Raw genomic sequence first — 134,371 nt, 5'->3', positions numbered from 1 at the left:
GTACGAACAGCCTAACCGACTTTGGCACCCTTCAAAACCTATGGTTTGACACCTTGGTTGTCATGATGGCTCGACGTTTGACTCTATGACCTTTGACCCCAATTGTGACCTTCGGAGGTAAAAAAATCAACAATACGGATCTACGAACAGCCTAACCGACTTTGGCACCCTTCAAAACCTATGGTTTGACCCCTTGGTTTTTATGATTGCCCGACTTTTAACTCTATGACCTTTGACCCCCGTGGTGACCCTCGGAGGTCAATTAGTGAATAATACGGGTATTTGGACAATACCAATGACTTGGGCAACCTACAAAACCCACGGATCGACACCTTTGTTGGTATGCTATTCCTTTTGCCACCCTTATGACCTTGACGGTGACCTTACTGGGTCAACGGTTGAATATTCGTAAATAAAAGTGTTATTTTCGGTTTTCTCGTGTCCGAAAACCTAAGAATTGACATATTGGTCAATGAAATTCACACTTTTGTCTATCTCGATTTTTTTAACATTGAAACCCCATAAGGCAAATTCAAATTTTTGGTTTGGACCTACTTTGTGAGGTCAAAAGGTCAAAATTGTAAAATTTTGCTTACACTCAACAAAACTTAGGACCTTTCCCCATAAGTGTGACAATTTTCATGAATATTGCTCCATGCAAAGCTACTAAAATTACAGGTCAAAAATGACACACGACCCTTGGGACAGTCTGTATGATAAAAATTCTTGCTATGGTCCTGTATCCCCAACGGCTTATTTTCCCTCAGCTCCCAATCGTAGCCGGAGCTGCATCCGGGCACAAAACACCGAGATTTACCCATGATATTTCGTAAATATCTTACTGGTGGAGAAATACTAAAAAAAAACACCAAAATCGGTGAAATTCTCGGCTCACAGAGGATGATAACAGCCGATCACTCATAAGCCGCCACTGACAACAAGCCAAATGAAGGGGATGGTAGTGTCGGTCGCGCCACAAGTGGCAAAAGTTGGAGTTTGAATTAATGCGCGGGACCAGTGTTCAAATTTTGACTGCTACCGCCACCTAGTGGGGCCTCCTTAGTAATGTAAACTCTATGCCTATGATGCAGACGACATGGCGCCAAACGAGAGGCGATTGTTCTTCGAGTTTTTCCAGCGGCTATTAGGGATTGCTCGGTAGGGTGTTGCCTATTTTTTATATTTTCTCTGATTTTTAATTTCTACCTCTTAAAATATCTTCTGGGGTGCAGAATGGATATCCAAAAAATTTCAGCTCAATTGTTTGACATTTAGAGGTCGCTCAAAGAGCATAAATGCAATAACATTAAATTTTCCCGATTTTTTTAAGTAACATCATTTTCAGGGGTAACGCACGATTTTGCAGATGTTTAGAAACAAAATTCGCTCCATTTTAACGTCCGCTCAACGGTTTTCCAGGAATACAATACTTTTCCGCGAGCTACAGCAGCGCGTTACACCCCTGACGGCGAGCTGGTCGCTCGCAGGCCGCATCACCTGTTGAAAATAAGTAGTTGGATGAAGCTGAGTATCAAATGGGCGTACCGCTGAAATGGCGTTTGGTAGATAAGAATGTATACATCAGACAGAAATCCATCGTTGCAGTGTAAATGCCTAGACGGCATGAAATCTTTTTTCGCGAGGTGGTGTGTCCCCTTAGAATATTTGAAAGAGATGTTAGTTGAATGAACTGTATGCCCAATTGTTTATATAAAATTAAAATATTCTATTAATCAGCTTAATTCCTGTTCGAATCCTTTAAAGGAAATTAAAATTACTCCCCAAAATCTAGTGTTTCCTGCTGCATAGGCAACTGAGTGAAAAATTCTCGCATTCTTCGTTTGGTATTCGAGATATTCGAAATTCGAGGTATTCGAGCAATGATTTAATATTCGAATTCGATTTTCGAGTTTGAGAAATCTGCTTTTCGACCCATCTCTATATTTTGATTTACTTGATTTTGGTAATATCCATTAATTTGTTGTAAGATTACTTCTGACTACACAAGAAACTTCAATAATTATGTATTGCCGATATTTGGCCTTAGACCTTCACTCCCACATTTGTGTCACCGTCAATAATTTATGGTGGACTGATCCACAAAACTAGACATATTTCTTAAAAGCGATTATTGAGGACATTTTCGCATACATACATTTCTTTTTTAAGGCACAATGGAAGGAGAAAGGCCAAAGAAAAAAAGAAAATCAGGAAATGAATACAGAAAAGAAAAATACGATAGGCAGAGGGAAGAAGTTGCTCAAAATTTGCCAAAGATAACCACTTTTTATGGTCATGGTTTACAGCCAAATTATTCTTCCAATGCTGATGGAGAATCTGGGAGGACTATCGAAAACTTAAAAAAAATCTCATGCTCAGAACATTCTGTGGCGGAGGATGACCCGGGGAGTGATTCAAGTGGATTTGTTAGTTTCCGAAGTGAAAGTAGTACAGCCAAGTGAACTGGCAGCAGCGACAGACAAAACAGACAATGAAGTTTCACTGACAGTACAGAGTCAAACAAATGAAGAGTTAATGTTGGACAATGAAAATGACAAGTACTATAAAAAGCCAAATCGGACAGACTTGGACATTGCTTCATTTTTCCAGTTTCATCCTGTTCAGTGTGACAGAAACGCCAAACGACTGCCTTTTAGTGAAAGCATTTTCACGGTAGATATTGATGGCGAAAAATTAAAACGCAGCTGGCTTACTTACAACACTAGTCCAAAAAAGTTGTTTTGCAGTATATGCTTAGTTTTTACGGATTATTCATCAGTTTTCTGCCAGGGGTTTGACCATTACAGACATTTGACACAAACTGTACTTGAACATGAGGCTTCAGTATCGCACAAAGAATCAGTTAAGGCTAAGGTGGCGCATGACAGGGGATCGACCATCGACAAGCAAATTTTTGAAAAACAGCTTGCAAAAAGACAAAAAGAAGTATTTGATCGAAGGCAAGTGGTGTCTGCTATTATAGATGTTATAAAACTTATTGGAAAACAAGGCCTTGCTTATAGGGCATCAGAAGAAAGTGCCCATTCCCTTGATAACCATTCATTGAACCATGGAATTTTTTTTAGATATAATCCTTCTTCTCTGCAATTATGACAGAAACTTAGAAAATCATGTGCAAAAAATCATTCAAACGAGTAAAGCTGCGTTACAATCAGCAAACGATGATATTTCTAAAGCCAGAGGAAGGGGAGGCCAGGTGACATTTCTGAGTAAAACCACCGTTAATAAAATAATGAGCATTATAAAATTTTTGATCAAATCAATTATCACTCATGAAGTAAAGCAAGCTATGTCGTACTCTGTTTTAATGGACTCAACTACAGATGTCTCTGGTTTTGACCAATGTGTCATTGTTTTACGATACGTGTTGGGAACGGAGGTAGAAGAAAGAATTATTGGCTTACAGAACGTGCAGTCGTCGTCAACAGTAGAAAGTATATTCAAGACATTTACCGAAGTAATCAGGGAAGCAGGACTTGATATCAACAACTGCATTGCCAACTCATTTGATGGAGCTGCAAAGATGAGTGGTCAATATAAGGGCGTTTCAGCCAGGCTGCAAGAGCAGATTCCACACCACATTCATACGTGGTGTTATTCCCATTCCCTAAACTTGGTTATGGTAGACACATCACAAGTTGTGACGGCTTCGATTTCGTTTTTTGGTTTACTGCAGCAAACTCAAGTGTTTGTAAGGGAATCTCACAAGAGACTAGATATTTATTTGGAGCAACATCCAAGTTATAGGTTGGGTGCTATTGGTGCAACTAGATGGAGATCAAAGAGTGACGCCACTTCCAAGATCATTTGCTATTTCCATAACTGGATGAAATTGGCGGAAGATGAAGGAAAACAACCTAAAACTGTGTACATAGAGTTGATCATTTCTCTTTCTATCGTGGCAAATACCCAAGAATTCAGTTCCAAAACAAGAAATGAAGCAAACAGTCTTCTTCAAAAGTTTTTGTCGTTTGAAACAATCCTAACTGCTATGATGTTCTTCATTATTGTCAAATCAACAACGCCTTTGTCGGACTATCTTCAAACAAAAAATTTAGATTATGCACAGGCTTGGAATTTGATTTCATCAGCTCAAGAAGTCTTAAGAGAATAAGAGAAGAGTTTTCAGGCATTGTACATGCTGCAAAAAACTTTGTCAAGTTCATGTCAAAAAGTCTGATTAATAAAATCGAAGAAAATCCAATTTTGGATCAATATTCCAACAACATCAGCATAGAGAGTGAATTGCCAGCCAAAAGAGAGAAAAAAACGGAAAAAATGCCAGATGAAACAAGTGATGAGGTCGTAGGAACTCCATTCAGCAGTGAAGAGAGTTTTAAAGTTAATGTGTTCTATGTGGTTGTTGACCAAATTAACGCCAGTATGGAAGCAAGGTTTTCTGATCAAAATCGTGTTTATCAAGATTCCATGCTTTGATCCTGTAAGATTCTCTGAGTTAAGAACAAATGGAATACCAGAACAAGCATTGGAAAAAATATGCTCTGTGATCCCCAACATTGACAAAGGCAAGCTCCAGGAAGAACTGGAATCATTTATTGAGCAATGGCCAATCTTTAATTTGAATTTACAAGATCACTTTCAGAATGACTCCAATGACATTGATGTGAATTTAAATTCTAAATCAGAAGATGAAGATGAAGAAATAATTTGGTCTAAAAGCAACAACAAATGCCACTCCTGTATTAAATGTACATACAAGATATTTTATCAGTACAATATGTACTCATTAATGTATCCGCAACTCCATAAGGCTTACAAGTTCCTTTTAACAATACCGATGACCAAAGTGAGCTGCGAACGTGCATTTTCAAAGCTCAAGCTCATAAAATCGAGAATTCGTTCATCCATGAGCAATGAGAATTTGGAAGCTCTCCTCTTGATGCAGTCGGAACGAGAATTAGTCACAAAGATTAGCAATGAAAATATTATAGATGAACTCTGTTTTCGAAGCAAGGAAATGAAGCGCCTACTTTCCTTCTGATAATTAAAGTGGGCTCCAAAAAAGTGGCCTTCACAATAAATAGTGATAACTTCAGTTTTCAGAGGCTGTTTTGTATTTATACAAAGATATGTTTCATTTTGTATTAGTTTTATTTCATAAAACAGTTGAATACGTCTCTTGTTTCATGTACGATTTGGATTGCATAAATGTATACATAAATAAAACCCACTTATAGCCTTAATCTTACTTACAAGTTTTATCTTTTCCATTATTCAAACATTGTAAATAGTGGCTGTAGTGTAATTTGTAATATTAATAATGAATATCTTTGAAAATATTAAAATATAAAATATTTAGAATATATCCATGTTAAGTAGAAGCCAATTACACATGACCATTTGGAGTATTCGCTTGTTAAATTAGCGTACCTTCTATCGCATACGTCTTGTAATAGTTAAATAACTTTTTTGAAACCATTGCAAAAAATACCCTATTTTTTCAAAATTTACTTTTTAAATTTCAAAGCAATATCCCACAGCCCTACCCTCGGACTGCGCCCTTTCTTAAGTTGAAGGCAGCGCCCTTTTAGAGGTCCCAGTCCGGCCCTGTTTAGCGGTACATCAGGAAGTACTAAAACTTACGGAAAATGCGAATAGGCCAAAAGTAGAGTATTGCTGAAGTACAAAACTCAAGCACTTTTGAAAGAACATTTGAAATTATGCGATATTTCTGCGTGTAAGTGCAAGTAGGAGCATAAGGTGCCCCCCAATGAAGAAGTATGTTGAAAGTCCAGCGGACGAAACTAAAGATGATGGCTGCTGGATTGAGTCCTAAAGAAACTCGACAACTGAAGAAAAAAAAGGGAATCGTCGGAGAGCGACTGAAGAGAAATCATCCGATTTTTATCTCTACGTTCCTCATCAAATAAAAATTCAGGACTAAACTCAAACTGGAACTTCTGCGTGGAAAATGCGTCTGCCAAATGTGATAGAGGTATATGCAAGAACAAAGAAACAGCAATGATCGTCCCCGAAACTTTAGTTGACGCAAAAATCATAACTTCGTAAGAAGCATCCAAGGTAGTTTGCAAGTATTACTTTCGTAGACAGAAAAAGATGCTAATTATTGTGAATACGAAAAGAGAGGTATCAAAGGGTGTCATAAAAGGGCTACATTATTATGGAGTGAAAGACTATACTTTTGTCTGATGAAAAAAGGCAAGAGCACTTATCAATCCAAGTTTAGAGGGGAATGTGTGATGTTAGTTGAAGAAACAGGGTCCCACTTTTGGGTTTGCCTCCCCCGTCGGAGGATTAGCAGAAGTTATGAAATCTGCGATTCTCTATTCCTTTCCGAGTGAAAATTAGATACACAAAAATAAAAAGGATTTGAATGCGATGGTGAATACCGCCCAAAACGGAGGCATCATCCCTATGCTACAAGCATAATTCCAACATCCCGTGCTATGTAAGTAAACTCTTCTCGGGATTCCCACCGGGTTAATTTTTCCAAAATGGCAAACGTTTCAAGCTCCGACTCGGGGCTCATCATCAGGGATAATTTTCGTTGAATCCCGGAAATAGTTTACCCACATCATTCGCCGGGAAAGCATCAAATCATATTTCATCCCTTCCAGAGGTCTATTTGCTAATTGCACTAAGTTGACTTAGATTTGCGACATAAACATTGGGAGGGCAATCTAAGGACCGAATTTGCGTTGTTGCAAGTATGCGTTTGGCGGCCGATCCGAGATTTTTTAAAGTGCTGGATTTTAATATAAACTTTAAGGACCACTCGCTGATGACATATTGGAGAGAGACCACAGTACCTCCGGCTACATCTGACCATAGTGCTGTGGATTTTCAAAAATCTATTGATGAACGTTCAAATTTGAAGTTAAATATTTCTTTTTATTATACATCCGGACGAGAGATTCGTGAAGAAATTCACCAAAACTTTGTTGACAACAGCGAAAGACGAGGAATGACACTGACATACAGACTGGAAAGCAGGTAATTGAAAAATTCTTTCGTGATTGTTCCTCCACAGACGATACTGAAGCATTAAATATTTAGACTAACGAAGTAAGACGCACTTGGTGTGAATTTTGGTGCATTTGGCGCGTGGGAGAGGCTTGGGGGAGGGGACGCGAGCGGCTTTTGCCCAAAATCCATTTAATCACATCTGTCGGACAAAGCCGAAATTGGAGCGCATATCCGAAGTAAGCACACCTTTATAGCCACTCGAGAGGCCTTTTCATGGACCGTAGGCTCCTTTCCTGAGTTCTCGGATCTAAAACTATTTCATCACTTCTCTAAAAGTTGGTAACATCGATTTGTTTAACCCCGAGGAGGCCCCTAATAAGGGACAAGTCGTCTCACTAAGCTTCCTTTATTACCTTCTACCATCTTCCGATTTATATTATCAAAGATAAACGACCTCCTAGCAGCATACGCGGGATGAATTTTGCTGTATTGGAGGCGTGGGAGGGGTAGAAGCGAGCGGGGAGGGGAGGGGATCGGCCTGCGGCTCTTGTATCCGCGACGCTGCGTGGGCGTTGGAATATTTTCTTCGCGGACGCGGGCTTAAATTAGGCATTTTGTGGCTAAACGGTGGCAGATACGTCAAAATGCACGAAATTTTCGCCCTAAAGGACGGTAACTCGGCAAAATCTATAGGAAATGACCATAAAATACTATATTTTTCAAATTTCGACCTTCCCCCCCTAAATTGCATTTGAGCGAGGGTCAGGGGTTCACCTAGAGGTCTCAAGTTTTTCAGGCCTTATTTTTGATCGGTCCCACAACTTTTTTTCATTGGGCCAGATGGATTTGAAAAAAATCGATTTTTCCGATCCGCCCTAGCGCCCATGCGATGCCACTCAACGTGACGTCAGAGGGACCTAGATGCTATACGAGTAGATAGGAGTTTTACATCGTCTGAGATTACCAATGCATGCATGAGGCACAGAGCTCAGGGAAACATCTCTTAATAATCACCTATTAAAATTGGCTATGGTCGGAAAGTTTTCTTCGTTTGATAGGGTATCAATAATCCTTATTTAAGACAAGGGCTACCTGCTAGCGGGGTACTCTACGCTACCGCCATGCTCGGCGGCAATGATTAGACTACGCGATTTGGTGGGGCAAACATCGAATTGGTGGCAAGTAGCGAGACTGGTAGGCAGGCAGTTCAGTAAATGCGCAAAGTATGCATAGGAATGGACCACGATCTGAAAACCTGAGTGCAAGAACCAGACGATGACCAATTTTTGCAAAAATGAGATTTCCAAAAACACATGAAGCTCATCCCCCTTGACTAGAGGACATATTTTTTGCAACTGTAAGCTCCAAATAAGTTCAGCAGAAATTGTCGAAACCTACCTTCTACCGATTCTACCCTCCGAGTGATCATTATTATTTTCTATTTTTCTCAAAAATTCACCTTTAATTATTATCCGGTCCTTGAACTGTCTATAATTACCTATATATTTAATGCTCTAAATTCAAATATAATGATAATAGAACTTATAGCGCAGCGGAACTTCCCCAGGTCGCACCTCCAGTTTATGCTTCCAATTTTTTTTTCCTGTTTTCTCTGTATTCAAAAAGTGAATGGGATAAATTTCAGATAGTGGGTAGGTCCTATATTGAGCAGTGTCCCAAGCCTACAATGATGCCGGTGCGTCACTGGGGGAAATCCAATATCTATGCGGAAGCAGCTCTACTTGTTCTAATATGAAATAATCAGGTTGGGGAAGGACGTATGGACTACTGAACTTAAATGTCGTAGTAGGTATAACAACTTTTTGTTTTGCGAGGTAATGGCAATTTCCACCTCGCTATATTTAAAAATATAATATGTGAGTAATCAAACCGCTTTTTTATGGTTAATTTCCTCCGCTAGCAATAATAATTGATATAATTGTATTCAAAGTTAAATTGAACCAGCTTCTGATTTCTCACATGGGAATAAATTTTTTTTAAATCAATAAAAACGAGGGATTTCAATTTGAAATCGAAATAATTTTTGATTCAAAGGATTTATTATTATTTTACACCATGTCTCTTTTAAACTTTATTAATCTTATTATTACCCTAAAATCTCAATCACGTCGGAGGCAACGATTGATTTCAAGTACCCTTCATTCGTTACCATGGATGAGATGTTAAAGGTTCTGGCGCTGAGTAACAATGGGAGTTCCATGGAGACCACTTCTCGGGTTCCTCATTTGGCCTTAATAGCTGCTTAGTTGTGGACTTGTTTTCTTTAAGCCAATACTAAGAGATATAATGGGCTGCGTTCTTTGCTGCTGCCGACGCCAGGAGGAGGAGGAGACGGAGGAGGAGGTGACGGTCCTGGCTGAAGCAGTGATGGAGGGAGTTGTGGAGGGAGATGATCCCTCCGAGATTTCGCTGGATGCGTCCAGCGAAATCTCGGAGGAAGGCTATCTGGGGGACATAGAAGACGAAGGAGAGGAGGAGCTTCTACCTGTCCCCCACGATGGCAGCGGTGAGGGCTCGGGGTCCTATCACCACTTTCAGCCGCTGGTTGAGAGGGGCCATGGGTCTTTCGAGCGCAGCCTGATGGCTGGAGGTGACTTCTCGATGGATGACATCTTCCACGAGTGGTTCCTGCATGACCTTCTTTAATACTAGTATTAAAGAAGGCCATAAGTACCTCAGTCAGCAAGCTGTGGAGTGAGTGAGAATGAACGGGGCCAGAGGAGGGTCACGGCCCTACTCTGACCTCGGGGGTGCGTGGTATAGGCCTGACCGGAACCGAAGGGGACCGGAAGGGGAATCCCCACGTTAAACAGGATAACGAGCCGAAAGCGCGGCCTCCTGGCCTCGGCATGGAATGCGCTGAAGAAACGGTGGAACACAACAATTGTTCAACCCAAATAAAATTGAAATCAATCCATGTGAATTAATTACTCAAATAAAATATATTTTCGTCTGTGACTTGCCTTTATTAATCCTTCGTCCTTCAATCCCGACGAGAGTAATTGGATGTCCATGAGTTTTAAATATTTTTTATATTTCTCTGAGGCTTTGGAGGAGGATCTATCCCCTTCCCCCCCCCCCCCCCCCCCCCCCATAGTTACGCCACTGTCATGAGACATCAATGCCTGATGGAGTCAAGGTACAACTGGATTGCAGGAATGGAAAAGGAAGACCACAAATAGACTACGTGGAAGAGATTAAGAAGGACGTGAAATATAAGGTATACGTACAGTGGCGGCTCGTGAGTCAAATGCTGGGGGGGGGGGGCGCACTCCACCGAGGGGTCATAAATTTTTAATAATTTGTGTATTTTAGTGAGTTTTTTTTAAGGCAATTTAGGTATTAATTTTTGTGATACCATATGTTCCGTTTTTTTCAACAAAAATAGCTAGTTTTCCTAATAAAGATTGATTAATAAATACTAAATGCAGTAGACTCTCGGTCATACGGAACAGCTTAGTCCGGACTCTCGATTGTACTGATCAATGATCTTGAAGAATAAAAATATATTTGCTGCGATATTTTACCAATACAAACGAAAATACGTAACTTTGCGTTTTAGCGCCTACATTTTTCGCGCGGATATGCCCGCAATAGACTTCTTTTTCGTTTTTGCCTACATAATGCGTTATTTGTCAAATCTATACAATATTTGCAATGATTTAGGTAGCAATGACACTTGTAACACCTGAGGAGGGAGGGGAATGTCAATGACCTCCACTAGGCAAGAAACACTTCTAGAATGCGCGCGCTTTGTTATTGCAGATGTAACCTTCGATTGCTGTGTCGTCGTTGTTTCTTGAATACAGTATGATTTCAAATCAATAATTAAACATTTCTCACACATTTTTAACCAAATCTGAAATACTCTACTTACCTGCCTTTAGTTATATTGCTTGTAGCAGAAGTCCATACTTCTTTCCCTTTGTCCAGCAAAGTGACACGTTCTTTGTAATCAGCGCCGGGTAACAATTTCTTTCGATTGAACACATGGCAAGGGCACTAAGTCTATCTTCTTTTATTGTGCTTCTAGTGAATGTCTTTATTCGTTTCAATGTTGAAAAACATCTTTCACTTTCTGCTGTTGTCATTTTTATGGTGCCGGTGATCTGGAGTAGTTTAACTCAATCTGGGAGAACTTCTTTTAGGTTGTTGCCATAAATAAAATTAAGAAGCCGCAATGAACCGGTTTCCTTTGTAAATTTCTTCTGCTGTATATCACTAGAAGTTCTTGTTTCAGTTCCACTTTGTATAGTTTAAATTGTTTAGCTACGGTTTCAAGTTCACCGCAGAATAGAACCTACTTTTTCCCTAAGTGAGGACTTAGTACTAATAGGGACCTAGTTGCTATACGAGTAGTCAGGAGTTTTACATCGTCTGAGATTACCAATGCATGCATGAGGCACAGAGATCAGGGAAACATCTCTTAATAATCACCTTTTAAAACTGGCGATGGTCGAAAAGTTTCCTTCGTTTGACTGGGTAATAATAATCCTTATTTAAGCCAAGCACTACCTGCTAGCAGGGTACTGTACGCTACTGCCATGCTCGGCAGCAAGCGGCCTGCATCGTAGCGGCGTTCATAGCCTCGCACCCAGGTGGCCTCACACAGCAGTAGCCAGACGTCACAAGACCTTTTCTCAGCATTCATACTTAGCCTTCGCGTTTTCGCGCGCTTGAAAATTTTCACTTTTCATTTAATCGCGGAAATTAGAATTGTCATTAAAAAAAGTAAAAGCGTGAAATACGTACTCATTACGTTCGTACTCTAAGAGTACGCATTTCATTTCTTTCTCTCATCTCTTTCGATTTAGGCTATTATAAAATAGGAAACCACCCTATTCAACCAGCAGACACTGGAATTTTCACCTATCATCTATCTCCACAGCAGTGTTGGTGATTATGAAGTAGATAACACGAGTTATTGAATTGCCTCGAGCTGCTTCGATTACAAGATTCAAATGCGGGTCGTTCACTTACGATAAGACCTTATATCACAGTTTATAAAATTCGCGACAATGGGAGCTAAAGATAGGTTAAAACAGGCTAAGCATTTGCCCCATTCCCACAAGTGCGCTCTCGTATGTTAAAATAAATAAACGCAAAGGTTTCCGCCCACTTTCAACGATTTAATGACGCGTCAATAATTTTTCTCCATTTATACGATCAGGCACAACCTTCCATTGAGGGAAGTGATCGCTCACGACAGTGTAGACAAGGACATTAATGTATTAACATTATATACACACATTTTTGAAACATTTTTTTTCACTTTTTCGATTCGTTGCCTACGTCTCGAGGTCTTGCGACAGGCAGAAAAATCAATAGGCTTAGCCCCTTGGATAATAAGTTGATGACGCAATCAACTAATGCCTAGCAAGTCTCCGCTTCTCGGATAGTCATCGTCCTTGTTCGTGGTCCCTTCGTGGTCCTTGTGTACACTGTCGTGAGCGATCACTTCCCTCAATGGATCACTTCCCGGCAGGGGCGCAGCTAGGAATTGACGCTGGAGGGGTTTAGGTGCAACTAATACTGGGGTGATTGGGGTATGGTATACCCACCAGGATGAGCTGTAGGAGCGAGATTAATAAATTGCGGAATTTTAAGATAAATGGTTTAAAATGGTGAGTTTTACGGCTTTCTGAGGGATATTTTATTAACCCTTACACTATTCTATTAGTAACATCAATCCAATTAAGTAAAATGGATTAAACTTTAAAACATTTCTGAGTTCTGGGGGGGGGGGGGGAGGGTTTATCTCCCAAAACCCCCACTGATGCCTGTGCCACTGATGGATTGTAAAATGTATAAATGTATAAATGTTCACTACTCACACTCGCGATAAAAAATAAAATGGAATTGTTGAATGAGCGATGAGTTGCAGTAGCTTGTGGCCGTTTGTCAGTTGGATTTCCTCCTCTGCTTGACTTTAACTTTGGGGCATGATGTTTGGGAGAAGTCTAGAGGAAAGATGGCTACCATGGAAGATTAGGGAATGGAGTGGTGAGATGTTGTCATTGGAGAGGGAAAGTCCCATTTATTTATTTTTTTCTGTACGATTTCATATTGCTAAAGGTCATCCATTTCCCTTCCTCAGCAAACAGGATTTTGGAATTAAAATTACATTGATTCCCGAAGAATATTTTTGTCACCATCAACAAAATCACCATCATTTTTTAGGCATCTTTCATATTTGTAGATATATGATCAAATCAGGTTTTATCAAGTGGAATTTTTCAATCACGCTGATCAATGACTACACTGCTAATGTTGATTTTCCACACTTCAATGAAACATGTTGTGACCCACATTTCAAGAGTTAATAAACATTATATGAAGGGTTATAAAGGTAAATCGTTTAAAATAGGGATGGTCTGATCGGATACCTCAGATCCAAATATCCGCGAATATCCCTTCAACGGATACATCGGATCCAAAGTCACGGAAGACATCGGATCTGGATCCGAAATTTTGAATAATAGCTTCAGTGAATACAACTGGGTGGGTGCGTAAGTGCATCAACTGGGCACATAAGGGTGGAAAGAGTTCCGATTCTATCTTCGAATGCGCCGTCGCATGCGATTCTTGTTCTACTCATGAACCGTTTCGTTTGAAAGCTCCAGCAGAGGTTACGTAGGAGAATTTCCGCCAAGGAAAATAAAAAAAAGGCAAAATACGACTGGCACGTTGTGTGACTCTTCCCAAGAGATTGAACAATCATCGGGGTAATCTCAGCGTCAAAATTTGAAAATGTATTTGGATCCGAAAATATCCGAACCGAAAGATCCGGCTCCGAAAATCAAGGATCCGATCCGAATCCAGATCCGAAAAAAATCCCGGATCCGTCCATCCCTAGTTTTAAATGATGAGTACCAATGGAAATATGGGTCAGAGCATGTTTCAATAAAGAGTGGAAAATTAATACGTACTAGAAGTGTAATGTTCTACCATCATCTTTCGTGCAGTGAAACGTTCCTATTAAAAATTACGTACATAGCCCACTCAAGAGAATGCTCTTACACCTTCCTGATATAAACATAAAAAAGTAGATAGGCAATGATTCCTCACGATAATGAAGGTGGTTTCTTCCATCCTACCTCACCACAATATTGTGTACAAGTTCGAAAGCAAATGTACATCCATGCATCGCAGAGTGCAATTAACAAGTGTGCATTTGGTCAACATCTTGTGTGAGTAACCAGTTCAATACCAGGGTTTCTTTACACACACCCAGTGGCGTAATTATGGGGGGGGGGGGGGTGAGGGGATAGATGCCCCCCCAAATAAAAAAGTTATTTAAAACTATTGTCTAGTTTTGGAATTCAATAACTGCATCTGCTTAAAGTTAATTTTTTAGTGCCAAAATGATGTAATATGTTTATTCAGGCATGTAATTTTTCAAAAAATTTTCGGGACCCCACATTGCCCGGGGGTAGGGGAGTGGCCATCCCATCCTCCGCAAAGCATATGTCTAGTTACGCCACTGCTAATACCTATGCAGTAAAACTTTGATTTTACGGTCATACACTTTTTATAGCTCTGATTTAAGCCAGAGCCGGAACCAGAATAAGTCTCATATGTGAGGTTTTACGGTAAAAGAAAATGAAATCCTTTTCAATCGCGTAAGATGCGTTTCCCGGATTCTATTACTCATTTTGAGGCAAGACAATGAAGCCTAATAATCTTATTTACTCACAAGCAGGGGCGGATCCAAGATTTTTTTCTGGGAGGGGCACAAGCAAGGCCGTATCCAGGATTTTGTTCTGGGTGGGGCACAAGGATACCTCGTAATACAAAACGAACGCAATGATAATGGGACCGTATTAAAAATCTTGCATATTTTTGAGGGTCTGGGGGGGGGAACGTGCCCCCGTGCCCCCCCCCTGGATCCGCCTATGCTCACAAGCAACACCACAGATGACGTGTTACCTTTAGAAAAACAGCGTTGCATTCCTGAACATTGTTTCTCGTGGTTGAACAACATGATTGAATTTCTAGCATTTCTGGCACTTAGATTACTTCTTTTTAACCAGGAGAAATTCCAGAATGATGTCACTGAATGCTCGCAGAGAAGCTAATTTTCGAAAATATTCTCATTAAAAGCAGTTTTCAGGAAATCCGTTTCACCACCTGCAGACAAACAAAGATTGGAGATTGAAGAAATGAGATATCTGAGGATAGTCATCCAAATTAACCCCATTAACAGGGAGCAAAATTTCGCTTATACATCGCAAAGGCTTTACACCCTGTGGGCCTAGGTTCAAGTCCTGGCAGTAGCAGAAAGTTATCAGAGATGGCCCTATCCTTACTTGAGAGTAATGTGGAGGGCACTTCCAGTGCACCACTCTGTCCAGCAGATGGGGCCTTCAGTCCTGGTTCCTTTGGAGCCTAGTCATTACAACCTGGCTAATGCCAACATAGAGTTCCTATCCCCCAGCCCTTACTTCATGGCGCTAATGACCCCAGCTGTCTGTTACCTCTTTCCAAATAGCATACCATAGATAATACGGAGCACACAGGACCCGGGATATTCGGAAATTCAGATTCTTCCGGTGTTTAGAACACTTTTTTTAAGTGAGCTATTTAAATAACCGCGCAACTACCGTCATGCCGCCAGTGATGAATAAAAAAGGATTAATAGTCCGGAACAATTTTCCCACTTTATAATTTTTACGCATTAAAAAAGCGTTTTCCCATGATATTTTAGCATTAGTAGATTGAATCTACCGGGTATAGCTTCTCCGTCGGCATTCTTCCGCGAATTCAGCGCCAGGACCTTCGACTCACAAGCCGTGTGACTCATCTTCACGTAATATTTTGCTTCCCCATATCTGATAACAACACCAGACACTTTTTGTATTTCGATTTAATGGTGCTAAGCCATTCTTGAGTTTAAAGGGACTGTCTTATCACTCGCGTCTTGAATTTGACTTCAATGATTACATGACGATTGACGACGCGAATTATCCTCCGAGGGCATAAACTCCCTTAAAAATAAACGCTTGCCACCTAGCGGAGTAAAGCTAATAGCTATTCAAGTTCCAACCATGTTTCATTTAAACCCACTGACAATGAGATACAAGTTGAGTCAGTTATGATTAAGCGCGCCGCGCAAACAACTTTCCCTCGCCTCCATTCGTCCCGTAGATACGGGGTTAGCCCGCGGAATGAGAAAACAAATGCTGCTTTTACCATCGTGTTGAATCACCATCGACTTACGTCCACACTTGAAGTACGACTATCTTTTTTGATCCACCTTGGAAGCCAAAATGTTGGCACGGAAGGATTTGTAACGGCTCATTTCGCCGTTATATTTCGCTGGGGCGACGGATAGCATAGCGTTGGCAAAATTCTAGAAAACCTTCCGTTAGGGATAGATATTCCGTTGTTCATAATTCCGTATCAACGACCATCTACTGTAATTACAATAAAGATGTTACAAACAGCGTCGATCAAAAAGGCGAATAATAAACGAAATGTGATAATGTTAATATCTCCGGCGATCATCTGTCTTAATCAAAAGTAGTTACGCATACACTGCGATTGCCGTATGTTTTAGTATGGTTTCGATATATCCTTCTACGGCAAATTTGAACTAAGAGCGATATTCGCACTCGTAAAGGAGCCTTAAATATTACTGAGAGGGCGCACTGGGAAGCAATAATTAGATTCGCGATTATTTTAGTTTCACGCTCAACAGCGCGATGTCATTTCAACCGTTCCTGTATTCCTTTTTCCAAACTCATTGAGACGAATAAATAACCTAACTTCATATTGCTCCAGTCGGGATTTTCAAAACAAGTCGAAGGACAACTGCGTAAAATCAAGATTAGCGGTCTGTTTGGGGCTGGGGTTATGATGCGCAAAATCGAAAAACTGCGTAAAATCAAGAAAAGATGTAAAATCGAAGTTTCACCATTGCAATTCCCTATGCTTTCCGGCCGGACTTGAGTGTCGCTCGTAAAAACGAGACTTGATGTAAAATCAAAGTGCGTAAAATCGAAGTTTTATTGTATTTCAAGAGAAGTTTAGTCCAGTTTTTTCCTAAATGGCTTACAAAAGTAATGAATGATATTAACATTTCTTAAAAAAACTTAATCCATCCAACACCGTCTTATTTATAGCAAAATATCCCTGCAAACCTTAGATTTAATTTAAATAAAATGTCTAGCAATTATTTATTTATGATTTTTAGGATAATTAGGATTTTACAATGATTTCTGCAACTGAAGTGCACTCGAAACTGGTATCAATCAAGGGAAGGGGGAAATTTGCTTTCTTCCCTCCAGTTGGCAATACGAGCAGAAAGTTTAAAGTAATACTTATTAGAAGTAAATAGTATAAAAGTACTTTGAAGGAATATTGAAAAAAATTGTCCCTGAATGATATAAAAGTATCGAAACCATGGTTGGTACATGAGTGAACCAATACAAATTCAGTGTGGAATGTACAACATGAACTTTATTTCCCTTCCTTTCCGTCCGTAAATGCTTTTATTTGATGAGTCAATGCTAGCCTTGCAGCTAACCTCTCCATCCCAAGGTCAACTCCTCATCTACAACCAAACAGATGCCATTGTTTTCTTTAAGTCATAAAATAATAACGAAAATTAAAATTGTTCTCTGAGGAGACATATGGCATGCTTTACAGGTTGATTGAATATATTTTATTGAATCAAGGTTGGAACATGGTTGAAAATAACTTTAATAAATGCTTTTCATATTCTGCAGTTTATCACAGCCATTGGTAATTAATGTTGGACACTTTAAAAGCTCTTGCTTGAAATTACATTTCTAAACAGTACACACTTGAAAGAATAACTTTTAAGGCAAAAGCACCCTCATCATGAACACTCCACATAAAGCATAATGGAAGATCCCATTTTTGACCCAAAGGATATTGACTGAGGTAAACAACAATTTTGGTTTCAATATCTCTGTCACCCTTTGACTGTACTTGCATTAATACAACCACGACTGCAAGACTCACGGTGGGTCCTCATACAATAAATATTACAACAGCTGCTTTCAGAGACTGTAGAATTTTCAATTTTCTACCATTAATATCAACAAAACAGGCGATCATCATTTGATGCTGCCATGATAAATACGTGAATTCTATTCAAGGCACTTAATCTCACTTCAAGAAATATAAATTACAACTAGATGTTACGCAACTGCCCCAACTTTATCCAAGTTACTCAATCAAATTGACGAACCAAGGCTCTTCTGTGACTAGCACTGCCGCCACTTGAAGGCATGCCACAGCCCTCCCCACAAGCGTAAGGCGACGCATGCACAATGGGGCCTGCATGATGCATAAGAAGTGAACACCCAAGGATTTGCACTCTCTTTCAGTCTCCTTGAAGCTTGCCTATGACGTGGCGCACCCAGCCCTTGGGCGTAGCCCCTCCCTCTGCACTCTCTCCTTGCGTTGCATCCAGAGGACTTTGCCGGCACTTCTCCAGTTCCTGCCTCCTCTCACGCACAGACTTCACTCCCAGCAGAGGCACTGCTGCACCTTCGCACGGAACGCACGGCATGCTGGGTGCCCTGCTTGGCTTAGCTGGCACGGGAGGGGGAATCTTGGGTCGCCTGGCACCCCCTATTGCAGTCTGGGGCTGTGCGGTTGTCTCTGGAGGGTCACCACTGCCCACTGTGGCTTCCTCGGGGTCACTGAATATTGCACTGTCTCGGAACGCATCCCCCACGGCCCCCACGTTTGTGTCTGTGACGACCAATTCAATCGCTTCAAAGGACCTCTCATAATAACTGTCCCCTGAGCCACCCACATACTCATCGTCTTCCTCATCGTCGTCCTCTGCGCTTGCACTGCACGGGATGGGCACAGCCTTTGATTCTGGCACGAGACTCGCTCCGACTCCACTCAATGCTTTGCTATCCCCGTCACTGGATGAAGTGAATGCAGACGACGTGGCCGACAGGAGGGAGTCGGGGCGGGAGCACCCATTCACCACGACCACTTTCCCCAGAATGTTTGGCGTGGCGTACTCGGGAACTTCCCTGCCATGCGCAATGCGAGCCCCAAGAGTCGAGCTGCCCTGCTTGTGATAGGGTGGGGGTGTGGCACTGTTTGCATCTGGGGGGACGCAGCGCTGCTCAGGCGGGTGCCCCTCACCCTCAGATGGCAGGGGCTGCACGAGGTCAAGCCGACTGCTGCTCATGGTCATGATGTTGCGTATGCGCTCCTTGAGGCTGCGGCTGCAGTGCCTCGCCAGCGTGTACACCAGCCACCCTCCCCTCCCACTCTCGGATTCCGAGTCGCAGCCACTCACTGCGCTGCCCCCCCCCAACATGTTGAGGGAATCGGGGCTGCACGATGACCTCCCACGCCGCCTCCGCCTCAGAGTGTACGCCTCGCTGCCCTCCTCATCGTCTGTCGTCATCCCACCAGAAGTGGCGCTAAGGCGCAGATTGGCCAGTTTGTTGCTTACGCTGGAGATGACGTGCCTGAGGGCGGTGCGTGACACGCTCGGTCTATAGATGCGGTAGTCGGGGTGCACATTCACCTGCTCCATGGCGTCTTCCTCATCCTCCTCCACATCGGCCACGTCACCGTCTGGGCCATCGGCAAGTGGGAATCTTGGAGAGAGGAAGGTGGAACCTCGCTCAGTCTCCGCCATGTATTGCTCGATGTCCTCAAAGTCTATCTCGTCCGCTCGACACTCCGATGAGGAGGCAATCGAGGATGGACGATCTGTTTGGTTGGAAGGGGGGGCCCAGTCCCTCGGCAGCGAGTGGCACGGGTCCTCCCCGCGCCATTCCGCACCCTGTGGCCACACCCCCCACACCCCTTGCAGGTTGTCGTAGTGGTTCACATCGCACTCGCCATCTGCCCTGCTCACGCCACTGTCATTCTCACGCCTCCCCCCCTCCCTCACTACCGACTGCCTCTGCTCCTCCCTAAGGGCACGCATGTGTGCCTCCCGCTGCGCACGGAACTTGTTCGCAGGTGGTGGCGGCTGCCCTGAGGGTGGTGGCAAGGCATCGTCCTCCTTTGCGTGCTGCTGCCGCCTTCGGGCACCATGGGCCCTGCGCTGTCGCCTCTGCGTCAGCATGCGCTGGAAGTGGTCGCTCTGCAGCAGAAGCTGCCCAACTATCTGCTCCAGGGTACACTCCCCCCCCTTCACACCTTCCCCTTCCAAGTGCTCGGTCGCAGCCACATCTAGTGCGTCTTCTGAGACGACATCTGCTGCAGGTGGCTCAATTTCATCGTGCTCATTGTGTCCACTCGCCAAGGAGACCGTCTCGTCTTCCCTGGATATGTCAGCCAGGGAGTCGGAGCTCCTCTCGATGAAGTCGGGCGACACATAGATTGACAAGTGGCCCACTGACGTGCGTCCGGCTCCCTTCGATAAATAGCTTGGCTCCGACTTCCTTCTCCAACTGCCAAACCGATCCTATAAATAGTTAAATATACAACTGTAATAATCAAAGTGGACTATTTTTTCTGAAAAATGTGCAATTTATGATGCATACTTGTGATCCTTGCATGAGGTGTTATCCTTAAAACTAATGTATCAACATTTTTCATTACAGTCACAACCTTTAGTAACAAAGTTTCAACCTTTGCAACTCTGCCATGAGACAATGTATCAGATATTATTAAAGTTATTGCTAAACAAGAAAATTTTTATTACTTCTGTAGAAAAAGAATTTATAAAATGAAATTTGTAATTTTATTCACATTAAATCTTTGCTTTCATTAAATAGGTTTGTATGCATTTGTTCTGAAAGTTTGATTTCATTCACATATTTCTCATTACTTTAACAGGAATTCTGAAAGTGCAAGCTGAATTCTCCTTGATCCTAAATACTTGAAGCTAATCCTTTCATGAATTGGTGTAATTCACACACCTTGTGTAGTCCCAAGCAAGCTCTAATTTCTCACTTATCAAAACCACACTTTTGGGATGAATAACAGAAGGATATTAGAAAGCATTTGAGATTGGCTAGATGATTTGGCGATGCAACCAATAATCATATTTCAGGTGAGCCTTAAATAAAGGTTCATACCAATTTTCCATTTTCAAATTCCTCATTACCAACCCAATTTTTTTCACTTTTGTGATGCATGTGAGCCGTGCATGCTGGCTCGAGGTGGGCCTGGCCAGCCTACAGGAGTCAAACGAGGACGTGGCTGGACGACGCCAGCAGAGCCCCTCCAACAGCAATTTGGGGGGTTTATATAAGGCCTTCCCGGGGACGAGATATCACTTTTTTTCCGCCTCTTGGCTTGTGACGGTTGTTGCAGTGGGGCCCTGCTGTCTCCCAGTCATCCCCGGTGCCTGGCGTCAACCTTCCCTCTCCTCCTCCCCTCCCCTCTCTTCCTACTCCACCACTACCACGGCCACTTACCAATTTGTTTTTGTATTTACTATAATAAAGAGTTTTTCTGGCTTTACCCGGGTAGTTTCCTTTTTTTTTCGTGAGGTAACCCTTCACATGGTTTTTGTGTGTCACTTGTTTTTGTTGATTTAAGTGTTGGGGACCAAGGTGGCGTTGGTGTGGTTCTCGGATATCCGGTGTGTGCCGTGAGGCCAGATGGCCGATGTTGTATCGTTGTATTGTGTTTCATAAATCGGTGTAAAGTATCGTATGTGTTATTAATCCTTTAACATTTGGTGTAGCAAACACAACAACTTTAAATCAATGTTGAAGCAGTGGCATCTGGGTTTCATGTAAAAATGCAGCTTGTCAAATACAGCCAAATAGAGCACACTCTCATGAGCTACTGATATCTGTGCTACTGATGGGGAGAGCACTCACAGGGCCAGCCCTAGCAGGTGCGGGGCTAGGGGCGAACCTTCAGTGCGGGGCCCTTCACTTAAAATATTAAACTCTATACCCCATCTACAAACTCGAGCATTTTGAATCCCTACCACTCTCTGGCTAAGTATGTGTTCCCCTCCCAAATTCAGACTTCGTAATTACGCCGTTATGATACCATCACGCATTTGAGTTCAAAATAGAATAATACAAATAAAATTTATAATTATATTTATTCATAAAATTATAACGTAAAATAAACATAAAAAGCGCACTTTTTCAATAGGTACCTATTTTTATAAGTTAGATTATGAAAGTTAATTAGTTGTAAGCCTTATTATTTTTTGTCTAGCACGGACTCAACAATACAGTAATAGTTGAAATTGCGTTTTCAAAACTATCGTATATTTTAATTTTTTTTCACGAACGCGGGGCCCCCTAAAGCGCGGGGCCCGGGGCGGTCACCCCGCCCTAAGGCCGACCCTGGGCACACGTAATCGGAAAACACAGATAAGTATTAAAAGAAAATAGAGATGGTACTTTCCCACAGGTTTATTTAGAGTACATGTTACTTAAAAGTACTGTAAATAAACCTGTGGAAAAGTTCCATCTCTATTTTCTTTTAATATGTACTTATTGGATGTCATGCCACTACATTTAGCCTGCTTCTCTTACTTTTAAACACATATAACCAAAACTTTCACTTAAATGTCTTGTAATGTTCAAAATTTACAAAACAAACAATTTTATATTATTTATGCACTTATTTTGTTATTTTATAGTGCTCCCCAGACTCATTGAGAGCTTTCTTCTTCTCATGGCCGCCATCATTGTAGCAGCAAAATCAAGATTGTACTAATACTCCTACTGCTTCATATAGGACCATGTTCTGAAAACCACACGTCCTTGTCTCGGACACAGAAAAGTAGTTTGTATGAATGCTTCAAAACCACGGAGCGATGTCAGAAACTGCACTGTCAGGCACCACGCTACCTATGTAGTCACATCTCACACAACTTGCCCCGATTTCAACTGCAGAGGGACGTGGATCAGAGACCACAGAGCACAATCACGCACTATACATATATTTAAAGATCCTGAATAATATTTTTCTTGACTTAAAACTTGTTAACAGTTGAAGAATATTTAAAAATTAATCATGAATGTTTTTCCTTCCACTCGTTATTTTTGTCAATACTAGAGCAGATGTCTTAGTAAACTTGAAACATTTCTTGTCAGCAGGTAAATAAAATGATTCCATTTCACGAAGAGCATTCTAATGGAAATAGTAGAATTCCAACAAATCCTAGCATTAAAATGCAGTAATTCTGGTAATTTTTCGTCCCATTCTATTTTTTGTAATTATTGCAGAAAACATTGCAAGATAGTGCAAATCATGCACGGATAACCCACAACACGGATACGCCACAGCCAGATAATTGGGAGTTAGCTGTAGTAGAAATAAAGTCAAGCCGCAGCAAGTTGGCACCATCCATGATTTTCATCTCTCTTCTGCACCTCTGGATTTTTCCCTGAACATGTCATAATTTTCCAGACCTCTGCAAAATATCCCTCTCCCATTTGAACTGTGTTAGATTTACTGATCGCAAATTATGTATATTATGGATCAGCAAAAGCATGTATACCATGTTAGTAATTTACCTACTAATATTTTAGAATTCCACGACAGTAAGACTAAAACAACTCGCTATTCACATTCCCTTCCCTGTGCGGACATAAAACAAACAATAGAACAAAGCCTGTGCATAGAATTTGCGTGCAGCAATCATTCGAGGTCACCATGATATGAAGCAAGGGTGAACGGTCTCACCTTGACTTTGTCTGCAGTTGTGCCTTCTCGCTGCCCCTCCCCCTCCAATGGACCATTGCTGCTGCTGACGCTGTCTTGGCGATCTCGACACACACTTTGTGCACGACGACCTCGCCTTTGAACAAGTGGCGACGGCTGTGAGAAGAATGATTCATGAGTTTTAATGATGAAGTGAAGCTACAAATTGTCTAAAGGGAACATTGCATGTCCAAATGCCAAATGAAATCCAAAGGTCAATTAACGTTCAAAGGGAGAACAAACATCTTCAAAACTGGTTTTTTTGAATGTCCCAGGGAGCCATCAATGGAGAAGAGGATATGTGTTAAGCTGCCTCAGGCTAGGCTAGGCATGAAGAGCTGTCCAGCAGATTTATGATGAAGTCAACTCACAAATACATTTCCAACCAATATCAATTCATATGAGGTTCCTTGCACACCATGGTTGGAAGTAAATTATCAGTTTGGGAAATACAAAATGAAATATCTTCTCCCTTCTCATGGTCTAACAACGAGAAGCCACGTGCACGAAAGATAGGAAGGGGTAGAATTCAAAAGTGCATACTCGTACCTCTTTGGAGCTCATGCCATCAGCAATGCAAGTGCTGCTATCTTTCCTGTTGCTTCTCCTGAGGCGATTGCGCAGCAACAAACCAGTCTCTGACTTCCTCCTCTCGTGCTTCCGCCTCTCAAGATATTCAGGAGCAGAATGTTGTCTCTTGGGCGTGCTCTTCTCAGCCAATATTTCATCTTTCAAGGGAGAGAGAGAGAAACGTATGTTAAACAAGCTGCTTGAAAAATGATTCTTGGGCTTTGCACTGATCATGAGAGTGGAAATTCTTTCGATAGTTTTGTGAATACCATTCTGGAATTCTAGAATAATTACTATGAATGCTCAAAGTTGATACTCAATAAGGATCGTCGGGTGTGCGAGATGCATATTCAATTTACGTCTACAGTACCATGTCAGATAAAGGTCGATCACCATGCACATCGTATGAATAAACTTTGATCCATTTCCCTGTATGATCTAGCCAGGGGTAGTGCACAATGCATAGCCAAAGAACATCGAAAATATCATGTCTGATACAGGTCCACCACCATGCACATCCTATGAAGAAACTTTCAACCTTCTCACATTAGGATCTAGCCAGGGGTGGTGTACGATGCACATCATATGAAGAAACTTTCAACCTCCTTACAGCACGCTGTGGCCTAGGGAAGTGCAAGATGAATATCATATGAACATTCTATGCACTACTGCAGGAGAATGCACTTTGAACTCGGAAAGTGCACCATTAGCTGATTCTTTAGACGTTCATGAAGAACATTCTTTGCACTAAACATGCTGCATTAGAGAATATTCTTTGCACATCTTTTGCACAAACGTTTTCCCCACAGGGTAAATATATGCAACAGTACACGATTGTCCAGTTGGCAAAGGTGTAAACATTTTGATGTCCCTGCATGGTCCTGGAAAGTGCACACTCACAGAATGCTGGTTAGACCAAACTTCAGTTGATAAAAATTTCATGCAAAATTAATGTATGCAAGCGTATTTCAAGTAAGTCATCTCATAAAATATACATAAAGTTAACTGTAATCGTCATGGACACCATCAGAATTTTATGAAAACCGTCATTGTCCAAATAGCTTCACTCAAGTAATCACCTTCCCAGAGCATCCATTGTTGGCCGCCAGGTGTCATACACTTCACTTCGATTTGAGTTTGTAATGGGCTTTTATGCCCGTTAATAAAAATTATTATTATTGAATGGTAGGCCATCTACATGTATGGTAAACAAAGAGTCCTTTTCTATCTTACCTTCTGTCCTATTTTGCCCCAATTGCATCACTAATTGCCTCGCATGAGTTGGAATGACAGCATTGTAATTCTCCAAAATGACTCGTTTCAGTTGAAGTGCCCACTCACGCTTCTGCTCCAGATTACGAGCCTGTTAGACATGAGAAAAATTTCAATCACAAACATGTAAAAAAAAACAGCAAGATATCATGTTTTGCAATATAAACACTATTCATTCCAATTGAATCAACAACCTAGCTACATGTATAATATAAAGTACACATACTTTTGTTTGTACAAAAAATATAACTACAAAATTTTCCTAACTACAGAGTATATGTTATAATGTATTGAGATACCCCTTTATCTGCAGATATTGCCTTTCATTGGATACTTCGGTTCCAAATTTGCTGAAGGCATTGGATCTGGATCAGAAATTTTAAATTTATGCTTCAGTGAATGCAGCTTCCCAAAAGAGAGAGTACAAAGAATTCAGATCCTCTCTCCACAGGCACCGCCCCACTACGACGCCTGTCCTACTCGTGAACAGTTTTGATTAAAACATCTAGTAGGGGTTGTGCAACAGAATTTCAGCAGTAGAAATTTTTATGGTAAAATACGACAGGCACATAGTGTGACTCTTACAAAGAGATTGAACAACCATCGGGAGAATCTCAATGCCATAGGATAACAACCACGTCAAAAGTGACTACCTCGCAGATTAAAAAAAACACCCTCGGCCATCCATCACCCATGCCTCTGATAGTTTTTTCCTTTCCAAGACCACACAGTACATAGATCATATCGTTGAAGGGATTTATCAATTAGTCGAGAACAATGGAAGCGTGTTTCATTCCTACCCCATCTCACCCACTGACCTTTTTCATCTTACCTGCTTCAATTCTCCGTTTCTGGAGAACAAATGCTAGGTGAGTGATTTATTGGACCCGAAGATGTCTCAATAGTTTTCGGCAATTGGATGACGTGCACGAGATTCAAAAAAGGATGAGACCAAATGCATCAAATTTCTAATATATTTCAGTTTTTTTTAAGTTCAAATTGATTGAAACAAAGTTTTTTTTAGTTACAACAAGACTATACCAATATTCAACACTGTCCAAACTGCACAATTTTCAAAGAATCAGGCGTGGCATCAGTGCCGTCAAACAAGAATATGCGACCTGGAAATGCCAACTGTGTGTATCACATTGGTCGCCTGGCTTTACTTTGAAGGCAAATGTGTCAAAAATAGCAAGAGCTGACATTTTTGTCCTTGACTCCCTCACTCATAGCCTCTTTGCTCGAGAGACGGAGGTTGCTCGCTCCCTCCCCTCCACCTATTGTTTATGTGCTTCTGCTGCTCACCCCTTCCTCTCACTGAGCGGTTGTCTCGTTCTGTTTCCGTAACTAGTTGCACATGATGCAAATGTTGTTCTAAACATTGCTAATTGGGTTGCAGAATTGAGCAGTTGAAATTTCATTCAATAATATACCGATAAAAATGCCCTTCATTGTGTAGAAACATATTTTGACATAAAGAGAACAATGTGCATGCACTGTGGCGTGAAACTATCGCGAGGAAGTGCAAAATCCACCTAACTGCAACTGAAGCATTTGCAGGTGAAATACAAGTCAGTATGCTACGAGGAGGTGACAAAATTCGGGGGAAACTGTGAGAGAGAAATATTAAAATTCAGTCGATGGCTCATCCGCAGATTGAAACCTATTTTCATTTAGATTCTGAGCATACAAATATTTTATCGTCTTTAAAAAATAATTTGAAAGCTTAAAAATGTTTTTTAATCAGTAAAAATATAAAAATGCGTACATAAATCTAAATAGCATTTCTTTGATTGTATGTACCCAGAAGAAACTCGAATAATCACTTTGTTTTATAGCAGGAATTTGAAAATACATTTGGATCTGACAATACGTGACTCTGAAAATCAAGGATCCGATCCAGATCTGGGTCCGATAAAAATCCTGAATCCTTCCAGATATAAAGACAGTTTAAATAATGGATTTTGGAAGTAAAAAATATATTTTTGCCTACTTCACAAGGGTATGTACATAACTGAAGAAGAACTTACCTGAAGAGTGTACTGTAACCGAGGGTTGTCAAATGGTATTACGTGGAAACTCAACGGCTCACCAGGAACACTTTCAATCAGCATCAGATTGGAACACTGTATTGGGCAGACACAGTAATTAGCACATTTCTTCCAATGCAAATTTTAATGCTTCATCACACAGTACATAAACAAATACGAGTTAATCTCAAAATGCGTGAGCATGTGAATGAAAGTAAACAATGGTCCATGTAACTGTTAACTTTTTGGATGAGTAGAGAGCAGAATGGGTTTAATTTGGCTCACGTAACCCTAAAAGAAGCATTTCATCAAAATACTTAATGTATTTACGCATTAATCCTTCAACTGCAGTTCGCCTGTCTTCCACCACACCAACCTGATTCATGAGGCATTTTGTAATTAATGAGGTTTATCTCCATTTGTTCTTCGTGCACAGGTTTTACTACGGGTAGTGAGAGGGAGCAGTGGGTGAAAAAGTGCACTCACCAGGATGTGAGCTTTATACATGAGGATCCCTTCTTCTTTCCTCTTGGTCAGCAGAAGCATCCGGTCGAAGAGGAAGGCGTGGCGCAGAGCCTTGGCTCCATACATGCGGAACGCACCTTCAGCGCACAGCTCTCCAAACGTCGTCAAGTCTTCACCCTTTTCAAAACACACAACACAATTTGTAAAACCATTACCTGAAAATTCAGCAGAATTCTTGCCATGCTCACACATGTTTAGACACACAAAAACTCAAGGCAACTAAATGGGGCAATTCAGTAAAGAATTTGGTGGATACAATGAGACAATATAGGCTGACTCAAGCTCGATGTAGAGAATTTATCCTTAATAGAAAAACTGTTACATTTATCCACAAAATTAATTTACCTGATGATGCATTTCAAATCACTCGGCCATCAACAGGTGCAAGACAATGTAATCAAGTAAGAAGACACTGAAGTGTGTCGCGTGTCCCTCAGTGGGAGGAGGAGTAAGCTGGGGAATCCATAAATACATATGGAATTGGGAAGAATAGCAGGACAGGAGAGAGCGGGAATGGTCACGAGGGATTACACACTCGGGTTCTTTAGAAAAGGTAAAGAAATTGTTCGAGTGGGTCTAAGCATCGAGTAAAAGACAAAGGAAATAAGAAGATGTAAGGCCTGAAGCCTGAAATGTCTTAAGCATTGAGGAAATACAGTAAAAAAAGGCCTTCTCCAAAACATCTATTTTTTATCTTTAAGAAAATAATCCATTTTTAAACAGCTGCATATTCATTAAATGTGCATTAAAAAAAAATTATATTATGAACTTAAATGCACAATAACAATTGGGATGAAAACTAAAGAATATCAATACAGATGAGAAAGTTTACAAAGGCAGCAATTTGCACAAGGGAAATGAAAACCAAATAACACGACTTAGAAGATAGGAACCCCCAAATTGTTACCCAAAAACCACTACTCATTACACACACCGTTCGCCCAACAAAATTTCAATAAAATCAACATGACTCATTAAGTGACGACAGAACACTGGGGCTTTCATTATTTCAGTTAAATTCTATTTCAGTTCATATTGAACAAACGTTCAGAGCATGAGTATGAAACACATGAACAAACCTCCCAACCGTAGAGAAGAGACTGGATTTCTTGGACCCTTATCGAGTGCTCATGCTTCCGTTTCATTTCATTGATGTGATGAGCGATGCCTGTCATTGCAGAGAGGGCATCGGCAATGTCCCGATAGCCCTCCGACTCCTTCCCAAAATGCTTCACTATGTTCTGAAAGAAGAATCAACAATAAGAACATAAGTAAAATAATTATTTTATTCATTCCAAGAGGTCACAAAATTACATTGAATAAAGTTCGTAAACTTTATTAATTTTAAATAATGCAAGTACAAGGAAGATGGTAATCAGCACAACAACAGTGCAAACAATTACGTGAGAAAATCATTTTGGCACCAAAAGTTTTGGTTGATAAGACAGTCTTTTAGTGCAAATTTAAACAGACTTCTTACGAGGGACACTTTTGATATTAAGTGGGTAGTTAATGTATTATATCTTTGTAACTGAGCACAGAGGCTCCATTTGACAAAAGGAACTGCATAGCAAAATCTCTCATATTAATTTTCTCAATCTGGTACGGAGACTATGCATAATAATATTTTTAATGAAATAATCGGGATTGATTTTTAGCTATGACTGAATACGTTTCAAGCAAAGCAATCTGTTTGACCCTTCAACTAACATGGAAATGTTCTTACACTAAAGAGGGTGGCCAATGAGGGAAGCTACATTCATGCACGGATGAAGCGACTTAAAATATACTTAACAAGACAGGAGAATTATAGCAATTACATCAATGAAAAAAGGCCACTCCAAAATATCGATAAGAGAATAAATCACCATGTGAAAAGGTAAAGATCCAGGAAGGCTAACAATGATGGCTCTTTTTGCTTAACAACTGCATACCATAAATTAGGCCATACATAGTATTAATGTTTTGTAATAGAGGACAAAAAAGAACTTGAATGAATCTATAAATGTATTCCTATGAGAGGCCAATCAGAGAGAGAGAGAGAGATATCAGTTAATTTCAAGGACTGAGAAACTATTGGTGCATAAGAACTGCCCTAATTAAAACCATGCATTACCGCAACATTAATAAATTTGAGCAAAATTCAACTTTGTTTTCCTCTCTGCCAAATGTAACAGCTAATTAAATACATAATTTTAGGGTAAAGGAGAAGAATAAGAAAAAAAATAAGACAAAAAAAAGAGAGCCACAAACGTGAGTTGGCACAGTGAACGCTCACCTGCAAGAGGAGGTGGTACTTGAGGATGCGCTGCACTGGCTTGAGGAGGTACGACCCGAGGGGCAGCGTGTGCTGCAACGCCACTTGCCTCTCTCGAAACAGCCTCACCGTCAAATCCTGCCTCATGAGCTCCGTCAATGTGGACACAGTCCTGGAAAAACAAATTGGCCACTCATTATTGGGGCTAGCAGACATTATTAGAGCATGTCATGTATTGTATGTACTTATTTCATTAATTCTGTTAGGCTCACTGTAAAACTGCATTGTGCAAATAATTTTTTGAATTCGTAAATCATTTTTGACGGCCTGGATGGAGGCGGGGTCGAGTACTTCCTTGCACAACCAGACTCAAGTCCCACCTGGTGTTTTTATTCTTTGTCCAAATATGTCACAATGATCATAACTGGGGGCAAAACTGTGATCATCACACGCATTATTATTATTTTTATGATTACTATTTTTTTTTCAAAATATAGATCTATGACTTCTTAGAAGGTAGCCTTAACTCAGATTTTCTCGACAAGGCTACCTATGGCAACCTAAAATTATTTGTATGAAACCACTGTTATTTTTAGCGAATGTTGCTTTGGGAAGAAATAAAATTATTTACTGTGGAGGCTTCAATGGTATTAAATTGATGATTGGTTTCCAGACTAATTTTGTGTCGACTCATTTTTGGTGGACGACAATTTCGGGCACGTTTTATTTTGGACCCGAAGACAGGAACGAGACTGTCATCCACCATAAATGAGTCAATGCAAAATTACCCCAGAAACTAATCATCAAAATTATTTATATCATCCTATATTTATGACTATTTAACTAAAAGTTGTTATGTTGTTCTTTCAACAATTTAGATGATGAGAATAGGTATAGGAAGAGATCTTTCTTAAGGATAGAAGCTTGCTGTGCTGTGGAGGCAATTGGACATTCAAACAATCCTTGGAGCTCCTCAGTTGGGAGTAATTCATGTTAAGGCCAATGCCATAATAGACTGAAGGATAGAAAACAAATGAAAGGTAGTCCATGTGATGATGTCACACAAAACTCTACCAATTTGCACCGACTGGACACATTCATTCACTCGAAATACATGCCACTCAAATCCAGTCAAATTTCCAACCGCAAACTAAAGTGACTTCAAGGCTGACTTGAAAATCCTTTCCCATAAATCCCCATTCTAATGAGCAACGAGAGCCAAAAATTATCCAAACACATTCGAACAATGCATGGATGGGGTGACACTTTGCGTGGTCTTTAGATTCTTAAGTACTGGTGACAGACAATAATAGCCTTGGCTTTGACAAAAGATTACAAGAATTCCAGATTAAATGAAGATTAAAACCTGTTTGAATAGGAACCAGAGACCTTTATAGTGTAGAAGAGTGCCTATACCACAGGAAGACTAGCCTGCAAGTTTGGAGTGACTTGTGCTGCATGGAGGAATTTAAATTTCAGTAGGGTTGAGACAGTGAGTTTGAAATTCATACTTCTATGCATGAGATGGAAATACATACCAATATGAAAGGATATTAAAATTTTTTTCAGTCTTACCTTGGATAGTTGGTGCAGTAATCCGTGTAAATAGAAAACCCAGCGTTATTCTTGACAAATGTCTTTGCAACTTTTACTGGATCTAGACCACACTGCTCCAGCTGACATAAGAATTCACTGAAATATAAAAAAAGCACATAAATCCTAAACAATAATCCATGCAGTATATTTCTACATTTATGCATACACTCTCATGCCTGTTGAACAACATATGATGTACGTCTTATCAAAAAACTTTCACAATTATCCAAAATGTTTCATAATATGTTCTGTATTTGATAGCATATAAGATGCACCCCCATTTCAGTATGGCACGCACAAGAAAAAAAGTCTGCGCAAATGTGTGGCACTTAAACAACTTGAATTACATAGTTTTAGATCTTATATGACCATATAAATCAAAAGAAAGATATCGAACAAGCTTGATAGTAACTACTTTTACAATCTTATTCAATATTTTGCTCCCAACTCCTTCAACATTGCAGAATTGAGCAGAATGATAGTAATATTTAACATAAAAAATAAACGATAAATAAAATCACTTACTAGCGATGAGCTTAATACTAATAATGACAGCTACATCATTCTTCTGTTAAATAATAAAAATATACATGTATTAGCAAGTATAATGGAGTCAGTATTGAACATTAACCCACGGACATCAAACCTTCACATATATGATGCAGGTGATTTTTTAAAGATATTATTTTGAAAAGATGCACCATATATGCAGTCAAATACAGTAACTATTTTATGGAATATTAAGGGCTCTACACGAGATATATATATGATAACTTATCTTAAATTTTGGTCCTAAAAATCAAACTTAGTGGCTTTTGGACAGAGTACATGAAAAGGCCACCTGAAGCAGCTCACTTTAGGGATCAATATTTGACCAAATGATGGAGAGTGTTCGGTACCTGATGCTCTTGATTAAAAGGGAGGAGACATTTCCTATCCATATTTGATCAGATGAATGTTTCTACACTTATTTTGTATTGTCTTTGCCTGCCAAAGTGCCTCTTCTTATCTTCTACATTGGTAAATATCAATTCTGTTTCGTTCCCTCCCGTTCTGAGGCACAGCTTCCAGGGTGCTGACTCTCTTCCTTGTGTCCCAACCATCTTGGCGTGTAGGCCTGCATGTTGTGGTGGCTAAATGTCACTGCTCACGCTTATTAAATAAGATTATCGTTTTTCCACTTGAAATATCCACAGACACCAACGCAAAACACCATCTGGCAGCCGGAGACTTTTTCCAATTTTACTCACAGCATTGAGCCTTATTTATAAATATTCCACTTGTCTACCCATGGGCCTTAGTAATTATTATGTAGAGGGATTCTAAAATATAGAAAAACTGAGAGGAGACCAAAATCCAAAATAACAAGCACGATTAAAATCAATTAGCATATTGAAGGCAACTAGTGCAAATGGGTAATTTAAGCAAGGCCCTCCAATCAATTAAAGCTTATAGTTTCTTAGTCATACAGATCATTATCAAATGATTTTGTTTTGTTCCAATTTGCAAAGGCAATCACTGACAAACTCCAGATTAGAAATAATTAAGTTGAGTAACTACACGGTCAAAGCAAAAATATCTGAAGATAGGAAATTCAAATTAGAGTAGGAAGAAAATACATCTCTGAAACTGGTTTTCTCGATTGTCTTCGGCAATCAACAATGGGGAAGAGAGTGGGTGTTCACCCTCTGAGGGCTAGGGCTTTTGAGGAGGGCTATTTCCCACCAAACCTTATAAGCATTTGGATTTCCAGTCTTTGAACATAGTCAATAAGTTAGGAAAATTAAAAAAAATTGAACGGCAGAAAAGAAATACAACTGTAAGAATTCTGGTATCAGGGGCGGATCCAGGATTTCTTTCTGGGAGGGGCACAAGCAAGGCCGTATCCAGGATTTTGTTCAGGGGGGGGCACAAGGATACCTCGTCATACAAAATGAACGAAATGATAATGGGACCGTGTTAAAAATCTATCATATTTTTAAGGGTCTGGGGGGGCACATGCCTCCAAGCCCCCCCCCCCCTGGATCCGCCTATGTCTGGTATGACCCAAAGAAGAACAGTGAGTCCAATTAACTGCCTGTATCGCTTGCTTGAGGATGGCACCTACCTGTTGAACATGAAGATGTCCTCTATGTTGCCAAACAAATCCTTCAGCTGCTTTGAGCCAATGGGGCACTCTTCACTTGGCCTCCATCGGTGAAGGTATCCCTGGGAGAAGAGACAAGAGAGTACATTATAAGTAAAAGTGAACAACAACACAGCAGAGGCAAAAGAAAATCCATGGAAGGTAGGCATTTGAACGAGGAGGTTGATTGATTTATTGAAAGGGGGTGGGGGAGATAGGCCACTTACAATTAGACATAAGGGCCCACCACCCATTGTTGATAACCCACAGTGTATGTAGTTAGTAAAGCCCTAAAGTCCCCTCAATGGGAATATCTCTTTCCTCCATTGGGCTCAATAAAAGGTGATATCGGTAACGAGTCTTCATGATTGCAGGGCACTCGCATGTTAAACGGGTAGTAGTCGTCGTTTCCTCTACCATCTCGCACCATCTACACTTGTCCGACTCTTGCTCCGATGCTTGAAACTATAGAGACAAAAGTTTCATCTAAAGTATGCAGATCCCAAGCAAGAGATGGCTACCTTAGAACCACACTGGAATCAATATCAAGCACGCCCTATTTGTCGAAGAAATTATAATAAAAGATCGCTTTGATGAGAAAAAAATGAAACAATAAAAAACAAAAACGTTAAAAGATAAAAATTTAGATAAAAACTGAAACTGTATCAATGAAAATGAAAATGGTCAGGTAGTGTGTGAGTGGAACTCGAAAAGTATCAAAATCTTCGTAGTGATTTTTAGGTTGATTTAGTACTTCAAAACAAGCAAAGATACGCGTTTTTGTGATAATATGAGATTAATTATTTTAAAATTTTTATACATCAGTAAATGCTACTTATGACGCATTAAAACTGAAAAATAATGAGTAATTTTGTAAAATCATAATTTTTAAATCAAGGAGGACAATGTAAAAGACGTTTTTCATGCACTTTTCGTTGTTTTTGCGGTGTTGGAAGATATAACTTAAATACGTTTAAATAACAAACTATATATTTTCCGTCAGTATTATCTTTTTTCGGTGGAGCATAACAAAAACTACGAGGAACTTCCATTAAAAATTACGAAAAATCGTATTATCTTTTCTAAAATTGAATAATATCGTATTCGTATATTATATCGGGTGAAATTCGCTATTTTACGAATATTCAATCGCTTTGCGCTATCGGAAGATATTATTCAATTTGCATTGTTTTTTATCTTTTTTTAAGTAGTTATCAATCAGAACTTTTGCGCACTTTAAAATGAAAACCTAAACTTTTTCGCACAACCCTAATACGTAGCCAAAGTATCATTGGCGCCATTTTCCGTATTTCTCACGACCGAGTACGACGATCGGAGAGTTAGAAGTGTGCTGAAAGAGAGTCGTCGCAATACGAATCACGCTGTCCAAATGCTGGAGTAATTTTTGATGCTATTAAGCAGCCCCAAATTCCGCTGGGGGGCAGCGGTCTTGAGAGCAGAATCAGGGAGAGTCCAATATTGCACCCAAATAACATTCTAAGTTATAATAGCGCCGCCGCAATCTGTTATACAGAATGACCCTGTTCATGGTCTTTTCTCATGAGAGTTCGTGTCTCGCTTCTTTTCCGATGCGATCCCAATAACAGTCAGTGCGACTCGGAATCATTCAATTTTTGAAATTCATTCCACAACCCGAGGTCCAGGCATGAAGGCTCTGCCACCGCTGATTTCAGCGCTTAAAACAAGCGAATGCATCTTTCGTCCTCTGCCAGTCGTTTTTCGATTGCGCGGCCGTCTTCCCATTAGTAGACGTGCTATAATAGGAAACAGCATAGTTCTGAGTCTCTTGAGGTCCAGTTCGTCTTTCGGTGTCTCGATGCAGGCTTTGATTTTGATAGAAGATTCGTAAGTGATTCCTACGTTCGGAGTATCCAGGCTATCTTTGCTGGAGATGCACGCGAGACTGATTATCGATTTTCCTTTTTATCATCAGTTTTCGAAATGGTCCTCCTTAGGGCCGCCTGTACAATGTCAAGTTGGCCGCTACCATTCTTTCGAAAGGTGATCAGAAGGTGCGCCATTTTTTGCTGCAAATGTAACGACTGTCGATTGATGGAATATGTTTTTCAAAACGCACACTGGGCCGAAATCGAAAAAAGCTGGCCAAAAATCACTGTAGTCTTAAGTGTGGCTAAATTAATTAACTTTTTGCGAATTGCGTATTGCAAAGATACAATAAAACTTATTTAGGATGATTTAGCCCGCAATATTGTTTAGGAGGGCAATAAAAATTAAAAATACGTAAGAGAAATGCGGGAACCATAGTTGCCAGGGGCATGTCGAAATTATGATACAGGAACATTTGGGGAAAGATAGAATTTCTTCCATTGCTAACAACGTTTACGCTATCTAATGGATTTGTATAAGGTGAGTTATGATTGAAAATTGCTATTGAGCCTTCTAAACTTGAAATTTTGGTAAGTGTTATATTAAGAATAATACCATTACGATTTTTTTTATTGCTAATTGCTAAAAAACTAAGTCGTGCCAATTTAAATCCTAGTCTGTTTCAGAGCAGTGGCGCAGCGAGGGGGGCTCTGGGGGATAACCCCCCCCCCAGACCTCAGAGAATTTTTTAAAAATAAAAATGTTTTGATGTGACAAATTCTGCAACTAATATTAGGGGGCGGATGAAAAATAAAACGTCAAAATATTCAAACAGTCGTAAAACTCAACATTTTGAACCATTTATGTTAAAAATAATTCTGGGGGAGGGCCCGCGCAGCTCCCGCTTACCTTGGCGGGTACTCCATACCCCCCCCCCCCCCCAGTATTAGTGGCGCCTAAACTCCCCCCCCCCCCTCCCTAGCCTTATAAATTCCTAGCGGCGCCCCTTATTTAGAGGATGAAGACTTCATATTCAGTAATATTTTATTCTATCGAGAAGATTTTTCACCTGGGTACTCTGTAATTTTTGACTTTATGGGAAACTCCCGTAGAACAAGAATAAACGGACCTGATGTAAGCCGAAGCCTATTGAAAAGGTCTTCGTCGGGAAGGAAAAGGATTCCGACGCCTCTTCGGAAAACGGTCCAATTAGAAGAATCCATATTTCACGATTCCTGCTCCATGCATTGAAACTTAGTGAATAGTTGGTGGTATGCGATGCCATGGTTAATAGTCTACGAACAGTTAAGCTGTTTTAAGGCAGCAGGCTGAGAAAACCGTATCATTAATTCGAAGTCCAATCGATACAGCTCTCAAAATTAATGAGAAGCGGGTCCGAAGGTAAAAAAAATACCAGAGGAGGTGAAAAATCTTCTGGTTAATTATTGCTATATGCCACGGTATTTGCTATGTAAATCTTGACGAGTTTTTTCGTTATAACTGGGCAATTACACTGTGAAAGTCCTTGGGCACACACTTCAAGGAGGCGTACTGAAGGGAGACTGATACTGAGCACTCGGCTAGAAATGAGTGAGCCAATCGCTTAGACGGCACATTTTGGGAAACCCAATTTGTAGAATGGAAGCACTTGTAGTCACACTATCTGTCGCGCCGACGGCGCGTTCAACGCCGTACCGGTAAACCATGTTTAGCACAACCAGCCAGTTTACAATACAATGGGTTTTTTGCGCATATGTTTGTGTTGTTTGGGGTAGTGAGTGTTTGCGTTAGCAGAAGCTTACATACTAAACAGTTGATTGTATAAAAAAAGAAATTTTACAGAAATGGATCTTGTAAAGTATACATTTTTTTGGAGATTATTTTGGTAATTTTTAATTACTTATTTTTTCATTTTTAATCGTTTTGTAATTATTGTATATTTTTTTGAATCTTTTCAATTGCTTTAATTTTCTCTTTTTTTTAAATAATTTTATCTTTTTGTTTTCTTCGATTATTATATCTTTTTTTCTCCTGAAACATATTGATTGTTACAAAATTATTTGAAAGTAATAAAACAGAGCTAAATCTAGAAGAAGGAGAGACATAGGATAGACTCATAGAAGAGTAATTTGCAAAGGCAGTGCGTATGTGGTGGGAACTTTAGGATCGTAGTTCCAGATGTCTGTAAGCAGTGTATTATTAGTCTCCCCGAGCCTGGATTTAAAATTTTTAAGTACGTAATTGATGAAATCGTTAATCGATGGTAATTGAAGCATTTGCGCGTGTTCACGGTAAAGAACAAATCGGGGTTCCAGCCACCGAGGAAAAAGGGGAAAGAGGAGAAGAGCGCGAGCCGTAAGGTTTTTAGCCGTCCGCAGGCCATCAGAAGAGGGTACACATATGTACCATAAACAGACCGCAAATAACATGTAATCGAGAGCAATGCACTCAAGATTCAGGGAAAATACAGTAAAATAAAATACGTACAATAAAAGGGGCGCGAAAACCGCCCGACATCACTTTGCTTTAACACAAAAAATTGGAGGGGTGAAGTTGGAACAAGATTTTTCTTTTCCGTCTGATTACAGAGACTTCAGTCTCCTCTTTGTATTAATATCTCAGGAGCAGTAAGCGGCATTAACTACTTTCATCCTAGCATTAGGAAAAAAGTTAACGAAAAACGGTGACATTTTAAACAAATCATAAATGAAATAAAAAACAATTGATTACAACAAAAGTTCGCTCTTAATTAATTAAAAGAATAGTATTATCAATACATATTCTCAAAAATTCGGAATTACAAATTGAATTCCATTGCTTGGGGAAGAAACATTGAACTTTTTCGTAAAAATCGCGCACTCAAGATTTCATAAATTTTTATTGAGTTTTGGCGAGCTATAAAAATTAAACAAATTATTTTGGAAAAAATTAACTCCCGTTTTACATGATCCGAGCATTCTAGAATGATGATATACCTACTATTTCCGGTGCGAAATGAAAAAGTCAATATGTATTTTGAGTTTTGGCGAGCTCATTTCGATCCAATGTTTTCTGCTCTTTCGATGAGGATAATGAGGCTTATTCCTCTTAACGTAGCAATTCAGGGGAGTGTGTTAGCCTAGATGGACTGCTGATCCAAGGGTACCGAGTTCAAACCCCACTATAGAAATCTTCCAAGTGCAAGGTGACCCAGGAAAAAGAAATTTAAATGTTAGGTGTGAACTCACACATCTCTGCATAAGTTTGGGGTGAGCTCTACCTTCACATCTCCAAAGCATCCTTCGAGTTGAATCACAAAGTGAGTAAGTTTATCACAAAGTAAGACATACAGGCCGGAAAGATAGGCTACGGAAGGATGGAGAAAAGCTAAACTCAGCACATTCGACATGAAGACGCCACTTTTTAAATATTCTCTTTTTCTTATAAAATGTCAGAATATTATGTGTAACCATTATTTTAAATTGTATGCTCTATTTACTTATGCGCAATACTTCGTTTTATTCAACCGATATGTATTGCTATATATATATTTTTTTTATTTTTTTTTTATATCACGAGATGTGGGTCAAATGTAAATATTATTTATTTTTTCAAACTTTGCCTACGTTTCGGACATTATATTTGTCCATCCTCAGGGCTATAAAAATGATAATGTATGATACAAAATTAGTTAAATGCAGGCAATTTTACAGTTGTTATACATTAAAATACATGGAAATACATATTCAAAATTTACCTTTAAGTCTGATGTTGTTTTTATTTATTTACAATTTGGTTGCTTGGATTTCTTTCTTTGTTGGTTATGTCATTTATTAAATTATGATAAATTTTGCTAAGGAAAGTAATGTCTGTTCTTTTATTGCAGCTTTTTTTATTTCTGGATATGTGGTACATTTCTTTGAATAATCTTTTTGATAAAACTGGTTCTGTATCTAAAATTTTGGCCTCTTCGAAACGAAATGAGTGACTGTTTGTAATTGCATGATCTGCTAATGCACAAATTTGAATTTTGGTCTTAATTGATGCTTTATGTTGTGAGATCCTATTTTTTAAATATTGACGTGTTTGGCCTATATAATTTTTATCACAGTCTTTACATGGAATTGAATAAATGATATTGCTTCTAAGCTGCATAGGGGTATTTGACTTAAGTTTAGAATATATGAGTTTATGTTGGGTTTTATAGTTTTTATGTGCTATTTTAAAATTTGTTTTTTTGAATACTTTGGTAATTTGTTCTGATAATCCATTTATATAAATCATTCCTCGATATTGGTCTGTATTTGTGTTTGATATATTTGTTGTAGTTATTGTATTGTGAGTCTGTGAAATTCCCACCACCCTCTAAAGCACAAAATAAATACGGCCATGGCACTCAAATTTAGAGCACTCAGTTTAAGTGATAAGATCTTCCATAAAAAAAATTTGAAAATAATTGGTAATATTTTAGAAAAAAACCACTTTCCAAAAAAATTAATCAATAACATACTCTACTCAAATAAAAAATCATCTTCACAGACTCACAATACAATAACTACAACAAATATATCAAACACAAATACAGACCAATATCGAGGAATGATTTATATAAATGGATTATCAGAACAAATTACCAAAGTCCAAAAAACAACATCAGACTTAAAGGTAAATTTTGAATATGTATTTCCATGTATTTTAATGTATAACAACTGTAAAATTGCCTGCATTTAACTAATTTTGTATCATACATTATCATTTTTATAGCCCTGAGGATGGACAAATATAATGTCCGAAACGTAGGCAAAGTTTGAAAAAATAAATAATATTTACATTTGACCCACATCTCGTGATATAAAAAAAAAATATATATATATAATATATATATATATATATATAATAAGGGGTCGTGAAGTATAAAGTTTGAATTGCATTAGAGGGCTATATGCCCGTAATTAAGTTTTAGTCTAATATTCGCGAGTTTAAACGTAAAATATAATTGGAGGAAGAGGCCGGAACCCCACTCCCCTTCCCATGAAAACAAGATCCATAGATTATACTCGCCTTCACAGCTTAATTACCCGCGCCATCGAGCATCGAGACTGAAGGCAGAATGCCGAACATAACACAACCGAACATGATAAATTAACGATTGTTTAGGCTTCATCCCAGACAGCACAATCGCTTTTATCCATATTGTAAATCTCTTGTGCAGTTACAAATTGTATTAATGCTTGTAAAACCATTATATTAACTTTGCATTCCAAACAAATCAATTGCAATGCAGAACAAAAATAAATGCGAAATCCAATTTTTAAAACCATTATATTTGCATAGTAAAACAATAGAAATACGATCGTACTTATGTTTCCAACAAGTAGTGCGCCACTTTTACCGTGAGTTAGATCAGCTAGTTCTTGTGCAAACTTAAGTAGGGGTTAGAGCTTTCTTTCAATTCTTCTTTTCCGACTCTAGGCGAACAAGAAGTGGGATTGGCGGCTCACCGGTCTCTCTCTCCACACCGAAAGGAAATCGTGAAGTAACTTCATGAAAGTTTCATTGATGCCTCTGCGTGCACATGTTTTAGACCAAACCAAGATACATACGCAGAAAAATTACCCCAGAGGAGATTTACTTCGCGTCAATTAATGGGAAAATTAATAGTTTAACGATGTTAATTCCAGGTCCATAGTTTACAATTGCCCATTAATGGGTGACCGTTAATTATGGCACTGGATGTAACACACGATGAGTCTTGTATTTGCAACTGTAATACAGTTACATTTACCATTTGTACTACATTTGTAATTCAGCTTTATATAACAATCGTAATACAATTATTTCCGAGGGCATTCGACACTGCATTACAAATGTAATACCATTGTAATTCAACAAACTCCGTTTTGACAAACCTTTGTAATATGATTACATTAAAAATGCATTAGGTGCCACATTTGTGTTGACTGGGATTATGGGAATTATTTCCTTCTCCAGGGTCATTGAGACATTTATAAAGGGGTATATACCTACCGGGTTGTTAAGTTATCGCAAATTCGACTTCCAAAAGGCAGATTGTGAAGTGATGACATGGGAAGCCAGGCATTTCGGGTGGTACGCATGTTTATTACACTCGAAATTAGGATGTGGATCATTCCCTACGCGAGACTACTGTTACATATTATTCTTAATTGTAATAATCATCATTTTTTAACATCGGAATTAGCTTCGGAAAAGTGATTTCATCTCCATAAGTGTTTGTCCCCTAAATCCTCCTGACTTTTCGCAAAATTTTAAACTTAAGGGCTCGGGCATCAGTGGTTAATGTTATCCAATCTTGACAAAAAACAGACCCTGATAGTACCATTGGACAAATTTTCTGCACAACGCAAACTTGATCCCGCAAAAAAACGTTTTTTGGCACACCCTAATATGTACTCACCTCAATGATCTGCTTCAGGTCTCGTACATAAACAGCCTCCGTCTCGGCTATCTCCATGACGACGCGGTCCATGTAGCTGAGATTGGGATCGCAGTAGCGAGGCCTCGGGCCCGTCGGCAGCGTTGGCGCAGAAATGTGACTGCAGCTGGTCGGCGCAGAAGAGGAGGAACCTGCGCTGACAGACTTGGCGCAGCCCGCCTGTGCGAACAACCCGCGCCGACCGGCCTGTTGGCGAAGGTGGCAGGGCGGTAGTGTGCCCCCCCGCGGCGAGGAAGTGCGGCCCGCCCCCACTGCGGCTAAGACAGAAGAGAGACAAGGTGGAGTGGATTATAGCGGCCATTTTGGAGAACGAAAAAAATGGCCGCTTCACCACAACATTCATCACAATCACTAAAAAGATTGACATCTAGTTTTTCTGACGGTTATATCTCCACCTCATTACAGTAAACAGATAGTCAAATTCCCATATTGCTGAGGAATTAAAGTCAAACATATGTAGAAATAAAATAGCGCGTTTCCGTTGGAAATAATGATCATTTGATGCAATACGACTAAACACACACCTTATTTTTTTCATAAAAAATTAACCCCGAAGTGGGATACCCCAAACATATTTCTACACAACCTAAAAATCCAGAGAGTTTTGATGTGAAGGACGATTTCTGTCCACCTTATATGGGGTCCCTGGATCCGCACGACCGCGCAGGCGCACCACGTGGCTGACAGAAGATGATCCACTTGGCGCGGAGAAAAACTGTCTGCGCAGTCGAAAGGGTTCCACCGTGGAGAGTGAGATATTATTCCAATATGGACTGTTGCTCACAGAGGTCAAGACATTCCCTCGCTGCTGCTGAGCCGACAAGTGACAATATGGACGCGACGCGCACACCTGTCCAACCGCTGCAGGCGCTCACACAACAATACAGGATTCTCCAGCCAGCCACTTCAGATGTGTTATCACCGTTGTCACCCACCGTGCTTTTAAGGAGGTTTACGAAAGTCGCCACAAGCGTCACTGACGGCAGAGCGATCCAAATTTCACGGCGAATCAAAATATAATAAGTGCTGTGAGCCGAAATCTACAATCAAGATTACATATTCAATCGAAATCATGATTTTAAAGAGCTAATCGTTTCGAGTGAAAACACCTTTTGAAAATAATGAGAATAAATAGATCGCTCAGCACGCAGCGGAAATTATTGAAAACCGATTGATACGCGTCCTATGGGACAATATAAATCAAGCATCAGAGGGACGAACTGAGGCCTCCTGTATTGCTTGACCGTTGGCATGAACGCCAACAAATGAAGTGCATGACGCGATAATCAAATACAAATCAGAGCTGCCCTAGAAAAAGAAAGGACTCTTTCATAATGTCGCGGAATGCACACAATGGCGAATATCGAATTTCGCAACAATTATGAAGGAGCTACGCACCAGCTATAATTCCAACAGGTATAACGTAACAGGCATTCGGTACGTGCGACTGCCAATGAAATCAAAGAGAAGGCTTCAGGTGTCAATATTCACGGAGGAAGAACTAGCCCGTAGCGATTTGCTGACGACGCGACTTAACAGTCATAGCCGAGACTGAGAAGGATTTGAAGAAAACTGTGATAACAAATGGAGAGGGAAATTTCTACGCGATTCCTGTGATTCCAAACTAAGTTATTAATAGTCTTTATTTTTTTAGTAAAATAATTCTGCCAGTTAAGGTAGGTATACACGGAGTGTTTTGAGAGTTAGCTCCGCTCCTCTGCCAATAAATTTATAATAGTAAAAGTAAAATAATTTTCTGTTAGGATTGCTGCCTACTTGCTATCCTAACTCGCTATCCACATACTTAGAGCTCATACTTAAAAACTACTCGTAGTTCGCAGAATTGTTCGTTCTGAACTTCAGTCATAGGCCATTGCAGTTTATAATTGGTGTACATACGTCATAGTGTTAAATTCGCTATCTTTTTTCCGAGCATTTAAGGTAGACATATTTTGAAGAAGGCATTAGAAGATATCCGCCATGGCATAATTCCTAAAGATAAGGATAGTGTGATGATACTTGTTTGTCCTCATGTTTGAGCTAAATTTTATAGAATATTTGAAGGTTTATTGAACCTCATCCATTTGGGGTTACCGGTATGTAAAGGTAATTTTCTATCATGTTGTGGTCAGCTATTTATATCATATACACATCATTTTGCTAAAAATGCATACTTTTAGGACTGGATATCACCCTGGAAAACAAAGCAATCGCCCGGGAAAACTTCGAAATCTCAGGCTACTAAATATTAGAATTGCTGAACAGTGGACACCCTGAATTCTCTTCCTTCCTCTCCCTCGTTTACCCAACATTCCACCCACTAACACTGTTTTTCAATATACCCTTCCTAAGAACTCGCTCCATCCATACCTTCTGTCTCCTCCGCATCTCATCTAAAAGCTGCCTCTCCTCACCCACCATGTGAAGCACTTCGTCGTTCCACCTCCTTCCATTACACCTTCTCCAGCACCTTTTATTCCTTTTGACATGGCGAAGTCCGCAATTTTATTTTACTGGTCTGCTCGATTAATTCTTTCCTAACTACGTTCCTGAGTTTCTCAAATTAAAGTAAATCGACAGCTTGGAATATCTTTGTGCACCTTAGTCTCCTCCACACATACACACATCGCGAACACTCCCAGTGTCTTCCCATCCCCCGTCCTCAGTGTCCACGTTTCCGCACCCCAAACCGCTATTCTCCAAATCATACTCTCCGCTAGACTTTAATTTATACTCCAACATAACCATACTGTCACTAGATCTTTCCTAACCTTAAATAAAAAAAATTATTAAACGATAATTTTTGTTTTCATAAAATCCTACGAAGTCGAGCCCAGATTAACGTGCTTAAGGCCGGTTTTAAAGAAAACTCTACAATTAATCATTCCTCCGGAGCACTTGGCGAGTAATTTCAGTGTCAACAACAGCGCGGATATTAATTATCCAGCTGAAACCGGCGCGAAAAGTAACGTGAAAACTATAGAACACACATTTTTGTGTCGTTTCTTTTTTTTATGCGCCCTACAACTCTTCTTTGTTTGATCGAACCGTGAATCGTGGACGACATTACAGTATGAAGAATAATGCGGATATTATATAGGATAGAGAAGTTAACTCCGGAAAAGACATTGATGTAGCTAATAAAATATTAAACTCCATTTCAATATCGTATGCGTCGCTGTTTGATGTTATAGTTCTGCCGAAGAATGATAGATGGCTTCCTGTCCGCTTAATTTGTTTCTATGTACCCATTTGAAGATGTGAAGCTAATCCAGTTGTTAATACAAATTTATATTAATTGCTAATTTTTTCTATCAACTGGCCATTTAACTAAAAAATAAGCATTTTGTTTAAATGTTACGCGAGATTTGGAGTAAGATGGGGTTGATGGGGTGAGGCCGAATCTCGCGATATGTCACCAAGGGGAGGGATACGGGAGAGAAATCGCCTTAATTGATCGAGGATCGATCTCCCTCCCCGATTATGGGATTCTTCGCCTTCTTATTAGTAAGTGCCTTTCACCTCTTCCTTTCGACTTTATTTTGCCTCCGCCACCAGGAAGCGCACTGGATCTATTGAGACACTAGTGAGTTCATTGCGCAGTCAGTGATTCAACCCGAGGATGATTTGGATGGGTGAGGGCAGAGCTCACCCCGAACCCCGACGTTAAACTGTTTTTTACGCTACCTCAAAATGTTGTTCAATATCTTAGTGGGTGTGACTTTCAAACATTCAGGGTCATTGGGGACCAGACCCTTTTCCAGGGCCACCTCGCACTCCGTATGTTGGTGGTGTCCGATGGCTTCTCACTGGTTGGATCTAAGGTTTCCATGTGAGTCTCTACTTTCGGGCATTCCTCCGCGTTGAGTTGTCCATAATAGGTGACGACAGTATTGGCAGGTGGGTACAGAAGGGTGGTTTCCTATTATTTTTTTAATTGCCTAAATCGAAAGACTACCACTCATGGAGAACACATTTCACGCTTTTAGATTTTTAAATGACGAATTCTTTTTTGCGATTAAATGAAAAGCGAACATTTACAAGCGCGCGAAAACGCGGCGGCTAAGTATGAATGCTGGGAAAAGCCCGTGTGAAGTCATTCTGGTTTCGGCTTCCGCCGTGTGAGGCCACTTTGGTGCGAGACTATGACCGCTGATACGACGCAGGCTGCTAGCAGGTAGCAGAGTACCCTGCTAGCAGGTAGTGCTTGACTAAAAATAAGGATTATTAATACCCTATCAAACGAAGGAAACTTACCGAGCATAAGCAGTTTTAATAGGTGATTATTGAGAGATGTTTCCCTGAGCTCTGTGCCTCATGCATGCATTGGTAATCTCAGACGATGCAAAAATCTATTCAATTGAGGTTACAATTCAATTTCCTCCAGCCATACTGCTGGCGTCTTCAGGTCAGAAGTGGCGACGCATAAATTTGGACATCTCATTCAGAGCGGAGGAAGCCGTGATTCGTTTTGCTTCTCACTGGATTTGAACCCGGGACCCTTCGACCGGCACTCCACCCTCAACCACGCTCCCCAACTGAGGAGAGTTGAAATAGTCGCGATACATTCGATGGATATTTTGCGCAATCATCAGGATCACGCAGCCACAAATTTGGCATGCGAGTTATGATATTTTGTTGTCATTTCGCACGCATTGGAAAACCAAACATATCATTGAAACAGCTACATATGTATTTCGTTTGCACTGCACTGGAAGTTAATTTCATCGCTAATTAAAGGCAGACAGCATGAAATGTAACCTTAAAAATTAACATTTTCAGAGGTGTTCTAAAATTGTTCGAATCTGTGATGTTCCTTTTGATTGCCCCATCGTCGTTTCCGCACATTCGAGTTTTCCTCTTGAGGCTCATTATTATCGTATTTATCATTGATTATGCAATTCAGTCATTAAACTGTTTTTTACGCTACGTAAAAATCTTGTTCAATATCTTTGTGTGTGCAAGTATTTTGTATGTGAAATTGTGCAAGTAAAAGTGAAGTCTCTGGTAAATGATCAGTAAATTCTGTTGCTCGCAGGGGTATTGCCCAGAGTTAAAATTATCATACATTATTACATTATACACTAGCAGGCCACCAGGTGTTGCTCGGGGAGGATATTTACCAGTAGATGATAACCCTGACCCCCTCCCTCAATCTATCCCACGGTCGACTCAAAATTGAAATCAGATGGTGAGCAGAGGACGCTGACATGAGCAGTAAATAATCGAAAAAAAAGATTGCCGAGTGCTACACCGCGTAAGAGATCAGCTTATACACTCTCCACAACACTAATCGCTGTGCGTCTCCGCACGTGCGTCAAATTGAAAACGCCTGGTGCACGCATACCCCGAATTAAGGTGTGCACAGAGAGGATCGACAGCCAACGGTTTTCCCTTTGAGCGTGTCAAGAGGTGTGCCTACCCGGCAGGATGACCAACCACACAAGTTGTATGATAAGACGCAACAATTGTTAATGAGAAAACGACGCTAAGGACGCGTCAGATGAAACCGAAACTAGCTCTACGGGCTTCGGCAGCTTGAGATGCACCTGTTTAATAACTTTGGCAGCAATGCGTGCCGGCGTATGGAAATGCATAGCCGACAGACCAGAACAGACACCCTTTATTATACATACGAGGGTTAATCCAAAAGTAAGGTCCGATTCGCTGTAATTATTTCAATGTGGAGCCAAGGGCAAAACACGCATGCGCACCGTCTCCCGGCATGCCTTGCGCGTCAAGCGCCGCCATAAGCGTTGACACTATTGCTGCGTGCTTTTCATAGCGCCAGTTCACAATGTTTAAAGGCCGTTTTACACGGTACACGGAATTGCGCAATCTGACGTACGTGCGAAGGCGCAATCAAAATTTCGTTGTATAAAGCGGTGAATTGTTAGAATACATGCGAGAATGCGTGGATGCGAGACGGCAAAATAGCCCCTGTTCTAATTTCGTTCATGCATTCGCGCAATTTCACGCCATTTTAGAAATTAATGCAGCTCTAACCTGCGCAATTCCGTGCCCCGTGTAAAACGGCCTTAAGGCAATCGATCGGCTCGCCGATTGCGAAGTAAGGGGCAGTGATACGGTTTTTGTCTGCAAGAAACATTCCCAGCGGCAGAAATTGACCTGCAGATTACTGAAGTTTATGGTCCTAACATAATGAGTGAAGTAAAGTTGGTGCGAGTTGGTGCGAGATTTGTTGTTCCATGACAATGCCAGACCCCATACTGCGGATGAGAACAGGTGGACCACACACCGTATAGTCCCGACTTGGCGCCAAATGATTGCCACTTATTCCGCTACACGAAGGAGTTTCTTGGCGGCAAGCGCTTCGACGCAGATGATGAAGAGAAAGGAGCAGTTTAAGACAAATTATCTTCGCAGGCGGACGATTTCTACAACTTTGGCATTCAAAAGCTTGTTGATAGATGCATAAAATGTTTAAATAAGTGTAGAAATTATGTAGAAAAATAGAAAAACGTGTGAGGAATGTAAATAAAACAATTGTTTTGGAAAGGACATGGACTTATGAATTTTTTGTTTCCTAACCTATGACCATGGACCTGTGAATTTTTTGTTTTGGAATAACCCTCGTTGTCGTGGCATGGGTGCCTCTGGTAGCAAAAGGGTGGTTTCCTATTATTTTTTAATTGCCTAAATCGAAAGACTACTACTCATGGAGAACACATTTCACGCTTTTAGATTTTTAAATGACGAATTCTTTTTTGCGATTAAATGAAAAGCGAACATTTACAAGCGCGCGAAAACGCGGCGGCTAAGTATGAATGCTGGGAAAAGCCCGTGTGAAGTCATTCTGGTTTCGGATTCCGCCGTGTGAGGCCACTTTGGTGCGAGACTATGAGCGCTGATACGACGCAGAATGCTAGCAGGTAGCAGAGTACCCTGCTAGCAGGTAGTGCTTGACTAAAAATAAGGATTATTAATACCCTATCAAACGAAGGAAACTTACCGAGCATAGGCAGTTTTAATAGGTGATTATTGAGAGATGTTTCCCTGAGCTCTGTGCCTCATGCATGCATTGGTAATCTCAGACGATGCAAAAATCTATTCAATTGAGGTTACAATTCAAATGAGGTTAAAATTGACCGTTAACATTCGTCTAAACTTGGATTTCTAAAACCAAATAATTTGTATAATATGAATACACTAATGGTGGTAAACGAATCGAAATCAATGCATTTCGTTTTCTTTGATGAAGGAAACTACCCTATTGGCAGCAGATATATCGAGACGTCGCCACGAGGGGAACATTTTGCCCCACTGCCGCTGCCCCTTCTCCCACTGACTACGCGACTATCACGCCACTCTACTTCGACGTGCAAACACAGGTAAATGAGTGACTGTTTTTCGATTAATGCCGCAGGGAATCGAACCGTATCCCCACATCGAGATACATCCGCTCATTGCAGGAGAGCCTTCTTGAGAACCGTTTCGAATGGACAAGTGATGAAAATTCGCACCAGACAATGAATGGGTGCTCATCAGTGGAGTTTTCCGGTTCGGAGCACATGGAGGCTACTTGATGCTCCGATTCCCCAAAATACCACACTTCTTGAAATTGCTTAATTATGATTTCTTCCAGTTGGTCAGATATCCCAACTGCAGTTGTCTACACATCAAGGAGAAATCCCATACAGGACTCGGAATCCTGCATCGCATCGCATTTTTCCGTAACTGTGGTTAGCAGTTCCTGATTTTCAGCATTTGCTGGTAATCGGTTTTTGTTTACGGCGGTTATGTGTTTAAATGGTTATTTGTGTTTTATTGTGAGTGCTCTTCTCGGTCTGTGGTATTTGAAATGGGGGTTTTCTTGATATGTTGGTGTTATTAGCGTGTTTTGGGTTTTCTGTAGGGAGTCTTCAAAGGCTTTTGCGGCGTCGTGTAGGAGCTGTGGTATTGTTTTAATGTGTAGGTTGTTGTGCATGTATGTGTTGCGGACGTACCAGGGTGCGCCTGTGATGTTTTTTAAAGCCCGATTTTGGAGGACTTCCAGTTTCCGTAAATGAGTTTGTGCGATTGAACCCCAGGCGGGGTAACCGTATGTTATTAATGGTCTGATCATGGCGGTATATAGGACTTTTTTAGTATGAAGTGCTAAATGTGGACTTTTTAGTAATGGATGTATGGCTGCAGCTGCACCATTTGCTTTTCTAACGGTTGCCATGGTGTTTGCATGCCAAGTCAATTTCTCATCTAGGGTCACTCCCAGGAACTTCACCGTTGGACTGCGGCTGATTCTAGTTTTGCCGTAGTAGATAGGTGTGGAGAGTGATTTCTTCTTTTTTCTAGCAAATTGTATAACCTGGCTTTTCTTTGGGTTGAGGAACTTGGAATCCTGCAATTCCACGTCCTGTATTAATGGCATAAATAATGGAGACGAGCGAATAAAAAGACCCGGAATATCCGCTTTTATTGGAGCCATGGTTCCCACCCAAACTGAAATATAAAATTCACGGTTTTTCCAGGTTTTTCACGATGTAGATGTCGTCAAATTCACGGTCTACAGAAAAACCATTTTAGGCAGAGACATTGATCGCGTAACGATCATCGGCCGCACGTCAACTAAACATTTAAGAAACGCGACAGACGCCGCGAATGCAAACGCAGCAATGAAAGTGCTCTCTCTCTCTCCTGACGTCGCTGGAAAAATTCAGCTCCGGCTAAAGGTTGTCAGCGGGAAAATGGATGGACCAGGGTGCCAGGGAAATCAAGAAGTGTCTGAATTTTCGCCAGGGTTAATGAACACTTTGGTTACCAGTCTTCTGGCTTTGGTACAGGGTTGAGGTCAATGCGTCGTCACGGCACACGGACCAATAGTTGCGCTTCGAATATGCGCGTACAGATAAATGAATGCGTGGACAGTATGACTGACTTTGAAACATGATCGACACATCAATTTTTCTTTCGCTCTTTCAATCACAGTTCTAAAAGCAAGTTCGAGAGATTTTTTAAGGTTATATGACGAAATTCACAGCTTTTTCCAGGTTTTTTCACGGTAGACTAAATTCACGGTTGAGAGGGAACCCTGGGAGTACACACATAGATTTAAGTAATATTTGGAGTAAATCGCCGTGATCTTTCGCCGGAAGCTTTAGTCTTTTAATTAAAACTAGACATTGACTTGAGTCCCACCTCCTATTAGTTTCGTCAACATGACATTAACAAGAATCCACGAACTGGAATGAAAGTAACTATTTTAGGGTTTACACATATCAGAATACTTATCCATATTATGGAACTTCGATCTATCTGGAACTTTATCCCAAGATCAGACGCGGATGGGTCCCATTAAGCTTGAAAATTCCAAACTCTAGACCACGATTCCGTAACAGAAAAAATCATGGGCACCATCAATAATCCCAGATATTGATAACATCTCATTTTAGCAGTATTTTAATCCAACTTGCAGCATCATAAATTAAAATTCCTTGTCAATTGAATGTTAGAAGACAGAAAATGTGAAAAGCAGGAAGCATTGATAAAATCTGGACCAAGCTGTGAAGAGGCAAGGGTAATGGGAGAAGTGAGACAAGGATACGCACTGCCCCCCATAAAATTCCCCGTTGAGTAAGCCGTCGCAGAAATCAAAGAGGGGGTTTCATGACTTGATATCCACGGGGTACGAATCGGAATTATTCGATTTGCTGAGGACCAAGGGCGTACCGAGGATCATAACTGGGGGCGGGGGGTAAGCCATGGGATTTATGATATTATTTCCTTGAAAAAATAGTTTTATTTTAGTTACATATCTCATACTATTATAAATCATTTTTCGTGGGTTTGAAGAAAATTTGTTGAATACTTCCGTTTCAATTCAGTACTGATTTTGCTTAAAGACTTTTGCGATTTTTGCTTCTAGGGGGGGCCAGCTGCCCCCCCTGCCCCTCGCTGGGTATGCCCATGCTGAGGACATCACAGCCGAGACAGAGAAAGACTCGAAGAAGGCACAGATTAATAATGATAAAACGATGGCTCGTTATGACCTGAAAATCAAAGAATAGGAAAAGACCAATGTAAAGCGGAAGATCACGACGTGACAGAGATTTGTTACCCAGAATGCAAAGTAAGCAGAGACGAACGAAGCCAGGAATAAACAGTCAGAAGGATGGCACAGGCGAAGAGAGCGTTCTACGAAAAGGACAATCTACTCACAGCTGAGAATGCGGGGACAGCTAAGCAAGGAAACAATTTTTCAGATGCCGCATACGGATCATATTTCTTTATGAAGGTATGGACGATGACAGCAGCAGAGAAGTCAAAAGAGTGGAAGCATTCTAAATGTGGTGCTACCGAAGAATGATGAAGATAAAATGGATCGTCCGAGTAAGTACTGAGGAAGTGCTACGTAAAGTTAGAAATAAGAGAAGTCTCCTAAAAACCCGAAGAAGAAGATGGGACAACCTAGTTGGCCACATAATGAGACATGATAAAGACAATCGTTGAAGGACAGGAGGAGGGGAAGAAAGGCAAATGACGGCCCCGAATTAATGAGTTGCATAGGACACGTTGCACATACATGACGACGTATCTAATGGAAGTTGAATCTCCTTCATATAAAAAATGAGAGTATTTTCACTTCTAAGACAGATATATCTGAACTACTTGTAATTTCTGTTGCACAGTTAAGTGGTCTATAAGATTAAGTCATGATTATTTTATTTGGGTGGAAATTTTACACATTTTCGATTGAAAAATACTCAAGTTAAATTTTTCCCAGTATAATAACGCTGGGCTAAGCCGTGGTCACTGAATTCACTCCAGCCAATTCATTCACCTTGACGTCGATGGACGAGTCGTCCGTCGAAACGTTGGTGATACACGGCGATTTAGATTGCTTTTCCGCCAGTGGTACGAATGGAAGTTGACTCACCAGGAGGTGCCGTGTCGTCTCCGAGGGACTCGACGCTGGCCAGGTAGGCGCTGGACTTGGGCCGACGCCCCCGACGCCCCTCCGCGCCCACCGACCCGGCGACGTCGCACGACGAAGACGAAGCGGACGAGGAGGAAGTGGAGGAGGAGGCGGAGGAGGAGGAGGCGACGGACAGCGGCCTCCTCACGCCCTCTACATCCCCCCCACGCTCCTCTTCCTCTTCCTCGTCCTCCTCCTCCTGCTGCTGCTGCTGGTGCTGCTGCTGTTGGTGGTGGTGGTGGTGTTGGTGGCGCTGCTGCTCGCCGCATGAAGGGGGGATGAGCGGGTGGTGCGGAGGTGGTGGTGCGGCGGCGGAAGAAGTGCGTTGGGCGACCATCGCGTCGTACATTCCGAGCAGGGAGGGCACGAGGTCAGTGGCAGAAGAACCGCCTGCGGAGGAAAATAAACAAAAGACAATCAACACACACGGTGCAGCAAAACGATAGCGCAACACTCAGGCCAGATATCCAGGCTTGGCGAATTGATTCGTTTAGCAGGGTGTCAAGCAGTCCCAGACGTAAGCATCTCTGGACAAATATTTGTCAAGGGGTAGTAACAACTGGCCATACGAACAATTACCAATTTGTTATAATGTTGCTGAGAGTAACGTATTGAGGTGTTAGAAACTTATTTACAGACGTAAGTTACCCCAATTATATTAAGTTCAATAAACCTCTCCACATAATCCATACAGCTTCAGCTCCCATATAACCATGTACGGGGGAATAAACATCAAAGACAGTATTTTTTATTTGATTTGTTTATATTCATCACCCCGAAAATAGCACTATTTGGCCTCTACACCGGGGGCTAACACAAAAATATATGGACCATCACAAGCATCCAAACCCTGGATAGTGGTAACCTACCCAGGCGGGACTCGAACCCGCGACTTTCAGTTCGGCCGGTGAGGAGTGTACCCTGCCGCCACCGATGGCAGCACTATCAAATCAATCGTCAAATAATCCTGATATTTACCATAAATTTCATGGCGGACATTCTTTAGCACCTACTCTGAAAGATGTCCGTCTAAGACGTTCCCAATGCGGCAGTGAATTATTATGAAGTTTTGAAATCCCTGAGCTGCACCACAATGACCGAGAAATGAAATCCGGAACACAGATAATCCAACTATTTAGTTTTCAAATAGGAGCTGCAAGCATGTGAAATTTTAAAGCATATCAAGTTACCAATTTAACTCAATTCACTGTGAAGCTGATATCACAATAGGGTGGTTTCCTATTATTTTTTTATTGCCTTAATCGGAAGATTATTATTATTACTCCTAGAGTGTGCATTTCACGCTCTTAGATTTTCGAATGACGATTTCTATTTTTCGCGATTAAACGAAAAGTGAAAAATTTCAAGCGCGCGAAAACGCGACGGCTAAGTAGGAATGATGGGAAAAGTTCGTGTGACGTATTTCTGGTTCCTGTCGCAAGTGAGGTGACCTTGGGGCGAGGCTTGAGCGCTGATGCGACGCAGGCTGCTAGCAGGTAGCTGAGTACCATGCTAGCAGGTAGCGCTTCGCTTAAATAAGGATTATTAATACCTTAATAAACGAAGGAAACTTTCCGACCATAGGCAGTTTTAATAGGTGAGATGATTTGAGAGATGTTTCCCTGAGCTCTGCACCTCAGGCATGCATTGGTAATCTCAGACAATGTAAAACTATTATCTACTCGTATAGAAACTAGGTCCCTGTGACGTCACGTGGAGTGGAATCGCATGGGCGCCAATCTGGCCTTTTTCAAATGCGATTAAAATTGACCGTAGACATTCGTCTAAACTGGGATTTCTAAAACCAAATAATTTGTATATTATGAATACACTAATGGTGGGTAGGAATCGCAATCAATGCGTTTCGTTATCTTTGATAAATTACCCTATTCATCAACAATCAAGAGTGGAAGCATTAGAAATGTGTTGCAACACAAGAACAATGAATACAAAATGCATCAGCCAAAGCAGGATGCTTCAGGAGGAATCTTCAGTACTTCAGGAGGAGCTAGGGGATACAATTTGAAGAAATTTCTTTTGTTCTAAAAACAAGGGGTCGCAAATCCTTATTTACTGAGATATAGCAACGCAAACATTTCTTTGGATGCACTTTGCAGTCACCATGGAAACGGTTTTTCTCAGATATCCAGCCTTTTCGACATTTTATTTAAAACTCTGTACCTATTCTAAAGAACATTAAATAATTAAGGGCGAACGAAAATGTGCTATTATAATTGTCTGAAACACTTAACCTTAAAACGGGTGAGATGGCGCGATCGTGTTGTTTATACTCGCCCAAAGCTAGCGTTAAATTATGCTCAAAGATAAAGCGAGGAACATGCGTTAAAATACATATAATTTGTTATAAAATTAATATGTGTTATAAAATGAAATTGGGAGCAGACTAGAACACAATATACATGTATTTGTGGGGGCCCTTCCTTATATTCGCTCCTTACAGAAAATAAACTCTAAAACATTTGTTCACAACTTGACAAGCGACAAGCAACTCGCCCATCGTCTTTAGGGATTCAGGAATCCAGTGCCATCTCGTCCATGCCTCGCAGTATACGCGCAAATATCCGTGGTTGAGATCGGTTGTCCTCTCAGCATCTCGTGAATGCAAATAGCCATCCATTCTGCTGTCAGTCAGCTGTTTATCTCCGTATATATCTCCATTTTTGTCATAATTTTTCAATCCCATGAATTTTCATGTCTGATTACATCATGTGCATAATTTTTGGTTTGTGCTATATTAGCTTCTGCAAATCATTGGACAAATAAAATCGTGGGACTGACGTTGGAAGTGAAAACTTTTTATTTTAAAAATTTTGGACGTTGATTAATGTTAAAAATCTACAAGAAGCCTATGCTACTAACTGGATTCGGAATATAAACTCGGAAAAGCCGAAATTCAAGAAAATATTTTTCATAACTATTGCTATGAACGAAATCGACAAACTATTGCCAACACTTCTGCCTCAGAATATATTTTCATACAAGAGGAACGATCAAATTCAAAGCTCTTTCTCTCTTTATTTCCCTCTCCTTCGTTGACAGCGAGGCGGTGACGATTTTGAGGTGACGGTCACCCGAGCTCAGAGTTTTTTACCAATCTGAAAAAAAAGTGCCTTAGTGCCTAAGAAGTTTTCACTCCAAAGATTTTTTTCTACGTGTTTCCTTTATTATATTTCTACAATATATAATTGTAAACATTTCACATTTATAAATTAATTTTATGGCACAACATTCGAATACGCTACTCAAATTGAACGCATAAAAAGAATTTGAGTTATATTGCACTAATCTTCACTATTCTTGTATCGAGTACACTCTCCTGCACGAGTATATGGACTGGTGACGGTGATACCAGTGTAATGGTTTGTACCCCTCCACAAGTACTGTGTATATAGCGAGTATACTGTGTACATGCAGAATATACATAATTATACATATATGTAGTAGCGGTGTCGCGAGTCCAATGTCTTTTACCCATCTACAAAAGTGCTCAACGCGCCATAAGAAGTTTTCACTTCAAAAATACAAATACTATAACCATCATAGCATTGGCAACCCGCATAATCCTCTGCCCCCCTCACACAAACATTCGTGGCCGATGGCGGCCGAGCAGAGTGGAGAGAAGTGAAGAAAGATGATGCTTGGCCCCAGCTGCTGCGGCCGAACGACAATCATAACTGCCCGGGACGGAATGGATTCCCCCGAGCCAATAAAAATCTGCCTCCTCACAGCGGAAACACGATTCGATCGACCCGCACGCATGATCTCAACAGGTCACGACGGGACAACCACCGGCTGAATCTGTCCGACACACTAAACTATCCAGAAGAAATAGCGACACAGAGCCCTGAAGACGCTAGTATTCGTTAAAGCGAGTTATGGGCAGGTTTCATTCGGATGAAAAAGTAGCAGAAAGATTTAATCCTTAATCTAACTTAAATATGACGGAAATCAGCCGAAAGCCACGTTAGCAACACACCGGAATTTTTTTAACAATTAGGAATAATCTACTGTGATAGTGAAGACTCTATTGAATAGCTATCAGCGAAAAGAGATCATTACTCATGTCAGCATTGACACGAATTAGGCGGGGAGCCACTAGGGACTCGGAGGCTAGATGCTAGAGCTAATGAGAACTGATGCCTTTCAGAGAGAAGCGGATAAGATCATGTTCGAACTCCACAACACACACATTTCCATGTGCGATAGAAAGAATTAATGGAAAGAGATATTCCGTCGAACGGATACACATGGAAAGTCTTTATTGCACGAAAACAATAAAGGATGGCGGCCTAAGTAAGATAAATTCACGAATCAGTGCCTTCGATTACCTCGATTCGATTACTGTACTATTAATGGTTGTGTTGTGTGTTGCTGTTTGAGGGTCTCCAGTAGTCATTAGTTTTTCCTAATTTATGTCAAGTGCAGTTCTGTTTACGTTGTCTCCCATGGTGAGTGGGTTGTTTATTAAGGCAACTGTTGCAATCGAGGACTCATAGGAAGATCCAGATGGCTAAATTAGCACTTACACTTTATAGAGTACAGCTGTAACGGTGTTTCCCTGTCGGTGTTTAACGGAAGTGAAGCACGTCACTCACTGCGATTTGAATGTGTTTACCGAAGTCCCCACTCGCGTCGCTTGAGGACCAGAGCGATCCGAATTTCACGGATAAATAAACTATAATTACAACTGACGGATTTACACTTCGTAAAACCGAAATTAAGTCTTATGATGACGTGATTTATCACATTTAATGCCATTCCTCATGAATGTTCCATCGTAAATGTTTAAAATAAATTGATGGATTTGCACTCTCCGCTTGGATTCGGACATTTTTACAAACCGATTGAAATGCGCCTCTAGCGGCCGCTTTTGCGTTTCCCAAATTTGGTAAAAGATACTTTAATGCTTTCAGGATTTCAGCTGCCGTAAAATCTGGTCCAGGCGTTTTTTTTTAATTTCCAATTCCATGAGAGCGCGATCGAATTCCGCTTCCATTGTGGGCCAATTCATTCCCTTTTCCTCATCTGGGTTATCACTCTCTATTTGTTCTCCATCCAACCCTTTCGCAAATTTTGCCATTTGTTGTTATACCTTTGTTGCTATTTCGCAATGGTCAGGCCGCACCTCGGATATGATCGAGCGAGCACGAGGGATCCGCCGCAGAGCGGGGAAGAAAACGCACGGTAAGGCCAAATGCACGCCAGCTCCGTGTCCATCAGCTGTAGGGGGGGGGGGGGGTAGACGGGGGGAGGGGGGGTAGACGGGGGGAGGGAGGCCAATGTTCCCACTTTGTAACACTCGTCAAATAGAGCGTTGTGGGAGGAAGCATGTACGGCGGCTGGAAGGGAAGCAGAAAGAGAAGAAACGCTATTGCAAGAGGAGCGATGCTCACTCATTTGGATGCACAGGGGGGTGGTGGATAAACCGAAGTAAAAAGCGGGGCTTTTCTGGCACAGCAGCACTATGTTTTTCGTCGTGCAAGAAAGGTGTGATACTGAGGGGAGAGGGAAGGCGAGGAATTGATCGGGAAGGGATTCGGTAATGAGGACGCGACAAGTTTTGCATCTTGCACGGTTGCAGGGTGAGGGCTGTGCTATAAAGATATATTATGTTTGGACAATAGTTTAGTTGTTACAAAGATTCTGGCCAGATTTGGTGGTCTTTTAAAGACGAGTGAAGGACATTGCGGTAAATATCTAGAAGTGCTTGTGTTGTCCGAGAGGACGGGGAAAAGGTCTTTAAGGACCGGTTTTATAATGTCTGGTTAAACCTCACGTTAACTAACGTGGAGATAACGGTAACGCGGAGTTTAACGAGAGGTTGAGTTTTATAAAGCAAATCCTACCGCCGGTTGGCTGATGGAAACTTTGACGAGAGGAAAGCGCAGTTACTGTAATTCTCATACCAACAATTGATCGTAAAACGTAAAACAAACGAAAGTCAAAATTGAAAAATCGAGTGCGGAGTGTGGTGAAAGATTTGTTTACGTTTGTTTTGAAGTGATGGTTAGCCTTGAGAACGAAGATCACGCCAGTATTTTCGGTTTTAATCGTTGACGATCATATGGTCGATCATCAGTGTCGTTAAAATAAAAATACTCGCATCGATTTGTGAATATTTGGCAAAGTGTTAATTGTATGAGTGCGGCGATACGAGTAAACCATAAATTACACGGAGATAATGAATGATTAAGAAAATTTGCCTTTGTGACATGATCACAGACTGTTTTTCATTACACATGTTGCAGCTATGCATGTTAAAATATATCTCTAGCGATGCAGAGTCGGAGCGAGACATATAGGGAATAAATAAAAAGAGGAGAATTACAGGGAAAATCACAGCACCAAAGTGCATATAGAAGTCTGTTAAGAGATATTGAGTAAGGTTTAGTATGAAACTGGTATTTCTGACCCAGAAGAAGGATAAGAATATACAGGAATGTATGTATAGATAAGATTGACAGAGGAAAAGAGAGTAGGAAGTGCTAGACCTGATAAGTGAGGTGAGGGAAGTGTTGAAGATATTATACCTAATCGATTTTTGAACTTATCCACTCATTAGTGATAGTTCGATGGATGGAGCATGAAAAAATTAATAAAAGGGTATATGGGATTGAAATCCCAAGAAACTAACAAGTGTACCAGATATGTGATGTAAATTGGCTGCTATAGGAATATGTCCTCACTAATCCTTTTAAAACTTATTAAACATATTAGTTAGTTACAGGGCGACAAGTAGTAGTAAAGGTTAATATTTATTAAAGGTTAGTTTAGTAAATTTAGTATAGGTTAAATATTAATGTTAGTTTATTATAATAAAACTCAGTGGAAATATTGCAATGTCTAATTTTAATAATATGAAAAACTTCCACCATATAATAATAATTTATTACTCCTACATTTTGTTATTACATCTTTACACAAAAATACATCTTTCGCAATATCATACGAGATATTTTGAAAGAGCTTATCGATGAAAAATTTTCAGTGGTCACTTATGAGCATAGGAAATAATGGGTGGTGAATACAGTCATTTCCTGTAAATTCAACCTCATGAGCAAATACATATGTACACAGACAACAGCTTTCCCCAATAGCTAGAGTAGCCCAGCTGGCTCAATATTGTAAGAAATACAACTGACTCTGATTGTTTCAAACATTCCCTTAGCAGACAATGCTTGAGAACCTTAATATAATATATTCCCTTAGCAGACCATGCTTAAGAACCTTAATATATAGTCTGAGGTTTCAGGCGAGATGGAGTGGAAACGTGACATAATGAAAATGAAAAAGCAGGAGCAATTTCCACAATTTTACATTTATTGATACGACCGGTTTCGCTTTTCAGCATCATCAGGTACCTATATTATATTAATATTAGGTAATATAATATTTCTTTGATTAATCTGGCTTTGATGTTCCATGAGTCTTCAGGTGCAAGGGTCCAAATTCTCTCCTTGAATTAAGGCTCAAATGTGTGGAATAAAATCAAACTTTTTCAGGATAAAGTATCGAATTGTTAACTCTCACTATATTAAAATATTCAAACCTGAAATAAACTAGTATTGGTAACCAAATTGGCACTCTTATGTACTTTAACCTGAGGTATCTAGATAGGCACCACTGATTCTACGGCTATGAAGCTACTTTTGATGGTAGATGCACCACTGATTCTATGGCTCTGAAGCTAATTTTAATGGTAGATAATTTGCTAGGAGGCTTTAATAGTACATAACCTGTGTTTGGCTACGACTAGCACTTAGGCTATAAAGTCACATTTTTTCCGTTGAAGGCAGCACATTAGAATACGCAGAGTAGAGAAGACTTATCTTGCTTAAGGTGCCTTTCAAAATCTTTTTCTATCAAAAGGATGTAATGTGTCATTACTTTAGTCACAAAAGGTACAATAATTAGTAAACTTCCACGCCATAAATGCTCATTTTCCAAACAATTCATTAATAATTAATATGTTGTACCATCTTATGAGAAAATCAGTCATTCTTACTTTTTTACCCACACGAGCTGTATTGGTTGCACCAATTTGCCTTTCTCAACTTCCAAAGAAAACTCAAACAGCATCTTGTATATATTACGTACGAAACGTGCTAAATAATTTCTTTTTCACGCAATCTTTCACTTGCCTCACTCATTCCTATATATTCATCTTCAAGAAATACCAAGCCGTACACCAGATATTGTTAATGGACTTACCTACAATTTTCATTGTAGTACTTTGACAAACATATCCTTTGGAAAAGGAAATACGAAAATATTTTATCAGCTTTCACCTCATAACATAAATCCTCACAATTAATTATGAATTCTTTAGTGACATCACCTGCTAGTAAATCAGAATGCAATTAGTAAGGACGATCTTTTTCTCTCTTTCGATTACCAAATACGAAACTTGGCTGTTCTTCTAATTCAAACTATCTTTGTAAACATCATCACATTTTGAATGCGTTGATGAAGTCAGCAAAACCAGGTAATAATAGATTTCTATACCTACACTCCTGTTTCACCTCCTTCCTTTCCTCCGATAGGTATTTCTATTATTTTTCACCAACTCACTTCGGTTGGCACAAATCATAACAAACGCCTCCTCCGGCACAAATATTGCATAACTTCAACATTTTCAGGGGTTGAGCACACGATCTCCGACTGCAGTCCTCAAAATAGACAATTAATTATTGGGTGGTGATTATTATAAAACTTGAGAGGTCTGTAAGGATCTCGTACCGTATTACCGAAGAAAACGTCGAATAGCATGAAAACAGAGGCCCGTTCCGGATATATCACCGGTCTTATGGAAATATTTCACTTATCAAATTGCTATTATGGTGCTAAAAATATTGGAAATTGATTGCTGATATCGTAGATACGGATAAAAATGGAGGATGCTGCGCTTGGTCGATTATTTCTTCCGTATATTATCGTAGGGTACTTCAGCATTTCAAAACATCCGCCATTTTCAACAATTTAAACTTCATGTTAACCTTTTACCCGAGGGAAATCCATGGTTTAGCTTGACTACCACTTTAACGCTCAGATTTGACTTAACCATCGATTGTAAAACAGAATTTTGGGACTTAACCGACGCTTAGCTTAAACTCCAGTTTAACCAGACATTATAAAACCGGCCCTAAGAGTCTTAGGCATTTCGTCCACGCTCGGAAAAAATGTCGAGCAAAGGAAAAGAAACTGTGAGGAACTGTTCCCGCCTCGTTATTTCGGGACATACGGTTTTTTCTGTGTCGAAGGATGGATTCCAGGTAACCCCGTCTCTGGAGGGCACGATGTAGATTTGAAAGAAATCCATTGAGGATATATATATTATATAAAACAAAACAGCAGTGAGCGGCGTGCTTTGCTTTCCCCTGAAAGCGCTAGTCCATGAATAGTGTGTGCCTCAATGCGTCGAGTCGCCATCGGTGGAAGCGCCGGCGGCCGTTGGCGCCTGCCGCGTTTCACTTCGCGTCGCGCCATCTTGTCGCGCCCTCCGGCGGCCGCCAATGCAACTGCAAACCATGCATTATCAATTAAGACGATACGAAACGGAGGGAGGGGAAAAGAAATCGCTCTTCCCTGAACGCTGAATTCGATTAGCGGCACTCTTAAGATAACCACAATGAACGATTGAAAATTACTAAACACTAGCACAAGTGATGATAGTGATGACAATTATCAGTATAACGCAGGCAAGGAGAGCATTCCACCAAAAGAAGGATATACTTAGCGCAAGAAATCTAGGGAAATAAGCTTTATGTCTGGAGAATGCTCCTCTACAGAACAGGACAATGGACAATGACAGCATCGGAGAAATAAAGAGTAGAGGCATTCGAAATGTGGTGCAACAGAAGAATGATGAGGATCAAATGGATCAACCGAGTTAGCAATGAGGAACTAAGAAGGGTATGAGAGAAGAGAAGCCTCGTGAAAACCTTAATAAGAAGACGGAACGAACTTATAAGTTACATCTTGAGACATGATGGCCTGATGAAGACTATCGTCGAAGGACAAGTGGATTGCAATAACGGAAAAGGAAGACCACGAATGAAATAAATGGAACAGGTCAAGAAAGGTGTGAAATAGAAGAAATACGTCGGTGTGAAAAGATTAGCTGATATGGGAATCGAATGGAGAGCTGCGTCAAACTAATCTTAAATGTTAGATTTTCTGATGACTGTTGATGTTTATGACACATGCATTTTTAATTCCAAGGATACGCTCTCCCTTACGGGAGATATGATATCCACTGCTTACGCAACAGCCACAATCGCAAAAGATATCATTTATATCTTAAGAAGGACATCTATGGAATTTGGATAGATACATAGGTACTATCACTCGTTCTAGCTCTGGAAGGACAAGCAGAGCGTGAAATAACACACGTAAACTAGAGTTCGGGATAACTTGATGATGCTTTTGGGGTAAGCCGCGTCTTGATGTTGAAATAGCCGACGTTTCTTCCGCCCCGTCGGAGGTCTCTTCAGGATGATCACGTGTTCCGGAAGGTTGCGCATCCTTTTACGAATTCATAGCGCAGAAGGAGGAGGCGTGAGAATATTCGTAAAAACGTCGAAATTTGAAGCTCGGGTATTTCAGCATCAACAGGCATGTACCACCAAAACTTATTATCAAGTTGTACAAGGCTGAGGAAACTATAAACACTTTGGAGTTCGGGTGACCACAATCGGTAGAAAATTTTTATGATCACCTTTCTTCCGTCACTTTCGATTGCGATAGTGTTTGAAAAATAGAAAAACCCGTACTATTTTAGCTAGCCATTTTTTAACTCCCAAGAATAACTAATCTCAATAGCAAATATTAAAAAACACGAAAAAAATACAGGAAAGGTACGAAATCAGTATTAATACCATTATTTATGCCATCGAACCACTCAAATAATGTCAGCAGGTAGGTGTAGGATTTTTATTTTTTCATCATTTATTTCCGAACAACAGAATACAGCTCCCATAGGTCATTTTATATCGGGGTATTGAACAAATTCAGCAATTGCACGCAACGAACAACCATGCCCTGGACAGGGGAAACTTACCCAGGCAGCACTCGAACCCGCGACCTCTTGTTTGGCAGGCGAGGACTTTACCCCGACGTCAATCGAGGCCGGCAAGACAATTGATTTTCCAAGAAAACTGAGAAATATTTGTCATGCTGGTAAGTGTGTAGCTAGACAGCGACGAACTTACAACGCAGTTGACATCCCGTTCATTGATCTCCAACGATATTTAAACAAATTTTCAGGACCCTACCTCGATAACAGCACTTCATTCCATAATTTCGCGCACTTAGCTTCGATTTGAGTCCACTGTGCGTCGCCTCCTTCGCGAGGGCCTATCTTCAAGCGAACTTCACGACACCTTATCGGCTAAATATCAGGAAATCAGTTGTACGGCATTGCCAAATAAGATAAAGGATTACTTTTCACGCTCTAATTATGGCGCGATAAAAATGATTGTGGCTATTAAGGTGCATTAACACACTCATGTAAGAACTTTGTTCCGGGACTTATCTGAGGTGTCCACTGCACTGTTCTTCGGACATGCATTTTGAGAAATGAACCTAATTGTGAGTGATTTACAGAATGTACTCAATTAAACCCATAAATTGTTTCGCAGATCAATTCGTATTAACCGAATTACGGAGTCCGGCGCGCAAAATAATGCACGCATACCGGTTCATAAATCTGGGTTTTCATTTAATTTTTTCATGATGGCGGAACGCGAAACAATGGAAAAAGAACATTAATAATACAACATAGAAAATTTCCTAAAAACAACACTCAAACAAATGAGAAATAAAATTTACGCAGTTATAGACTAAAATAACCTCCCCAAGTTATCTCTGAGTCCGTTGTTGATCTTGCTACCACTTGTGGTTGTTCAAAGCCCTCTCATTACATTTTAACAGAACAATCCCACTTAATGAACAACAAAATGCCAGCAAATATTACACACTCGAATGAAAAAAATGAAAGAGAGTTGCTTTCTTCTAACTCATCAGGTTCGCACCTTGAATATGCAGCGAGAATATCGGATTCGAAAATGAATTACAAAGGAACGCTTTGCGATTCCTCAGAAACAGCTACGGGCGAACAGGAGTAACAAAGATTTTACATGAAACTAGTAAGGAATCGCTATAGACTGTTAAGCTGCGCACTGGGCTTAGACTGCTAGAGTAATGGATATCTTTCAGAGAAACATGAAGAACATCATGCTAGAACCCCACTATAATTCCATATCGAACATAAACGATAAATTAAGGGGGATAGTATGAAGAAAGGATACGATAGGAATTCGTTTTTTCCTCGAAAAATATAGGACTTTATAAATGCTAGGTAGGACTCGGTGACCAAATCACGCCAATTAGCGACTTCTTTTTTTCCAGAAATGGGCTAGTGTCCTAACACCCGCCGCCATACGTCTCTTAAGGCAGCTATTGGGTTAGTACGAACACGTGTCTAAATAACGAAAATTTATTAAAAGAGGGAGTACCACCAGAGCGGGAAAAATATGAGAATATGACATTCAGAATGAGGTGGACAGTAGGTCGATTCTGATGAACCGCTAATATTACGAAAGAAGATCAGTCTCAATTAGGCCTTTAAATGAGTTGTCACCGTCCGCGCATTTTAATGGGTTTGCAAAAGTCGCCACTCGCGTCGCTGACGGACAAATTGATCCGAGTTTCACAATTCAATTAAGGGTGCCAACCGCATTTTACATTCATGATAATGTTATCTATCAAATTAATGACTCTTCAATGTTATTCCTCGCAATATCAAACTTTATACAGAAAATGTTTAAAAATAGGAAAAAAGAGGATCGCATTGCACACATAATCGCGCCGCGGACATTTTTGAAAGCCGTCTAAAATGTGACCGAAGTGTCAACAGAAATCAGCCTTCTACGGAATGGAATTGTGCCTCCTCCACGCAGTCCCCTCGAGATGAATACACTCGGAAAACGACAATGGGCAGTCTATTTATACATATGCATGCATCTATAATGGAAAAGGAATCCCTTCGAGTAGCGATTGTCCGTAAGAACGTAAAATATGTGGAATGGCGAGCGGAGACACACAGACAATGTCGTACAGTGGCAGAAGCCAATTGCACTCATCATCGAGTATTCAGGTCAAACTAACTCTCGCCGCCGCCGCCGACTCTGGAGAGATGTGCGGAGGGGATAAGTGCACCGCCAGGGCGGCGCTGCCGTCTCCTCTCGGACCTGCACGCCGACCTGTGACGCCGACGGTGAAATTCAGACGGCGACGGCGCGGCGGCGCGCGTCAGGTTCGTTTTTTTTTGCGACGGCGTCCACGAGGATGAATAGGTGGCACGGCGCGGATTTGGTTTCTCCTTGACGGCTGAAAATTCATCTTCGTTTAATGACTACTGTTTGATAAATTTAAATTCCTGGGAGTTGAAATTTCTGTAAAATTATATTGATGATTAGTTTCCGGGTTTATTCCGCGTCGACTCATTTTTGGCGGACATATTATATTATTTTATTACTTAAATAGCAAATATATTGAAAAATTATGATACTAATTATATAGAAAAGTCATTCTAATAAAGAGTGATCAAAGAGAGAGCCAACCAGAGAGAAGCACCCAGTCAGACAGCCAATCACAGTGCAGCTCCCATCCAGCCTACAGTATATAAGCGAGGCAGAAACCAACAGCCGACACCTTCGACCTGAAGACGCTGGCAGGATAGCCAGCGAAACTGTTGTCAACCAACAATCTGACGCGGAAGAAAACCCTGGAGAAATGCAGAGATCATTCTAATAGTTATATTGCCATGCTGGAGAAATAAAACCTTTGGTAAATAGAACATGTTTTCCACGAATAACATAATCTCAGGAACTTACAACATTTCTAGCTCAAATTGAAACAATAAATTAAGGGAGTTATTTTACCGAGCGGATAGATGTAGGAATTCGATTCTCCCCCATAATTATAAAGGCCTAAAATTACTGCTAGATCCACGTCATGCACACTCACCACTGAAATGCGTACCTACTTCTTTTCTAAACGGCTGTTTTGTCCTACCATTCCCCGCCACACGCCAATTGAGGCAGATAGCGGCGTTGTATGTAAATTTAAAGTATCAATGAATTTATGAGTTGAAATTCGACCACGCTGGAGCCTCATTTTCAAGTGTGCTTACCGACTATGCTACGGAGTTATAATCCTCGTAAATAATTCTCTCAGTTGTAAATCATATACTTGAAAATAATTCTCTCTATCGATGACAGAGGCCCGTTTTTAACGATTAAATAAAGGAAAATTCGCCGAGGGCTTCTTATTCATTCGTCAACCAACTTTCGGCAATCACTTCTTTTGGACACATTGCGACAAGAATTTCAATTTTTGAAAAAATTTTGAGAGCTTAGATTTTCGGGATTTCCGTTTAATAACTTCGATATTTGCGATTGTTAAGGCATCATTATTGGAATTATTTTTTCTCTAACGGATCTTCGGAACATTTTAAAAGGGATGATATTTTTTTAAAGCGGTTCCTTTAACGCAAATACGGCTTTCAGAGGGCAAAATGCGAAGTGATTCCAGACAATGCGGGTCGTGTGATGCTCCTCCAAATTAGTCTTTCATTCTCACGCAGCGTAATCCATAAAATTCCTTCGAAATACTTACCTGAAACTTCGCCAATATAATGGCGAAAGCTATACACATCATTGCTATTGCATCAAGCTATATGAAAAACATGCTCTATTTACCAAATATTTCTCCCAGCATAACTGTAATACCCGAACTTGGCTTAGTTGCAGCGAATTCGTCACCATTTAAGCGTTTTTATCCAAATTCAGCATTCCGAATTTTTGCACAGATTATAACTTCAGGGCGGCAGTGGTTCATATTATCCAAATTTGAAAAGAAATCGGATCTCTGAACCTGATATAACGGAACCACTTAAGGCAAATTTGATCGATAAAATAAGTTTTTTTTTCGGTCAACCCAGCTACTCGTATCCATTCCAGCATTCTATTATTAAATGGGCAATCGCTCGCGAAGAACCAACAACGTGAAACAGTGATTAAAGAGTCGCGTGGGGCAAAGCGATTCCTAAGTTATGTACGCATCTCAACAGACCTGACAAGAAGGACTCTTGGACAAACGAAGTATGTCGGAGAAGAAAAACGAGCTTTCTGATTGGTATTCTCAGGAAAAATATTAATTTGCGTCAACTAGGAATGCTAAGGAGGGGGGTGGGTGGGAATGGGTGGCCCAATTACAGCACATTTCACCACCAGAGGAGGACGCAGTCTGTTTCCTCTCCTCTCCACTCAGCTTGGACCGCTCGCGCGAAAACGGCCACCGTCAAATTTCTCCGTAATTGCAGCCTAATTTGGTCTTCACTCAATCCAATCAACGACTCCTCAATAGGGTGGTTTCCTATTATTTTTTTATTGCCTAAATCGAAAGATTATTACTCCTGGAGTACATATTTCACGCATTTAGATTTTTAAATGACGATATCTATTTTTCGCGATTAAAGGAAAAGTTAAAATTTTCTAGCGCGCGACAACGCGACGGCTAAGTAGGAATGTCGGGAAATCTCTCCAAGTGACGTCATTCTGGTTTCTGCTGTCGCCGTGTGAGGTGACCTTGGGACGAGGATCTGAGCGCTGATACGACGCAGAATGCTAGCAGGTAGCAGAGTACCATGCTAGCTCGTAGCGCTTGGCTTAAATAAGGATTATTAATACCTTATCAAACTAAGAAAACTTTCCGACCTTAGCCAGTTTTAATAAGTGATTATTAAGACATGTTTCCCTGAGCTCTGCACCTCATGCATGCATTGGTAATCTCAGACGATGTAAAACTCCTATCTACTCGTATAGAAACTAGGTCCCTGTGACGTCACGTGGAGTGGCATCGCGTGGGCGCCAATCTGGCCGTTTTCAAATGAGGATAAAAATAGACCATTGCCATTCGTCTAAACCGGTATTTCTAAAACGAAATAATTTGTATATTATGAATACACTAATGGTGGGTAACGAATCGCAATCAATGCCTTTCGTTTTCTTTGATGAAGGAAACTACCCTATTATAATATTCTTTTTACATATGTTAAATTTCCACTCAAGCCAAGATCCTTTGGTGACTACGCCTAAAATACACATTTAAAAACAAATACTAATATCTAATTAATTAATAATTAGTTTCAAACATATAGAAACCCAAAAAAAAGGAACACTCACTAGTTAGTCAGACATCTAAGTGGTGAAAAACCGCAGTTTTCAATAAGAGAGTGAGTTGCCAATGGTGGATTTCATTGAGAATTATAGTTTTTCACCGAAAACTAAAATTTCTAGGCATTTAGTGCGGCGCTCACAAAAAAAGAAAACAGCAGAGGCGCAGTCGACGCTCCCCATTCACTGGGATATACCGCACTACGCTTCAACATTTGAAAATTTTTATGGAAAACATACTTTTCAATATCATGAAAATATCGATGCGTATCGTTATATTTAAAAAAAAAGATCTAGGATACAGGGTGAGAAGGCGGCAGGGCTGAAATTATATCAAAGGTGAATGCTGACAAGGGCACAATGCATACACCCTGAACATTTCAAGATCAAAGTGATAGCGATACAGGAGTAAGGTCCAGTTTAAAGAAAAGATTAGCAATAAATTAATTATCCATAGGTAGTACTTAGCGTGAGCTTCCAGTACCCAAAAGTCAACGACAGCGTTCATAGAGAATAACTTAGCGCGGTTATTACATGTTGAAATTAGCGAGGCGTTTGGTAGATTTCTAATTGACGGGAGAAACGGCATGAAATTTAAGGAACGCGCGAACGAGTCATTTGCTTGAGCGTTTCACGCGCATTTCATCAGCGTTTAGTTAGTTCAAACCGTAAATTATGGAAAATACATCTGAGCATGAAAATTAATATGGATATATAAAATGGCACGGATAAGTGAATTCCCAGAAATGCGATGCCGCGGATAACGAGAGACAACTGAATTTCAAGGAATGGAGTGCGGCACTTCATCACGTTGGCTCTTCAGGAGAATGATGAATGGTGTCCAATCCACGCAAATTACTTCATATAAACGCCCCAAAGCTGAGAAGCGAATTTTTCGTCAAGTGCCGAATTAAATATATTGCCAACTCTTTCTTTAAGCTCGCACGGGAACTTCGGCCAATAAAAGATCTTTCTATGAACGGTACATATTAAGAAAAATATATCTCCAAAATTGGGAAAAAATAATACTGTAGTTATCTACGAGTAGTAATCAGTGAACACTGCAACAGTTGGGGGGGAGGGAATTAAAAAAGCGATGAAAATTAGACCAAAAGTCCTTGTGCCGTGTGATACAGTTATTAAGGTATGATTGGAGGTGGGGTACATTACACGCAAGAGCGAAGTGTAAATTAGTCGGCAATTGCGGAGAAAATTCGAAAAGCAGTCTTATTTCCGGATGCCACACAGATCTCACGGAACCGACACAGCAGAGTGGAGGGGGGGATGAAACAGAGCCAATGAATAATATTCTGAAGATTTCTTCCGTTCGGTCGGTGAGAGAACGCATCGCATGCAATCGAATACCGGAACGCTTCTCCACTTGTGTTTCAAGAAAGCTCGTTTTACTTCTAAAAATTGTTTCCGATTCTTTTGCATAATTTAAGTACGCGCCACGCACTTTGAAAATTTCCGGCAAAAATAAGGTCGATCGTCATTTGTCGTAAACAGCTCATTGCGATAGTTTCATTAATAAGGAGACCCATATTTATCCGTTTTTCTATCCGAATCTTATGATAGCTAAAATCTAAAAAATATCAAACTGACTTGACCCCTGCGTAGATAAGTTGATGACGTCAAAAGCTTGCACCGAGAGGGTCACTGCTTTTCTGCTGATCTTCGGCCTCATACACGAGTGTCACATTCTTGCGAACGATTCATTCCGTCCATGAAAGTTCCTCCCAGAACGAGTAAAGTAAACAGAACTCTCACATGACGTCACAAGCTCACGAAAAGTGGGCGGTGATTTCCGCATTTTACATTTACGAAGGAACGGCTGCTTGGGGAATATTTTTTTCCTCGTTGTTAATTCACTTCCCCTTCCATCTTCCGAATGCTTTCAATGAAATGCGACTTTAGGGGTGATTGTGGAGTGAGTTCATTCACAGACGACATTCATCGATTTAAAAAAATCAATACTCCTCCCATTTGGGAACGGATTGATAAGTGTTGCTGTGATTGAAATATCGTCCCAATTAAAAAATAGGAAAAAGGGGAATTTATTTTTAGATAGAAATTGGCAATGCATTGAAAGATTCATGGCACACTGAAAACACAAATGTTTTGGCGGTTGTTTGGGGGTTGGTTAGAAATTTAGGGCAAAATTTGTGTTGGGCAACTCTCTCTCTCTAATGGAAGAAGAGCTGAAGTGTTCGGTTTGAAGTCGAGGAAGCACGGATGGCAGAGGTTAATAGAGGAGAGGATGGGTACGAATGCTACACATATTACATCTTATTGTTAGTTTAGACACGTAACGGAAATTTCAAACTACTCCAAAAAGGTCCAAATTTTTCCCTTTGCATTGTTTGTAAAGAACCTAGGCATTAAAATAACTCCTGTGTTTAAAGTCTAGCAAGTGCTTAGCAACATTTGATGTATAATCACCTATTAAGTAGCACTTCTTACACTCTACCTCTGTTGTTTTAATCGAAAGTCCACTTTGACCCATTTGCACAGAATTGCAGTTGGACGTGCTACGACCGAACTCGTACATCGCGTCTTCTTCACCCCACTCTGAATTTGCTAAAATAGACCAAATCTGCGCTAAAGATGGACAACAGCGATAACGGATAACAGCTGTCGTCACTGATTTCCAGCGAGTACAGTTTCTATTTCACGATACTTACATACGAATAATGACTCGTAACTATTCACCACACCGGCAAAGGTGCTCTTTCATGAAAGTCAATGATGCCGAACTTGTTAAATGACCTCAACTCCCGAAAGGCGAGACTCATATGACCACACAACCATTTCTCCATTCTTTTCTGGCATGAAGCTATTCCGTTTACTTGATTAAATAAGCCGAAGAGAATACTTTCTAATTAAATTCACAGAAAACTGCAAACTAAATTCTTAGCAAATCGTCGATGACTACTGCACTGCAGCTGTCAGTAGCCAAGGGGGAGGTTCGGGGGGTCCCGACCCCTCCCCCCGAAATATAAAAGCACACTTACTTTGAAATACAAAAGAAAAGCAAATATTGAAAAATCATGAATTTACAAACGATTTCTTTGAAAAATTAAGATTTTTTCGATAGCGAAATGTGTTAAAATTAGTATAAAACCCTATACTTGGTACCCTGTTTTTCAAAAATCCCCTCCCCCTGGTTTTGGACCTCTCCCGAACTAAATTCCTGGCTAAGCCACTGGCAGCTGTCCTTCTGCGCCATGCCTTTGATTTCACTGAGTGCTCCGCCACAGTTGGACTTTAAAAGAGACGAGACGATAGTAGTTGGCGATATTTAAAGCAACCGTGAAACAGGTAACATAATGATGGAAAAACAATTGCTTGATAAAAAGAATTGTATTACAAAATGACCATGGTTTCGACATATTATGTCATCTTTGAGGTAGAACTACACGTGGTGCCATAGAATTTATCCATTTTTGGGGGTGGAGGGGGTTGGTTAGAAATTGGGGTAGGAAGGTTTTAGTAAGCGATCAATGTAGTAGATGTTTAAACTCGCAATCCGGAATTGTAAAGCTTCTGGAAATTTTCCGCCTTCATTACCCCACTATATAGCACTTACGAACTTGAAGAGTAGACGGGGATATTTAGTGGAACCGATCGCATAATGACGGAACGACATCTGTATGATCCAAAGAATTTCCAAACCACTTCATAACCTCGGAAGACTCGTATCACGTGCAGTTCTACCTTGAAAATTAAATAATATGTCGAAAGCAAAGTCGGTTGATAATGAAATTCTGATGGCCATACAAGCGTTTTTCCGTCAAGTATTACGTCACCAGAAGGACACCGATTTATCTACGGATAATGGCATTAAAACTGACAAATTCATGGCTAATGGGATAGCAGGAATCTGAGGGTAGTACTCGGATTGTAAAGGTCGGTTAGTTGAGGATAGAGAATGCGGGTTTATTATTGCTGCTGATGTCAATGGTGAGGTCTAAGAAGTCGATTTTATTCTGCACACTTGGCTCCAATGTGAATGATGAAGGAGGAAGAAACGGAGTGGCTCAATTGTCTATTGTTCCCAGTCAATAACACAGAATGGTTTTGTGGAAAATTAACAATAACTATTGATTTAACATTAAATTCACAGAATTCTCAGATATAGTGATAAATCATCTTCCACAGGGTTCCCAATTATTCACAGCGTTTTCAAAGCGAAGGAGTGCCAAATCAAATGTCATAACCACTCACTCACTTTCCCCGTCTTACATTTATGCAATGATCAAATCTCTCTTATCCTAAAAATCACTTTGAATGAAGTCTCTTTACGTCAATGGAAAAAAATAAATAAAAACATAAGAACCACATTCATTTCCCGAAGAGATATACAAATCTCCATAACCTTGAAATTGGGTCTTACTTCATAAACACCCAAATCCTTATCAAATTTTTAATAAACAGATGGCAGCACTGTCTTTCACTTTCCAGGGCAGTGAAATTCAATTCCCTCAGATATAGCCAAATAACTATATCGCGTCAAAATTAACATTTTTTCCATATAATATTTTACTGCTATCATTAAAATAACTTACCATAAGAGCGAAAGGAAACAGTTTTTATAAAATCACTACCTACGTCTTACCGAAGGAAAAATGGTTCATTAATTAATACAGTGTTGTATCGTCGTCGTCGTCATCAATGACCTAAGTAACAGTCACCACATCCAACGGCTTAATGCGGAATGCTCAATTTTTGGAAATCATACCGAAATGAAGGTAAGGCTGCCATTAGGTAATTATTGCCAATGATTAAAATTCCATGTGTTCAGAAGCATGATCATCGAAAAAAATGATCAGAAGAGAAGAAAGGCCTTTAAGAAATGGAGGAATATGCTAAAGATAGCAAAATGGACGGATGACGAGAGAAATGAGGAGGAATAGCATGGACAGATATGAGAAAAGGATCTAAGAGAAGAGGAAATAAGAGAAGAGCACTTTGGATCAAAGAAGAAAAACGCCAAAGAAGAAGAACACGGTGGATTGGAAAAAGACGCGATGAGGCACAGCATATTAACTCGTGGGAAATATAATGGGAGGAAACATTGATGGAGAAGTCCTCAGGGACAAGTAACAAGGGATGAGCATTAATGAGACAGACAGATGAAGAAGGTCACAAAAGGGAAAAAAGAGTCTCAGAGAAGTATTATTGAACTAGCATGAGAGGGAGAAAGATAGGGAGGAATGGAGGAATGTAGTGTGCATACCATTCTTAGGATTACAAAACTATGAAGGAATAGTCATTGAGAAGTCATACACTTCACAGTAAAAAAGTCTAAATCGCACCAAATTTCGATGGCTACGGAGGTCGAATAAAAAAGGAAAGGTACGCAGTAAGATTTAAATCGAGTGGTATAAGAGATAATCGCACATGCGCGGTAATTGTGAACTGGAGGGTATCCAGCCGATATCGGAATCAAAAGGATTCGAGCAGATCCAAGAGAGGAAAGAAGTAACGGAGGCGATATGCTTGCTGCAATCCAATCTATTGAGTAACTGAAAGGTCGTATGAATTATCCGAGTTGGAGATTCGCCACGCAACCATCCCACGAGCATATGTGAGGATGTATCGACTGTACAGAAGTCGAAGATATCCCTGAAATTGCGAAGTCCACATTAATTCTCTACGTGGACCCCCTGAACTATTAGTGAATCGAGTGGCCGAATCACCATCGTCGGCGGTAAGGAAATCAAGATCAAACGGCGAAATGTATCACGGGTTGACTATCAAGGTAATTTCAATTAAAATTTAGCGTCGGCCCTGATAATTGAAGAGTTTGAAATTGCAAAATATACTGATGTTGGCCAGCAGCCTTTGACTGAAGGCGTGAAATTGTATAATTCTCAAGTAATTAAATTGCAAGAGGTAAAAGTGACATCTCCTAAGCTGCACGGTATGACATGACATTCAATGGGAAACCTATTGAGGTTAAATATTCGATCTCACCAGCGGAGGGAGCCAGCTTCGATGCCACAACTATGAATCATTACGGGCCAGTCTGCTTCAACCAGGTGTGAACATGTTGTCGATGACCCCGGACTGTCCCCGAAAGTGCACGCGAAACCGAATGCTATTTAGACGTATATTTGGCTGATAATTATTCATTTCAGTCAATATTAATCTACAATAGCCCAAACACAGGCCACAACATAAAACATTGATAACGTTGACCGCAAACCTCACGGATACCGCCGAAAATTCACGAAAACAACATGCGTTCAGACAACTTTATTCCAGCGATACCCTCTCCAGAGCTTCGATTTTTGGCCGCCGGGCGCTTTGTCCGGATTCGCGAATTTACATTTCACTTCGCTGCGTGCCATACATCCTCCGAGAGCTGCTTTGCATTGGCCCGGTCGTTGCTGACGTCACACCCGGAAGTGCCATCGAGCGCTGCGTTTCCTGATTCCACGCCGGCCTCTAAACGGGAGCAATGTCAAAGACAATTAAATCCCAATATCAAATAAAAAGAAAAGCCTGATTGCCTGCAATGTACTTTATTCTCCATTAAATGTATTTTCCATCTTGGGAGGATGGGATGGCAATGCGGTTCAGGAAATCCTGAACCGGTTCACGGTTCGGAAAAAAACTGTTTTCGACTTGGGTGCACGGGCTCAGTAGAAGAAACCGTTCTTTTTTCCTGTTGAACCGTTTTTATCTACTGGACAGGTTTTTTTTCGACTGAATCTTTTATTCCAATCTATTCCACAGAATTCAATCACACCAATCGAAATATTCTCACTAAAGGTGGAAACGGCGAAATACTGGCGACACGAATATGGGAATTTGGAGCCATATATATCCTCAGAGCGAATGTTCAGAACCTTTTTGGGGGAAAACTGGAGCGTTGTTTCAGAAAATTCTGAAGAAAACCAAACCAATGACCCGGAGCACAGGTCCAGTTATCAGTATTTTCCATGTCATTAAAACAGTCCGATTTTAATTAGCACCTACTATCCCATCATCCTAAACTCATGCATCAAAGCAAAGGGCAGCACATGTATAGAGAAGACCGTCCCGAACAAGGGTTATTTATTTTCCACATAAGGATAACTTCAAACATTTTCCAAAAATCTCCGCAGCCCAGCGATGAGTGTAGATCCATTTATTCTCAATATTTGTAACTGAGCAGAGGAGAAATGAAGGGCAGAGGCATTCGAAATGAGGTGCTACAGCGGAACGACGAGCATCAAACGGATCGACCGAGTACAGTCTTCTGAAGGGTAGGGGACAAGAGTAATTTCACGAAAAACTAAAGAAAAAGACGGAACAACCAAATGGGGTGCATCTTGAGACATGATGGCCTGATGAAGACAATCGCCGAATGACAAGCGGACGACGAGAGCGGAAAAAGGAAAAGACTCGAATGGAATACATATACGCATATGTAATAACAGGTAAAGAAGGTTGTGAAAGATTAGAAACATGTAGGAGTGAAAAGATTATCGGATCTGAGAAGTTGAAGAGAGATCAGCGTCAAACCGCTTCGTGGGACTTGCAGGACTGTGGTCTATTGCTGATAATGAAAAGCGCCCCACAAAAACTTCCCACAGCTTACAATAATGAACGTACTTCTGGATAGAGGGCTTCAAGATAGCCGGCGGCTTAAGAGAGATGGGGCAGGTTTTTAATCTCATACCGTGCTACGTTCCAATGTAACATTTGGACGCGTCGTCGGCAATAGGCGATGTGATCACCGGAAGGGGTCCCGCAATGCGACCGCCCAAGAAGGCGACCCGCCATAACGAAAAAGTAGCGACCACTGGAAGGCCCGCTCGCGGCTAAATACCTATTGGTCAGACGAAAATATTCCATAGAATTCAGCCTTGATCATAACTTAACTCGGCTTCACTTGTCGTAGCTATGGAGCTCAACCCCTGCACAAAAGAACGCTAGTTGTCCACATCAACTTCCAATGGCGTACATCGACTTAATATTGACGTTAGTGTCGACAATTAACCAGTAGGTAGGACGGTGACTGTGCCACTTCAAAGGCATTAACAAAATCTATGTCCACTACTATCAATTTCACGGTTATCGTGAGGTTTTGTGTGGGAACTGTAGATTAACACCATTAATTAGTCTCGAACAAAATTAAGCAAGTTACGGCTTTTGGAGGTTGTTTTTTAAATTTTTAGCACCTTAAAAAAAACGACTTTCATGAATAAATCAGTAAAAGTTACGTTTTATTGATCTAATAGACTTTTATGCCGAGTCAGAAGAGATATGACCAATTCTTGTGCCATATATCCAACTGACAACCAAGGGCGTACCCAGGATAAAACTAGGGGGGAGGTAGCCACGGTTGTTCAAGTTGTAGGTAAGATTTAAGCAAGGAAAAGGTGAATGAAATGAACATTTTAAGGAAACTGTAACAGCTCTTTGTTAGTTTTTTAAATTATTTGCTTGAAAAAATATTATTTTCCTTAAAGACATTTGCGATTTTTGCTTCAAGGGGGGGCAGCTGCCCCTCCTGCTCCTCGCTGGGTACGTCCATGAACTGACAACAGCATTTGAGGAGCAGAATCGATCGAGGAGGACTAGATAAGCCGAGCAACAGATAAAATTTTAAAAATATTCCCTTAAAAACACTATTATATTTGAAGAAAGACTAAAATGTAGTCTAAATTTGGACACAAATTAATTGTTTTACGCCTTATTTCCTCAACTTATCGAGGGAGTTCTGAGCACCACGGCACTAGATGGCATTGGTGAATTGTCCTCCACACACGTCTCCTCTCCCTGCTGCTAGACCCTCCCGCCTATCCTCGATGCGACCGACGCAATCTCCTCTTTTGTACACCAATCCGCGTTGGACGTATGCATAAAGCCCTGTGTGAGACAGTGCTACTTCAATGAGGGCTATTATTACTCTTTCGGCCGTGAACAGAATATCTATTCACAGAATCGGATACAATGGCCAAACTAGTTGAATCATACTTCGTATGTCGAAGTTTATTTCCATAAAAATCCAATAACGTCAGTTCTTATTTCGACAAATACGCATGAAATAATTGAGTATAATTGAAAAGGGGCAATTTGGACCAGTCCTACTTAATTCCAAAGCAATGGGATCGGTCTACTCAATGAGAATATCCTCACCTGTTGACGAAACTTGGGTCTCTAATGGTGACAAAAAAATAAAAACCCAAACTATTCTTCCTTCAAGCCGAATTAAAAATAAGTTTTTTCGCATGTAACCTGAAGACTTATTATTCAACATGTCTCCAACCGTCGGATGAAACATAAATCTATTAACAATAGATTATAATTCTGAAATACTAAAAATGAACTTGTAAAGCAACCCATTCCGGTCCATATTACCCCAAAAATACTCGGCTTACGAAGAGCCGATGAGATGATCGTTAAGTAAGAGTTTAAAGAAAATGGTTAATGAAGAGTCTGATTTGGTGTGTAGCGCTTTACAGTGCGGATACGTGGGCACTAAGGAAGGAGGACGAGAGAAGACAGGATGCATTCGAGGTGTGGGTGTGGAGAAGGATAACGTGAAGTGGACGGAGAGGAGGAGAAACGGAGAGGCAGCTTTTATATGAGATACATGGGAGAGAGGTTTGGTTGGAGTAAGTAACGGGCGGAGAGGGGATGATGATAAGGGTGTTATGAGGGTAGAATGTTGGGTAAACGAGGAAGAGGGAGGAAGAGGATAATATTTATACCTAGATAGACTGAGAAGGAATGGGGTTTATTTAGAATTGAATTTATTATTCCAAGTTGGGTAGGACACAGAACGGGATTATTGTCAAAATATTCTATGTAAATCTACCTTAACCGGTCGAATAACTCAATTACAACAATGCGTTCATACCAGAATATTAAGTTTCCCGCTTATAATTTCGCATTGACAATCAAGGCCAGTCAATTCGCCAGAGGGCAGCTCCTTCGAAATGTTCTCACTTACGGCGACGGCCCGCGATTCATCTGGTGTGCAGACCACTAGCCCAGGGGCAATCCATCCTCAGATACACCATTTTTCGATATAGTTAACATTCCGTCACGTTTGCAAACAACCAACGCTGAATCAAACCTTCAGCACTATGCACGAGAAATATACAGCTGATTCATTGAATTGTACGGTTTCCCATTCTTACAAATTGACGACAAAATATGAGTGTTGGCAACCCGCATACCACCCAAACTCCCCGAGAAGATAATTTTTTCTAGCTCGGCCTAACTGACCAAGGCCTACGCGATATCGGGGTATTGCTGTATTTCATTATTTCGAGCTGTAAACAGTGTGGCATGGTGGGGATATAAATACCCGATAGGCAACTCCTAGTAAGTCACGCGGAATAACGCCTCGCATTCAAGTCGTGGTTTTTTTTTCGCCCCGTTTTGGTGGTGTTAAGGTTACGGCCATCGGCAAACCGCGCTTCGCGGCACAAATACGAGTCATTGAGGGCATGGGGAAGTGATTTTCTGAGCTGAGTGATCTTGCTGTTGACTGCGAGGGCAATGGATTTGAGCTGCTCTTTTTTCCTGCACACAAACACACACGCTTGCCTTCAAGAGCGGCAGGATAATGCGGCGAGCTTTGAAAACGTGAGAGCCTTGGGAAGAGCATTAATCCTAGCATCCGCCTTAGTCTTTTTTGTGTATACCGAGTATATCATAGTGGTAATTAATGAGTCCAACACTTTGAAAGCACTGTTTTACTTTTTGATATTTCCTCTTCAAGGGCAATACACTTTTACCTAGGACCTTCCAACTTCTTCAACCGCACAGAAAAAATATGTTTTCGGGAGCTCTTCACAGGATACTCATCTCAACCGCGATAATCTTCATTTTGAAATAATAACCGCCTATTGGACTTCGAACAGCTACCTCACAGAAACTGTTCGACCGAATCAGTCGATATTTGAGTCGCGTCGTGCGTTTCAAAGATGGCCGATGTAAACAGCACCAAGATTTCGATGCATAATAGAGGGATCGCTTAGAGGCTTATCAAGTAAGTGCCACACCACGCTCTTACGCACAGGCAGGGCTGGCCTGGGCAGAAAAGCATTAATCCGTTTATCATTAATTAACGAGGTTAAAATTTTGCCTAACATTTACCTTTAAATTAATTCACTTAATCCTGTAGTCACGTGAACCCAAGATGGTAATTGGCCTCGTCAACGAAACGCCTCCATTCTTCTCTAGCATTCCTTTTTTCCGCTCAATCAGTACTTTGTCTCTTCAATGCAGCCTTGTCTTGGTATTCTTCGAGGTCTTCTGCCATTGGTCCATAGAGTGCCCTGCTCTATACATATGTTTTTATGTACTGTTTTCAGGTTCATAGTCCAATCTTTTCTTTTATCCCAGCAACAGCTGCATTTTTATCATGAATGCTTACTTGCCTTGGGCTATTATTCTCTTGATGTCCACACAAGTTCCTTTCTCCCTCGTGATGGTATTTCCTATAAGTATAGGTGAATACATCCACTTGCTCCAATTTCTTGCCTCTCAATGTGACGACTAAATTCAGTTTTTCTCTTCCACCTCAGCTTTTCTCTTACCCCTTCCTAATTTATGTTCATATTGTACTCCTGGATAACTTGATCGATTTCGTTAAGTGACCATTGGAGATGATCCCAGTTTGCTGCTCCAACAGCAATATCGTCTCCGAACCGGAGCATGTTTATTTTTTTCCCGATGACCATAATTCCTTCCAGCCCCATTTATTTTTCTTCCCTGATTGCCTCTTCCATGTAAATGTTGAACAGAGTTGGTGAGAGGTTACACCCTTGCCCGACTCTTTTGTTTATTTTGGCTTCCATTTGCCTTCCGTCTTTCATTTGCATTGCAAGTGATTGCTTCTTATTCAGCCGGGAGACGATTATTCTATCTTCATGAACCATTCCTAGTTTTACCAGCAGTCCTAACTTCTTGTTAGATTCAAAATTGCCGAAGGGCTCCTCTGAGTCCACTGGCGCCACGAGGAGTGGCTTCTTCATACGTATTGCTTCCTCTAGTCTGAATCTCAAGCAGAGATTTTCTTCCCTGGTTCCTCTGTTCTTTCCAAATCCAAATTGGACTCCCTTGTTATCATCCGCGTATTTATTTTTGAAGCATGTCATACTAGACTCCTTTCCTTTCCCCCAAGTCCTTCTTCACTAGCCACTTAGTAGGCGGTTTCGATGTTCCCTCTCTCCATGTTTCGTTAACTTCTTCTCAGCAGCTTCCTTCCCCAGCCCCGGAGCTTTCTCGTATTCTCGGTTGACATGGTTCCTAAGCTTCTCGAAAAGATTTACCACTTCATACTAATTTATGGCAATCTCGTATTTTTTTCTTTCTTCTATTATTTCCCGTGGTCATCCACGGCTTCTCCGTGTCAGCTTTCTTGCTAATCAGCTGCTTTCCAGCAACTTTTACGATGGTCCTCTTCAGTTCATCCAATTTCTCTCTGGTGCCAATCTTTACTCAATTGCAACGGCGGATGCTGTCCATGAGAATAAGGTTCTCATCACTATTCATTCATATCTGCTCCAGCTTAGCTCGCACACTGCTTCAGCTGGTTCTTACCTGGCTATGACAAGCACGTTGTCTACCTGGCATCTAGCAACACCCCCTGGCATCTTCCATTTCCGTCGGCGTTATTCGAAGAGTGTTTTGGCTATCATCAAATTCTTCTCATCGCATAAGCCGACTAGTCGCTCTCGTTGCGTTTTCCAAATCCGAAGTTTCCGAGGCAATCACCCTCTTTATTTCCCATCTGCAACCACTGCGTTCCGATCTCCCACTTGTCCTTTTCCTCAGAGACGACTTTTTCCATTTACTCGTTCACTTCGTCTATTTCTTCTTCCGTATGGCTAGAGGTCGGCAGCTATACCTGCATTATGGCGATGTCCGTAGATCTCCTTCCAGCTGCACCATCGGAATCCTTTCGCTGCATGGTCGGACTGGCTTCACTATCCCACTCCATTTTTTCTTCAGTATGACTCCTACACTTGCGATCCTTTGATTGTCTCCCGAGTACACCTCTCGATATCCGTTGATCTCCACTAATCGTCTGACTCCGTCCCCTCACTCACTCCCATCCTATTCCCCTGCACTTCCAACTCCCTATCCTGTATCTTGACTATAATCCTGACCTATTGTCCCTTCCCAGTGTCCACCACCACCACCCGGAGACCCAACAAAATAGTCCTCGAGTTTGAGGACTTTTCTTGGGGACTCCGGAAAATCAACCGGAGGTAAAATAGTCCCTCAGATTGGACGACTATTAACTTTACCGGGAAGAATACCATCATATCGTATTTAGGCTGAGAGCAGGGCTGGATCTCCTCTGGAGGCTTGCGTGGTGGTTTCCCATTGCCTTCCACATCGCAGTGCTCCGGTCGATTCCGTGAACTCCACTCTTGTCAGCCAAATTAGCCGCTGTTCATAGCGGAGGGATCTGCGCCATCAATGCCTTCTTCTAAAACTATTGCCTCTCAGTGATGGGCTTATTTCGCGCAAACGTTGGCGACAACCATCATTTAATTCCGATCCTTCGACCCTAGGATTGAGACGTTACTTCACTGGTCCACACCCTCTTTTGTGCTAAGCGACTCAAATTTAAAAAACTTAGGTTTTATTCTTCAACTTGAATAAAAATTTAAGAAAAACGAGATATAATATCATAAAAATCGAAAATGACTTTCGTGATACCATCTCACTTCGAAAACCACCTCGATACTAGGACGTGTTTGATTTTTTTCTTCTTATCTTGATGTCATTAATTAATGGTAAAATGGTAAGTGTTTGAACAAATCGCTTCCAACTGGTCGTACATACTATAACGTTCGTGTGCACACACGGGTAGCCTAATTGCAGGTAATTGAAAAACTGTTATCTTCGCACATATTTTACCTTGAAATCCCGGTCCTGATAGCCTTAGAATTTCAACTGTAAATAAACACTTCGAAGTCCAAGTGAAATGTAATAATTTGGCAACTGTTTTTTTAAAGACGCCTATTTCCTTCGCTTATTAAACTTCAAAACAAAGTAATTATTAATACAAAAAACGCGTAAATATGAATGAATAACTATTACCAGTTTCTTAGCAACACAGAATACATTATGAATATTTGTATTTTCAAGAGCCATCTTCAGAATTAACGTGTCCAGGAATGAGCAGACCCAGATACGCCATAAAAACTTTATATTGAATCGTTGAAATGCAAAGCAACGAAATTTTTCATAAGTACTCATTTATGAAGGAACCCAATCATCATCAAACCCAAGATAACACCATGAATACGCCATATTTTGAGATTTTTGTCAATTGGTTCCGCGGGCGTGCTTCTGAGTGAGAAAATGCGAGCATATATCTATACGCAATAGGGTGGTTTCCGATTATTTTTTTATTGCCAAAATCGAAAGATTATTACTCCTGCAGTACGTATTTCACGCTTTTAGATTTTTAAATGACGATATCTATTTTTCGCGATTAAATGAAAAGTGAAAATTTTCAAGCGCGCAAATACGCGACGCGTAAGGATGAATGCCGGGAAATCTCTCCGTGTGACGCATTCCTGGTTCCCGCTGCCGCCCTATGAGGTGACCTTGAGGCGAGTTGAGCGCTGATACGACGCAGGCTGCTAGCGGGTAGCTGAGTACCCTGCTGGCTGGTAGCGCTTGGCTTAAATAAGGATTATTAATACCTAATCAAATGAAGAAAACTTTCCGACCTTAGCCAGTTTTAATAAGTGATTATTAAGACATGTTTCCCTGAGCTCTGCGCCTCATGCATGCATTGGTAACCTCAGACGATGTATAGCTCCTATCTTCTCGTATAGAAACTAGGTCCCTGTGACGTCACGTGAGTGGAATCGCATGGGCGCCAATCTGGCCCTTTTCAAATGAGGATAAAAATGGACCATTGCCATTCGTCTAAACCGGTATTTCTGAAACGAAATAATTTGTATATTATGAATACAGTAATGGATGGTAACGAATCGCAATCAATGCCTTTCGTTTTCTTTGATGAAGGAAACTACCCTATTGTCCAGATAATCTTCTTTTCGGTCGTCTTAAACAAAAAGCAAAAATAATTTTCGGCATTTTATATTGTAGGATTACTACGGATAGTTTTTCACTTAATGGGAGGTATTTTGTGAAACACACTATCACCTGTGGTTAAATTACCGCCAGCATCCAGAATAAAGCCTTCATTTTCCGCGTTCACGCGAACCCATGCACTGGAGGCTGAAAACTGCAAGCCAACCACTCCTCAATCAACGCATGCGATCACGGTCACGAATAGCACTCGCCTCCATTGCGAACGTCCGTCGCAGTCACGGTCGCCAAGGCGCCAAGCAAATCCTTCACGCACGCGCACTCGACAACCAATCACGACAATCGGATGCTTCTGTGCATTCCGTTTCATTGAACGCGTATCAGAGGAAATGAGAGCGAATCGGAGGAATGACAAATGAAAGACACTGAAGGCCTACTCCTCAAGATAGTACAGAACGAGAGCGCGTGTATGCTTCTGCGCCAAGATTGATATGAAAAATACCAATGTCACGGGATGAATCTGATGGGTCCGACAGGCCAATTACGACGGCAGCGTTTGCATTCGTGCTTTTTAATTCGATTGGAAATTTCATTGATATAAAATCAAATAATATCGAAGATAGGGAGGTATCAGGATTTTAATACAATCCATGAACAGGTATTTTCTTCATAAGCTGTTTATAATTCCTATAAAGATACGGAAATCAAGCATCGGAACATCAATACGAAGAAAACTAAGATATTAGTGCATGGAGGATGAGATGAAGTCAAGAATAACACTAAAGAGGGAAGAGGCGGAATAAAGGTGGAGGTGTGATTTCAAGATGGTAACGTTTAAGGCGATCTCCAATGAAAGTTTTTATTTCACCACCTTGACACATTTTGCTTAAAAAATAATCGATCAATACGTAAAAGCCAACTGTCAACACCTATAGGATCTCAGACCAAATATGGCTGCGAATAAATGTGTATCACAAAGGCGTCGATGTAAGTAATGATCCGCCACCCTTCCCAAAAATAAAACCAAGAAACTTAACCCACCTCTGAAATAAGCAAAAAAAACAGGTTGGCGCGAAACAAATTCGTGAAATAAGAAGCAGAATATCCAGCGAAGGAAGAAGAGAGAAAAATATTACAACGAGAATAGAGCAAGCGAAGTGAGTATTCCACAAAAATATCTATTCAATGCAGGAAATATAAGTATAGACAAAGGGAAACTTACATCCGAAGTGTGCCTATCTACGGCTGAGAGGAATGGACGATGAGGGCAGTGGAGAAATCAAGGATAAAACATTCGAAATGCGGTGCTGCAGAAGAATAATGCGGATCAAATGGATCGACCGAGTTAATAATGAGGAAGTCATAAGAGGAGTAGGAGAGAAGAGAAGCTTCAGGAAAAAATAAAGAAAAAGACGAAACAACCTTATAGACCATGTCTTGAGACTTGATGGCCTGATCGTCGAGGGACAAGTGGATGGCAAGAACGGAAGAGGAAGACCTCGAAAAAAATATATGGAACAGGAGAAGGAAGATACGAAAGAGATACGAAGGAATGAAAACATTAGCAGATGGTAGAATTGATTGGAGAGCTGCGTTAAACCAATCTTAGGATTACTGATGATTGCTGACAGGGGCGGATTTACGGAGGGTATTAGATTATCCCTCCCCCAAATTTTATAAAATAATTTTAAAAGTTTAATAGTTTTCGCCTCTTTGTACAGGAGTCAAGGAAGTGTATATGTAAATGCAAGGCTACAAGTCCCTAAGGTGAGAGACACTTGAGTCGTACATATATTAGGAATGTGCGAGTAGTACTTTTTGATCTCGAGTCGAGAATAGCGATTTCTGAACCAGTAAATACAACAATGCATGCTCTAACAAATTCTCATTTTTGCGAAAGATAATGAGGAACATTGACGGTAATTGTGTCAGAATTAGGAGATGAATGATAAAAATTGTCTTAAACAGCTGCATAAGCACAATTGAAATGAATTAACCTCTAGTAATATGTCGTCAATTAAATTAATGTATGTGTCCAAACTGTTAGGAAGAGCTCTGAGTAAATGCATTTGCATAATTTAAATAAATATTGTAAATGCGATTGAATCGGGTAATATTTCATCCTCTCAAATTCTCATGCAGTAAAACCAAGTTCTCTAAAAGTTCGGGCAGCAGGTTTTGACTCTCCAAGTTCCAGTATTACTGCCAGCAGAAAATGGTCTTTCGCGACACACTTATGTGGCTGCACATTACAACGACTTATCGACTTTAAAACCGACATATTTACATGAGTTTCATGATAGCGCCTCCTGTCGAAGGATTTCTGAACCTACTGACGTCGTCAGTTCTGTAAACGAAACTACTCGACTCGACATATCCAATGCTACTCGAATCGAGTACCAACTAATCGACTCGCATTTTCGAGTACTCGCACATTCCTAATTTATGGCAGAGAGTAGTGCCCCGTTTACACTACGAACGTACCGACGTTGATCGCGACTACTGCACGTTTACACGTCTGAAAGTTACCATCGTAACTCAGTGCTGCCCTCGTTGGGGAATTGTGTAAGATAACAACTGACGACGCGACGTGACTGCGTGAAAAAATTGAAATCTTGGAAATTAAGAAGCAAAAGAATATGAATGTTTTCATGTGCTATAACTAAATGAAGACCGAACTGTTGGTAAAATTTTAAAGAATGTAAGATTTATTATGGGAATCAGTCCAAATTTAAACAATATTCATGCGGTAAAGATAGTAGATATGTCGCTTGCTACGTTCCAAAATGGAATATATTGTTAACTGGTCACTTTATTATAATATCGACTCAATCTGGCTTGAACGTGTCCAAAATAAATTACTCAAATTAAATAATTACGATTTATGAATCTCACTGTCTAATTTAAACACTTCATATATTCTTTCCCTAGTCAATTTGAAAACTCTTGCACGACAAAGGATCCTCCAACAAAGGCCTATTATTCCTCTACAAAATTATCAATTAATATTTAGATTGTTCCTACCTCCTTTATTAGTAAATTTTAATGGATCCCGTCATAGCTATACAAATCCTCACCTGCTTGTTTTTAATTACCATAGAGCAAATTACGTCTTCAACTCCCAGCTATCCAGAATGATGAGGTAAAACTAAAACTAGTCATAACAGTCCGTGAGGCCTTTAAGAATCTAGATTCTTCGAGAGAATATGTAAAACAAATTAAGAATATTCACGTATTACAGACAGTACATATTTCTCTAGCTAGAAAAGGCTTAGATATCGGCTTAATTCAGCACAAGTATTGATTTCTCCATGTCTTCATCTAAATGTTAGTTATTTGTGGCGAATTTTATCGTGAAATCCTGTATACAACGATTTTAATTGGTTAATATTTTGAGTATGTTTGTTATTTTCCATCATCTGTGAAGTAAAGCTAGGTTTACACCTGCGAGAAATTGCGCGAGTTTACTGTCTGACAGTCAAAATTGCAAGTGTAAACGGGTCGGCGAGCAGTGTCGCTAGCTTGGCGGCGGAGTGTCTGACACTTCGACTCGCAGTTCTAAACATGAAACTTAGCTCTAGCAATTTCTCGCGCTCGCACTGTCGCCTGATCAAACCGCGGGAGATATTTCCCGACACTTTTGCGGAAGTTGGGCGGAAGGGTAGTTGTGTTGTCTCTCGAGTCTCCTGTAATTTGTTGTTTTTTTTTGTTTTTTTTTTGTGTCATGTTGTTTTGTAGATGGATGAAGGGAAAAGGATGGATAATCCCCTTGAGCAAAGCAGTTACAAATGGTCGGACTTGGTGACAAAAAAAACATATTACCTTATATGAAGAAAGCGAAATATTGTGGAATGTGACCCTGAAAGATTACAGAAACAGAGTGAAAAATCAGGAATATTTGCGTGACATTAGCAAGAAGAATAAATACATCAGAGAATGATAAGAGTCACCTAAAAAATAGAGATTGTATGACGAAGATAGTGCATAGATAGTACAGCGCCAAACATAAAGGCCGTTTTACACGGTACACGGAATTGCGCAGGTTAGAGCTGCATTAATTTCTACAATGGCGTGGAATTGCGCGAATGCATGAACGAAATTAGAACAGGGGCTATTTTGCTGTCTCGCATCCACGCATTCTTGCAGGTGTTCTAGCAATTTACCGCTTTACACGACGCAATTTTGATTGCGCCTTCGCACGTACGTCAGACTGCGCAATTCCGTGTACCGTGTAAAACGGCCTTAAAGCTATACATGGTACCACTTCAGTGGCACAAATTTTCTCTCAAGTAGATTGTAATGGACAATTTTACTACTTTACTAGTATTAGCTATTCTTATAAAATTTGAAGAAAATTATAATTGAACTTTCATAACTTCCTTCGGTTTGGTAATGAATTCAAATATACGATGATATTTAAGTGGAGTTAACATGGAAGTAGTGGCCATAAGCAATATAAGCTGAGACTTGTATTTCGGAAGGAATCAGGTTCAGTGGATGATTCCTATATGTTTTCCATTTCTATGTTGCCTCTTCCGCTAAAATCAAATGATAAAAACAACATCTTATGGCAGAATACTAGGCCGTCTTCGATCAGGTACTGTAGACCCATTAAATTATTTATGGAATATGAAAGTTATGAGGCAACTGGGAAAGAATTGCAAAAGATAAAGGCACAGATCTCTCCACTGATGCCCTTGGTCATCGAAATAAACGAGAAAAAATTGTACAAAGTATCAGAATTTTGACGTTAAAAGAATCCTGACATTTCATCAGGCATTAGTTGAGTAGAGGTGGAATTATTTCATTGGTTTGGAACAATTCTTAGCGCACTTTCCTGTGGTTTCTCCATAAGTACAAGGGAATTTGAGAAGTATGCTAAAAAAACAGTAGAAATATACATGCGTCATACTCATGGTATTATATGCCTTTCACGGTACTTAAAATATAATTCATGGGACAAAAGTGATTGATTGTCCCCATTGCATTGTTTTCCGAAGAGGCCCAAGAAACAAGGATTAAGCATATTCGGAAATTCAAAGAAAATCACGCGCTAAAATACTCAAGAAAGGACACAATGAGAGATGTTTTTAACCTACTATTGGTCACATCTGACCTTATGTTTCCAGAATTAGCTCGTTGCACCCAAGGCATTGTTATTCCCTCTCGATGGATGCCAGGCAGCTTCTCAGGGAACCATTATTACCTGCGCCTAATGAAATGAGTAATGTTAAAGAGATGGAGGACGTGGAGTCGGTAAATGCCGGAAATGAAGAGAGTTGGGAGAGTAATAATGATGAAGGTGACTAACGTTCCGCAGTTCACTTTCTGTGAAAAACGATTTTACGTTTAAATCCTGTGTTTGAGAGCATATTTTTAACGTAATTAGTTCATTAAATTAAGAAAAGCGCATAACTATACAATTGTTTAATGATTTTCTTGATATTTCTGTAAGTGCTAAGTAACATGAAATTATTTTGCAAATTAAATTAATTTTTCATAAAAGCCCCCTTGAAAATACCTGTGATAGTGTTATTTTGTGTTTTTGTCTATAATTTGGCATTTCTGAATGTTTTCACGACAAAATATCTATGTTTTTTGAGAAAATAATTTTTTCCCGCTAGATTCGCAATTTGTACCTCTGTGCCATCCGTATGGTTACTGTGGATATTTACACATACGTAAACAGGCCAATATAACGAATAAAAACGATTATAATTATCAGAGGCAAGAAAACGTGGGGTTATAACTATCAGCCGCTGACTCGCTGATATCGATCCTCTCAAAACTAAGTCCTGTTTTTGGACTTATGGCCCAAAAAAGTAGAGCAGATTCTCCAGCTCTGTAGCAGACATCCTGATGAAATTCCTAAACTGTTGAGAGTCCTCTGTTTGTAACTCATTTACTTAAAGTCGTGAAAGCTCTCAAATGTTGCCTTCTATCAATCCATTCCTTAACCCAGATACTCCTCTTCCTTTTTTTCTGTTTATGTGCTCTATGCCAATAATCAAGTAACACTATTGTAGCGGCAGTTTGCGCTCGTCTACTTCGTGACATTGTAAAAAGCTACTGACCACGGTACGGGAGGGACCACTTCCGCGAGTTGAAATTGCACCGAATGCTGTCACATGTAAACGGATTTCATACCAACTGTCGCAACCAACAGTGACACTGGCTCGCGCGAGAGCTCGCAGAATAACTCGCGTCCAACTCTCGGGAAAAATTGCATCCGTGAGTTTACACTATGCGACACCACTCGCGCAACTTATGTCGCAACTTTTCTCGCAGGTGTAAACCTAGCTTTAAATGTAAGGATACACGGTTATGGGTTAACCTGTGTACAAAGAAATACATTAAACTGGTATAGTATAGAATATCCGATATCATTTGCTAAATAGAGCATCAGAAAAAACTTTCCCGTTATGTCCTTCCATTACCTGCTCAATAATGTCTTCAATCGTTGCCATATATCTTAGATATATTAGAGTTATTTATGAAATATCAATTATTGTATCAAGATTGCAACGGCGCAAAGAATTGTATATGCATCGATCTTCATTTCCTAGCTCTTTTTTCTTGGCACACTAGCGCTAACCATCGTAAGTTCGGCAGTGTTAGGTACTAAGGCCTACGATGGTAACTCTGCGCGTTTACACGACGTTTTGAGGTTACGCGCGTAAGGATCAACGTCGCGACGATCGTTGTGTAAACGGGGCATAGGTAGCACTTCCTACTGTGAAAACGCCCCTCTCTACTGGGGTATGCCACACTCCCCGTGCCTAGGTCATGACCCCTCCAAATTTCACGCTGAAACCCCCCTGACCGCTGACTTTAAGTGCAGAAATTGGGATTTCACGGTTGCCCTTCGCTTTTGATGACTGCACAGCCACCACGCGAATTCTTGTTTACATTTCCGGTTCGCTTCGCGTGCCTCGAGCGAGAAATCCCGAGCGATCCTTTCGCAAGTGTCTTCGGCACGCTAACCAATCCCGGCGCCACGTTGCCAAGTGTCTCGCCAAAACAATCGCAGCGACTAGAGAGAGAGAGAGAAAGAGAGAGAGAGTGCGTGCGGCGGCGCCAGCGTCGAATCCATGGGCGGCGAACACTCCGCTGCGGAAAGAGAGCTCAACGGCCGAGTGCGCCTCAGTGGCGCCGCATAGCGGATGGGGCCGGAAGGAGGGCAGTGAGTAGGAGGCGTGCTGTGTGTGGGAAGTCGATCGGGCGCGGCTCTCTTCCATGTCCCCTCTTCTCATGTGCTTTCAACTGGACCACACAGTCGCGTAACTATGGGTGGGGGGAGGGGATAGATACCCCCAAAAGCCTAAGAGTAATAAAAAAATTGTTTAAAAATATTTTATAGTTTCGACATCTACATCCCTACATCAGCTTAAAGATAAAATGTTAGTGCCAAAATGATATAACATGTATTTTCTGGTATGTCATTTTTCCAAATTTCTGCCGGACCCCGCCGCCAGTGACGGCGTCGCCATTCCAGGCCACCTCATCCCCCCCAAAGCATATTACTAGTTACGCCACTGGGATAACAGATATATCTATCAGAGGCACTGCATCTCTATATCGTACAAAGTATTACTATCATCCAATGGCTGATAAAGTTACTCTTCCATCAGTCTGCCGTATCACTGTCAGGTCCGGAACACCCTCTTGAGTTTGGCATTAGGCTCCTCGATTAAAAATACGTTATTATTACGCGAAACGTCGCGTCGGGGCAAACTCCAGGACGACACGCGGCATACGCCCGTAAGTGACTTATTTTTAATCATCATGAGCCGCGAAAGCTTCGATCAAGAAATTAGGCTCCTCGTTCACAAATTTCGATTTCCGATTCTAATATAAGTCTTACGAGTTTGAAAAATCGAGCGACATCGCTGCTGTTGAACTAATTGGATCGTTTACCATTGTCTTCGATATTATTCACTATGGAGTGTGAAAAATGAAGATATTTTTCTGCCCGTCAATCCGTCACCTACTTGGCTATTTGACGGCCACAACCCTATCGCAGGTAAGTGGAAGATGTCAAGAACTTGTGCCGCTTCCCAGCAATGCCTCTCCACCACGCATCATTCTCGCGTAATTCGTTGCTGTTTACACTCTTTTGAACGATTCATTCCCTCCATGAGCCGTTCTCTCTGAACGAGTAAATGATTCAGAACTAACGAGGAACCAACTAATAAAAAGTGGGCGGTAACTATTGCGTCTTCTTATTTTTATATGCTTATGAGAGAATAGGGTGGTTTCCTATTCTTTTTTTACTGCCTTAATCGAAAGATTATTACTCCTGGAGTATGTATTTCGCGCTTTTAGATTTTTAAATGACGATATCTATTTTTCGCGATTAAATGAAAAGTGAAAATTTTCAAGCGCGCGAAAACGCGACGCTTAAGTATGAATGTCGGGAAATATCTCCGTACGTCGTATTTCTGGTTCCCCCTCCCGCCCGGTGAGGTGACCTTGAGGCGAGGCTTAGCTCTGATACGTCGCAGGATGCTAGCGGATAGCTGAGTGCCTTGCTGAATGGTAGCGCTTGGCTTAAAAAAGGTTTATTAATACCTTATCAAACGAAGAAAACTTTCCGACATTAGCCAGTTTTAATAGGTGATTATTAAGACATGTTTCCCTGAGCTCTGTGCCTCATGCATGCATTGGTAACCTCAGACGATGCATAACTCCTATCCTCTCGTGTAGAAACTAGGTCCCTGTGACGTCATGCGGAGTGGAATCGCATGGGCGCCAATCTGGCCTTTTTCAAATGAGGATAAAATTTGACCCTTGCCATTCGTCTAAACCGGTATTTCAAAAACCAAATAATTTGTGTATTATGAATACACTAATGGTGGGTAACGAATCGCAATCAATGCCTTTCGTTTTCTTTGATGAAGGAAACTACCCTATTACTGAGTGGGGTAGATTCCTTTTTCGACTACACTTATCTTATCATTCCATTCAGTGGTTTATTTTCCTCAATTCCGATCCTTCGTCAGAGGGAACAATCTCCTTTTGATTCCCCAATAAAGAGACATATATTAATATAGAGAAAGTATAATAAAATCTATCTTTTTTTACAATTAAAAAAGATAGCATTATGACATGACGTCCATTAAAACTTATCGAAAAAAGAAACTATTAAATATAGAGAAGAAAGAAAGGAAAACACCACACGACACCGACAACGCAAACACATGCGCAAGAAATTAAGAATGCAATGCTAACTAACTGGCTGGATAGTGTGAGTAGTTCAGAGCTCATAAAGGTGAAGGTGAGAAAGCGCTTGCTGCGCGATCGAATCATAGCGTGGGGAAGAGAAGATCACTCACAGAAAGTAACTGAATAAATACCTCTGAAATACTTCGCGAGTAACATTATTAGCCAAGCAACACTTGTAAGCGAGAGAGAAGGAGTTATCCCATGTCCACCTCATACACGCCCGAACAAACTCTTACGTAATAGGGAAATATTTCGTTGTATTAATTTTGGATATTTTTATTATTAATTAATTATTAATTTTGCATTAATTTCTGGAAAAAAAGATTATAATTCTACTAAGTGTTCGGATTTCGATAATGAAAATTCACAAAAAAATCGTATGCATGAAAAAACAGTGACAATGATGGGAATTTAGAGATGTCATCAACGGTCAGCCACGACACGGAACGGACGACGCGAGCAGAGTTTTTCGGGAGACGAAGAGAGAAATAAAGAGAGAAAGAAAGAGATCAGCAGAGCGGCCTGAAGCAATTCATTAATGGACGCTCAGGAAGTGGCGCGAGTGAAAATCGCACGCGAGTTGTGAGTTTGATTTCGAGAAACGGAGCGGGAAGGAATAACGGGAAGGAGTGAGTGGGGACGGACACTTAAGTGGGACTTGGAATGGAAGTGAACGAAGGGACACTCACTGACTGCTGTGTGCTCTCCGCTGCGTGCGGACGTCGTCCCAATTCAAGTGCGCATCCCACATTGGATGATAATGATGATCATTATTATACGAGACCCTAAATTTGCAACAACAGAAAACTATGCCATTTTCGTCAGGCTAATGTTAGAGATAATTGGAAAGAACTAATGCAGAGCAAAGCTCTCATTAGAGTCGTCAAGGGAAACGTGTTTATATATTTTTTGAAACTAGTTCAATATTGTCGCCACAAAAACGCGATGCAGAAATATTTGTAGTGCAAGGAATCACATCGCAATAATCGCAAAAGCGAGAGTCTGCAGTGATACAAGACTCAAATCAAGGTTGCAGTTAAAGTAGCTAATATGAGTACGGAGCATCCAAGTGTAATTGATTTTAGAGTTGTATTTCTGATATCCACATTACTATAAGGACAGACCATTGGTTCATTCATCAAGTTTTTTGTTATTTAAAGAGGCAAGAAAAATGTGGGCTATTTCACAATTTTTTTAAATGGCTCCAAAAACTGAACTGGCAATTTTTAACTTTAATTCGTCATAGTGTTCGCTATAACTGGTTCCAGCCTATGGAACGACGCACGTGTACGATTTAAGTTTTTCATTATATTCTAAAACGAAGAGTTTTCGCGAGGGGGTTTCTGTGAGGTGTGGCCACAAAACAAATGAGTGAAGACTAGCACCCTACACATCTCGAGGAGAAAATTTAGGAAGGTCACGTAATCTCGAGGTATTCATATACAAGGCATAAATTAGCTGATTAGTTTCCTATTTGAGGCCATTAAACCGCAATGCCTTATTTCAAAATATAACCTAGAAGTATGTATAGCTGAAGTTGATAAATGAACATTTTCAACGTTTCTCCCGTCAGTGGTGGTGGCCCGTAGCCTCAGTCATCTATTTGCTACACTACCCCTACCATTGCCTTATTTCGGTCGTGAAGTACGCCCGAAGTCGAGAACGTGACGTCACTTCCGGAAACGAGATATTTTTGGAGCGGATTGTATACCCCAAAGTGTGAGTGGCATTCGACCCCTGCCATTTACAAGGACACACGAGGAACGCCATCCTCCGCGCCATTGCTGTTCGCCGTCTAAACATAATTCCCATCGAAGAGAGAGAGGTCTTGCCATCTTCCGCGTTGACAGACGAGAGGCGGCGAGCGGAGATGGAGTGGGGAGGGGGGGGGGGAAACCACCTAAATTGTTAATTTGTCACTGGATCGATCGAACTCATCTCAGAGTTGCAAGCTCATGCGTCGGAACACTACCCCTCACCTCCCAGTTTAAATATTTAGACCACGTCCTCCAACGCGAAGGGCGGGCAATGCGATCATTCCAGTGGCATTATTACATATTATGGCGGAGTTCAACATGCAAAAGCACTTAATATTTGACGTCGCACGACTTATTTCATGTTCCATTCGAATTTCATTTTAAATATTTACGCACGAGGAAACCATTGGCATTATTAAAGGCGGAATATCAGGCAAATATATAATACCACAAAACAATAAAATGTTCGCAGTTCATACATTACTCTGATATCAGTGTTTGAGAAACATAAGCCTTTATATTAAGTCGCCCGGCTTATTTCATGGGCCACTTGTCTTTCCCTTAAAATATCCATGCATCATTTTTTCTTATGGAAAAAAGATGACAAGGAAAATGGAAATAAAAAACCTTCCCATCGGCATGTATCATAGAAGACCGAGATAATATATAAATGATAAAATGATATAAAACGCTTCATGAGTTATCTGCAGCAATTACTTGATAATTAATTATTATTAAGGAACGGACGGTACTAACCAAATATCAGCAGCCGAAATTACCTAATATATGACAATTTTTATGATATACCGTAAAGGACACAATACAAATCAGGCCTACCAATTGCAAAAAGTTGAAAATCGAAAATCGGATGTTCTGCCCTGGACCTCTCGGGTGGTGATCGCACCCCCTCCGAATTCAATACCCCCGAAAATTAATCCCCTCTTCTCTACGGGGATCTGGAATCAATGTCTCCTCTTGTGGATAGGCTTTTTGCCACTATGAACGTCAAATTATGAGAGAGCTGTGTAGATTTTAATATTTTTAATTGTATTTTAATCTTTTTTCATTTTTTATTAATTAAATTAATCCCTTCTTCTCTAAGGGGGTGCCTAAACGCTCAATTCAATAAAATAATAATCAAGAATAAGAGCAATCAAATAATAACTTCACGCTAATACTACACGTTAGTCATTAAGTATTTGCATTCATTTAAAAATGTATCCATAGAGAATCCCTACTATCTCTCAGGTACCTAATTTTTGAGGGGGAGTGGAGTGTTATACGCTTACACCACTAGAACAATGCCTAGATCCGGCCCAAAAAAAAGCAACGTAGAGCACAAATAGTAGAAATTGTGATGTACGTTGATGAATCAGGAAAACATCAAATATTTACTCGTCTCATAAATTTTCAAGCATCTTCAAAATTACTGATCAACATTCTGTTTCGGTAGATTCCGCGTATTTTCCTCAAGAGTACTGTCGACTAATTTCACGGTCATTACAGCACTATAATTAGCGCTTGTGCTGCACTTGTTGAGTTAAGTACGTCACAATCAGGACCACCCCTTTCTACAGAGGGAAGAAGGAGGGACGTTCAAGCATGGCCTACGCTCACACACAGGCCATTGTTCAAAACTGTGACGCAAAGCGCATTACATGTGAGACTATTTCAGAGTTCTCTTAAGAGCTACCTCGTGGAGTCCTATCAACCCACCGTTGTTAGGCACAGCACTAATTGCCGGACACTCGTAAGCGCGGAGAATTCGGGAGGTTATTTTCAATGTTCCAATTCAAAATTGAGAAAAGGGATAATTAGTCAGCAATAGACATTTCTTTTAACTCCATCTCTCATCACGATCAATATATCATTCTCGTTCTCATAGTTATAAATCTCCTTTTTAGTAGTTCTGTTCGAAGATGCTCTGAAAACATCTCCATTCGTATCGAATTCCTGAAAATCTTCATACGTTCAATAAACCTTTAAAAAGCTTGATATCTGTCAATTTCCCCACAAGGACTTAAGGGGCCGTTTAGCCCAACAATGGCGGACACCGTATGTCCCATAATGGAATCGTATGCTAAGACTCGACTCGGTGACGTGATAGTATTGCGAATGGCCGTTTAGAGGACTCTGGCCTGTTTTAATGCCATTTTATGTCAATCCCATCATAAACTTAATTCAGCACCATTCTCAGAATTGTCAAGTTTTAGAAGAAGACTTCCAATTTTCAGCCAAGAATGTGAATATTTTGTTGCTTTAATCGGAGTTGACAAGTAAGCCATAATTTACATAGGAAATTGTGGAATTACATTACATATAGATTAATTTTTAAGCAGATTTTTATTATAAAATAAACAAAAACTGTTACAATCTATTACAAAATTTTAAGATCACCTAAAGAGTTTGGTTACATTATACCTGGGTACTCAATAAAAATTTTTCATCGTTTTTAACTAATATACAAGAATTAACAAAAAACTATTTCACATCCCAAGTAAAAATTATTAATATGTGTAAACATGTGTCCGATGCTGTATTAACCTATCCCATGTATGAGCTGACGCTTGACTTGGACTGACATATTATTTTTTTGTGTTTGTTGATAATCCACGAACAATAATAAACAGAGCAGGAAGGTAGGCATGAAATCGCTCTCTATTGCAGCGTTTAGTTTGTTATTAAACTTGTGCTATGCACCATTCCCTATTTTTAAGTATTGTGTCCCAATGTGTGCAACACCACCTGCCTTACAACTTTGAACAAAAAAAAATCGTCCAGTGAGTTTCTTTCCCGCTATTGGAGCCTTTCTTCCCTCACATATGCTATTTTCAATAATTCTTCCCAGTTAATCCCTCCCTACGTCAATTGCTTGCACGTGACATGAGTCTCCTCGATAGAATTCGGACTCGAATCCGTCCCAATGACGTCATCCTTCTCTCTTTCCTTCGAATGATACCACGTCAAAGAGATCACTTATTCACCAAAGTTCCCCGAATTTCAAGATATTTCGTGCGATAGAACCAATCAACGATGCAATTATGAATGCAAATTTTCCGGTTCCAACAATTAATATTGTCGGAGATATTATCATGAAAAACTAAACTAAAAAAATGCCAACTCTGGCGCATTCAAATCGCTCTAACTCTATTTACGTGAAATTGGGGTGCATTGAACAAATTCAAACGAGATGGGAAATTGTATGAATAAACATATCGAATGATGCCCATTAACAATTCCTTTGATGGTCAGATGTTTCAAGTTATTCCCTTTGATGTAAAAAATCTCATAACACACCATCCCATAGATTCATGAAAAAATTATATTATACGTATTGCTGCCACTGTATTTTCTGTTCATACTGGACATATATAGCTAGTCCCCGCAATGGCAAGGCAGTGCAATGCTAACGGGAATAATTAAATATAAATCATTTGAGAAGATACGTAAACCTAGGGTGAAATTCGCCATTAAAAATCATTGGGCTTATCCGGTATTCGAGCCCGGATCTCCCGACACGTATGCCACCAGTTAGTTCGCATCAGAGCTTGGTGGTGTAAGCCGTATCGGGAGATGCAGGTTCGAATCTCGGCTAAGCCCAATGATTTTTTCATGATGATGATATCAACGTATCTTGGCGTAAGCATGTAGATCGTGACTGCGTACGAGGTCACTTGTTAGAGCCCAGTTAATTGAGAAAAAATACCAAAACCTAATTCCGTGTGAATGTGTGGCAATGGACGGCTGTCGGTATCTCGTGTGTATGTGGCCCACGGCTACTTGTATGTTCGGCTGACCCCTGTCGCCGTCTGACCTCCGTCTGAAACACAAGGCGTCCATTGAGAGTGAGTGAGTAGAGGGGTCTATTTCGGGAGCTATCCTCTCCTCTCAATGGATTCCCTTCATCAAATCCACACACACACACAATCACTTCGCCTCTTCTGAGCTGAGCTTCCATCCCAACAACAGCTGAGGACACCACGCCATCATGACCTCGCACAAATATACGAATGTCCTAGCATACTTACAGAGCATGTAAGTACTCGGTAAGTACAGGATTTATAATAGCGCGAGATTATAGAAAAGTAACTGACTAGGCAAAATCACACACAACATATTAATAATTTACTCAAGTCAACATATTCCGCTGCACTGCAGTGCCAAAGGACTGAATACATAGTTACCGTTGTCAGGAGGATTCATTTTGAGATATCCGCGAGAGAGAGAAAAGTGTCCACTCGCGTCTCTGACAGGCAAAGCGATCCGAATTCCACGGAGAAATAAATAAGCTGCAATCAGGGCTCTCAGCCGCAATTCATACCCGTGATGATGTGATTAGTCAAACTCACATCTTCTCAATGCTGTTCGAGGCGATTGCTAACACTCGCTAACAGATATTGAGAATACATCGATCGCCCTGTGACACTGTGAGATATTGTAGAAATCCTGCCACACCGATATCATCCTGGCGAGCATAATTACCCCTCAGCACTTCCTTTTCACACTCGACTGTGATCGAAGTTCTAGTTCGATGCAGGCCACTATGAAAAAAATGTATAAACCAGTACAAAATTTGTATACATTCTTATACATTGCCATGGCAATTGTAAAAGAATGTATACATATTTTAAACAGGTTTATACAATTTTTTCGTAGGGGGGCGGATATATTAGCAGTTCAAGTTCGCCCAGAGCGACGATAGCGTTGCGATTCACAACCGTTCTCGACTAGTAACGTGTTCATAGAAAAACAAAGCATCCCATGGTAACGTGACATCAAACGCAAACAAACCTTGTGCAATTCCAGATATCGGGCGTGATTCAGGCGAGAATGACGAGGCGACACAACCGTGACGTGAATGGGCTCCTCAGGTGAAAATAGTGCACAAAAGTGCGATTGGATTGAGAATAGTGCACAAAATGGCATATATGTTAAGCGTACGATCGAAAGGATCGCAGCCAAAAATAACTGGCAGAAACATGTCGCCGTGACAGCTTGGCGCAAGAAGCCATAGGAGGCTTAAGTTCCGACTGTATCTTTGGGATTCCCATTTAACATTTCCAATTTATAATTTAGGAATTACGCGTTTACACAGATTTTCCAAGGAGTTTAATGCGATTATAATCTACCTAATCTTGTTTTTTTATGGCAATGATAGGTAGTTATATCGATTTGATGTGAGTGAAGTTTTATTATGGATTCAACTCAAGTTAATATCAATGCAAAATTTGTTAAAAGGCCAACAATATGGTAAAAAATATTGAATTGAACTTTGTATCACACGGTGAAGTTATCTGCACCGATGTATTCCGCAAACTGCATAAAAAAATAAAGGGAATCCAAAGTCGTGAACTTAATTACAACTCATCAACAGTAGATACGTTTGAAATTGATTAATGAGGGCCTTGAAAGCCATCATTTCAGTCGCGTGGGTATTATGACGATGAAGTCAGGAGTAGCAACGATCATAGTAAATTTCATTAGCAGAAAAACCTAAATTATTTTATCAAAATTGGTACTTCTACAGGCGTCATAATTATCATGATTATTTTATTATTATAGTATGGATAGGAATTTAGAGCAGCCGATTAGCATAACTCCTCGGAGTCATTCAGCGGGGCCACCCAGAAATGAGGGGAAATATGAGATCCATACCAAAGTGTATGTACTACATAAGGACCCATCGGGGATTATTCTAGCGCTTTCGTTGGAAAGAGTCTCAACTGGAACATTTTCCCTCTTCTTCACATTTATAAAGTCCGCCCTTGTTCCAACAGCCGTGACTTACAACTAACTCCACCGCCAGCCTTTCTATTCATGTATCATACATCCCATTTCCATCGCCAATAATTAAACTTCTCTATCGTCATCCCTCTATTTTGCCAATTGGAAGGAAAAAGGATTGATCCATTTTCCTTCTGCGTGAAATTGTGTTGGCTGAGTAAGTGGCCGATGTTTTTCTAATCGCTTCCCATAGTCCTCTCATTACATAAGGGCTTCAATGAGCACTTGATTATTAATATTTGCTTTCGTCTCGTCACCCTCCTCCAATCACAGACGGAGGTGCGAATTGCAAGGGCCTCCACGGCTAATGGCGATGAATTAGGCATCCGCCTCTCGCACTCACGCTTATCTGTCATCACTCGCCATTCTATTACTGTCGAGTGTGATAACCCATTAGTTACATAAGTTCATCTCCGAGAACCTAATCTTTCTCCAACCACCTTTAATATTACCCCAACCCCATCCTTCTTGATCTTTCCCCCTCGCCTTTAGCAAAAGGAGACTTATTCAAGAAAGAACTTAGCTTCACATGACACACTTGAAAATGCTGTAGCACTCAAATAAATTGAGAGGAAAAAATTAGTGATTTCCACCATATTTTGTCACATATTAATCATGATTCTAGTTCGAAAAGAATAAGGAGACCGGTATTTTCCGTTTTTTCGAACAGTTGTCCAAGTGCCAGCAAAAATTCGACACCTTTAACCCTTTCGTATATTGATTAATTTTTGATTCATCGCTGAAGACTTCGCAGTTGATGACGTCACGATCTCTTGCCTAAAGCGTGTCCTCAAACTTGTGCTTGGTCCTCGCGTGGTTCGCTGCCATGTTCAAAATGATCGTACCTTCGATACCAAATGGTTTGTCAACGCATTAAAAGTTTTAGACCACCTTTTTCATTTTTTCGCGAATACATCAGTGAGTGAGGATATATGAAATGGAATTTAAGCCACAAAAATTTTTCAACAACCCTTTCTGCATCAATTTTCCTGTAGATATTCAGTTTACAGGTTACAGAGGGTTCATTGTATTAATTTTTTACTTAAATGACATTAAATGAATGTTTAACGTAATATATAATTATAACGGATTGAAAAAATAATTAAAAAAAAATAAAATCCCAATGCAGGAGGGAATGGTTACATATCAATAAAAAAGAAGGTTGGGGATGAAAATATCAAATCACCCCCTGCCAAACACCCCACAGGCGTCTCACTGCAGACTACTATTGCATGTGGATATTGGATGTGAGTAGCAGGGCGAATTGTAATCATAATGCGGAAGGCGTCGTCGGAAGAGCAGCGAGCCGCTCAATATAGAGCGGAGTGGAGGAACAGGTTGCTTCGCTGCTCCAACCCTCCCCTCCCTCTCTCTGTCTCTCTCTCTCTCTCCCTCTGCCTCCAAGGTCGCCATCGCGAATAGGAAGGCAGGAGGGTGTGGGGTGGGACTTCCTTTAAAGGCCTTCGGCCCACGCGGACCACGGGCATTCGCGACAGCTTTCCAAGACACGCGCAACCAACTGCTTCGACGATCTATTGAAAACTCCGCGTCGGAGTCACAAACATTACCAGAGAGCATATAAACTCCAACACTCCAATCGGCCTTGTACATGCGCTATCAAAAATCGCGCACTTTAACGCCGCTACTACAGTCGCCACTCACGGGCGAAGGATTCCGAATTTCACGGAAAAATAAGCGATAGTTAAGTAGGGCTGCATACCGAATTTACGAGATTTTCTCGCAATTTAGGAAAAGATATACTCTATCGAATCATTATCTTGTTCATTCTATTCCTGGCGATTGTAAACTCCAAATTGCAAATGTTAAGAAATATTGGATCGGTGAGCAAACAACTCCGCGCCGCGGATATTTACGAAATCCCACCAAAAGGCAACCAGTGAGGAAACAAAACTCCAGCATCAACGGGATGGAATGAAAGGCCTCCTCTATCTTGTTCAGTCCATACCCTTCACCGGATGGCAGTTTTCTCCGCGCACTTTACGATGGATTCCACATGCGCTAATCTGAGCTGATTTTGCGCAGTCTTATGAAAATTTCAAATTGCGTCGATTCTGTTCCCAATCGTACAGTAAGCTATCAATTATGTGAAACTGCGCCTTATTTGTTTACAAAACACAGTAAGTATGTCAATCAGCAACACACTCCATGCGCTTATTCCCTTATTACTGATTTTACGTCCGGAAATGATAATGAATCACGAGTGAATATGAAAATTGCGATGGAATTCGCTTCACGAGCGGTCATCCTCAACGGATTATATTGCATCGAAAAGCAAGGGAAAATTTGCACGATAATTATATTACATCGATAATGGGCGATAACGATGACTATTATCGGGACATTGAATTTCAGACCCTATAACATTACGTGGCCGAATGCCAACCGAAAAAAATCACCACAATATTTTGTCTTTTTCTATGGCTATTGATACGTAGACGATAGCCTCTCTATCTCGCTCTATCTGGGGACAACCTATCTCTTCAAATTCGTAAAATCCCTTGCATGCTGTGTCCTTCATTAAATATTTGTGTCCTATACTCGAACGTCTCCCTTCATCATTCCTCCAAGAAACATCCCCTTCGAAACTTAAATTTCTCAGCACGTGACCAAAAAGATGTGTCGCCTCTCCTCATCCATTATGCCATCCATCGGCCCCTCCTTTCTTCCTCAACCCCTCTCTCGCCAGCTTCACTTTGCGCCCATTTTCCTAGCCACCCACCCATCACCCATAAGCCACTTCTACTCCATCACTCCCCAATCCCCCTAAACAAACATCAAGACCATCCTCACAAATGCCTAGATCAGCTTCTCCTTCAGTAGAAAATATAGACAGAGTCAGAAGCGAAATGTTTTCTTTTGTTGATGAAATTTATACTTGCCCTAGGTGATCTACAAAAATCAAAATCCTCATCCATTCCATTTAACATCATTTTTGCACCTGGAGAGTGTGAGTAATGTGGAAAAATTCTTCAAGAAATGGAATAAATTTTGGAATAATTCCCGAAGAATGTTTCCAAAATTTATGATTTTTTACATGTCTTTCTACTCGCTGAGCACTGGTGTGGGTACTTTTAAATACGCACTATAATACAGTGGTATTATAATGTGCTCTCCAGGGTTGAGGTACATATTTTCCCAAAGGCTGTTACGAATCAGGCACATTCAGTTTATTGGGCCTATTATATCGCACAACCAATCATAGTCGACGTTCAAACTTCAACGTCGAATCACCGCTAAATTTGAATGTTTTGATATATTATCTGCTTCTTCTCGCTCCCGCTGTGCTGACGCAATTCTCTCCTTCATGCCCTCAATGAAAATAACTGTTAACTGCTCCACAAGCTCAAGCGTGTGACCAACAACTTTTACCTTGGCCCTCACATTCTTTGCTCGCAATTCTCATTACAAAATCTCCCAACTTTCTTCATCTCGTTACGCAAGACTTTAATGAAAACGGTTAGGATGAGTTTGGAAATGGAGCGCAGCGCTTTATCTATCCCTTCACAGAATCCGATACAATGGCCAAAATAGTTGAATCAAACTTCGTACGAGGTAGTATATTTCCATTAAAATCCAATTACGTCTGTCCTTATTTTGACAAATACGCATGAAATAATTAAGTATAATTGAGAAGGGGCAATTTTGATCAGTCCTACTTAATTCCTACGCAATGGGATCGATCTACTCAATGAGAATATCCTAACCTGCTTCGAAACTTGAGTCTCTAATGCTGACAATAACGAAAAAATAAAAACCAGAAACTATTCTTCCTTCAATTCCGAATTCCTTCTAGCCAAATCAAAAATAAGATATTTTCCCATGTAGCCTGAAAACTTCAAAACTTATTATTCAACATGTCTCCAACCATCGGATGAAACATAAATCTATTATCAATAGATTATAATTCTGAAATACTATAAATGAACTTGTAAAGCAACCCATTCTGGTCCATATTACCCCAAAAATACACGGCTTACGAAGAGCTGATGAGATGATCGTTAAGTAAGAGTTTAAAGAAAATGGTTAGTGAAGAGTCTGATTTGGTGCGTAGCGCTTTACAGTGCGGAAACGTGGGCACTAAGGAAGGAGGACGAGAGAAGACAGGAGGCATTCGAGGTGTGGGTGTGGAGAAGGATAACGTGAAGTGGACGGAGAGGAGGAGAAACGGAGAGGCGGCTTTTATATGAGATACATGGGAGAGAGGTTTGGTTGGAGTAAGTAACGGGCGGAGAGGGGATGATGATAAGGGTGTTATGAGGGTAGAATGTTGGGTAAACGAGGAAGAGGGAGGAAGAGGATAATATTTATATAGACTGAGAAGGAATGGGTTTTATTTAGAATTGAATGTGCTATTCCAAGTTGGGTAGGTACACAGAACGGGATTATTTTTAAAATACTCTATGAGCTGATGAGAGGATCGTTAAGTAAGAGTTTAAAGAAAATGGTTAGTGAAGAGTCTGATTTGGTGTGTAGCGCTTTAAGGTGCGGAAACGTGGACACTTAGGAAGGAGGACGAGAGAAGACTGGAGGCATTCGAGATGTGGATGTTGTGAAGAATGGAGAGGGTTAAGTGGACGGAGAGGAGGAGGAACGGCGAAGGGCTGGACATGGTGGGTGAGGAGGGGCAGCTTTTATATGAAATACGGAGGAGACAGAAGGTATGGATGCAGCGAGTACTTAGCAGGGAAGGGATGATGAAAACAGTGTTAGAGGGTAGAATGTTAGGAGGAACGAGAGAGATGACAGCGTAGAATACGATTCATGATTGTATCTTAATTTTCCGCAAAATTTGGAACGCTCTGCCGTCAGCGACGTGAGTGGCGACACTGGCAAATCAATTTTAACGACCGCACGCGGACAAAATCGCACGTGGTTTCCTTGATTGTCTGACGGCTTCCGTGACGGTTGGTATCAATGTTATTATCAGTGTTAAATGACATGATTTCAAAGAACATGGTCGCATTATCTAATTTTGACCGATACATTAATATCGGCAAAAGTAACGTGTAAATAGATTACGGGGTGAGTACACTTTCGGGAACATCAATGTTTATTACTTCCCCAGCAAGACGTTCACGAAATGTTTCATTAAATATTTAAGTGTAGCACTGAAGCGGAAATCCTTCGCTTACAAGGTCGAAAATTTAACATAATGAATTTTCCCAATGATTTTACCGGTCTGCAGCTCAAACACGTCGACAAATGCTCCCGCACTCGAGCTGACACTTGTACTCCGCTTAATTTACCATTTGCATCCAGGACTCTCAGCCGGTGACAGTGCTGCCTCCACCGGTCATTGCATTCGCGACAGCGTTGCTCGCTATGAATCCCAACAGATCCGAAGGGAAAAGCCATTTCCCAGACGTCGTCATAAATATTCGGTCGAGCGCTCGCAATGGAAGACGCTTCGCAGCCGTCTTTTGTTTTCCCCCAGTCGCCGCCAGCTGATTGGTGGTCGCCTTATAAGGGAAAAACGAGAGGGAATCGAAATCCTGTCTCTGAAACGTCCAGTTTGAACGGGACGAGAGATCATTGCGGCAAAGAGACGCAAAAGCCATGCACGATATCCACCATCTTGAACAGATAAACACATTTTCAATCTACTCGTAGGTTATTCCATTCAAATGAATTCAGGCTATGTAAGGTGAGGGGTCAAAATCTCGAATACTTATACATCTCAAAAGATTAAGTTGAAGACTTGCATAAATAATTTACGTTATTAATTTATTTAAGAAAATGCTGCACGTAAACTTACCCGGTCAAGGTAGCCTCGTTTACTCATCATTCCAAAATTCTTTTCAACATCCCCTACCCGCCCAGTCCATACCTTCGGTCTCCTTCGTATTTCATATAAAAGCTGCCCCTCCTCACCCACCATGTCCAGCACTTCGTCGTTTCTCTTCCTCCCCATCCACTTCACCATCTCCATTCTTCTCAAAACCCACATCTCGAATGCCTCCAGCCTTCACTCGTCCTCCTTCCTAAGTCAACATGCTGTCGCACCGTAAAGCGCTGATAATACTCTTCCTAACCTCGCAGGCATAAAAAAACCGCCAAAAAAGACTATTTTTGCGAGATTGGGGAAAATGGTCAATTTTAAAATTACTACCACTAGAACTATAAAAAGGAACTATAACCTCGAAATTTTCTTTACTTCGAAGTAAATTCGTATTATTTACACCGATTATCAGGAAAAATAGGTGAGAAATTGAAGAGGGGAAGATATATTTCTCAATCGCAAAAAACAAACCACAAAATTGTTTCAGCTTAGGAAATTTAAAAAACGTAAAAATTAAGAACCAAATTAATTAATTGCTCTATGAAATACAGTAGGTATTTTTGTACAACTTTGTACGCAGTCTGCACATGCACGGATGCGATGGAGACGTTCCGCGCCAATTCGGACTAAACGGCAAAAACACTTCGTGTCTGCGATTTCTATACATATCGGTCGATTACAGCACATTTACATGGATGCGCAAAGTCACAACACTCATTGGCTATCAAATCAAAACTTCAAATGTACCTACTATTCCCGCTGTCTATTTAAAAATCTACTATTTAACTTTAAGTTCTTAGTAAAAATGCAACTTGTTGGCCTCGGAAGTCAGTTGGTTCCCGCGCAGGAAAGCGAATGGACGTTCGGGGCTAGGGGCACGGTGATCCACTGAAACCAATCCATCCCAACTTGTCTATGGAGGAGAAATGCAAAGCCAAATTTTATGCATAAATTGAAGATGTTGACAATGTTGAATAAATAGGAGTGAAATTTACACAAAATATTAACCCAATCCAAGTTTGAGTGAAATAAGGCTTGAAAAATGCTCTTGAAATCATACATTACGCTTAGATTGGTGTAAAATAATGCATGAATAATATTTTGTAAATTTTCGAACTGCATTGCAAACTTTGGCGCAATGTTGCAGAGAACCACGTGATTTATCTATCGCGTCTGCAGACGATCTTTGAATTTTTGCCAAGATTTAGACGTGAATGAAATGAATCTCTCCTGCTGTCATATACACAGTATCATAATAGATCGATTGAAATTAAAGCCGAAACGTCTTCGGAATAGGGGGTCCTCAATGCGGTTGGATACGGACTACACACTCCTACTATTACATTCGCCGAGAGAATGTATATCAATGGTTCGAATGGGCGACTTATGGTTAATATCGTATTATATAATTGACATTTAGGTGTGCAATTAAAAAGAAGATGAATAACTTTTGAAGAAAAGCTCAAAATAAAATTAACACAATCACTTCGCATTTGATTAACTAGTAGCAGAAGTGGTAGATCGTTGTTTTCCTACGTCTAGAACGATATAAAGCTTTTCAAAAATAAATATGTAACTTCGAAAATTTATAAAAAGCATTATCAAGGGTGCCAAGACAAGAAAATACCGCAAATTGTGATAAAAAAGGGGCCATTATGAGTTGGTTGCAATGGCTTCCGCGTTGAGTCGCTGATGCTCATATGGTTCATCGGATTCCACCGCGGCGTGATAAGTTCACGTTGGGTCCCGCCATAATCCCTCAAGTCGCTGGCGGTATTGCCCAATTGTTTCAGACTCGCACAGTTTTTACAGTCATTAGAGTCTGAGGATAAATGTAATTTTTCACGCGAATAATTTACAAAAAATAGAAATTTAATTCATAATTGAAGAGCACAAATGTTTGCAATGATCCGACTCTTTTAAGAATTGAAATAGCATAATAAATAAGGTAGCAATACAGCGGCTGTAAAAATTAAGTCGATTTCCGCGTCAACTGAAATCGACCAACTTAACTCAACAAATATGCAAGGTTGAAATCGATTCTGACTTCAAATGTACTATTCCCGCTGTCTATTTAAAAATCTACTATTTAGCTTTAAGTTCTTAGCAAAAATAAACTTAACCCGAGAGTAGTCGCGCCTAACGTGTAGCCTTACGTGGTCGCTGCGGGTCACTCTGACCCGCACTAAAAGAAATTGTTTTATAGCTTAATTTACATTTTTGTTTTTTTTGTAACTTTATACATTTCAGTTCCAAGGTATATAAACTCAAACCATGTGTTTAAAACAAACATTTTATCACTTTTATATTTTTTTCGGAATTAAAGAAAAAGTATCACAAAAAATGAGATTTTTGTCATAGTACAAGATTTTTAGTAATTTTACGGCTAACTAGCTTACTTACAATAATTTTTCACTCTTTAATATTGAACATAGGTTATAAAGAAATAAAAAAATATTATATGGCTTATTTTTATAAGGAACAATTTTCAAGTTATTGAAGCATGAAAATGTTGTACAAATTTTCTTCAAAAAAAAACGAAATATCAATGAGCCATGGTTTATCACAAAGATAAAAAGTATACTTCAACTCTTACTTCATAATATTTTTTCCAATAAGAACTAATATATATTTCCACAAATTTATGTCACTACAAATTTCCAGTTATTGGTTTAGTTGCATCCCAAAGTCAGTATAGTTGAGGTATTTTGGCCACGAGTGAACCTACAAAACCCACAATTTTATTGATTAGATACACAAATTTATTTTTTATAAAAGCACATCAAAACTTTCAGGTGTAAAAAGATTGTGTAGTCCCTATGTGTATAATATAAAAAACACCATTACACTAATATACACTAACTTACGCTCACAGTTATAAAAAAGACTTGCACACTTTTTGACAACGCTAATGGTCGCTGCGGGTCAGGGTGACACGCACATGTACGCCTAGGTCAACAAACGAGCGGAAACTGAAGAAACTCAACAGGGTATGTTAGGAGGGTTTTAGAGAAACAGCTACACGGAAAGTGAAGACCGTTCGTTACTTTGTACATTCAGGACAGATGTAAATAGTTGTGTGCGGGTCGGAGCGACCCGCGGCGACCACTCCCGGGTTAAGAATTCGGAGTCTAGGCCTGGTTTCGAGGCACCGTGAATGACTTGTCAGTCAAATGAGTCGTAAGTCGCCTTTTTAAAAATGCGATGTTGAGGGCTCTCACGAGACGACTGCAGTTTTCGTCAAATAAAGGGAAGTCCCCGAGATAAGTAAACGTTATGTGAGCGAAAATTGTCCTAAAAGTGGATATACTTTGCCTTCGTTTGCAGTTTTGTCAGGACACGGGGGAATATTTATGGAGGTGGCAAACGCTCTTCACTGGAAAGGAAACCGATTGTGCTGAAGCTGCCCTGCCACTGAGTTCCCAAAACTTATAAAAAAAATAGGCCGAACAATTACGAGCAGCGTCGACTAAAAAAGCCGGAGTAGCTGTAAAAAGCTGTACCAGTGAGACGAAAACCCACTTCGACAAACCAATCGACATCTGAAATTTAAAAAAATGGCGCACACGTTTCCGAAGTGAGCGTAAATAAATTAGAAAAAATGTGAGAACAATTCAGGCAGTTGTTAAAATTTGCTGTTCAGTAAAAGAACTGCTCTATGTTCACTCTTATTATTTCATTTTCAAAGGAATATTATTGCCTCAAGTGGCAATTTTCTAAAATGTTTTCTTTTTTTTCCCTTAACATTTTCATTTCCACCATTATCATTAAGTCAGTATATTTTTTTAACATCTGCTGTATTTATTAAGAGTAAAACTCCCTGCCGTCGGCTGATGCAAACAGACGGAAACAATGTGGAGCTAAGGGGAAGTTAAGAAATTGGGTGCTTCAGCGAAAGTGTTTTAATCTTCGGGCGATTGAAGATATGGCATTCGAGGGATGACATTCACGGCCATCGCTCGTTGAAGTTTGACCGCGATCCGAAGAAGAAGATGGAGGGTTGGGAAGTGGGCAAATTGCAGGAGCAGCAGGGGCGAGCGAGCGAGCTAGCCCTCCTCCATCATGATGGACGGTGAGGATGACTTATTGGCGCGCAGTCACACCTACGAATGCATTCGCGGCACACCGATAGCAAAAGCCCTTCACGCGTACCATTTCCATAAAACCCGGCCATTCGAATCCCCAGCGGAAACCTATCAACAATGAAATTTATTGGCCCCGAAGTCACGAGGTTCCCGCACGACAATACGCTAAAATATGCAGAGCAAGTGACCGAGGGCCTGTTCACCAGTCATGTGCAAAGCGATCCGTCCAAATGGCAAACCATCCCAACGTTTGAACGCTGAGGGGACGCGCACTGCATTTTCTCAGGCAGTACCTACCATTTGCATCTACATTCCTTTTCATAGGTGGCGTTAAACACGAGAGTGCGCAGGTCGCCTACGGAGGTCTTTCAATTTTTCATACCCGCATCCGAAGGGAGGGCGCACAAATCAATTGCAAACAACATGCTCCGGCCGAGCAATTACCGACTTCTCATCCTAGAATAAAATAAAATTACTTTGTTCTATTCCACACTTTATTTTAAATAGCACGGCCAGGGTTTCAGCATCTAATGCTATCAGGTAATGAGATGTTGAAACCCAGGTCGTGCTTATAATAAAGTGCTCGTATTTAAAATAAAGTGTGGAATAGAACAAAGTAATTTTATTTTATTTTATGATGAAGCAGTTCCACAAAGTAACGCCTGAGACCGTGTCTTATATTAAAAAAGACTTATCATCCCTCTCATCTCCTTTCCCTGCCAGTTATGCCACCCGCTATAGACGAAGTACAGAAGAGGTTTGGTCGATATTGAATTCACGGTAAAACTAGCGTGAAACTTTGCGATACGCAGTGTCGCATTCCATTATTTAATGCGCTTTGCGACCCTCTTTTACTATCTCTAAATGTTAATTGCGGAAGATGACACATCGGAATGAAATATAACTTGGATAAACAAATATGGAATTGAGGAGTTAACTCCGCAAAACTACACGATGCGACTAAGAGACAGTTCAACTCAATTTCGGCAGTTTCCTACTATACTTCGGCGGAAGAATTATAGATGTCCAATCCACGCTAATTGTTTTCCATGAGCGCCCCGAAGCTGAGAAGATAATTTTAACGTTATTCCGAATCCATATCGATTGATATTTTTTCTCCAATCCGGCATCAAGTTGCTGAGGTTGGCGGACACCATTCCTTCAAGCAAAATGGTTGTTTCTTTGGAAGAAGTACAATGATAATCATATAAATGATGATATTCCATGATAATGATTTAAATGCCGTCGTTTTTCCAGTCATTCATGAATGGCATATTGTGCCGATTTTTCTCTGAAATTTCTTATTTTTTTCCTATATGCATTGCCAAAAATACAAGTTTCGCGTCTTGCAGGAAGGCTTGCGTTTCCTTCATGAGAATATAAAGAATTTAAAGCGCACATGAAGATAATACAAATAGTCTTCTGCCGCCATTAAAAGTGTAAAATTAAGGATCAATCCTTCGACAATTTCAGGATTGTTGCCTGACAGGGTAATCAGAGGGAAGCATGGCGTATTTGAAAGTGGTACGGATAAATTCAGAGAGTTGTCGCCGACTTCAATTCGAAATAAGGTGCTATAATAAGTTTAACTTTCGGGCCGGAGCCCACATACCCCATCTGGAGAGAATATCCGGAGGTGGCAGCCGAAATTATATTTCCCTCGACAACAGCCAATGGGAGGCCCTCTAACATAATTGGGTAAACTAATCCCTTAATTACAATATAATTTTCACGCACAGGTATAGGTATGGCGGCAATGGCATCTCAAACGATGACGTCATCATTTTGAGGGATGTCAGCAATGACAGGGATTATCGGCGCCCCTATTTCCATATTGTATTGCCATCACGCCATTAGCCACTTGAGTACACGTGAAATACTGTGGCAGCAGCCAATCAGCGGCGCCCGAGACCACAAGCATACTGATTGCGGCGACGCCATTGAGCTTGATTTTTACGAACATCCCTAGAAAATGATTTAATGCTTTAATTGTACTTGCAGCCAAGTGCGTATCCAGGATTGTATTCAGGGGGAGGGGGACTGATAGGCAAACTGTCTTCTCACATTTGGGATTAATAACAATATTCAACAATTTCGGTCGAGAATCGAGAATCCGTGATGCATTATGCAAAACGAATTATAATGATAACCATTTAAAAAATCTTGGCTATTTCTTAAGCGTCCGGGGGGGGGAGTCCCGTACCCCTTCCCCAAATCCACCTATATGCTGGCAGCACACATTACAATTAGAAATACTGACATATCTTAGCCCTCTACCGGCATCTGCCCGTGTAAAACAGAAGACCAATTACACACTCATTACGCAACAGTAAACATCAAGGACTCATGAAATGATCGCTCGATATAAAAAATTAGGGCTTAAAATATCACTTTCCCTATCGCTGTAAATCATAGTTGAAATGATAAGAGATCTCTGGGTTGAAACGCACAGGGGCCGGGAACAACGCCCGCGCTCCCGGGTAGCGGTTTGGATGGGAAGACAAAAGGAAAGAGGCGCCGCCGCGATGGGAGCCCGACGACGCCTCTGGGGTAGCGAAAGGGCTGGAAGGGAGGGACGGGGTAAACACTATAGAAGGGGAAAGGGCCCACTAAATAGCGAAACCAGGCAACAGCCATTAATGTGACAACGATTTTGGTGGATTTTCTTTCTAAAGAGTAAAACCCATCGAAAAAATCGTTAAATAGTTGAAATGATTTAAAAAAATGAAACGAGACTCCAGGGCGGGCTCGCAAGGATACGCTCCTGGGACAGGGTCTGTAAGAGCGAGCTTCTCACCTCTGCACCGCAGAAGGGGGAGGACAGGATGGAGAAAGGAAGGAGGCGCCGCCGCGATAGGAGCCCGACGACGCCTCCTGGGACAGAATAGGGAAGGAACGAGGAATCCCGCACCGTCACAAAGGCGGGCGGGTCCCACCATTAGCAAAACCAGGAAAACCATTGCTGTGCCAGCGATTTTAGAGGATTATTCTATGATTAAACCGCTAGATAGTTGAAATGATCAATGTGTTCGGGGGTCCAGGGCGGATCCCCGCAAGGATACCCCTCGAGGACCGGGAACCAAGTCTGAGACTTATACGCCCGAGCCTCTCGAGAGGGGGAGGACAGATAGGAACAAAGGATAGAGGCATCGCCGCGATTAGAGCCCGACGACGCCTCAGGGAAAGGACGGGGAAGGAAGGACGGGACGAGGAGTCCTGCACCGTCACAAGGCGGGCAGGTCCTACTATAAGCGAAACCAAGCAATATGCAATTAATATTCTAACGACCTTGGGGGATTATTCTACGAGGAAGAATAATCCAACGATCAAATCGTTAGATAGTTGAAATGATCAGTGGACATGCCCGTAAAAAATGGACGAGTGATCCAGGCTTCCCCCTACGGGTGATCGTTCCTCCAAGCGTAGTTATGTAACGGTGGCCGATATAAATTGCGGTTGGATATTTAGAGAAGGAAGTCCTCTGTTGACCATCAACGTCGGAGAAATGAGAGAGCACTTCCGGAAGACAGCCGACCAATGGAGGCCGGGGGATTCGCCGAGGGGGCTGCGAAGGGTCACGTCGCGTCGTCTGTCTCCTAAGGGCACCGTTCACCCAGAGAGAAGACGGGAGCGCGAGGTCCCTTCAAGAATGTCACGGTTTTCACGTCAAGGGAATCACGGAAGGAAGTGAAGGATTTGAAAGGGTCGGCATAACGAACGTACGTGTCGTGGAATTCAGTGCATTGTGACGAGGAAATGAGAGCAACGGACATTTGGAGGAGCAAAAACATGATGGAATGGACAGCGAAAAAGGCGCTGAAAATTTCAACTCCCGAAATTAGGCGCGTGAAATACCTACTTGATTGCATTTCGGATGACTCAATCGGTCAGGGGCGGATCCAGGATTTCTTTCTGGGGGCAAGGGGGCAAGCAAGGCCGTATCCAGGATTTTATTCTGGGGGGCACAAGGATACCTCGTAATACAAAACGAACGCAATGATAATGGGACCGTATTAAAAATCTTGAATATTTTTAAGGGTCTGGGGGGGCACGTGCCCCCCCCCCCTAGATACGACTATGCAGTCGGAGATTTTTCTTCGTCGGTGATGATTTGATCGCACTACTTCAACGTCAACTGATAGATTTAAAAACAAAAGAAAACTCACATATCCAAGTACTTATGTCTGACGAGAAGTTTGGCCTCGCTGAGTTGGTTGTTTTTTACGTCCTCAAATACGTGATATTAGCAAAAAGAGGCAACACAGTAAGATAATCATTTCTAGGCAGTATCGAATTAGCTGAATTTTGGCGAAAACGGTCCTAAAATAAATTTAAAAACGTCAATTAAAATTGTCATGAGTAAAAGAAAATACATGGATACTAGTCATTGTCTTCAATGCGCCCTGTCAAATGGCGCGCAAATCCAAAGAACTGCGAGATGTTGGCTGACTTCGCTCTTCTTTGACAAGGTAATACGAAACAAATAACATACATTTGGAAATAAGCAATTACCACCCTTCCCCCTCACTTCACGATATTTCTCGCGTCGATAATGTCATCTCAATGCGCGCAGGTAGGAATAGTTAATTTTACAAGTTAACACTATGTACATTAAATAAATTTTACAAAGAGAATGGTTATTTTTTTTTCAAATTAATATTATATTTTATCGAATGCTGATGACTATGATTTGAGCAACGGATTACATCTTATAACTGATCATCTTGATTTTTTTAGGGTACGCAGACTAGACACTGCTAAACATTTTCCCGTGTAACGAATATAACACCTGAGAAAATCATTAAAATTTTGAACACGGAGCCAAAACTGAAATGGCATAAACCTAGAGAACGTGATGAACCTGATGGGTCTGCCTGCGAGCATTTGTTTCTAACAAATCATAGTTTTTCTGCTAGCATTTGTTTGTTTGTTGTAAGCTGTCGATTCGATTGGAAATATCGCTTCAATCAATTGTGAAACGAAGATGGAAGAGAATCTGGAGTTCAATGCAATATTCAACGGGTATTTACTTTCATAAAAGTTTACATTTCTCGTGGTAAAAATGAAATCGGTGTTTGAAAGTTTGCTTCGGCTCTTGGTTACTGCGCATCCCTCGCGCGCACCCTAGTTAATATTTCCTCCGAAGAGAGGTATTTACGACCGTGGAGGCGTTGCCACGATCACCTGATGTAAACAAAAGCCTCCATCTTCCCCTCGCGAGGTACTCCACCCCAACGGAACACGTCAAGTGGCAATGTGGTGCAATATTCAGGCTAGCCAAGTGACGATGAGGAGTTGGATGAGAAAATCAGTTGGTGTGCCGCGGCGTGGAGGCCATACGAGTGAGTAACAGCTGGAAGAACTATCAGGAGCGCAGAGAGAACCCGCCGAACAATCAACACCAAGGCCTACATTCAAAGATCACTTGCATTTCAATTATTAGGTAGATCGATAAAAAATATCAGATATAATTATTCGTAACACAAAAAATAATAGTTTATATTGTCAATACCTATAGTCTTTACTTTTTGATATTTTCCATTTTGGAAAATAAACTCACTGAACTGCGTAAAGTTCACGATACCTGTATAGTAGTCAAAATCAGGTAGACGTTGTTTTGTCACTGGGACCATAAAATGTCGATTAAATATATAAAACTAGGCATCTTTATTTTTCATAACAGAATTAAATTGAAATAACAAATTATAGATAATAAAAACATAATGTAACCTACTAAATAGCTAAGATTTCAAGGATCACAAAAAATTAATGCAACACATGTTCAAATTATAAGTTTTTTCTGCTCACAGAAACGCAAATACATGCGCAAAAATATTCATCCTTCACTTCCAAGTGGTTGGTTTTGGTGATTTGAACGGTCTCACATGCACAGCACGTAATCGTGGCGGCGAATCAATCGAATGGGTGCTGCTGTGGTTATCAAAAGATATCAAACCATGCCAAAACATTAAAATACCGCATTCAATTCGAGAAAGACGACAATGGCGATCATTTCAAGTTTCACTGGAAGAGCGTGCGATTGTTGTCAGGGCAGTCTGTTTCATTATCAAATGTAACAACAGGATTCGCATCCCTTCACCCTTTTCAGTATTCGGTGCAGATGAGAAGACACAACGGAAGAAAGGAATGTCCCGAACACACACCGAAATGCCGAGGGTACACAGAACGGAGGGAAAGACCCCTATCCACACCAATGATGTGCTTTCGAACGCGGCAACAATGTTTTTGTATGCGTGTTGTAATACGCAACGCTGAAATCGTAGCATGAAAAGCTTTATTTGGATATTGTTGTCGTATATTTTACCTTCATAATCTCTGAGAGAAAATGGTGATTAAGTACTGTTTGAAGAAGAAAAATACATGACAAGTGTACCTAATATTTGTCACCACAGTTCACTGAAAATTGGCAGCTAAAGAGACGATAGTAGGTATACGTCGTCGGAAGGTGTGGGTAAGGTAAGGTGAACCTAAGTTATAATAAAAAATAAGCAAACCTTATTGCATTATACACTGAAAATAAATTTGAAATTAAAATGAATAGGATGGTACTAGAAGACGATTGACAGTACATCGATTGCTCCCAGCGGCGGGTAGTAAAGTACTTCAATGCTACAACTCTTCTTCATTTCGTGGGGGGAGGGGTGGTAAAACCCCTGAACCTCACTTATATCCACGCCCCTGATAGTAGTGGCTGTATAATTATTTCAAGGGACCCTCTCCGTTTACCCGGCGCTGCTCTTAGCACTGGGCAGGCTGCGTCTGGCGGCGGATCAACAAGCGGTGGCGACAGACAGCTCCTAGCTCGTTGTTGATGCGGATGATCGCGTCGCCAAGGGGCGGAAGTGGCCGAAGCGAAGATTATATCGCACGGACATTGTCGGCTGATGCGATTCGAAAGATGGATCCACGCGCCATCCATCGAGTCGCTCCATCCACCGACCGTGTTCGGAAATATCGAGGGATCGGATATTTCTACACAAACATGGATGGACAATTACCTCAGGCAGTGACGATGTAACCCTTATCTTGGTCTGGGTAAGAAAGTTCACCCGACACTAAACCACAGGTAACCTTAACATTTACGGGTTCGATTTTTCAGAATGTTTTTATATCCAATCATAAAAAACTTTCAGCATTTCTCCAATTTATTTGTTTTCAAGAGCAAACCGAGTGTCACTAACTTATAAATATCAGGTGCAGTACCTGATTCAGGCATCCCATCAATATATTCACATGGATGTGGGGAGTGCTCATATTCAGTTTATTTCCCATTCACCACCTACACTTCGAGGTTTTACATTGGGAATATCCGCATCTACATCGTACTCTGACAGTAGTAATTTCAGGGTATTTGCGAGCAGAATATGACTTAAGACGGCCTCGGTGACGCAGGGGTAAAGTCCCCGACAGCTAACCTAGAGGTCGCGGGTTCGAATTCCGCCTGGGTGGCTTGACCGTCACCCAGGGCATGGATGCTTGTGAATGTCAATAAAGTAAATTGTAAGAGAGGATAATGTCGTCCTAAATTCGCTTGAATAGTAAAGACGAAATTATTTTTATTAAGTATCCGAAGGCTATTTCATCCGGCAAATGAAACCTCGTAAGTATTTTCCTTTCAATATATTTAGTCATATATTGGTCTGCATTATTTATATATGAGGAAAACAAACATTTGGCCACAAGACAAAACACGCGTCTCTTATGGTAAAAGAAAGCTTTGCTTTTTTATTTCAGGAGACCGTATAGCGTTACGACATTCGAGAGACGTGCGTGAAACTACGCCCTGTCAAACTGTACTGAGTTGTCTCTGAGAGGCTTAAAGGCAAGTACATAATGACACTCCCAATGGCAGTTGCATGTCCGTTGTAAAGAAGTTTAAGGCGCCAGGTGACTAATTTATGGCAGAACGAAGAATAATTGTATGTTCTACGAGTGTTTCATTCGGCAGCGCAAAGAGAAAAAGGTTTCATCGGGCAGGTGTACACTCATACTCCAGACTTCAGCGAGAGGGAGGGAGGGGGGCTGTCATTCCAGGAACGCGCCATTCCAGACGCATCTGAAACAAAGACCAACGTCATTACGAAACGCCGCGGTCCATGTCGGACACACTTACAACAGATCGGTCAAAGCGTCCGCAATCGCATCAAATAAATCGGTACTCGCTTATTCAGATAAACAAAGATACCTACTTCGAAAGTGAAGAATTGAGTACTTGCGAGTACAAGGAATCGTTTGGATGTATCGCCGGTACCATCGCAAGATAAGAAATAATTAAATACACCTAGGAAACTGGAGAAGAAGGGATTGTCCAGGGAAGTAGATAAAGCTGAGAATAGTGAGTTTAAGAATCATTATCGGAAGTGAATATCGCATGCACAAAGTAATCGCAACTCAGTACTCGATACTGACATGAACCGCGATTGTTCTGTGCTCGATGACGGAAATCATTTGACGAGATCGCGACGTTCCGGGGCCAACAGAACGGCCAGAGGACAAAAAATAATAGGCCGAACCTGAAAGCGAATAAAGAGCAGAGCGAGTGTCGTGTGAACGCGACATCCGCTGCGCTGAGCCGCTGGAGTGTGGGTTGGAATGTTCAGACTCACCGAAGAAATCCTCCCAGCTGAGCGATCCTTCATCGTCCGAAGAATCGTCCAAGCGACTTCCGCCAGCCACGCCCTCTCTCATGGCCGACACATATCGCATGCTATTGTATCCACACGGCAAACAAACACAAGCACTGCACTGTACACGGCACAAACAGCGAGCAAGGCGGACTGCAAACCACAGCGCACACAACAACGCACAACCTTAGCGGCCTCCTCCCTCCGTCCACGGCGAAGGACGCAAACACACTGCTGCCGTCGAGGAGCTGGCTGGCTGCTACAACAACTTCCCCTCTCGCCCCTGGGTCTGCCATCTTGTCCGCCGCCGTCTCCCTCCCCTCCGCCCACGCGACACAGCCAACAAACAGCGGGAGCGCCCACACGACGCGATGCTAGTCCCCCTGGCGGCCGACTTCGCAATCGCGTGGGTGAACGAACGGAACAGATGGTCGCCAGTATCTGCTTACATCTTCAATCTGGAAGGACAACATGAAACGGATCAAGCGAATCAATGTAAGGGCATATCCTCCCTGGTTAATATCCTTGCTTTGGTCCGCAGCAGTCTTCCATCTACCCGATCTTGGGCCAATATATTCACTTCCTCGAATGTTTGACACGCGGGGCCTGTCATTGCACAATCTGACGTATGAGCGAGAGCGCATTTCAAATTGCTTCGTGAGAAGGGGTGAATTGCTAAAACGCCCGCAAGAATGCAGGTGTGCTAGATGGAAAAATGACCCCTCTCTATTTCTTTTCACGCATTCGTGCAATTGCACGTCAGATTGAGGAAAAAGCATTTTGTGCTATGCAATTACGTGCCCCATGCAAAGCAGCCTTGATTGGCGTCGTCCTTCACCCTGATGTAGCCTATGTAGTTGTCCTATCTGCGTCCTACCCTCTAGTACGGTTTCAAGTAAGCATTCGTGTCGGAGAAAATGCCCAATTCAGGCATTCCTTCAATGTTTTACCTATCCCACAATCTTTCCCTTTCTAAAAGTTTTCCCGGGTCGTCCACCGGGTCAGTGCGTCCATTTGGGCCTATTTGCGCTCTGACCCGAGCAAACCTCTCGAGGCAGATCGCCCGCTAAGCTCCAAATGCGTCTTTCCCCGATTTTCCCCCTCGTTCGGCGTCTCTGCTCAGTGGCGGATGCAGATGGGGGGCGCAGGGGGGCCGCCCTTACAGCCAAACATTGCAGAACCACAATTGTAACTGTTTTATATCATAAGATGGCATTGTCTTGTGTTTTTGCATAATCACTTTAATTAAAACCTTCTTAAACTTTGCATGTGACTTGATTATTTTTTATTACGATGAAAGTAAATGTAACTCAAGGTATCTTTTGCGCTCCCTCTTGAGTTTTTTCTGTATCCGCTACTGTCTCTCCTGCAGGACACTCCTCACCAAAGTCCTCGCTAGCAATTTCCAAATCCCTAATCTAATGTTGCTGGTGATTAATTAGAAGGAGTTTACCTCACTTGGCATGGTTTATTATTCGTTATTTGCTTCCCAGATAAACAAACTCGTCCTGCGCCTCCAATGCTTCTCCTCCAGCATTAACTTCTGTGTCTGCTTGCTATGAATGTCTTTGTTAATGAATTTATTTCTTAACTTTAATAAGCTTCCTAAGGATAACTCCAAGGCCAAAAAGAGGCCAAAAACATTATTTTGATGGTGAAAATGTCCTCTCAATCCCAGGTCTACACTACCTGTTGTCTTTCCTCTGCCATGAGCCAACCACGACCTCTTCTTGTTAGCCAATAAAACTCATTAATGCGGCAATTTGATGGTCAAACAAACGGCGAAAAAGAAAATAATGTACACATTTTCTTCCCTTCTCCATCAGCTGTGGACTACGTCTTTCAGTTAATCGAAAAGAGTTCATTAAAACGTTAGATGGATGAAGGCATTTTTGAATAAATAATTTAAGTATTCAATAGGATATTAAATAAAGATTTATTGGCCAACAAATTTTCAGGGTAGGAAAAAATTGAAGAAAATTAATTGTCCGGGAAATATCACATACAATCCCTCACAATGAGTCAAAAATGACTTAATAGAGTCGCTACACCAATTTCCCATATTTTTCGTCATCAGCACTTCGCCGGTGAAACTCGATATCTTTAATTTCCTCTTCATGTCGGCTGATTTACCCAAAATTTAGAAATTCTATTCTATTATCAATAAGATTCTATTATCACACCCATTAAAGAGATTTAAAAAAATAATATGTCCTCATGGATTATCGTTCTCCCTCTCAAAATGCCTACCAAGGATCGTTTTCCACAATCAAGACTATTCTGCTGAACTAGGCCATACCAGAGAGGAGAATCCTCGGCCATACTTACGGCCAGCCGTAATTTTCGTATGGCCTGGCCCGAAATTACGCCCTATACCGATTCCACTCTCGAGGGGCCATACCGTAAGGCCCGGCCAAAAGTTTTAACGCCCTTTCTGCATGAAAATTATAATTGGTATTATAAGTTTGGTTCACTTTTTTTAAACATTGGTCATTTTTTAGAAGGTGGTTTGTTCCAACGTAGAGATAAAATTAATAATTCTATGGTCCTTAAACGAAATGGACTCTTATTAAAGAATAAATTTGGATTTTCTTATAACACTGGTCTGGTAGCAGACGCTGGAGAGCTTCGTAAAAAGTGACGAGCGAAAATCACGACCGAGAAGAAGCAGAAGAAATGTTTGCACGATTTGAACCGTACAGTAATTTAAAAAAAATCGTGAATTTTGCATGTAATGAATAGAGTAAGGACGTGAGAGCCCGTTTTAGTTCTAACCCCCTTCCTCTCCTTCCAATGGTGTAACTATTGTCTCATAGGTGCAATCAGTTAGTCCCAAAAGCCTTAGAAATCAAGCCAATGCACGATATCTAAAGATCAAATTGAAATTTAAGTTTCATTTACGAATTTTATTATCAGAGGTTTACCATTAGGTAGCTGTATAAAATTATAACATTAATTTGAAATTTTCATTCTTTCCTTGATTTGTGGACGGCATTTCTCCTTTACGCATCGACTTACTGAAGATTGAGTTACTGCCAAAAAATGTCTTACCCTACGTTTCTTTGATATCCTCCCTCGTGAACCGTAATGCAACGAGAAACTTAAAATATTAAACATTTCATAGCGGATATTTCAAGTTACCTACAGCTTGTTGAAACATATAAGTAAAAAATCTGTTAGCAAATGTAGCACTCAAAGCAAATAAAAGGCCGTTCCTCCGTTCACTTTAACGGAGCATCCATTTAAAAAGTATTCATTACTTTAATTTAACTATAATCAAACACTATGTTCATCCACTATATCCACCTAAATGGTAATTAACAACTTCTTTTGACGCGCGGAAATACTTTGTGAAAATATTATCATCACATGCGACCGGATGACACGTGTCCCTTATACTCCTCCTTTCCAGATGAATTCGACGTCTTTCTTTTGTATATCTAGCCAGTTCCTGTTGAATTCGCATGTGCTTCCGCGCAATATTCGTTAATTTCTTGAAACAATCGCTATATAATCGATTGCACTTCGTAAATTTCTTTATAACTCCCTAGGCCTGCAATTTTATTTCGTATGGCCAGTGTTATGATGGCCTCCTAGGCAGGCCATAATATTACGGCATTTAGGCCATAGCTACCGCCCGACTTATGGTCTTTCTCTCAGAGGAGAATCGCTCGAAGCCATACGGATGTCCCGAGGCCGTAGTTATGGTCGATTTCGACTTATGGCCCGGCCATACGATTATTGGAATATCCCTGCCAGGTCACCGAATACACGACCCAAAACACCTTGAATGACTCCGACCAATATGATTTCTGTAAAAAAATTCTACTCAGTCTGCATTGCTTTACGCCATTGGCGATATACTTCATGGAATCAACAATAAATAAACTATTCCTGTTCTATTGAACACACAGACTCTTTTGGTCTAGTTAACGAAGCTCTGCTCCTTCAAAAATGAAAGATCTCGATGTTCTTGTTCTTCCCTGCACTATTTCAATTCATATTTCAACAACCGAAAACAGTCAATGGCTTGAATGACAATACAGCCAAATGGACTAAACTTCACCATGGAGTTCCTCAGGGCTCAGTGCTTGGCCCATTGTATTTTGTGTACCTCCTTGACCTATCGTAATGCATTACTAATTGTGAATACGTATTTTACGCTGGCGATCTCACGTTTGACGATCTGACGCCACTGTCAGACAAAAAGGTTGGTCGATGTTATCTAGAAAGTAAACCAAGAAGTCATCGCTATCAACTCATGGACCATTAACAAAAATGTATACTTAATCGCAATAAAACTAAGGCTAAACTCCTATTTAATCCAAAATTACTCAGGAATATAAACGAGAACGATTTACTCGGAGCTAGTTGTTGCTAAAGGTGAAATACTGTACTTTCATGTCGTTAAAAATCTTGATATTACTATGATATGTTATACTTATCTCGGAGAGATCATGTAGTTGTTCCGTATGGTAGGGTTAATATGGCCCTCTATCAGCTCAAAATTCACAAAAACCTATTACGATGCGTACCACACTCATAAGCAACTATATCCTCACTTTTTCTCCCCATTACGACCATTGCTGTCTGGTGCGTAACGATTTGACGGATAACCTACGAAAGGAAACGTCAACAATCTTTAAACATGCATGTAAAATTCATCCTCAACTAAAAAAGGTAATATATTTCCCCTTACTTTACCCATCTTGCATGGCTGAAGGTCAAATCGAAAAGAAAATGCCCACTAGTTTCTGTCTGGTCTTGTTAAAAACCTTGAACTTGCATATCTGATGCGTTCGTTCCCAATTATAGTGATTTAAAAAAAACATGTTACGACCAGAGTGTCGAATGACTTATCTCATCTCCCCGCCAGATAGGACTGATACCTACATAAAAAATTTTGTACATTTGGGATAAGATTATTGAATTGCATTCCCCAATAAATCAGAGATTCTACTTCATCGTTTATTTTCATGAAAGGTACTTCCTTTGCCTCTTAGCTCTGATAGGTAAATAGCTGTCTTATTTCACATTGAGTGCATTTTTATTTTCTTTTGCAAAATAAGTTTCCGCTTCTCTTAAGACCTGGTTACACTGTCCATTAACACGTGCAAGTACACGTAAGTTTGCGTGAATTATTTCGGTGGACCAGAACGGAGCATCTACGAATGCATGAACCAAATTACAAAAGGTTCTTTTTTCTGTGCATGCATTCGCACAAGTTGGGTGGTTACACGGTGCATTTTGGCGTTCATTCTCGTATTCATACATTAGACAGTAAGCCGTACGTGTTAATGTATCGTGTAACCAGGCCTTTATACTTTCTCAGTATGCTCTGTTCTAAGCTCTAATTCTTATTATTTAGTTAATCGTTGTTTCCTAAGTGGATACTGTAAGGCCAAATGGAATAAATTATTCTTCTATTATGAAGAGTTCTTAGTTCACGTTTTTTAAACCAATCATAATCCGCGTTTCAGGTAAAGTTAATATATTTTGAATCAATGGTTAATCAGAGTGATAACGGAGTCGAAGATTCTGGTCAAAATTTTCGTCGCTCATTTTTTAATTTTGAATACCGAAGTAAAACCATTGGTGGCCCTTGATGACCTATTGGAGTCGCCTTCGTCGCCCTGTTCTCTCGATCTGTCCAATTTTTAATTGCGAAATTCAATAGCATTATCATTTAATCAACCTGATTATACCCAATGCGTCGAAACGCGTTGTGTCACGTTGTAACAAATTTCGCTGCTAAAAAAAGTTGAAATTATGCACGAAAAGTTTTCATTAATTCATTTCTCGGCCACACCTCCCGTAATGTAGTCGAATGTAATAATCACCATCCTCCTCTATCTTGCTATTAATTAATTTTTTCTTTCGGGGTAAACTGTAGGACTAAATAACGTTTAAATATTTTCTCATTTCCGTTATTTTAAACAAAACATGCGTTCTAAAAATACACAAAAGCCATTTTATTAATCTAAATTAATGCTTGCACTTATTGTGGAAAATGGATGTTATAGACGTAGTACTTTTCCCTAGGTTGAGTTATAAAGTTCATGAAGTTGACATGACGGCTAATTTTATGGTGCGCGGAGTCATTTACGGCACTCGCATGTCTACGTCTTTGAATTTTTCATAAAAAATAGGGATGGACGGATCCAGGATTTTTTCGGATCTGGATTCGGATCGGATCCTTGATTTTCGGAGCCGGATCTTTCGGATCGGATATTTTCGGATCCAAATGCATTTTCAAATTCATGACGTTAAGATTCCCCAGATGGTTGTTCAATCTCTTAGGAAGAATCACACTATGTGCCAGTCGTATTTTGCCTTTTTTATTTTCCACGGCTGAAATTCTCCTACGTATCCTCTGCGAGAGCTTTCAAACAAAACGGTTCATGAATAGGACAAGAATCGCATGCGACGGCACATTCGAAGATAGAATCGGAACTCTTTCCACCCTTATGGGTTGTTGCATTCACTGAAGCTGTTATTTAAAAATTCGAATCCAGATCCGATGTCTTCCGTAACTTTGGATCCGATGAAGGGCAACATCCGCGGATATTTGGATCCGAGGTATCCGATCATCGTTACATCGCTAAAAAAATCAGAATTGACAATAAAATTTCCTTTACAATGACGCATTATTCATTATTATGGCATGCACTATAGTCCAGATATAAATTTTCAAAGTACAGCGGCACATCATTTAGACGCCGACAGTACTCGCTTAACTTTAGACGCGAATCCTGGCGAAATTCACTTACAGTAAAAACCGATAACAAAACGATCGAATAAACCGCGGTTTCAGATTGACCGCAGCTCCCCCTCTGTCCCCCGAAGCCTTTAAATGATGATCATGGTCAGTGGCGCAGCGAGGGGGGGGGTCTTGGGGGATAAACCCCCCCCCCCCCCAGAGCTCAGAGAAATTTATAAGTTTAATCCATTTTACTCAATTGGATTGATATTACTAATAGAATAGTGTAAGGATTAATAAAATATCCCTCATAAAGCCGTAAAACTCACCATCTCCAACCATTTACCTTAAAATTCCGCAATTTACTAATCTCGCATCTACCGCTTATCCTGGAGGGTATTCCACACCCCCACACACCCCGGTATTAGTTGCACCAAACCCCCCCCCCCCCCCCCAGCCTTAATTCCTATTTAACTGCGCCCCTGATCATGAAGGCTGGGAAACTCGTGGACAACTCTTTGGTGAAATATTCCCCCGCCGTTACATATCCTCAGCGCAACGTTAAGCGAGCAACGCCATCGACAACGTAATCTCTCTCTGTCTCAAAGCCTCAGCGCAGCAATTAAGCCAATCCATCGTGCTCCGTAATGCAGTCGATTCCTCCGCGTCACAACGGCAGCTCTACACACCCACCAAACGAGCATTCGAATAATGCGTAAGCTATCATGAAAATCACGGCCACGAGGTCGGCCGGTGACTTGGAATATCTGCGTAATTTTGGACAGAAAGGTAACGGCATCGTTTTACGACGAAAACTGGAGAAGCCGGTCTTGATTTCTTTTGAACTCCAGCTGAAAATCGGATGAGCGAGTCGTGTTTTAAACCAATGGAATTGATCCACATCCTTAATTTCATCATTACTTGACGCGCCGCAGGCGCGATTCAGCTGTACCGATGAACCATATTCACCTTAAAAATAATTTTTAAAATATCCTATAAAAATTATTGCAATTCATAAGGAAAAAATAAAAAAATTGCTACTTGCAAAATAAAAAAAGAAAATAATACTGAAAAGCAATAAAAAATATATATAAAGAAAAGCAAGTATTAAAAAATAATAATAATATTAAACAAATAACATTTTAAAAATATTCTTATAAGTTCATGTCAAATAAAATTGTATTAGATATAAGTTTCTGTTCACACAAACCCAACACTACACACACAACACATTCATTGGCGCAAAATAATTAATCTATTGAATATCATAGAGTAAGTATTTATAATTACTTATATCCTCGCTCCCACCACCACAACAAGTCAAATGCCTATCTTAATATTTCTACGGCCCTCCAGGATTTTCTTTTTTATGTTTGGTTTTACCTAAGAGTTAAGAAATTAGCGAAAGAATTGGCGATGAAAGTGAGCAAAGAAAGGCGGTAGCAACAATATTCGCGCAAAAAGAAAATACACATTAGAGTGTTGAAGTTACTCCCGATAAAGTGCTTCACGGGCGACAACTTAAAACATTGAATACATTTTTTACCGTGTCATGGAAATAATGTTTTGGTAAAATTTCGTTTAATCTGTTTTTTCGTTTTATTCCAAAAAATTTGGAGTAATAAGGCGTTTCTAAACTCAGCCCCCGATATCCGCGTTATAAACGGATTTTACTGCAATCTAGATCACGTGACAGCCGGAGAGAGGGGGCGTGGTCAGGGGGTTCGGCTGTGGAGGGATATTGTACTTTTAGATTGCTCCGTTTGAGAAATTTTTTTGTGGGCCGCGAGACTTCTTGGAGGGAAGGGTAATTCCATTCCTACGGCCATCATAGCGAACGAGTGGTAGGGTGCTTGGCAGGGGGTGAACAACAACGCGCACGCAGTGAACATAATCGACAGCAACTACATTATCGGTGTGTGGAGGAGGTGACCGAAAGCTGAGGTCATTTGTGCTCTTTGTTATGAGAGAAACCCGGCGTCGGCATTAGCCTGTTCTAAACGAAAGGCACCAAGGGGACCACGCCTTAACGTCCCATCCGACGGACTGCGTGTTGCACCTGAAGTTCCCTCCTCACAACGTTGAAGCAGGTGTTAGGTAACCTCTGAAAAGCTCTGCCGCCGTCGTGAATTGAACCCGGGCCCACGAGGTGTGAAGTTAACACACTAGCTACCATACCAAATTAAATTTATTATAATGGAACTGTATTCTCCTGTTTCCCAAGAAACAACGTATTCGCTTAATTACAATCGGTGTCCAAGATTTGATTTAAGCTTTGTGATTTTAGCAGTTGATGCTGCAGAGAAAAACGCTATTTTTACAGTGTTTTAGAGAGAGAGATAGAAACTAATAATAATTCATTTATTTCCTAGTCTGTTCAAATGTTGGTGCAATAAATTTTAATCGAGCCTGCAGATAGCTAGCTAATTGTATACAGCCAACTGTCGGTGGATTTTAATGTTTTCCTGTCTGGCAAAATATTGGTGAATGGGAATCGTTTTACTTTCCACGGTTGGGTTCACTGCAGCAGCTGAGGCATCCTGCAAAGCAATCTGCAGCACTGCTAGCGTTTTTTAATTTAGATCTTTACTCGGGGATTAAGCATGACTTAGCCTAAAATTAAGAATACGTTCCCTAAACTATAACTATTATTTACTGCGCTCTCGACTCGTGGCCCAACGGACGCTCGTATCAACGCCCCCCCATTAACCTCCGTGGACGTCGATGCCGCCCAAGGTATATATGTACAGTCACAGAAATATATATGTATATACTTCGAATCGCCGTTCGGACTTTTATGGCTTGGAATGTTTTCCAGGCGATATTGATGGAAAATGCTGTATTACGATAATTAACCGAGTAGGGATTTAGATTGGCAACATACGTAACAATTTTGAAGCTTCATTTCCATTGGGAAGGGGTGGGGAAAATTGAATGAACAAGCGTCTGGCGGGTTACGTAACTTAGGGGAAGCTTATTCACTCGTTGAAGTCTCCGGATGATTTGGTTTGAAAGTTCGACTTTGGCGGGAAAATGCAGAACTGTCGTTGGATGAAATGCGGAGATAGGAGTAGCACATCGAAGGAATTTTACATGCAACTACTATTCAAATGATAAATGAGATTGGAAGCAAATTCAACAGCTTTGTAGCCAGAGCAATTATAGTGCCGGAAGGTATCCAGAAATCGCCATTTTCGCTATTATTGTAATATTTTTTGGCACTTTCAGCCCCCCGCCTCCACGAAAATCTTCAGCTCCTCGGGTCTGCAGGAAGTGGCCGGGAAGTCACCAAAGGTCTTTGTATCAAGATATGGAATCGCTCAATCAGAGTCACAATCCCACGTTTTGTTTGGATAGGTGAGGGTAGGGCTCACCTCGAAATAAAAGAGATATGGAGCCAATAAAAAGGTGCTTTAATATTAATAGGGAAACAAGGGAATTAATAATAGTATAGGGAAAAGAGGAAGTCAAGATAACAACGTCTGCATGAAAGGTGCAGAGAATGGCAAGGGAATTCAATAAGAAGGGTAATTTTTAAAAATGCTAGAAAGAAATCCTAAACTACTTTAATTCTAGAATAAGCACTTTAAACAGAATAAAAACGGACATGTGATGACGAAGAAAAAATGAATCTGTGAGATTGGAAAGAATACACATTTACATACACACACTGCCTCGTAAGTCGGCTCTATAAGCGTGTGGCGGGGACTGAAAGGACACGACCAATCACAGAAATAGAGAAGGAAATGTGCGAACTGAGTTTCACGCGTCACTGACAATTTCCAATGGAAATACTCCAATGCTGACCCGCGTATCCTCGTGTGCGATGTGCACACCTAAACCGCACGCCGCTGAAAAGGGAAAAATAAGTGCGAATGGAATACTACATGAGCAAATGCAGTAATACATGAACTGAAGAAGTTGTTACTATCCCTGATAGAGTACGAGAAAATAATGGCAACTTTAAACTCCATTTTATGCGGTATGAATCATTCCCTGCATAGAGAATCGAAGCCCGGACCAACGGATATCCATTCGCACAGTAGGTGGCTTCGATTGTTTCTCAAAATAACAAAAGAAACTCGACTGCAGCAGCGCTCGCTGCCCGACATTATGCTAAAGTACAGAGTTATGTTTTGATGTCTTTGATAACTGCCAGCCACGTAGCCAGATATTTGCTTTAGGGGGAGGTTGGGTGATATGCACATATTGGTAAGTTAGTGTTAATTTACATGCATCGGAAATTAGAAATACCTTTAAATTAAGCCTGAACCACACGATCATTTTTTCCGTCCCTTTCGAGCTATACCTCCAGCGATCGCTCCAATGATGGCGGGAAAATGACCGTTTCACGCAATGTTCATTTTTCGCGATGGCTCCAGGGATGGGAATCCCATCCCTTTTCCCACCACTCGGCACGTCCCTTTTTCCGTCGCTCAAACCATCGTCTTTCGGCCAATCAGAACGCACGGCCAATGAAAGCCATTGTAACGCCATGTTTGGCTTTTAATGGAATGGGAGTTATAAATAGGGAAAGCGAGGGAAGAAGTGATGGAGAAGGGGACGACGGTGGCTCAATGAGCGATTATTTTTTTTCCAAAAACTATAGCTGGAGATATCAATCTGATGGACGGAAAAAATGATTGCTTCTAAGCCATAAATTTCGTTTGCGAAATGTTGAAATTTATACGCATCGTTTACTCTTACCGCATCGGCCGTTGTGATCATGCCTTGGTCTCCTGTTATCATGTTTGCTTCTTGAAATTCGCGAACTTTTTTGCAAAAATTTTAAACTCTAAGGCACTGGTAGTGGTTGTTAATTTCCTGTAAAGCACTGAACTGGTATCTTTTCACCTTCCTCACCACCGCTCCCCTGTGACTCAGAGATCCGTTACCTAATGGCTACCTCTTACATGGAATTCCATCAAAACTCCTTCTGTTGACATGACATCATCAGAGTCATCATATTCACGACGGAAGACAATTCCTCTCCAAATCCCCCTTCAGTTTTACCTCCCCCCCTCCCCTCCCCCGAATTGGTGAGGTTGTCATTTAAGTGAAATAATACGTGATATCTGAGTTTATTTAATGAGTGTTGATTGTTTATTTGTTGTGCTTTATTATTTAATCCTATATTTATAAATCCAATTAAAAAGGCCGTCTTGACTGATTTTGCATTGCATGGAAATAAATACACGAATTTGAGAAAATCTTGGATCTGAGACTTTCTCACCCAAGTCCACAACTCGAAATAGTTGAGACAATGTGTGAGGATAAGTTGTTTTGTCATCGGAAGAATCATTTGCAGGGCAGAGCAGGGCCATTTCGATCTTGAGGCTGTTTCAATCCGTTTAACAAATACCAAAGCCCGAGCCATCCGTCTTGTGAGGGGACGGCAGTCGCGACGATAGGAAATCACTTCGTGGGAGCTTCAGACGTATTGAACACATAGGTCAATGCAACACATAGATTTTGTTCCTCCGACACAACGACGCGGGCGCCTGGGCATGAAAAAGCCACCGCTGGCCGGAAGCTTGGAATAACGCACGGTCCTAAAATATCTCGGGAACATCCCCATGCGCACACACAAAAAATAAACGGCGCAGCTGCAGTTTCTTGTGTTGACGTGCGTGTCAGAGGGAGGGAAAGGACGCCGCGATGGGTGAAGATGCCGCAAACATACACACGTTGGAATGTAGTCGACTGTGGTCTGCCAGGATATACACTCATTACGTGAATTAATGTCAAATCAATACTCAGCCTAAACCTACCTTCATATTACCCTTCCCTTACAACTATTCCATATAAGCCATTAAAATTCATATTAATTCATTTCTTAATACCTCTGGATCTACCCTGAATTTTTTGTTACACTCCAATTCAATTAAGATTAAAATATAATGTTGAAAGAGTTTACCTGGTATATTATGGTGAATTTTAGCGAGGGAGCAATATATTTAGTCGCATGCTCTCGTTAGAGCTAAAATGGTAACAAAATAGCGCGGCACCAATTGGTTAATCTGCTCGGGAAGTAATATTCGTTGCATTTATTTATAATCATTTAAAAGAGGTGGCAAAACCTATTCTAAAGAACAGAGGGAGTTTTGATGGAATTCCCTGTAAGAGGTAGCCATTAAGTACGAAAGATTTACAGAGAAAAAATCATCCGAGCTGCCGAGGCGTCATTCTTCCCTGTGGATATTTGTGGACACTTCGGGACAAGGTGTTGCTGGGCTGCTGGGCATATGATGCCACAAGCAGTCCAAATCGTGCGCACAGCGCCACAGCCAAAGAGCATGCCCGGACATAGAACACAAAGAGGTGTTCGCTCTATAGACTAGTTTAAAGTATACCGGGACTAGCCACGGTGATAACTTGTACGGGAGTCACCCGCAATGCACAATCGTGCGAAAGATCCACAGAGAAAAAAAGCATCCGCCTTGACCGGGATTCGAACCCTGATCCCCTCTGTATAAATTCCACCTTAAAAAATACAAACTAACCTCCGTTTTGAATCTCCAAGGTGATGGGGTTTTCCCCGGGAAAAGAAGTGGCTTCTTCTACTCTGAACATATGAAGTGTGAAGCCAATGGGCACATTGATTTTTAAAAGATTTACGTCCAGAAATTGGGTGAGTGAATACACAAAAACTCGGTGGCCAAAGGGCAACGGGATTGAGCCTTTGAATCGCGCTCACGCCGATTGGAAAATAAAATGCACTATTAAATACTGTCCAGTCGATCTCGTTCGTTTTCATTCCCTCATTTTCGTACACGGCCAGAAAAAAATCACTTGTGCCCTTCTTTGGCTTCTCACCCCCTCGTTTGAAATTCGCACGCATGTGGCTTAATCTCTATCCTCACCAATCCAACCAAACTTCGAGTTAAATAATTGAGTTAGAACTACGGAGTAATTTCATTTTGAAGCAATGAAAGAAACTACTGATTATTACAATTTTATATTCTCCTCGCTAACGAATAGCGGCCTCTTACCCATTCCCTATTTCCCCTAGGTCGGAAAACAACTCGAGAGCAATGTGAGTGAGAGGGAGTAGGCCGTATTCATGAAAGGGAGCACTATGGAGGGAAGGAACACTGCCAAAATACCTCTTAAGGCCTGGTTACACGGTGCATTAACCCGCACGGGTTAATGTCTAAATGTATGAACGCGAGAATGAACGAAAAAATTCACCGTGTAACCACCCCAAAATGTACAAATGCATGAACGCGTGAACGGAAAATAGAACCTGTTCTAATTTCGTTCATGCATTCGCACAAGTTGATAACAGAGCCACCTGGTGGGAAACAAAGGAAACGACACATTTAGTTATCTACAGGGCTATTCAGTAACTCTTTACGCGTAATTGTACTGCATTGTAAGTGCTTGAATCCTACCACAAACTCACCATTTGCATCTGCACTAATATTCATATAAATTATCCCTGTATGTATGCCGGACATACCAAGTTTATGCCTATGGTATTGCCATTGGTATCTTATTGGTTGTATTATGCCGGAACAAAACAATCGATGAGGTTATAACAGAGTTTTCAACACGACATTTGTGAAATACAACGGCTATCATACGACTAATAGAACGCATTTAAACATAATTTATACCATACGAATTAACGACAATTCTACCTTTTATGCGTCCGAAGTGGAAATGCACTGGCCCACCACAAAAAGACGACTCACATGAGCAAATTCATAAATCGACCAGGCCTCTAAACCAGCATCTTTTCCATCAACAGCAAATATCTTCTACCCATTACCGGCCGAGTAAAGAAATGCTTGAAAATATATATTTTTTTCTTTTCAATTTACCTAATAACATGCTAAATAA

The 134,371-nt window shown here is 40.8% G+C and overlaps 1 protein-coding gene across 1 annotated transcript; it reads right to left on the bottom strand.

Moving 5' to 3' along the window:
- Window positions 1–17,678: 17,678 nt before the first annotated feature.
- LOC124166600 lies at window positions 17,679–120,075 on the bottom strand. The gene is made up of 13 exons (XM_046544192.1): window positions 119,809–120,075; window positions 53,200–53,628; window positions 42,267–42,562; window positions 33,986–34,086; window positions 31,858–31,974; window positions 30,304–30,454; window positions 29,105–29,266; window positions 27,987–28,142; window positions 27,501–27,596; window positions 25,432–25,561; window positions 24,178–24,356; window positions 23,611–23,745; window positions 17,679–20,410 (listed from the first exon to the last, which is right to left on the bottom strand). Exons 1-13 carry the CDS (start codon window positions 119,906–119,908, stop codon window positions 18,344–18,346), a joined length of 4,119 nt encoding a protein of 1,372 aa, XP_046400148.1. The 5' UTR covers window positions 119,909–120,075; the 3' UTR covers window positions 17,679–18,343.
- Window positions 120,076–134,371: the final 14,296 nt, after the last annotated feature.

This window comes from Ischnura elegans, chromosome 10 (genome assembly GCF_921293095.1).
Source record: "Ischnura elegans chromosome 10, ioIscEleg1.1, whole genome shotgun sequence".
Taxonomy (NCBI): Eukaryota; Metazoa; Arthropoda; class Insecta; order Odonata; family Coenagrionidae; genus Ischnura; species Ischnura elegans.
Note: the sequence above shows the minus strand (reverse complement) of the source record. Positions and strands in the feature narration are given on the sequence as shown.

What these genes read in the sequence shown, in the direction of transcription:
- LOC124166600 (XM_046544192.1), bottom strand. Translation starts at nt 119,908, where the DNA reads ATGCGATATGTGTCGGCCATGAGAGAGGGCGTGGCTGGCGGAAGTCGC. An exon ending in ACCTGAAGCAGATCATTGAG is followed by an intron (nt 34,087 to 42,266) that starts GTGAGTACATAT and finishes CTCTTCTCCCAG; the next exon opens with GGATACCTTCACCGATGGAG. An exon ending in GGTTACAGTACACTCTTCAG is followed by an intron (nt 25,562 to 27,500) that starts GTAAGTTCTTCT and finishes CATGTCTAACAG; the next exon opens with GCTCGTAATCTGGAGCAGAA.